This window comes from Lonchura striata, chromosome 5 (assembly GCF_046129695.1).
Source record: "Lonchura striata isolate bLonStr1 chromosome 5, bLonStr1.mat, whole genome shotgun sequence".
Classification (NCBI taxonomy): Eukaryota; Metazoa; Chordata; class Aves; order Passeriformes; family Estrildidae; genus Lonchura; species Lonchura striata.
This window is the reverse complement of record NC_134607.1, coordinates 1,686,348-1,827,677: the sequence shown is the minus strand read 5'-3', so window position 1 is coordinate 1,827,677 and position 141,330 is coordinate 1,686,348. Positions and strand designations below refer to the sequence as shown.

Below are 141,330 nucleotides of genomic sequence, written 5' to 3'. Positions count from 1 at the left end.
AGAAAAAAATAATTGATGCCCCAAAATAAGGTAGTTAGAGCTTTGAGCCTGCATTTCAGCACATCCACTGAAAGATAAATCTCTTGAAATAAAATGAGTTTTTCGTGGTTTTTTCCCCTCCAACAGGGCAGCACATCTACCTGTCTGCACGGATTGATGGAGCTCTGGTTGTCAGACCTTACACTCCAGTTTCCAGTGATGATGACAAGGGCTTTGTGGATCTTGTTGTCAAGGTGAGAATGAGTTGTCCCAGGCTGGGCAACTTCTGAGCCACCTTTACATTGCCTTTATGTGAAGTTTGGTGTGCTGGTTTCTCTTCAGGAATGTGCCATTACCTACAGTCCGCATGGCATTCTGCAGGCACTTCTTTCGTGAGGGTGTCTCATGAGATGCTGCATCATTTTCCACACTCTGTGTAGACCTGCAGATGCTCATATGCTTTTTAATCCTTCTGGAATAAGGAATTAACCTTTCCTGAATGGGCAGCTGCTTTTGAAGCTAATGGAATTTGGTCATTATGATCACTGAGCATGATGATCATTATCATTACTGATCCAGGCAGTGGAATGATTGATTTAGTTGGTAAGAATGTGATTTTAACTTTTGTGATAATGTATTTTCGTTTTGCTTCTTGAAGGCTGGACTACCTATCATTTAAAGCTGTTAGGAATTTAAAATAGTAATATCTGCACTGGATTTCCTCTTAGAATTTTGCTCTTTGGAATCACAGTTTTGGGTTTTTTCTTTATTTTCCTAGCCCTTTTTAAATTTGGATGCAAATTATGTTGATTATTATCAACATTTTCAGTGTTGCAGAACTACAGTGGAGAAATCACTGGTCTCTGTCCAAAAATTCGGGCAGGAGGGGCATTTTGATCTTTTGTCAGTCAGACATTGCATTTCTTTATGGAGTAATTGTTGTTCTTTGCATGAGGAGTATTTAAACCTAAAAATGTGAAGGGCAAATGTTCGTCTCTGAGCTGTGAGACTGAATTGCTTTGTTACTGTTTTTAACAGGTCTACTTCAGAGGTGTCCATCCCAAGTTTCCTGATGGAGGGAAAATGTCTCAATACTTGGACAGCCTGAAAATAGGGGACACCATTGACTTCAGAGGACCAAGTGGCCTCCTTGTGTACAAAGGAAAAGGCAAGGCTGGTTTGGAAGATAGAATTTATCCAGAGTAAACAGTACAGGAAAAATGTCTTAAAACTATGGAAGTGCTTTTTATTGATGCTGTTCTCAAGTAAGGGATGGGTTTTTTCCATGCTTATACGGGCACAGTTTATACACTGACAAAAACACTGGATATTTGCACTGTCCACTGCTTATTTCCCAAGTGAAAATGAACTTTGAGTAGGCATTGCTTTTGTGTCAATGTAAAATATCTCATGGTACTATAATGCAGCCACAAATGTGTCACAAAAGCCTTCTGGTAGTTTTGTGTGAAGCAGAACTCTGACACGTGGTTTTCCAGAGCTTTGTATGTAGCATTCATGTTATCCTGGATGAAGAGAGCTGTGAATACAGCTCAACACTTTGGGGAGTTTCATACTCTCTTGTGTTTGGCTGAAATGGGCAAATTGGCTCAAAAAGAGAAAAATAAAAAAAACATGCATGGTGGTTTTTTATTTTTTTCCTTAAAATAATCTGCTCAGGGGAGAGAAACTCTTTGAGCAGATCAATTCCTTAGTGTAGAACTGTTTCCAGAATCTGGGCTTGTGAATGTCACTGGGGGTATGGGATGTGAGCAAATTGAAATACAAGTGGTGTGTATGTAGGCTGTGGTCAGGGATAAGTTATGACCCATGTCAGTGTCTGATGTTCCCACCTCATGTCTTAACATCATCTTTCAGGATTGAAAGGCTCTACTTCAGGACTTGTTCACCTTTTCTGTTCTCTGGGAGGGAAGGGTGGCAGGGCTGAAATGAAGTCCATTTAGCAGGATGTGCTGGAAAGGGATAACAGGAGGTGTTTCCTGCTTGCTTCAGTGTTTTCCGTCTCTTTCTCTCTTCAGGCAAGTTTGATATTCGGCCAGAAAAGAAAGCTGAACCAGTTACCAAGACGGTGAAATACGTGGGGATGATTGCAGGGGGGACTGGTAGGTGTCTGTAAGGATTCAGCTGTGGTTTCTGACAGCTGGTAGATGCATTTGCTCACGTTTTCCCACTGGTCCTTTCTTTTATTTCCCATCCTCACATCTCTGACCTGCCTCTCTCCTCCAGGGATAACACCTATGCTGCAGATCATTCGAGCAATCATAAAGGACAAAGATGACCCCACCATTTGCCAGCTGCTGTTTGCTAATCAGGTAATTCTGTCCTTTTTTTCTGTTCATAGTGTTTTACGTACCTAGCAGGACTCCACTCAGCAAGGGAAATCACAGACATACACACCCTGAGGGGAGAAGTGAACTGAACTCCCATATAAAAGTACTGTGATAAATTGAGGGTTTAGCATTACTACAGAAAGATTTGCTAATATTTGCCTTCCTGTGACTCACTGCTCTGTTTCTAATCCCGTTAAAGCCCTGCATTCCTTTGTGAAAGTTGTTAATGTTTTGGGCAGGCTTTCAGAGCTGTCTTTCTTAGTGGAAACATGAAAGGGGTGGACTCCTTTGTCTCCTCCAGCAATTTCAACTCCCCAGCTTTGCAGCAATGTTTGTCTGTGGAATCTTTCTGCCTGAGGACATCTTGGGGGAGGCTAAAATTGTGGTCTCCAGCAGCTCCCTCAGTTACAGAGCTATGATTCCTCTTGGCTGTTTTTATTTCCAACCCTTCTATCAGTTTTTCACTGCTTCTCTTGCTCCATGAAGTGTGGTATCTTGCATGCTGGCCAGAGGGAAGCTCTCATCCATGGAATCCTTACAAGAGAGATTTCTTGGATAACCCAAATGATCGTGTGCTGCTGGGCAGTACCCCTTCTTGGCCTGATGTTCTTCTGCTGTAAATCTGCTTTTTAATTTCTCCCTCTAATGAATATTTGTGTCTGGATTATGAGTGATTATGATTATTTGTGGTGAGCTTCACTTCATGCTTGTGGTTTTTAGCTTCTTTAGGCTCTCCTCTATTTTTTTCTTGTCATATTCACTGTGTGCTCATTCATTTGTGCCATATCTACACCTACAAGAGAGATGGAAGAGAGACTCTTGACAAGGGCCTGGAATGACAGGACAAGGGGGAATGGCTTCACACTGACAGAGGAGGTTTAGAATGGATATGAGGAAGAAATTCTTCCCTGTGAGACCCTGGCACAGGTTGCTCAGAGAAGCTGTGGCTGCCCCTGGATCCCTGGCAGTGTCCAAGGCCAGGCTGGATTGGACTCTGGACAAGCTTGGAGGTGGAACTGGATGGGCCTCAAGGTCCCTTCTAACCCAGGCAGTTCTGTGATAGCTGAGTTATAACCTGAGGTTTTTCTGCCCAGGAACTATGATCCAAGTGCTGAGATTGGCATAAAGTGCAGTGGTATCAGGGCAGGAGGGCCAGGATTTGCTAAGAATGATTCAGAATGGCTAACACAGGGCTGGAGCTGCCTTAGTAGCATGGGAAGCCCACTGCAGCTGTGGGGGAGAGCCTGGAACAGTTCCCTGCCTGTTAGCAACAGCCTGTGGAAACATCAGTCCCTGGCTTTAAAGAGTCCTTGCACCCAGTAACTCCACAAATAGAAAGCAGTTTTTAAAAATATTTTAAACAGTTTAAAACAATATACATGGGCTCCTACTGTGCTTTTGGCTGGCACACTTTGAGCGGGCCAGAGCCAGTAAGTGCTTTTCTGGAGCACCCACAGCTGCAGATCCAGGAATAGCACCTTCTCTGGAATAGCTGCTGCACATTCCTCCTTATTCGCCGCAGTTGCAGACTTACTGGTGACCTCTGTGCCAATTACTATGGCTGCAGCACTTTCAGTCCCTGCCCTTTTCCTTCCTGCCCACACTGCAGCTGCTCCTAGGGAAATAAGGCTTTCCTTCAGCCTTCAGTGATGCTGTACCAGGGAGGAGCCAAACTTGATACCCTGAGTAGTGTTTATTGTTGCAACCAGAACTTGATACTCTTTTGGTTTTCATTCCACATGCTTTTTAAAAGCCAAGCAGTCTCCATATGGCAGTGCTGATGTTTGAATTGGCAAAGGTGAAAAAACTGGCATTTCCCTGTCTGGATGGCACAGTATCAAGGGGTAGGGAGAAATTTCTGTGCAGTCACGATTAGTTTTTTGATGTACTAGTGCTAAAACAGGCTTTATTCTTCTGATTCCCTGATTAAGTGATGGTTCTGCTTTATTTTATTTTTAGAGGGAAGGCATTGCATGGGCAGGATTTGGAAAAGTTATGAGCTTTCTATTAGCTCTGCCACAGGCTAGGTGTGGAAATAACTTGGGTTTGACCTCTTCAGCCTTTAAAATGGAGTGGAATCATCTCTTCCATCTCTCAGGGGTGTGCAGTAGCTGCTGCTCTGTGGCCATCTGTGGGCTGCACTGGGATGCAGGGTGTGATCACTGTTCTCCTTGTCCTGCAGACTGAGAAGGATATCCTGTTACGTTCTGAGCTCGATGAGATCCAGGCTCAGAATCCCGGCCGCTTCAAGTGTTGGTACACGGTGGACACAGCACCTGAAAGTAAGACCTGGAGTGCCACTTGATGTGAAACTCAGGAGTGTTAATGTGCTTTACAGGAGACATGCTGTGTCAGGGGTGTCTTTCTGGGCTTCATGGTTCACTTCTTGATTAGTGAATGTCTGAGTGGCATCATTCTCCACGCAGGGATGCACACAGGCTCCGGTGTAAGCAGAGAAGTGTTTCCAAAGCTCACCTCAGGCTGGTGGCAGTGCAGTGTTACTCCCATGGCTACACCTGCATATTGCATTGTCCCCTGTGGAGGGTGACCTTTTCTCCTTCTCCACAGACATAAATACAACTATCCTGTGCTATCCTGTGTTTGGAGCATGCCCCGAGGCAGCTGCAGTGCCAGAGGCACTTTGTAGTTCATGGGCACAGATATGTGCCTGAGCTTGCTGAACAAGCTTGAGGAAGAGAAGGCTAAACAGTGTCATTCCTTGTGGTTTTCCTTTCTTCCTATTCTTTGCATGTCCACCCATGTGAGGATAGATTCACACTCACATTCAGCGGGAGTTTGAGGCAGAGAAGGAAAAGCCATGTGCCTCCTCTTCCTTGTGGCCTAGAATACACCTCTGCTACATTGAGGGAAGGCTCTATTTCTGTTGTGTCATCCACTGCAATTAGTGTTCTCCTGGAATTTCTGATTGCCATTCCTTCTTTGGGGAAGTCATGAACTGATCTTAGCAGTTGGGATAGAAGTTGCTCCTTGGACCTCCTCAAGACTGTTCTGCAGGCTTTCACTGTCATATGTGAAAACTGACCAAAACTAGGATAAAATATGTCAGTCTTATGGTGCCCAGTAGTTTGGGTCAGCAGCAGCAGCACAAGTTTGTTCTGCATCCAGGGCTGGGGATGTGATGGTTAACCTGAATCCCAGTAAAACTGACTGTCACTGTAAGTGTTCCAACTGGGAACAACCTCATCAGCAGGATTTCTCCTTTCTAAAGTGACTTGTATCTCTCTTTTCCTCCTTTTTACCTCATTCCCCTTCTCCTATTTTAATTTTCTTTTAACAGATTGGGATTACAGCCAAGGATTTGTGAACCAAGAGATGATCAGAGACCACCTGCCCCCACCTCAGAGTGATGTTCTGATCCTCATGTGTGGACCTCCTCCAATGATCCAGTATGCTTGCATTCCCAACCTGGACAAACTGGGCTATGCCAAGGACATGAGGTTCTCCTTCTAAACATGAGTTATTCAGGGATCTTGTATAGAAGGGAAGAAAAAAAAAGTTACATGGGGAACAGGACAAAGTTACAGAGGTGGCTGATGCACAGTGCTGGGAAAATACATTTACATTAAAAATGCTTCATATTTTCAGACTCTCTAGCAAGTAAGACACATAACTGTGCTAAACCTGTGTGTGGAGAGGTGGTGATGCCTCGTGCTCTGTGTTTTGTGCTCCATGTCCAGGGAGGACAGTGCAGCTGCTCAGGGCAGCACACACTCACTTAAGCTTTTTCTTAGTGCTGTAATCAAGTGGCAGTAATATCTTACTTCCTAACACTGTGCATACCCAGGATTTTATTCAGTATGAACTATGAAAACGATGACAAGTGTTGGATTATTCACCTTTCTTCTGCCAAATTGTAATCCTTACAGAGCTCTGAGGGCCAGGAGTGTTTGCCTTGTATCCATAACCTTTGCAACATCAGTTTAAAGATGTTTGTTGAGTTGAAGGGTGCCAGTGAACCATTTATGGCTGAAGGTGTTGCAGCTGCCTAGTCAAAACAGAGAGGTAGGCAGTGATAAAAAATTGGTTTCCTTAGTATTTTGGAATAGCCTCTCTTAAGTGCAAACACTTTTACCTCTGTTCACAGTTCCCATCCCTGGGCAATGAAAGAAACTATAGAAGGTGACTTTGGGTACAGTTCCACAAGTACCTTGGATTTTTTGCTTGATAATGTGTGGAATACTGAAAAAAAAAAATCTTAATTTTATATTTACTCCTAAGCACTGGGCGATGGCATTGGAATACAAAAGCAATTATTCTGCATGCCCTGTGCAGTGAAAGAAAATGCTGGGTGAAAACTGGATGAGATTTTCTTGGTAACTGTTTCCCAGAGGTGGATTTGGGCTGAAGGAAGCCCAGGTTTCCTTGCCAGGGGGTTTTGGCAGGCAGCCCTGCATGGGTGCAGTAGCACCCGATCACCTCCGTGTCTTGATCAGGCAAAGCTCCCCAGGGTTTGCTTGGGAAGGATGCACAGGGACAGCCTTAAATCACCAAACTGACAGCAAGTTCAAGTGTCTCACTGAGTCTAAAACTGTTTCCTAGAAGCTGTTTACTACAGCTTCAATTCTTATTTTTTTAATATCCTTTTTTTACAGTAGCCTTTTACCTAATTTTTAGAACACTGCAGGCATCTTGTGTGCCCAACCTTCTGCCTCTGACCAGCAGGGATGCTGCTGAGGTTAGAGGTATCCTGCAGGGGTCTAGGAAACTAAAATCCTTGTTCTGGTGATGACATCAGAGTGAGTGGAAGGATATTTAGTCATGTATGAAGTACTGTGGGTGCTGAGGTAGCTACAGGTGTCAGTGTACAATAGCAATTTTTAAGGATTGGGTAGGGATTTGAGGTTATAGCTCACTGTGTTTCCTTTTGTGCCCTACAGCAGGTGGGTACTGTGTATTTAAAAGGTTCATTTTTCAGCAAGAATTAAAAAGCAAAGATACTAGATTTAATTTAAGGAACCTCAACTAGATAATACTGTTAATAATTTTATTAATTTGACATTTGCCTCAAGTCTTGAATTTTTGATGTGTGCTTTAATACTATGCTCCAAAGTTGAAATACTACTCAGTTTTTCAAGTTTTAGTCCCTTTCTCGGAAGGCAAAAAGCAGAAATATGAGAGAAGTGGTGTTGCTGCTGGTCTGTATCACTGTGGGATATGCATAGATTTTTTTTCTTTATTGTATTTGCCAAGGTCATTCTCATCCTTTTATATCCTGAATAAAGTTTTGAAAAGCTGAGTTTCATGAGAACTGGTTCATATTTTGATTATTCTTAACTTGGAGTTTCCCTTGGCACCAAAATCAGTTGGTAAATCTAACATGTCTTTGAAGGGCCATAAGATCCAAGATATCCAATCCCCAGTTCCCTCAGGATTGGTTAATTTAAAATGTTCAGGTTTAATTTACCAATTTTAAGGTTTGGCGTTTTCATGATCAAAACAACAAGAAATCTGTGAAACTTAACTAAAGCTGGCTAGAAGTGGTCCCTGCTGATGACTAATTGATACAACTCATTAAAAAGGAAGTAGGATAATAAAGTAATTCCTGGCTTTTCAACACTAAAAATGCAGTACCAGAGGGTTCTCTTATCCCAAGGGCTTGGGAGATATTTGGCAAAAAATTATGGTGGCCCAGGTTGGACTAAGCTTTTAACATTCCTTGGAGTCACAGAATTGGGCATTCCAGTGTGCACTGCACAGGTTTTTGCAGGGAACTCCCTTGATCCCAAATCCATGGGAACTCAAAGCAAAACCCCCTGGGAGTTGAAGGCAACAGGATGTTTCTTGGGCATTTTGAAGTATTTGATGTGTCCTAAATGTGAGGTTGGAATTAATGCAAATTTCCCAGGATTGTGTGTTTGGAGTTGCTGCTTTAGGGGTGGCAAAGTCTGGATTTGGATTTGTTGGCACTGAGTGCTCCTTGTGTCAGCTTTAGGTATGGATTGCTGGGAATTGCTGGAGGAAAGAGAAGGGAATTGAAATGCACAGATCCATTCCTGGAGAAACGATCAGGATGGGAGAAAAGAGGGTGTGGGACTGCTGGGAGCTCCTGGAGAGAGGGAAAGGACCCAAGGATTGGAAGCAAAAGCTGTGGAACAAAGCCTGAAAAGGGGCAGGGGAAAGAGAGAAAGAATTCTTGCTCCAGGAATCCAGCAGGGGCCAGGAGAGGATCATTTTCCACCCACCAGCTCTTGGTGAAATCCTAATAATGAAGGTCAGAGGAAATTACTTGTTTGCTGTTAGGTTTGGAATGAAAGGTGCTGTTTCAGAGGGGAATATTCGCCTGTTAAAATTCTGCTGGATAAAGGCAAACAGGGTGGAAGCAGCTGGGGAATGAACAGGTGGATTTTTGGATTCAGAGGAAGATGTGGCAAGGGGTTCTTAGGTAAAATATACCTCACAGCTACCACCAGGAAAAGCCCCAAATGCCCTTCTTTCCAAGCTGTGACATTCCAGAGGTGTAACCAGTGGTTATCACACCCATTTCTATAGTCTGTGGATGCCCAGTGCTTTGTTGGGAAGAGAAAATATTTGGAAATTAACAAATCCAAATCAAGGATGTAATTCCTGCTTAGTAAATCTCTGGAGGCCCAGGTTTTTATATTCTTCCAGCAACCAAACCCAACAGAGGGAATCCTGGAGGAGGTGGAAAACACTGTCACTCCGTTGGAGGAATTCCTGGGAAATGGAAAGCAGCAGAAGCAGGAAGAGCAAAGCTGGAACCAGACTCCAGCTGGGTAAGGCAGACACCAAATCCTTTGGAATTGGAACTGGGCACAGGTGAGAAGAATTAACTGCTACATTTGTACCCAATGGGCTACTCCATGAGATGGTCCATACTGGGGACTATTCCCAAATGGGAGCCTTGGAATTGTCTGAAGGGAAGAAAGAGGGATCCTTTCAGCACAAGGATCAGCTGTCAGACATGGAGATGTTGCCAGAAAATTACTCAGGAGTGTTTAGTTCCCAAGCCAGGTCAATCTCCTGCTTCACGAGGCTCGGAAATCTGCCTACTAAATCTGGCTAACACTGGTCCCTGCTGCTGACTAATTAAAACAACTGATTAAAAAGGAGGTAGGATTGATTGAATACTCCCAAACCCATCTTGCCAAGATCAGAGCTCTGTGCCCACCAAGGCAACCAGCAGGGACATTTCTCCCACTCTCCAGCAGAGACCTCCCTCCACATCCAGGGAGCTGCAGCCACTCAGGGAACACCAGGGAACTTTAGTCCTGGGCTGGGAACTAGAAAGGTAAAAAGAATATTTTTAAGTCATTCCAACCTCAGCAGTGTGCAGACCTGAGAGAAAGCACTTCCCACAGCACTCTTGGAATTTTCTTCCCTCTCCTTTCCAGCTTTGGAAGGTTTCTGTGGGAGCCTGACTTGTGCAGTTCAGAAACTGCACCATCCCTAAAGCATTCCCTTGGGAAAATGAAGCTTCCCTTGTGCACATCATTTCTTTATCCCAAATACTTTCCCTAATTATCCACAGTAAAAAGAAAATATTCCTCTACTTTTCCACCACTGATTCCCTCATTCATACTTCAAAGTATTTATGGAGCTTTTCTCAAGATTTACCCCCACAACTTTCCCTACATGACCACTACTCATCACCTCATCTTTCCCTGGGAATGTTCGTTCTCTATTTTTAGAGTCAGGTTTTGCCTCCAAATTTTTCCCTACCTGTCCACTACAGAGTTCCTCATTTTTCTCCCAAAATATTTGTTCTGTCCCCTACAGATACATGCACAGCTCCATTTTCCTGGGTCTTGTCTCTCGTTACCAGAGAGGAAAGATCAGTGTCTGCCCCCCCTCTTCCCTTGTGCTTTATATACATTTGATTTGCCAGGTCTTCAAGAATTTCAAGAATACTTTTTTTTTAATCTGCAAATGCAGTTCCAGTATCAGATGCTGTTTTCAGTGTCATTGAAGAGATGATAAACCCTTCATCAAACACAAAGCCAGGTGAGCTCAGTGTTGTTTCAGCAAGCTACAGTCAGCTTCTAAAGCTTTGCTGTGGACAGCTCTGGGCTGGCCACACTTCATTCTCCATGGAATTTGTGTTCCAGCCCCTCTGGTGGTCAGGATGCCCATTCTGCTGGGGGCAGCAGTGCACACAGGCTGACTCCTAGGAAAATTGTTGCAGGAAGAGCTGCTTCTCCTCTTTTGGGCTCCTGCTAGTTTCATTTGCAGATTTCTGTTTGATGTGTGGATTGCTGCTTGTGGAGCTGGAGGAGCCAGCAAAGCGTTGTTCTGTCTCTCTGTTACTCATGACCACTTAGGTCTTTGTGACAGTGCTCCTTTATGAACCCCCAGCTTTGGAACTTTTTAAATCACAGCAGTTTTCAGGGCTGCTTTGCTTGTGGTTTGTTTCAGTAATTTACTGCCTGCTCCTGGATTGTCTTTAAAAAGCCCAAAACAATTCCTTTAGTCTCCTGTGGTAATTTTTATATATTTTGTATCCAAGTTCTGTTGAAGTTTCCAATATAAATACACGTGTTGTGTATGTCAGAGATCAAAGGTCATTATTGCAGGATTCTTACAGTTGCTTTGGTAAATAGTCATGGGAAACACTCCCATGTTGTGGGAGCTTGCAGATAAACAGAAAGATTAAATAGAATGAAACTCGAGATCCAGCTGGAAGAAACATAAAGTTTTCACCAAAAAAAAAAAAAAAAAAATTGGGGGAGGGGGGTAGGTGACAGAATGTCAGGACAACTACTTATATAAATAATCTAAAATACAATTCTACCCCATGCTGCAAGCAAGATACTTGTATGAGTGTGTGGCATGCTGCTCCCTCAGCTCCTTTGGGATAAAGCAAAAGGGGATGGATTGTTTGCTCTTCTCTCTCCATCTTTGCTGCATTTAAACCAAGTATTTACTCATTCTGGTCAACTTTCTCATCATGGGCACCTTTCTGGTTTTCCAGATTTGGTGGTAAGGGTTGGTAACTTTTTAAACGGTGAAAAAAATCCTGACAGCAGCTGGAGGGAAAGATATTTCCAAGGGGATTATTTTCCCACTTAGTCTATTACACAAGTGCTGTGGCTGCCCCATCCCTGGCAGTGTCCAAGGCCAGGCTCGATGTGGCTCTGAGCAGCCTGGGATAGTGGGAGGTGTCCCTGCCCATGGCAGTGGGGTGGAACTGGATGGGCTTTAAGATCCTGTCCAACTCGAGCCATTCTGTGATTCTCATTGGAGTGTCTTTAAAAATTCAGAGTTCAGGCATTTCAGTCTCATGGCAGGATGCTTTTCATAGGACAGAACTCCTAACCTGTTCCAGTAGTCCTAAATCTGTCCATCAGATGTCTCTGTGGCACTTAATCACATGGTGGACTTGGCAGAGTTAGGTTTACAGTTTGACTGAACAATCTTGAAAGTCTTTTCTAACCTAAATGATTCTCTAAATCTAAGAATAGGTTACAGATATGGGTGTGGGATGGCCAGATTGTCTTTTTCCCCCAAGTGATCAGGCCTTCATAGGTAATTTCATTTGGTCACTGATTGACAAAGAATTTCGTGGCACTGTCATCTGTAATTCTCTGAAATGCCCAGTTTAATCTTGTGTACAGCAATGAATGATTGCACTTCCTTGTCATTAAAATACCTGGGAAATATCTCCCAACCCTTTAAATTCGAATGGAGGATGAGCTTTTGTTTCTTCTGAAAGCTGGGTTTCACTGAGAAAGCACACCAGAATTTACAAGATTTTTAGTATGTCCCAAGTGACTTTTCACAGTGTAATTGATTTATACTAACAAAAACTGAGTGCAAACTTGACCCCACTGCACTTGGAAAGTCTTTGCCTTCAGTGTGGCCAAGATCAATACTAAGAATAATTGGAAGGTAGCTGTTAAAACTGAAGTTCAAGGTAGAAAAACGGGATAGGTATAAATCCTCTCAGCAGACAAGCTGTATTTTTTCCCTTGTTCTTCCTCTGCAGTTATCATTGCACAGATTTGTGGGCATTTAGACATATAAATCAATATCTATTTATAATATATATTTAATTCACACAGGCTGCAGATGAGATCATTGTAACAGAACTTGCTTTGTCACTTGTAGGCACAATAATGCATCTCTTAATAATCTAAACTTTCTAAATGTTAAGCTTCTTAGGAACTGAGAGCTTAAAGTCACGTACAGCTTTTAATAAGGAAGGAACAAAAAAAACCACAGCAATGCTCATATGCTGCACTCAAAGTCAGTGCCACAGGTAATGGCTCAGAGAAAAATCAAATTCAAAGCCAGCATTTGGACAAGAAGTTTGTGTCAAAACAATGAAATTAGTTCACATTTCACATGGTTTATTTCATAGAGCTGGAAATGGTATAACCAATATATTTTATAAACAAGTGCTTAAAAATTACCTACTGTGAATGGAAGGATGTTTGTTTATTTTTTAAATGATGAAGCATTTTCTTGCAGAAAGATCCCTACTTTCCTGATGCCACTAATGATGTGATAATGCCATGCAGCACTGTCTTGAGAAAGGCCAGGGCTGGTTCAAAACAGGCTTTTTATGTCTGGCCCAGTACAGCACCATCAGCACACCAGTGAATCCCAGGAATAATCCAGTTACAGGAGCAAAGCCCACCAGACCAACATAACTGGCTTCTCTCCCACCACCTACCTCCAGATCCAGCTTGGGATTCTCCACACAGCACTCTCAGGATGGTGTCAACATTGCCTAGAAGCTTAATCTGGCAGGTATTTTAACGTAAGTAGCTTTTTTTCTGGACTGGTTCTGTTTAGAGTTATCCCTATGTTTAAATAGATATTTACACTTGGAGTGTACATGGTAAAATTAAACTTCACAATTAAATTGCTGCATTAGTTGGTGGTTAAGTGGAAACTCGTGGCAGGACAGTAATTCTGCACTGAAAGTAAGAAAAGAGACAAAGTAAGAAAAATAGGTGGAGCCACAGGCAAAAAAAAAAGATCACTTTTTAGCAAATGTTTACAGCATCTTAACTATATTGAGATATTTGTAAAATTATAGAAAACTTAAATATAAGTAATCTATTAAAATTTAAATAGAAGTCATCTGCACCTCAACTTCAAACCTACTTTGATTTTTAATGCAACAATTTTAGCTGAAATATTTCTCCAAGAAATAGACAGGATCGTTAACATTAGGAAAATATTAGTAACATTTCCTTAAGAATGTGTAAACACTAACGAATTGCTGAGTTCTTTCTGCATCATAGACAGCATTTGGGAGTTCAAGGGCCTTTTGCTGAAATTCCAGGACAAATATTAATGGTGAGCTGAGCAGAGCTTCTCCTATGGAAATAGGAAACTTGGCTGCAGAGCAAAGCCAGGATAAACATGTGGATTCAGCCATCATTTAGCTTAAGCAAAGTCACACAAAAATAGCTGCAAACTTTACTGGGCAGATGTGCCTCCCCTTCTGTCAACTTGGGATACTGCTTCCAGATTTTTAACTTTGCCTACTGGTTCTCATTGTTACAGCCATTCTTATTCTTGCTGGGCATTTTTAGTGATGAATTTACTTTCCCAAAGCCCACAGACCGAAACAAAAACGTCTTCTAGTCTTGCCTGTTGGAAGTGTCACCCTGTGGAGGAATAAGGGAAAGATTCCTGGGGCTAGAAGAGACTGAGGAAGGCAGCACACTCCTGGCATAAGAAGGAATGAGGCTCTCCACAGAATAGAAACTGATCACTGATATGGCTTTTTCCAAATTGGTGACATCTCTATGTACATGTGAATTGTGAGGAAAATTCAGATTAACAGTGGGTTGGGATTTGAGTTGCTGGGATTGCTCAAGCCTTTCTGTGGGAAAGGATTAGTACTCTCCCTTGGCTTGTGTTTTCAGTGTTTAATGGAGGGAGGTGCTGCCTCTGGCCACAATTCCATGAGAATTGAGGATCTGACCCTCTCACACTTGAGAAATGTGTCTCCAACCACTTGCACATACCTGTGTTATTCCATATGAAACAAGTCTTGGTGTAATGATGAGTCCAAAAGAAAACAGAGACAAACTCAACAAGAGTGACACTTTAGTGTCTGAGTGTTGTCCTGCTCCCAGCCTTCCTGAGTGGTGTAGCAGTGGTAACTCAGTGTCTCACCTCATCTGCCTTCTGAAATAAGGGTCCCAATGGGTTTCTACTTAGTCTTTATAATGGGAAACCTGGACTTAATCTGCAAAAATCTCATTATCTGGGGTGATTTGTCAGTGCTGGGGCAGAATGACATCACTTAAATGAGTGTAATGCTGAGAATAGGAATTAGGCCATCAAATCTGAAACTCTGCTAAGATAGCATGGATGTCACTGCTGTTTGGAGCTCACCAAATCCTGGTGATGTGGGGTTTGCCTAGAGTTTGAGGAAAGGAAGTCTTTACTTCTTAATCTGCTACTAATGCTGAAATAATATATTAAATAATAGATAATGTATTAAATATATATGTATTAATATATTATATATTAATATATAATATATTAAATAATAATAAGTAATAATGCTGGTTTGGATCCTCACTTACGTAGCAAGTTGGTAGTCAATGGGTGCTGTGCAGAGGAGTAATTTGTAATTTTTGGTTCTGAGACTCTCCAGGTAAAGGGTAATCCCTTCCACTGGTGCTTCTGAGAGCAGGCAGGAAGGAAAAATGCTGAGTTGAGACAAAACAAGGTAGTAAAACTCTTGGGACTGGGATTCCACAGATTTTTTGTTTGAAAACGAGGATCCTGGAGCTAATATCAAGAAACTATTTGCTATTTTCATTGGCATGATAAGGTTGAAGCCACCAACCATGCAAAGCTCTATTTCTCATAAAGTCCCATGATTTTGCGTATGGGGCATGAGTGAACTGTTCTGACTGCAGCAGCTTTGCTTCTTGGCAGGGGCTAGGGAGATGGATGAACTTCAGTGCTTTAACATCAGTGTCTACAACATCATTTGCCTCACCATGGTACTTGAGAGCTGTTCCTCAGCCTCACAAGGAGCTGGAGAAGGCTCCTTTGGCACACTTTGCATTATTATCATTATTATTATTCTTACATGGTTATCTGTGTTGGTGCAGATGCTGTTGTAAACCCATGAAAGGAAAGGAAAATAGGAGGGAGCTCTTTCCACTGCTATTTTTATTCTGCCTTACATCCCACATACAAGGATACTGAGTTCAGCCATTGTGCATTTTGAACAACGAGCCTGGTGTTGGGATCTCTGTGTTTAGTCCTTCAGCTTTGCATCCTGGGTGACCTTTGGACTTCATACATTGTCTCTGTTTCCCACCTGTGAAAACACAGTCTAAAGCACTCCACACTTCAAAGGCCTTTCCTTGAGAAAAATCAATTCACTGTTACAGTAAGAACAATCATAAAGTGCTCAAAGCTGAGGGAAGGCTTCTACCTGGGAAGGCTGCACAGATGGAGAGTTAATAATTGCCAGGTGTAATTACTGTCAAGCTGAGGTTTCCTTTCTGAGCAATGTACAGGGCAGACAGTTAATGCCATAAGGAAATCAGCATCACAGCTTGTGCTGTAGCTCAGGTATGGGATGGAAAGTTCTTGCCAATTTGTTAATGAATTGGTGTACATTAGGATAAAACAATAACGAGAAGTTTCGGAGAACAGTGGAGTGGCTGGACTTCAACGCATGGAGAAGTCACTTGTTTCCTGCTGCTGGCTCTCCTTGCCTTACAAGGAATGCTGCTGCAGCCTCACAGTGCTGATTTTGTTTGTAGCTCTTCCTGAAAAGCGAAATAAGCATGATGAACCAAACTTGAGTCTGAGAAGCTGAACTTGCAAGCAGCGACACCATTTTTCAGCTTGATTAATTAAAATTTAATCAATAGCCGGGACACAGCTGCTGACTAGAAAACCAGCATATGGAACTGATCTGTGATCATCTGAAGAAAATAAGAACTTCTGCACACATTGGCCCTGCACTGCTGTTACATCAATTGCTGTTTATATTTAAAACTCATCAGATTGACAGTGAGTCTAAGTCCTTACTGTAACTTGACTTTTGAAGGTTTTTGGAGAAAATGGCATGTGGAGATGAGCTCTGTGCTATCTATAGGATTTCCTGTCTCACAATAGCCCACCCAGCTGTCTCCTCTATAGCTGAATATTCATCCCCAAGTAATGATGCACAGAAGATGTAATTCTGCAATGCAGCAGAGTGCCAATGGCAGCTGTAGATTTGCTGTCCCCCCATGGTAGTATAGAACACAGAAGCTTCAGTGTCCCACTACAAAGAATTGTGTAGCCAAAGCACCCTTCTTGCAGGTGCACCTGGGTTGTTGCTGGGCTTGTCCTTGTAATTGTTCCCTCGAGTGATTTTAGCATGTTCCCTGTGGTGTGCAAAGTGTAAATTTATGTAACAATTCAAGCCCCTCTCAGGCTGAGAGAGGCTTGAAATCTCTTGCAGAAGGTTGTATATAGAAATACCTGATTCTGCACATTTCTCTCAGGGGGATGGAGCTAACTTCTGTTTTGCTCCTGGCCTTGATCACAGAACAGATGGAGCTGGAAGGGATTGCTGGAGATCACCCAGTCCAAGCCCCCTGCTCAAGCAGGTTCACTTGGAGCAGGTTGACAGGATCACATCCAGGTGAGTTTTGAATGTCTCTAGAGAAAGAGATTCCACACCCTCTCTGGGCAGCCTTTTCCAGTGCTCTGTCACCCGCACAGTAAAAAAATTTTCTTGTTCAAATGAACTTTCTGTGTTCCAATTTGTGCCTATTGCCTTTTGTCTTCTCACTGGGCACCATTGAAAAGAGCCTGTTCCCCTCTTCTTGACACACACCCTTAAAATATTTGGATGTATTAGTAATAGCCTGTCTCATTTGTCTCTTCTCCATTCTTCCTCATCAGCTATTACTGTCGAGACAGCTACTGTGAGGTGTATCTCAGACTAATGGATTCCTTTAAAAATTCCAGCTTTTATTAAAGGAGATTACTGAAGCCAGGACTTACAGTGTCCTGTTTACAGCCACTCACTGAGCTGAGCAGTGCTGCCCCTGAAGAGAGTCCTGCAGAACATTTCCACCAGGCAGAGCTCAGATTAGACCAGATGGTGGTCCTGATTACCAGAAAGTAAGTGGGAACAGAAGTTTCACCATGGTGTGTGTGACAGAAGCTGGGAATATGCAAGGAACCCAAATGTCTCAGAGGGAGATAGATCCTCCCTGGTGCTGCACCTGCTCCCCAGCTCGCAGAGCCAGAGAAACCACACAGTGGCATTGTCTTCCTCAGCATCTGGGCTGCTGTTGTCACCATGGGGAATCTCTGGTTGAACTGACAGGCAGAGATGGCCACAGAGACAGGTAAATCCCCAGCGAGGGCACCGTTGTACATGTAGGGAAATGTTATTCCAGAGTTTGTCCTAGCTCCAGGTCAGAAAGATCCCCTGCAGATCTGCCTGCTCTGCCGGGTAATGATTCTCTTTAAATATCATTCTGTGCTAGTTTGACATTTCCCCCTCCTGCCAGCTACAGAGCTGGTCTAGAAAGCTGGAGGGGCTTTTTTTTTGTGTGTAGTGGGAACATTCAAGCAGAGAGGCAGATCTACTGCAGGGTGCAGGGCATCAACAAATAAATCGTACCAGCCCTCGCCAAACAGAGTACAGATGGAAATTTCAGCTGGCACAGAGATGTTCTCACTCCTCCTGTACCAACACAGTATTTACCTCACCAAGACAGAGGCACTCTGCTGTCCTGTAGCTGTAGGTTCTTGCCTTCAGAAGCTACTTGTGTAGGTTTCAAAGATAAATACCTAGAACAGTTGCAACAAGGGATGGAGGGGAAAGACAAGTATAATATGACTGGAGGTTGCCATTTTGTCTCTTGGTATCTCCTCTTGCTGTGATTTGTTTATGGGTTTTATTCAAAGTTATATTATCCTTGTGTGCTCAATCCCCCTGCTTATCCTGCCCTGCTGGAGGAGCTGCTGACCCTGGCCCAGGCCTTGTGAGGGACATCAGGACATGTAAACCAACTTTTCCACAGTGCTGGAGTCCCTGGAAAGGGTGTGTGTCCATCTGAGGTGCACGTGAGCACAACCCCTCCCAGTCTGGAAGTGTGCTATGCTTGCCCCCCTGCTGGCTTCCTCCCAGGCTCCTTCCTCTCATTCTCATCCTTCCCCAGCAATAGCCTGTGGAGTTTCATTTAGCCATTTCACAATAACGCTGTATTGATGCTGGAAGTTCAGTTCATGATTTACAGAGATTACTTCCCCCTGTGACACTCCAAAAGCTGCTGGCAGGCCTGCATGGCACTTGTGCCAGTTGCCTTCCCAAGGAAAGCAAATTCCAGGTTCATCAGTCTTGAGAGCTGGGGCCGAGAAGGGGATGTGAGCTCTGAGCAGAGCAAGAGCTCACTTCTGACACCCCCTTCTTGGGAATGCCATGGCTGCCTTTGGGTTGGATGAGACAAATGTTTTGAAACTGCCTGAAATGTGCTGGTTGAAGTCACTTGGGGCCCATGTCAGTCTCCCAGCTCTTCTTTGATGTGTGTCTCCAGCTTGTTAATGCAGGAGCAATCAGCTGCATAATTTTCATGGGAAGCAGGAGGGCAGCTTGCCTTAATGTCTTCCTACATGCCAAATATGATGCATTGAATTTAAAGGTGCCCCCACACTCTTAATGCAGCTTTGGTAGCTCACCGTGGGGGCCCACACTGCTGCAGCCCATGGGGATTCTGTGGGCTGAGTGACAATGGAGGACAGGAAAGGCCTGTGATTTAAAAGTCCTTTTTCCATCATACTTTATCATAAGAAAAGCAAAATAGTTTGTCCCATGTTACTGGAACATTCCCATGATCTCCTGTGTTTGCAGGAGAGGAAGAGCTCAGTTTGTCCCCTGCAGGATCATGCCCATGTATCAATGTTTATTTATTAATTATATCTCACTAACCTGGCAGACCATTACAGGTGTGCTGTCCACAGAAGAACCCATGCAAAGCTCATCACCCTATATTTTTCATAAAATGGAGCTGATTTAGACAGAGAATTGACAGGTGGCAAATCAAAGTGCTTGCTGCTGGTCAGTATCTCTCAAAACGTAATCGTGAAGAGAGGTGCCACTTCCATTCCTTGCTTTTATTCACAGTTCAGCCAGGAACACAAGCTTTTGGTGGGTAATCCCCAATTAGTTTCTTAACTTTCAACTTACTACTATTTCTGTTTCAGATTATTCAGCTTGTTCAGCTCCAATATCCTTTCTGTACTTGTAGAAAAATCCCTTTTATCAAAAGCTGGTTCACTTCAGCCAATTCTTGTTCCAGATGTTCAGATGGTAATTCCATCAGCTAGGCTGATTTTATATTCTTTAAAACTTTAGTAGCAAATGTTCATGCTTTTCACCTTGAATTTTATCTAATTTTTAAAAATATATATTAAACTTATGTTATTAATAATCAGTGTAAGAATTTCACACTTTAAATAGGCTTATATCTTAAGTATGCTATAGAATTATTAATGAATCCAGCTTAAGTGTTTACTTCTGTATATATTATAGACACATACTTTAAAATAAGACAAGATTTTTAAAAATCATCCAGTCTAATGCCCTGATTCCCAAACACTAAGGGATACTTTTGTGTTTGAAAAACACTTGTGAGAAGATAATGATTACTTCTGACTTGTTTTATCTTAAATGGGAAAATATAATTCCTCAGATGCCTGAGATGGACTGAAACATCTTTTAATGTCCCCTGCAGGTGATTTGTTTATAAATTGAAGGCCTTATATCCTTATTCCCTGGGTTTTTTTTGTTTTGTTTTTTTTTTTTTTTTTAATTTTCAGGTGGTTTGTGTGCATATATAGCAGTGCTGTATGAAAGTACACAATAAGTAATCTGAGTAAGGGGCAGTGGAGAGACTAAATTATTTGGAAATGCTGAAATAGTTCTTTCCAGAACCCAGGATTAGAAAAAATACCCACTGGAATGACTTGGATCACTTACATTTGAAACTTCTTTAATGAACCTTTGTAAGAGAAAACGATTCTTTTAGGAACCAAGGCTGCTTTTCTAGAAGATGGACACAGCCTTTCCCTGAAATTGAAGCAGCCCTTCTGCTCTCGGAGGCCTTGGTGAAACCTGCTTGGTGCACTCTTACCACTGTCTCTTTTAAAGAAGTTCTCAGGAGCTTTTGGCAGGAAGACAAAACAGGACAGAACTGCTCATGCAGGATCCCTGTGCATGTGCATTAGCAAATTGGGCATTAATGAGCTGATAGGGTTTGTAAAGTTCATCAGGAGGCATTTAGCCAAGTGACTGCCACAGGTACTGCCATGAGAGCTCCCAGAGGAGGTGTGGCTCCCATCCTCAGCAAGGTCAGACTCATAAATCTCATTTGGATGCATGTGTGCTTATCTGCCCTTATGTTGTGCTCACCTGTTTTCTGTGCCTTCCTTTTTCTGCTGCGTGTGTTTAACCTTTTATCACTCACAACGTGTCTTGCATCCGGGCTGTTCTTCTTGTCCCTGTGCAGGAGCTTCAGTGGCAACAGGACACATTAAATGGATGCAGAAGGTACAGCTGAACAAGACAGAGGGACCCTGCAGCCTGGCAGAACTCCTGTGTCCTTTGTCCCAGTCTTCACCTCCTCACTTGGTCTGTACCACCTTTTCCAGGCTAATCCATGGATGAACACATGTACGTACGTTCCCATGAAATAGCTTGATGTTTACGTTGTGATTTTCATATTATTTTGCTTAGCTGCTGTTCTTGGAATATTTACTTTCATGAAAATCCTAAATATCCATCTCTTCATCCCAAATGCATTGCTCTGTTTCTCTCAAAATGTTAAAATCAACGCTTTGTTGGGTAGAAGTTAAAATGTTTGACCAGCTTTAAGAGGGGCATTGTTGAATAAGTGCAACCTGAAAAAGCAGAAGAAAATCTTCCCTGTGAGGGTGGTGAGGCCCTGGCACAGGTTGCCCGGAGAAGTTGTGGATGCTCCATCCCTGGGAATGTTCCAGGCCAGGTTGGATGTGGCTCTGAGCAGCCTGGGATAGGGGAAGGTGTCCCTGCCTATGGCAGGGGGATGGAACTGGATGGGCTTTAAGGTCCCTTCCAACACAAACCATCCAGATTTTCAATTGTGTAATAACTTCAGTGAGATATACATTTTTGCAATCGGAAGAGGCAACTATTTCTCCAATTCACAGGCAGACAACTGAAATTCAGTTCATCCTGCACACCTTCTGGCAGGAATGCTGAAGGGTGATTTTAGATTTTACCCCATTGTTTGTCTCATGGATGCTTCTCAAATCATTTGTTTTAGGTATAGACTTAGTGAAGTTCTAGTTATAAACTATTCCTATCAGTCATACTCACTCAGACATGACTTACTTCCCACTTAAACAAAATCCCTTTATTTCTTATTCTACTTATCCTTAACACAAAAAGACAGGGCTCACAACTGAAGTGGAGAATAAAGATCATTTTGACATCTTTTCTAACCTAAAAAATAAGTATCTTCCATGAATGAGAGCTTTATTCTCCACATCTGTGGAGAGGGGGGGAGAGAGATAGGGGGAGATCAAAACCAGTAGTACCTAAATTGATGATCACCATTTCTTTGTGCTCCTTTGGAGCTGTCTTTTCCATGTTAGTCTCTTCTTTCAGGACAAAATAATCCCTCTTTTCTGGCTGTCTGTCACTTTGCTTGGAGCATGGCAAACACTGTGCTGATTGATACAGTGAGACAGCTCAGTGACTACTCCACTCAGCCCCTAAGACTTTCCTTATCACTTTTGTCTCTCCAGAGGAGAAGATTCCAGTAATCTCAAGTGATTAACTTGCTTGGGTCCTGCCACCTGATTGACTCAGCCGGGGAGCCTGGTTTGGCTTCCCACCTCAGTGAGTCACCAGCAAAAGGCATTTCCAGAGAGGTCAGTCCAGGAACAAACGATGTGAATGCATCTTTTGGAGATGGGAAGCAAATGCAGTTCCTGCTCCCGTCTGGGCAGGATGCTGTCGCCTTCCTCCTCGGCCTCTCTGCCCGAATATGTCAGGAATGTCTGAAGCGAGTTGTTTTCCACTCCCCAAGGCCACTTAAAGCCTGAGACCAGGCCCGGCTGGCCGAGCCGGCTCTGACACTGCCTCTTGTTGTCGCAGCGTGCCAGGCAGCGCCATCACTGCTCAGCACAGCTGCTCCTGCAGGGAATGTTCAGGGCAACGAGCCCTTCGGCTGCTCTGCAGCATCACAGCCCTGCCGTGGTACCTACACTATTTGAGATTCTCCTCAGAAAGGAGCTTCATGGCTGTCCCAGTGCTGGAGGGATTTGGGAAGTGTCTGTCAGCCTGGTTCTGTCAGGACTGTGGGAAGACCGCCTTGAGCAGCACTTCAGGTGATTCTTCATTACCAGCTCGAAGTTGATGCCAAGAACAAACTAAGGGATGTGCTTGAGTATCTGGAAAACTTCAGGAAAATATTCACACAATTCCCCAGGCAATGGGGATTTGCAAAGATATTTTGAAAGGAATGAAAGCAATATGTGCTCTAAACTAGTGGGAACTGATATGTGAGAATTATCCTGGTGGCTGAAGAGCAAAGCTTAGATGTAGGATGTCATCAGCATCCAGGCATGGATGAAGGGTGGCAACGAGGTCAGCTGTGATTAACAGTGTGCGTTGTGCAAGGGATGAGTTTGGCTGTGGCTAGAAGAAGGTCTCCTCCAGATTAGGCAGATGCTACAAAGAGAGTTTCTGGAAGGGCTGTTATGTCCTGCTGCATCCAGCACGCCTGCTTTGCTCTGATAACACTTTGCTGTGCTTCACAGACTCGGGTATGTGCCTTGCTGTACCAGCCACGTGTATGCATTTCAGTGGAGAGGTGCTTATCTGGGACATTCCAGTGTGGGGGCTACTAGGAAAAGTTATTGCTGGCACCTCTATGCCAGTTCCTGACTCCTCTGCTGAACATTTTTTCCTGTGTTTGAAGTTAAATACTTTGAGTACTCAAAGGGCTTCTCTTCAGCTCCATCAAGTACTGAGTATACCAGAAATCCTCTCCTGAGTGTAAGCAACGATTATCTGCTGATACTGAAATTGAGAGAATGCTGTAACAAGTACATGTGAACCTCATGAGGATTTCAGCCCAGTTAAGGTGCACTTATACCTAAATTAGTGAGATTTCCAGGGAGAAGAAAAAAAATGTTTGGTAGGCCTGCAGAAATTTAAGAATGTAGAACTTTCTTGAAGTGTAACCTTTCCTGTCCTGCTTTTGATGACAGCAATGATTCACAGTAATGGGAGGACAATGGTCTGGAACACCCAATCTTTTCAAGCAGTTATGCTATTGCCATGGTATGCATTCCTCCAGCTGAGCCTGATGTGATTCGTGCTCATGTCAGGAGGTTTTCTCTTGCTTGCATTTTACATAACATATGCAGCATCTTCTGATTTGTAACACTGCTCTTTGTGATTTCCAGATCCACACTGACACATCTCTGAGGTTCATGCTGGAAAGGTTTCTGCAGCTAAATACAATCCTCACAGGTATGTGAAATTTTATGGAAAGCTTCCTTGTCCACTGGAAATGGAACTGGGTTTGCTTTTTCTTGATTTTCAGGGGATAATTAGGGATAATTACACAACATTCCAGATCAATACACAAGACTGATCACCTGAAACTGGGCACCTGAAATGCTCCCAAGCACTGGGGCGGGTTGGTCACTTCTTAACCGACCTTCTGCTTTTTGGGGGGTTGAAACCAGAAACTTCAGGACACAGAAACTTTAGACCAGAAACTTTGCAGCAGAGCCAAGACAGGGCAGGATCTCTTCCATCAGTTCAGCAGCAGGTTCAGTGTGCAGGGCTTTTCCTTGTGTTTTCAAACACTGTGGGAAGAGCCAGTAATGGGACAGCTGAGGTCAGAAGTTTGACTGTTTAGGGGGTACAGTTTGGGAGCATTTTGTACTTCAGGTGCCCTGGATTAGGAATCCTTTGGGCACTGAATCTCTCCTGTCCTTTTTAGGAAGGGATTGGAGGGGAATTGAAACATGAGGATTTGACAGCTAGAAGGTATGGATTTGACAGCTAGAAATTGTTTGTGCAGCGCTTTGTCCCAGGACTGAACATGGTGTCACACTAAAGTTCATGGCCAAAACAGTTTTGCTCTGTTGAGTATTTAACAATCAGGATACTTCAGGTGGCTGTCAAAGCTGTCTTGGCTTTCAGCTCAGCTACAATAGTTGGTCAGAAGAGCAAACATTTCCAAGGTAATGGCTTCTAACATTAAAACTCTGCTGCTGCTGCTGAGAGAGTGAATTTCAGCTTCCTCCTGTGAAAGAAGCTGCCAGGACAAAAGCACCATTTTCTCTGCTTATACCTCTATCTGCACAAGGTGCTTTTGCTGGCACAGTTCTGCCTTCAGAGGATCTTATCACAGCCCTGACTGACACAACTGTGCCAGGAGAGTCAGTGATGGAGCCCTGACCTAAAAACACCCTGGCTCAGCTGCAGGGTTAACACCCAGCTGGGAATAAAAAGAGTGACTCGCTGAGTCCACTTTCTCAGCTGTCCTGAAAGCCATGCACAGCCTGGGTGGGAAACCATTGTTCTTTGGGAAGGAGATCCCTCAGCTCTTTCAGCTGTTGTATTCTGGGGAATGAGTTTGGTCTAAAGGAAAACCTTTGGGGCCCAATGAAGTGCTGCATTTATTTACAAAAAAAAATTTGTTAAAAATTGGCTGTGATGGACATGGCTTGTTATTGTGCTTCAGTACCTTCCTCGTGAGCTAGCACTGATAGAATTATAGAATTATAGCATGAGTTAGGTTGGAAGGGACCTCAAGGATTATCCAGTTCCCAAACCCTGCCATGGGCAGGGACACCTTCCACTATCCCAGGTTGTTCCAAGCCCCATCCAGCCTGGTCTTGGATGCTTTCAGGGATGGGGCAGCCACAGCTGCTATGAGAAACCTGTGCCAGGGCCTCAGCACCCTGAATAGGGAAGATTTTTTTCTTAAAATCACCTGCTTTGTGACAGGGATCTTGGAGCTTGTGTGCTCACCCCAGTGACCCAGCTGAAAATTAACTACACTAGGACACTACTCCTGGCTGTACCATGCCGTGTGTGTGGGAGATGGGATGTACTGCCCAAAGAAAATCCTGTTAGAAAGTGCACACTGCTCCTTCAAAATGCCTCTGACAGCTCTTGAAATACTGGGCTTAATGCCATTTATTGATTTGTAACCACGGAGACGGTGATTGTTCTCAGTGCAAAGTGAGGGAAAAGCTCTTTTCCTTCACCTCCTCATGGAGTGAACAATGCTGGAAAATGCTCTTACTCCTTGTAACTTCCCTGAGCCTTCACAGGAGGGACCAACAACTTGTTCGCCTTCTTAGAGGCTCCTGCATTTCCACAAAGGTGAAGAAAAGCAACCAACCATTCCTTGCAAACCAGCCTGGAGCAAAAAGGGCTAAGTTACTTGGGGAGATGAGAGATCAGCACACCAGAAAGCCTTATCAGAGATTTGTCTTAACTTGCAAAGGTATTTTCTTGGACGAAAGAATCCAAACAGTTGTTCGAAATGTTCTGTCTGCTAAGATTTGTTTTCAGAGATCTCCCTCGTGCCATCCTGACAAATGAAGGTTTGCATTAGGTTTTTTAAAAGATCTTTACTTTCTTAATTGAAAATTCAAAAAACACAATCAACAGAATATTCAATTAAAAAAAAAAAAAACAAAAAACAAAGGCTGAAGAACAGTAGATCCATATTTGTTCTGAGTGCTTGTTATTGGGCAAGTCCAAGCCCAGCCATTTCAGGAAGGATGGAGTGCTGGAGTGGGATCCCTGTGATTCAGCCTGGTGTGACCTGGAGTGTGATCAGCACTCACCCATCAGCTGCCAGCAAACTGGTAACATTTGCTGGAGAACTGATAAAAATTTGAGGAAAATGAGCAAAAAGACCAACTGCAGAGCATCAGAACCATAGGTAGGCACCAAAGTTTTGAAACAGAGGTACTAGAAATAGAAGACACTAAAAAAACAGGTATTTTTAAATTGCCTTTCTTTTCTCATAGTCTAAAATTCAGTCCTGCTGTTTAACCTGAGACACACTGGAGCTTGTGTGGCCAAAAAAAAAGTGGTTTGGATTGACTTGTCCTTTGCAAACTGTGCTTAAAAAGCAAATTATACCTTCCCACTTTTGCTGGGAATTCAAAACGTTTGCTTTCAACACATCACCAAAACTTTTCCATTTTGACTGGAAACTTCCACATTTTTGCATGTTATGGTCAGGAACAGAACACAAGCAAATTGTCTTTTCCACGAACAAAACATGACAAGTTTTCTCTCACCCAGCGCTTAGAGAAGGGGTGGGAGGAAGAGCTTTGAGGCAACTCCAAACAAAACTGAGAGTTGGTTGGCTGAACCCCTGGGTCTGTTCTTTGTGTGGCTCCACTCCTGAGAGAGCAGCATCTCAGGCCTTTCTGCCATGGAGCCGGTAAAGCCAAGGCTGGTTTTCGGTGTGGCTGCGAGGCTGTTGATGCAGTGCACGGAGTCACTTGCACTGTATAAATGAGAGCAACGCTCCTGCGGAAGTAGCACGGATGGCTGCACTAAAACCCGCACCATGTTTATCCCCAGCCCTGCGGCCAAGCGCTGGCATGGCACTGCAGATTTGCCCGGGGTGTCACTCGGTGCCGCCTCCTTCCCCCGCCGAGGAGCGGCTCGGGGGAACTCGGGCAGCAGACCGCGGACATCGGTCGGGGTCCCGGGCAGAGCACCCGGAGGTGGCGGAGTCACAGGGGCGTTGTAAGCTTGGACGTGTCGCTCGGAACCGGGTGAGGTTCGCGCTGTGCTGCGCAGTCCCGGGCTGCGCTCGCTGCTCTCTGACGGCCCGTGAGGGGCACGGGGAGCGCGGCCGCTCGCACCGCCCCACGCCGGCTCCCTCATGGCCGGCCCGGGAGCGGCGGCGGGCGGCGCCTCGGCCGGGCGGGGCAGAGCGGCGGCTCGGGGCCGTCCCGGGGCGGAGCGGGGCGGGCACCGAGCGGAGCGGCGCGGGCGGGACGGCGGCGGGGGCTGCCCGGAGCCGGCGGAGGCGCGGCCGCCCCGGAGGCTCCGCGCGGTTCGGCCGCAGGTAAGGGAAGTTCGCGGGAGCCGCTCCGAGACCGCTCGGAGCCGGCTGCGGCACCTCGGTGTCCCGGCGGGATGAGCCCCGCCGTGCCCTGCCCCGGCGGCTCCTCCTCTGCCGCCGCCATGGCCCGGGGCCCCGGCAGCGGGGCCGGAGCCGGCCCGGGGACGGGAGCGCCGCGTGTGCCCGGAGCGGGGCAGCGGGGAGGCTGCGCCGCCACATCCCCCAGCCTCTGTCCCCTGCCTGTCCCTGTGCCCGCCACATCCCCCAGCCTCTGTCCCCTGCCTGTCCCTGTGCCCGTGCCCGCCACATCCCCCAGCCTCTGTCCCCTGCATGTCCCTGTGCCCGCCACATCCCCCAGCCTCTGTCCCCTGCATGTCCCTGTCCCTGTGCCCGCCACATCCCCCAGCCTCTGTCCCCTGCCTGTCCCTGTGCCCGTGCCACCTCCCGGCGCTTCCAGCACTCCCGACCTTCTGTGCCTTGTTTCTGTGCTGGACCTGATGTAACTTTTCGCGAAGTTTTGGGGAGAGGTTGACGTTCTCCTGTTTAATCTTTTCGGGCTCTGGTAGGAAGCTTCAGGCACTGGTGCTGTGAAACTGCAGTTATGAGTTTTATCTAGAGCTAACAAATGTGGTTTGATTTAAGGCCTGGGGTTCTTACATCCTGTCATTATTTTCCCGAGGTCTGTTTCTGTTGGAGCCGTGACTCCCAACAGCTGCAGTCGCTGTTCTTGCTCAGGCCGGGGCTGGGTGCAGCTGGAGCTGTGAAAAGGCGCTTTGCACCTCCGAGCTGTTTCTGGGGGAAGGGGCGCTTTGGTGTGCGAGGCTGGGCTGGGCTGTAACACGTGTGTGCTCCCTCGTGTGAGTGAGGAGCACCAGGAAGAGTTTCAGGCCGGGCTCGGCTGTGCCTGAGCCTTCAGAGGCTCTGCAGCTCTCCGCCTTCTGGCCCGGGCACAGCCGCTGCCCGCAGCCCGTGTGTAGCTCTGTGCGACTGCACTGGCAGCACATTGAGCAATGCAAGTGCCGCTGCATTCCAAAAGTAAACAGCAGAAACGGGGCACGGAGTGGGAATATTCTCCATGCTTACACCGTGGAGCTTTGGGGAGGAAGATGTCCCAGTGTCAGCTTGGGATTTATTGCCTCTATTAAAGGGAGCAGCTGTGTCTTGAGGATTTACTTTTGTGAAGGATGTAAGTAGAGGTTTCAGTAAAACTGGTGTCTCAGTGAGGCAGCATGGCAGGTTGGTTTGAGAAGCATTCTGGAAAGCAGAAATCTGCTTGAACTCTCAGTTCCAAGTGCAGCAAAGATTTTGGCCTCTTAATTTCTTCACATCACTAAGAAATGAGGAGCCAGAACACTCCCTTGAGCTTAGTACCCATCCCAGTGGAGTTTAGGATTTAGCACAGCTTCTTGAGAAGCTGTATCAGAGGTCAGCTGCTGGCAGTGACAATGACTGTCAGTGGAGTGCTGTGGTGCTCACACATGAGGATTGATGTTCCCATGCCAGGAGGGTGAAGTTGTTGGTGTTTCTCTCCTCCCTGAAGGGAGCTCCACCTGTTCACCTGGCTGTGAGGGGGGCTCTGAGGAGCAGGTTCCCTCTTTGGCAGCCCATCTCCTGCCTTGAGCCCTGGTGCATCTGGTGCAAGAGTTGTGCTGAGGTGCTGCATCTGGTGCAAGAGTTGTGCTGAGGAATGCTGAAGTTGGTTTGTCCTGTGCACTTTGCAGCAGGTCCAGGCTCTGCTTGCCCCTGACACACGGGGTGGAGCACCTTGAAACCAGGGCTGTCCCATGGGGCAGGGATCCGTGGTGAAAATCATCTTTTTCCTCTTAGCTGCGAGTCGCGTTTCCTTTCTGGGTTGTGCTGCCAGGGCAGTGTGACACACGCTGCAGGAAGGAGAGGGTGCCGCTGGAAATGGCAGTGGAGGTGCTTGGGGAGGCTTTGCCTGTGACCCCTGGCTGCAGGAGGTAATTGTTGGCATTCCTGGCATGACGGCCATTCCCTGGGCTGAGGCTCCCAGGTGGTGCTGCCGGCCTGGCTGGTCCCGTTGGTCCCTGGAGATGAGCAGGACAAAGTCTGGTCACTGCTCAGTGCCCAGCTCAGGGTGGCCTGAGGACAGGCAGAGCTGTGTGTGATGAGCTGCTCGGTGCAGAGTCCTTTAGGAGGTTTAGTCTCTTTAATCCACCCAGGTGGGGCTCCTGCGATGTTTCTTTCCCCACCTGGAGGAACACTTTCAGTTGAAGTAGAAATCCTTCCCCTGCAGAGCTTTGAAACCAGCGAAGGTTTAGTCACTTTCTTGTGCTGCGATTGCATCAAACCAGGCCTTTGGCTTGCTGAGCACAGGGGAGCTGTGTGAACTCCTTTGAGGAACTGACTGATTTTCTTTGTTGTGCATTGTGTGTGTTTTTCTGGGAAGGTGGAGGCAGCACAGAGAGGAGACCAGATCCCCAATCTGGGACAGATGTTCCAAAAACATATCCCTGACTCCCTAGGTGGTTCAAAAGGAGTGCAAAAACCCCAGAATGCCTCCTCTGACTGGGGAGTCTGCTGTTTTGCAGTAAAAAGGAGGAGCCAAATATTAGGCAGGATTTAGGTGGGTGATAAAGCATCCTGTGGTGTGAGGGGTGGTCAGTAAAGCTCCTGTCCCACTGCTGAATTTGCATGCCCTTCCTCAAGGAGGTGCTGGTAACTTTTGCCTCAGCTGGTAAATGGTGATGTGCAAGTGAGGTTGGTGTATCTGAGACAGCTTCTTCTCGTACTTACCCGGGTGACTGTCAGGGCTTCAAAGCAGAACTGAGGTTATGTGGCTGCTTTAAAGTGTGCAATTATGATCTGGCCCATTTCTGCCTGGCCAAACCACATCTCTAAATTTACAGAAGTAAGGAACAGGTTTATTGGAAGGCTCAGGCAAGTTTTGTTTTGTTTACTCCTCTTGAGTGGAATGTGTACATGCAGCTGTCCATTAAGGATACATAAAACCACTTAATACCTTCATAACTAAAACTGCTTAATATCTTCCTGTACTTAGGCTGCATAGTGAGCCCCTTCCCCCATTAGTAATTGTGAGATCCCATTAGTCATCCCATTAGTGACTTTGTTTTTGAATCCAGCCCAGGAGAGGCGAACTACCATTCCCTTGCCTCATACTGCTGGTGTTTATGCCCACATGTTTATTTAACATTTACTATAAATTCCTGCCCTGGCTGAGTGAAGACTGGGTGATCATTTAATGACAGCTTCCGAAATCACAGGTAGCTCTTTGGAGATGTCTGGCTTGCAAGCATTTGCATCACACAGAAAAGGCCCTGTGCTGTTCCACAGAGATTACATCTATTTCTCTGTATCAGCATCTAATCCAGAATGAAAACCTGGCCTTCATGGAGGTCAGTGTTTCTCTTGCCGTGGGTTTGTTTCCTGCACTTGTTGTGTGTTTCCATTTTGAAGTAACTTCAGAAGAGATCACGATAAGTCCTGACATCTCTCAGTGGGTCTCTCGTGGGACCTTTGCTTTGTATCTCTCTGTCCCTAGGGAGGGTGCTCAGCTGGGAACATACCTTGAGATGTAGGGAATGATGAATTTTTATATTCTCTCCTTTTTATTCCCCCTCCTCTCTCTCACAAATTGACCTCTGTATTGACTCAGCTCACACTGTAGACAGTGGCTGTTTGTTACTTCTCTAGTAGTGCTTGCTGCCAAAATAGTACTTTATTTGTGCTTAAAGAATGGAATTTTCAATTAATAATTCAGTTATCACACTGGATTCACAGTTGCTTGCTCAGGCAATGTATTACTCTTGCTATGGGCACATAAAATCTCCTGGTGTCCTTTAGCTTCCAGAGCAATTTATTCCTCTCTGACTCCTGCAGTACATGAGGAAAGTATGCTGGGTTAAAGCTTTCTCCTGTTTCCATTGGCTGTCCTTCTGTTTCTGTTAAAAGGCTAAGATAATCCAATTGTGCAAAAAGCCGATTTCTTTCCTCAGTGGAACTATATTTAGATACAAGTTTTGAAGTCCATTGTAGGCAAAGCCTTTCTGTTCCCTGCCCAGGTCATCTTCATCATTAATCACAGAATCACAGCATTTGTTAGGTTGGAAAAGACCTCCAAGGTCAATGAGCCCAACCTTTGACTGATCCCCACCTTGTCACCCAGCCCAGAATACTGAGTGCCACATCCAGTCCTTGTTTGGACACCTCCAGGGATGGGGACTCCAAATTTCCCTGGGCAGCCCCTTCCATGCCTGACCACCCTTTCCATGAAGAAATTCCTGCTGATGTCTAACCTGACCCTTCCTGGCACAGCTCAAGGCTGTCCCTCTTGTCCTGTCCCTTGTTCCCTGGGAGCAGAGTCTGACTTCCCCTGGCTGCCCCTCTTGTCAGGGAGTTGTGGAGAGCCAGAAGATCCCCCCCAAGCTTCCTTTTCCTCCAGGCTGAGCCCCTTTCCCAGCTCCCTTGGCTTCCCTTCTTCAGACTGGTGCTCCAGCCCCTTGCCCAGCTCCGTTCCCTCCTCTGGACACGCTCCAGCCCCTCCGTGTCCATCTTGCAGTGCCGGGCCCAGAACTGGACACGGCACTTGGGCTGAGGCCTCCCCAGTGCCCACGGCAGGGGACAGTCACTGCCCTGGTCCTGCTGACCACACCATTGCTGACCTGGCCAGCAGCCTTTGGCCTTCTCGCCCACCTGAGCAGGTGCTGGATCATGTTCAGCTGCTGTTGACCAGCACCTCCAGGTCCTTTTCTGCTGGGCACTTTGAAGCCACTCTGCCCCAGCCTTGAGGGAGGCAGGTGGAGAACTTGGGAAATGTTTGGCTGTGTAGTCCAGCCTTGCCAAACCAATGTATCTGCTGGCTGTGAGTCCTGTGAGCTCTTGCCATGGAGTGCTTGGTCACTTTGTGCTGAGAGAGCTGATACTTCTGAAGAGGGCTCCTCACCAGAGCTGCTGGCTGGGGGGAATTGTTTGTGGTGAGGTGAGGATGCTCCTATTCCCTTCTCTGCCTCATTAAGCAGTGCAAGTTGTGTCAAGGAGCAGCACCAGAGGCCACTTCAGTAGTCTCTGGCTTGTGGTGTTTGAGGGGAGATAAAAATAACAAACCCAGTGACTTTAAGCAGTACTTTGCTTATATTTTGATGGTAATCCCTGTTCCAGCAGGCACAGAGTTGTAACTCTTGCATGAGTAAAATCTCCTTGCCACATGGTACCTGTGCACAAAAGGCTCTGAGGTCAGGTGTGCTGATGCAAAAGTTAGTTTGCACTTGCATCTCTCTTTATAGGCTTTTCCCCTAAATATTAGTGGAGAACTGAAGGCTGAGACTGGAGCTGGCTGCTGCAGCATCTGAACTCCAAAGTGGAGGACTCTGTGCTGCCAGCCAGCTGTCAAATTGTGTCACAGATGGGAAAAATCTGATAACCACTAGTGTGAATCAGCATCTTTGAAATCCGGCAGTTCTCATGGCTCCAAGTGCGATGGATGTGGAAGAACAACTTTGCTTTCTTGCTTTGTTTCAGACACATCAAAACAAGGGGAAGGTATTATGGTCTGGTCTTCCCTGCCTCATCTCAGACTGATCAGGACTGAAGCAAAAGCATAGGGAAAAACAGGGTATGTTTTATATGTCAGTGTAGAATTAACCCCAGATAGTTCATGGGTGCTGCAGTGGTGGTGAAGGGAGACACAACAGACACAATTTATAACAATTGGTAACAGAAAAATAACTGTAAAAATAACTGTAAAATAACTGTAAAAGTATACAAACTGCCAAACAACCAAACCTTCAACCTCCTCATTCTCAAATCTTTGTATTGTTGTGCTCTGTTATGGAGGACAGAAAGAAGAACACACATACATGTACCCAGTCAGCACCAGAATCTGTTTTGGGGGATGAGGGAGGGCAGTTCCTTTCCTTGGTGCTGTGGTAACTGTGCACACAGCTGTACATCTGCTCTGTCAGCAGGTGTGACCATGGGAGAATGGTTCTCTCCCAGCTTTGTGGTTTGTGGGCTGAGTCTGTCCAAAGAGGCCACAGTAATCCAGAAAGGCTGTTTTGCTCAATCTTGACTTTTCTCTCTAGAGTGTGTGTACTCACTAGGTACAGCCAGGTAAGAAGTTTTGACAGGAATACAGCCTTTGTGAAACATGGGAAAGGTGTGAGCACTGTTGAAGGAAATTAGCTATTTAGACTAGACTAGGTCATGCAGAGTGTAAAGGATGGGGAGAAGAACCTGCATCCTGTTTGGAGGCTGGTCTCCATATTTTTGAGTGTCATGAGTTGGCATGTGAAGATGTCTGTAAGATCAAATTGAGGTTCTGCAGAGTGCAGTGCCGCTAATTAATGTCTGCCTTGAAGAGCAGGTGAGAAGAATATTTTTTTGTTAAAACACCTTGAGCTGTTGGTGTGTTTCCAAAAGTAGTTATGATCTCACGTGGTTGTAGCCCTTGTGATCTTGGGTTCTGTACAGCTTTGCCATGTCCTTACACAGCTGCTGTGGGTTGATAAAAATCCCTCTGGCCATGTGGAGACTGTCAGAGTCTGTTCTCTGTTAGGCTTGGATCAGGTGGGATGCTCCTGTGGAAGAAGTGCTGTAGAGACAAGGAAAGGGAGCAAATGCCTTGGGATTTTCTCAGTGTGGGGGTGAGCAGGTACTCACAGGTGTCAGTTGTGTGGTTGTGTTTTGCGTGATTTTGGAACATTTTCTTGTGTCTTTGAAGCGTCCATCTCCTCTGTTTTCCTGGTTTAGGTTTTAGACCTGTGCTAAAAGTAGGATGGATTAATCTTTGTCCACACCCAGCCTCGGGGGGAGTGTGCTGTGTTTGAGAGCTGCTGTGTGCAGGATGCTGGAGCAGGCAAGGGCTGGGGTGTGGGTGAGGCTGTGGCTGTGTGGGAACAGGGAACACTCCTGGTGCTGGAACATGCATTCCAAGCTGGAGAACACGTGGGAGGTGGTGATTTGATGGCCTTGATACTCAACCTTTTTGCTCTCCCTCATGCGCTGGAAGCATCTCTGGTAGGCTTTTATTCAATGGTGGGGGAGGGATGGTACACAGAGTTTCCTTTGGAAAAACCAGACAGAAACTCTATCCTCCCTAGGAAAAGCAAGGTGCTCCATCCCACAGGTGACAAATCCTTTGTGTGATCTATACCCTGGGGACCTCTGTGCTGCGAGGGGGAACCTCCACATTGCAGCTGGAGGCTGAAGTAGCTGTCCTTAGTGGCTTCCCTCAAGATCCAAGTTCAAATATCTGTTCTCCTGGACCTGGATGTGCATCATAGGCAGTGTCAGAGCATTAGTGGCCTACAGAGAGGGAGGAAAAGGGGTGTTGGAGCATCAAGGGCACACTGAGTGTTCCCTATTGATGCCCACAGCTGTTGGCACAGTGTAGAAAGGGTCTTGCTGAAGAAGAGGTGGGGGTGTTGAGCAGCTGATCTCCAGGAAAGGCTTGTGGCAGCTGGGTGGCTCCTGGTGGGTTCAGGTGCTGGCTTTGTTGTAGTATCCTCTGTCCTGCTTCCAAACCAGGATTAAGCCAAGGAAAATTCTTCTTTACTCTTCATTTAAATTCCTCCAAAGTTGGTTTTGCATCAGAGCAGACTTGAAAAGGCTCGTCAGATGGATCTTAGAGCTATCAGCATTTTTTCCCCCTCCACTTATCCAAAGCTTGTTTAATTTATGACACTTTCAATTTGTTATGTTTGTAAAGGAAGCATCAGAGGGGAAAGTTCAGAAATGTGTATTTATATTTCTTGCCTGAGCTTAAATTGACTCTTAAGAATTTGGTTTTTGTATTTTTATAAAGAAAGGCTGGATTTTTTTCTATATTGCAAAAATTTTGTTTTCTTCTCCAGAAGGAGCATATAGTGGCTTACCTTAGTGTCCACCTTCTCTTGGATGTGAAACGTAACTAAGAGGTCATAACCAAAAGCCATCTTCTCAGAGGTTTCCACACTCATGGTGGAGATGGTGTTGGACCTCCTGTGCTGGGCAGGGCCACTGCAATCTCTGATGGCACTGGTCAGAACTGTATTTCCTGGAATATCTTTAGGATGTGCAGCAGGAATTTGGATGCTGTGGGGGAGTTGCACCACTCCCTGCCCCCTCCTTGGGAGGACTGGAGCCTGTGTTGCAGCCTAGGGAGGTGTGTGCCCTGCTCTGGGTGAGTGGGAGGACTGAGGCTGGGTTTGGGGTGCAGATGTGACCCCCTCCCTCCCCAGTACCCTGGGGGGGGCATGCAGCATCCAGCAGCAGTGGTTGAGGCTGGGACTGTGACTCATGGCATGGGGACACTGCAATCTCATGGCTTGCTGATGGGTGGTGTGACCAGATCTGTGGTACTGATATAGTGCTGGGATGCTGCTGGCAGTGTTAGGGTGATGGAAACATCTGGGAGCAGCTGGCTGTGATTTGGGGTGAGTCCTGAGGCTTCCCCGTGGCACTGCCTGCCTTCAGTCAGCTTCTTGAAGAGCTTAGAGGATGATTAATTCTTCCCCCCTTTCAAGCCTTCACAAGAGTTAAAAAAGCAGCATTGAAGATGTGGCTGCATTTCTGGATGGGCATTAGGTGGACAGAGACTCATGGGTTTGTTCTGCAGTGCCAGCATCTTGCTCTCTTTCCATGTGCAGTAGAGCTTGAGTGTCCTTTTGGTGAGCAGTCATGAGGCCCTAAACACAGCATGGAGATGCAAAGATTCAGATTTGTTTGTAGGGTGGTGCTGGTAAACTTCCTGCAGCTTGTGGTAGAGATAATTCTACAGGTTCTAGATCCATTGTTATGGTTAGGTCTAAGGTGAATTTAAGAAAAATGTTTTGGTTGAACAGGCTTTCCTTTCTGTTTTATCCAAAGGGAAGTATCTGTTCAGAGCTTGATCTGTTGTTCTCATTACTGAGGGAGTTTCTGAACGAGACCTAAATCCATGATTATTTGCACGTCCTTAACTGTGTGACACAGGGTTTTCCAGGTTGGTATCTCATGTTTCAGACTTGTCTATGTCTCCTCTTGTCATGGTGTATGGTCTTAAATCTGCATATGCAGGAATGATTTATCTTAAAGGGTCAATAAGGCGAAAGGCATTTCTCTTGGCATCCTTTTGGGCAGAGTCAGCTGCTGAGGACCAGCAGTGCTGAGCTCACAGCAAGCTCTTGGGCTGTTGTTGGAAGGAGAGTGAAATGCAGAACTGTCCATCCTGTTTGTCACAAAGCTGTAATGTCTGCTGGGGATGGAGAGGAGGCACTGATTACCTGCAAGGCATGTCAGGGATGAGACTTCCATGTAACCTCCTCAGAGGGAGAGGGAAATATCTTCTAGCCCAGCATGACTGTGAGGATGGGGGCCCACCATGCCTCCAGAGAGATTTGTGTTGGAGCAAAACCACAGCCTGGCCTTGAGAGGGTCTCCTTCCGTGCAGGGTGATGGCAGTGGTAGCTGGAAATGTTTTTCCTTTTGGAGCTTGTTGGAAGACAGTCCCTGTTAGATATGAGTATGTTTACTTCCTTTATTGCAGAAGTACCAAAGCAGAACCAGGTTTAAGGCTATCTTTTGCAGGGGGTGTCTGTGCTGATGTCCCTATCTGAAATCTGTTCCCATTTTCTTCAGCTTGTTGCTCTCAGACCTCATGGTGCTTGAAACTCCCCCTCCCTTCCCCACTCTTCAAGGAATTTTGCAAAGAAATCAATAGCTGTCTAGTTATGACAGCAAAATGAAAAAGGCTGTAATGTCTCCATAGCTACCTAAAAAGTACTTGTAAAATGCTGGTGGAAGAGAATGCCCTGGAATTATCCCATGCATTCCTTGCACACAGACTGAAAATTGTTTGCATTAGTTAAGTAATCGCTGCACGCCTGTCCGGTGAGCAGTGTTTGGTTGCTGCAATAAATGTTTGTTCCTTAAACCCTGTTAAGCTGAAAAAATGAATTTGTTTTACATAGAAAACAAACTGACCTGAACTTTCTGTAGATGAACTGATTGTAAATGGACCAGCTTAATCCAGCTTGGTTTTATCCTCGTGTTTCATGTAGCATCTGAAAAGAGACAGCTTGTGGCAAATTAGCCAGGGTGAGGCTACAAAAAGATTGAATTATTCCTGTTTGAACAGCTCCCAGCATGCAAGCACTTGCTGCTTGGCTTCATCATCTGGCTTGCCAGGGCTGCTGTGATTGAGGTGAAAGTAAATAACCTCCAACTGGAAATTTTGCTTTTGCTGTAAATGATGATTTATTCATCCACCAGTGAAAATACCACAGAGATATGATGAACAAAAACTGCAGTTGCTGTGTGTTTGGCTTTCGTGCAACAGATGTCTCTCCCTGTTGTGTTTCTATGCAAAAAGGCTGTTTGACACGGTCCTGTGCTGCCCTAGGAAGTCATTTTGCTCCTGGTGGGACCTGGCACTGGTGTGGAAATGCAATTGTCAGAACAGAGGTGTTGTGCTTGGCGTGTGTGTGCCTCACTCAGGCGGCAGAGTTGGACCTGCCCTGTTCAGGCAGGGCTGAGCTGACTGTGGAGCACCTGGACATGCAGAAGGAGTTGGAACAAGGGGATGTTTCTGTAGGAGCTTGCCTTGATAGGCTGGTGTATCTCCATGCCTCTTGCAGAGGGGAAGGACTCTGCAGTTTTGAGAGCCACAATATAAGAAGGATGTGAAGCTCTCAGAGAATGTCCAAAGGAGGGACATGGAGATGCTGAAGGGCCTGGAGGTGAAGCCACATGAGGAGCAGCTGAGGGCACTTGGTGTGTTCAGCTGGAGGAGAGCAGACTGAGGTCAGAGCTCACAGCAGTTCTGCAGCTTCCTCACGAGGGGAAGAGGAGGGGCAGCTCTGATCTGAGACCAGGAACAGGACCCAGGGCATGGCTGGAGCTGTGTCAGGACAGGGTTAGGGTGGGTATCAGGAAAAGGTTCTTCCCCCAGAGGGTGCTCAGGCACTGAACAGGCTCCCCAGGGAATGGTCACAGCCCCAAGGCTGCCAGAGCTCCAGGAGCATTTGGACAACAACCTCAGGTGCAGGAGGGCATTCTTGGGGCTGTCCTGTGCAGGCCAGGAATTGGATTTTTAAGATTCTTGTGGGTCCCTCCCTACTCAGTTCATTCTGTAACTAAAAAGGGTAGGGAAGCTACAGTACGTGTGGTAGTTTGGGATCAGCTACTGAGTTGTTTAGGACAGTGTATCCAGCTGGACTGCTGATGCTAAATTGGAATTTGGCTGTGATACTGCAGTTAATTTATCTAAAAATGTTCTATATAATTTTCCTGTGGCTGTGGTAATTAGGACTGGCTTTGCTGTTGCACGTGATGAGGAACAACATTTCCGTTCCTCAGATCCAACTGTGTTCATGTAGCTCCTGCAGAGTTTCCATTTAGGAGCAAAATGGGGGTCTGTCTCTGTTTGTCTGTGTTAAAAGGAAGGAATGGGGTCCTACCACCTTTCCTCTGAGCCTTACTTTGTGGTCTCTTTGCCCTAGGATGTGGAGCCATTTGTGGATGAGGTGTTACTCGCTGTAAGCAGAATGAGAAATAGGAGTGTTTTCCATTAAAAACCTCCTAGAGTCAATGAAAGTACCACTTCTGCTCTTAGTCAGAGTTCCACTTTGCATTGTTTGACTTGCCATGTGTTTTTGGAAGAGAGAGGTGGGTGGGGATGGAGACCCAGTGATGATCTAAATGGAGATGCCTTTGCTGGTGTCCTTTTTGTCTGGGCAAGCTGTTAGGGGGTATGGCTGGGGAAGGGAGGAGGACACCCTGGTACTGAAGGGATGGTGGGGTTTCTACTGCTGAAATCCTTGGGCATGGAAGTGAGGAGCAAGGAAACAGGGCTCCCAGGGCATGGACTGGGCTTTTTGGGTGGCGAGAGCCCCACCTGAGCTGCTGCAGAGCAGGGGACCCTGCTGGCTTTTGGAGTTGACCTCTGCCATAGGGTCCATCTCTCAGTGCATGTCCCTGCCCTCCCACAGGCACACAGGGAAATACAGAGTGCTGTAATTTGTGCTGTCCTTCAGTCCTTTCTGTCTTGCCTGTGCTGCAAAGTTTTGAGGCAGATGTTTTCCTCTCATTTCAAGTCCTCATGCCTGGATTTTGTTGGTGTTTATACAGAAGCATGAGGGCAGCCAGAGGTTCTGCCGGATCTGATAGAAGCCATACATGAAATTAATCCAAATTAAACTGTTAGTCATTCCCTGATAAACAGGAGGTTACAGCACAGATTCAACATGTGGCATAGCTTTGAGACTATGAAAAATGAAGTGTGAATCCTCTTCTAAAAGTTGGCCGTCCCTGTTTGAGGCCTGATGAGATTTTGAGACAAGCCAGTACGCCAAGCTCGCTGTGTAGGCGTTTGTGGGAAATGAGGCAGATTTCTGGGAGGGGACTGTGGGTATAGGGAGGCAGAGGAATGCTGGAGATGAACTAAAGAAACTAAAAATCTATGGGACTGCTCGAGATGAATCTGTGGACCTGCAAATTCCTCCATGGAGCATGTGGCAGGGATGTGGAAGGCAGGGGAGAAGAGTCTGGTCGGGACAGCTTTCCAGTCAGTGGGTGACAGCCTTATTCTTGTTGCAGAGCCTCTGGTGGGGCTCAGGAAATGCTGGAGGTCAATTAATGGCCAGACTCTCAGTGGGAAGCTTGGCATTCCCAGGACAGTGGGAAAATCATGTTCCTGGGACTGGGTCTGGCCCTAGCCCCCTTTTCCAAGCACTGGGGTGAGGGTGTTTTGGTCATTCCAGCAGTAGTGGCATTAAGGAGCTGTGGTAGGCTGGAATGACTTTCCCTGGATGGAGTCAGAGACAGCTCCTAGAGGCTCTGCTGGCTTGTGTCTTTGGAGTGGACAGATTTCTCCCAGTGAAGTTTTTACGCCTTTCAAAGAACAAAAAGTGTCCAAAGATGTGCCTGCTCAGGAAGGTGTGCTGAGAGCAGTGGAGGCAAGAGGTGGACCAGTGTAATTTTGCAGATGAGTTTGTTCTGGCCTTGAACTCTGCTCCTCTGGAGGAGTAAAGGATCAGGGAAATACTGCTGGTGGCAAGGAAGGAACTTTCTAACTCTGTGCTTGTGGGTCCTTCCTTCCCGTTGGCTGTATGCTTGGTACTTGGACCATATTAACTACTTGTGTCTGCAATTCCGAAGGAGAGGCTTCCCCTTTGGACTTCCTCTTGCAGTTCACATCTGTGAAGCTGAATGCAGATGCTGCCAGCCAGGCTGTGGGGATTCATGTCCAGCTGTGTATGTACAGAGGGGGAGAGATGTTATTTTGGCATCTGCAAAGGCAGCTTACTAAAAATAGGCTAAAGCCATGAACCCAGGAGTGAAAGTAGTTGTCCCGTAAGTCTCACTTGATGCATCTTTTTTTTTTTCTGCCCTGAGGGATATTTGTTTGGAGTATGTTCCCTGTCTCAGCATTTGCAGAAGAGGCAGTTGTGCTCATGTTGGAGTGGCTGCTGTGTGGATGGGGCCAGGCTGAGCTCTGAACTCCACCACTCCTTGCTTTTGAGGCTGAGATAAGTTGCCTTCGTTGTTTTTGCTGCTTTCCAGCTATCAGGGCTTTTGTCTGGCTTCTTGGAGCCTTTGTGCTGTATGAGGGCAGACAGAAGTCCTGTCCAAGCAGAAGCAACACTTCTGGGGGGGCTGGCAGTCAAATGGCATGTGAAGAGGTCAGACCTTTCCTGTGCTTTGGGCTACTGGACCTGGCCATGTTTTATGGGTTTGGTAGGGACATTTCCTCACACAAAAGTAGCAGCCTTTGTCCCTGAGCTACTCTGTGGGTTTGAGTCCTCTCCATACATTGATGCTGTCTTTCCCTGCATCTTTTCATCTTGTGTGTGCATTCTGTGAGCTGACCTGTGCTGAGGAGTCCCTGCCAAGACCTCGTGCAGGTTTTGGGAGTGGAACTGCCAGGCTCCCTCCTACACAAGGCTGGGGCCTCCAGCAGTGCAGAGCTGGCTTGGTTTTCAGGAAAACAGAATAAAGCAGGTTGGTATTAACTTGTCTTCACAGAGCTGATCCTGGCTGCCTCTTAGCTGGGTCATAGCTGGTAGAGAGAGAGAGAGAGAGACTTCCAGATTTTAATGTTGTGAAGAGAGAGCCTGTGCTTGGTTGTGTCTTCATAACTGTTTTCTGTCACTGAGTGCACGCCTGGAATAGTAGAAGGTAGTGTTACATTTCTGGACAAGGCTTTGAACAAGATCTGCTGTCAAAACAGCTTGATAAACTGCTTACTGTGATGCAGAATGCTGGTCTGTCGTTTTGCAGATTGAATTGCTGGAAAGCTCTCATGATTATTAAAAGATACTTTGTGTTAATTTAATTTCCTGTAAAAGACACAAGCTGGGTGATTTAAAGAAACAAAGCAAATGCTTAAGATAAAAGCGAAATCTTCATCTCTGTGCATATGCAATGCTTAAATATTGTATACTTCTAATGACATCCTGTGCAGGGACAATGTAAAAAAATAGACATAAAATCCCTGTACTTTAAAATTTGTCAGTTTTGAAGAAAGCTGGAAAATGAGTAATGAAGCCCAGGCAAAGTGGGAATGAAGAAAGCATTGGTTTAATATCTTCTCTGAGTGCTGAAAAGCAGGAAATTTTCCCCTTATTGTATTTTAAACGAGTTTAAAACTCTGTTCCAGACAGCTTGTGAGCAATCAAAATTCAGAGGTGGTTTTGTGAGCAGAAGGGCTATTATTTGGGCTTTCTGGCTGGGTTCCAGCTCAAGGGATCTCAGCTGGGGTGAAATGCCTCCTTTCCATAGGCAAGCATAACTGTTGCCTCCCCCTCCTGTTCCTCAGGGACCGGCAGCATCTCCTCCCATTTTTTTTCCTGCTGATATCCTTCAGAACTGAGTTAAGCTTGAGTCATCTCACCCATATATATTGAAATGGACTCCTGCTGGCAGTGAAGGGCTTGTATGCCCAAGATACTGAATGATTGTCTGGCCACTCTTCCCTTGGTGAGCAGCTGAGGAGAGGTGTCCTCAGCTGTGTGTCCCAGTGGAGCTGGCCCCTCTCAAATGAGTCAAACATGAGCAATCTTGGGCACTCTTAGAAGGAAGAGTGCTGCCCTGGATAGCAGTAGCTGTGCTTTTAAGGATGCCAAAGGGTCTGAAAGCTCTGCTGTAATTATATACAGCACTGAACTTTAAAAACAGGTATATAAAAGTATGTATACAAATGTTGTGTTGCTTTCTGAGTTTGTCCACAGGGTATGACAGAGGTGTGTTGAAAGTAGTGGGGAATACTTGGAGAGCTTTGGGGTCCCTGAATGTTGGTTGCCTGCAGTGGTGCTTAGGCACTGTTTAAATGTGCTTAATTAAACATTTGCCTGTGTCTCCTGCCAATTGAAGTGCTCAAATTCAATATGTAGATGGGAGGGCAAGTTGGGGACAGTGCTGGAGTTAGTTCTTCAATGTAGACAAACTCTCTGGTAATCAGTCTGTTTATCTAAGTGCTGCAGCAGTTCAGCATTCCTGTTCTGTCAGTTCCTTTTGCCTGTACTCTCCCCTCCTGCTGCACTGCTGCTCAAAGTCCATCTCGCCTCAGAAGCGCCTCTGCCTATCAATAATACATCAATTGATGTTCCTCGGGCTGTGTGTGCTTCATAAAGTGTATTGTGTGGATAGCTGCTTGTATCATTTCCAAAGGCTTTTCCTTGCAAGAAGCCTGCTAATGCAGCATGGTTCATCATTAATTGAACTTATCACGTTGTGATATTTCTCTTACAAATACCTGACCCTGGAGTGTGTATCCAGGTGGTGTTTTATTTACTGTGTCTTGTTAAAGAGCTTTGCTGTCTCCTGTTGCTGCCTACTCTGAAGGAGTCATAGAATGGCCTAGGTTAGAAGGGATCTTAAACAACACCCAGCTCCAACCCTCCTGCCAAGAAGAAACCTGCCACTATCCCAGGTTGCTCCAAGAACTGTCCAGCCTGGCCTTGTACACTTCCAGGGATGGGGCAGCCATAGCTTCCATAGGCAGCCCTGTGCTAGGGCCTCAGCACCCTCCCAGGGAAGGATTTCTTCCTAATTTCTAATGTAACCCCATACTCTTTAAGTTTAAAGCCATTCCCTCTTACCCTGGCAGTACATTTCCTTGTCAAAAGTCCTTCTCCTGCAGCCCCAGAAAGTGCTTTAAGGTCTCCCTGGAGCCACCTTTTCTAAGGGCTGAGTAACCCCAGCTCTGAGAATCCAGCTACCATGTGTGACTTGAGCAGGTCCCCTTTGCAGGACAGCTCTGAAGCTGCGTGGTTCCCTGTCCCTGCAGCCCAGGATGTCCCAGCTGGTGTGGGGGGTTGCTGTGCTGAGCTCTCTGTGTGTGCAGCGTGGCTGCACTGAGCTGTCCCCAGGCTGGGACCCTCCCGGTGTTCCCAGACTGAGCGCTGCAGGTCACAGGAAGTACAGCTGTGTCACTTGGAGTCTCCTCAGTTCTCTAAAAGGATTTCCTGGGAACAAAGGCTCTTATTGCTCTTGTTCTTAAATTTGTTCTTTTTTTTTTTCTTCTTCTTCTGCCTGCTAATAATCTTGGCTTCTTGTTCACCGTTCTCTCCCTTTTTAAGGAGGCTGGGGAAATAATGGTTTCCTTGTTTTTTTTTAATTCTGAACTAAGTTTGCTCTGTATCTCTAAGGCAAACAAATCTCCCTTTTACTTCTTCTTTGCTTAAGAATACCTTTAATTTAAGAGAAACTATAAATCTGAAATAACAGAAATTACAGCTTGACCTTTATTAATTAGGAAAACAGTGGTGTAATGAAAAGGCTACTGAGAAAGATCAGTGCAACAGTCACATGGCCCTTGTAGTTTTTTTGGCTCCGCTTTTCAGAAAGCCCCATGATTTGCCAAAATTGGTTCTTAGCCAGTACAACTGAAGTGCCACGTGGGGCTTTAAGTTTGTTTTGATATCTGCCCTCACCCAAATGATCAGTTCCATCAATTTTAGATTGAGCGAAAGCAGAGGGGACAACTGGTGAGGGGTTGTAGCAGAGTTCCCTGCTGCCTCATCTGTCCCAGAGCAGTCTCACCCCACTAGAGCTGCCTGCCAAATGTGCTTGTCTGCAGTGCAGCCCTTCTTCCCCTGGCCAGGCAGTCTGGAGCAAGAGGACAGTGGGCCATGGGGATAACCTCTCCTTGCAGTCCAGGTGAAGGGCAGCATCTGGGGAGGGCTCTCAGGTGGCCATACTGCCACCTTCCTTCCTTTTCCCACCCCAGCCTGCCCCTTCACATCATCTTGGGGATAACTGGGGGAGCAGAGAGCTCCAGCTGCTGAGTCAGTGGGCACATGCATGTCTGTATCATTCTCCCTCAGGGTTTGGGACTAGACTGCATCTCCACAACACTGACTATAAAGGATCTGTGACTGACATGAAAGGACTTGGAAAACATTAAACATTGGTTTAGCCCTGCCCTGGCACCTTCTCCTTCTGCTTTCATGACATGCAAGTGTGATCATCAGAACTTGGCTTTCTGGGACTAATCCAGCTGGCTCAAGGAGATGGGTATTTAGGTGGTGCTCCATGAAGTCAGTGCTGTGACTTTGTAAAAAGTGCCCTTTGAATCAAACCTGGTTCTTTTATGCTGGGACAGAGAGAATGGTCAGTGCTGGCCTGGGTTAGCAGACTCCACTGCTTATCTATGTTCAATGCTCTTTTCCCTCCTTGACTTTTCAGTGCTGTCAGGTCATACCTCATGTGGGTCCTGTGGTTTGCATGGCTGCCATGTGGGAAATCAGCTGCAATCCTCAATCTGCTGCAAATCTGGTGGAAAACTTTGTTGTTCAGCTTGAACAAGGAGTTGAGGAGACTTGTAGTGGCTCATTGACCCTTTGAAAACACTGTGGATGGATTGTGCAAAGTTCAGTCTTCAAAACCATATCCCGTGCTCTGGTGCATTTGTTTGGTTTTATCAAAGCTTATTTTGAATTCTGTATCAGTATCCTTGTATGGAGGTTCCAGTATTGCCTCTGGATTTATTACAGTCAACTTCACAGTGTTGGATTGGCATAAGCTTAACAAGTTTAAAAGGTACAAGCTTAATTAAAAGTAGTAGAGTGTTTGGATAGGAAGTCAAAACCTCTGTTGTTAATACAGTACAATTAAGTTTCTCTGCACCTAGCCAGTAATTATACAAAATTCATTGCAGTATGGAAAGACTGTTTGGAAACAGAAGCATAGAGAGATGTAGAAGGAGGCTTTTTACAAATACTAACTGCCTGAATTGTTCTACTCTTAAAAATAATTTTCTCCCTTTTGTCTGAAATAGTACTATTTTTGCTGTTTGGAGTTCGTAACTGCAGCCTATTCCTTTGCTTGGTGTGGGTGGTTTTAAACAGCTAAAGCTTTGAGGTTTGTGTGTCATGAGGTACTGCAATCCAGTCATTCATTTTCTCTTCCTTGGTGAGTGTTTACGGAAATTTTGAGGGCTCAGTGAGGACTTGGACTCATCCAGAAGCAAAATCATCTGTCGTGAACACTCTTGGATTACAGGGAAGGCTGGATACAAATCTGTATTCCCAGTTTTCAACTAACTTGTAGGGAGTGGTAGTCAGTGCAAGACAATGATTATTAAAGCAGTGACCTCTTCAGCATCCAGCATATTTATGGTCCAAGAACTGTTGGAAAAGCTATAGTGAGATGCGTCTTCAAAGTCTGGGTTGCATGCACAGGACTGGAGTCCACCAGTTTATGCTGTGTTTTGTTGCTTTCCCTGAGGGACGCCTGGAACAGTGAGATGAAGGGATGTGCTGGAGCCCCTGAATGGGTTGGCAGCAGAGCCCTGAACCCGAAGCCAGAAACCAGAGCATGTTGTAGTGTGATCACCAGGCAGCAATTCTGGAGCCACAGCTCTGGACAGACACACAAGTGCATCGCTTCTCCTGCTGCGTGTGGTGCCAGTGTCTGTGCTGCTCTCCTGTCCTGAGCATTATAGGTAAACTCCATTTACCCTGCTCTGCCTGGAGAGTTGAATTCTTCAGTGCTGCAGTGGTGTTTTGGTTTGTGTTTTTTTTTTAAAGAAGAAAGTTCATGGATTTCTTTTGGCAAGCAACTCGAAGTAAACTCAGAGATGTAAAGCTTCCTAAATTACTCATCTTTTCCACACAAAACTGGGTAAAATGTAGGGCTTGTCTCAGACATTTTCTAATGATCAAAAGTATCTGGCTTCAGACTGAACATCTGAAAGAAACTTCTGGGAAGGAGAGCCTTGGAATAAACAGCAAATGAAATCACTTTACAGCCCTCTTTTGTATTACCAGAGGAGGAGGAGAGTGATTACTTCTTAGCAAATTAGGCTACATAAAAGAACTCCATATAAAGATTATAAGTGCCCTAATGAGTAATAATCAGTGATGAAAGCAGAAAGGGGAAATGCGTTATCACCAGCTGCATTGCTGCCATGTCTCTGGGGATTACTGGGGTTTAATGAGGACCTGCGGGAAGCTCTTTCAGTAATTCCATCTTGCAGGAGGTGATCTCAGCCTACAGGACTTCAGCTTGCATGAAGAGTGGGGGAAAATCCTGAATTAAAAAACAATGTGGTGTTGCATGTTGGGAGCCCTGTGCTTGAGACACCTTCTCTGTAGACGGGAGGTAGCAGGCATCTTCATGTGGCAAGTTGTGCAGTGCTGCACACACAGCTCATACAGATCTTCCCAGTTTGTCCTTCTCTTCTCTGCACTTAATTTCTTGTGTTCTGTGGTTCATCTAGACCACCCTCTGCAGAGCACTGTGTTGATGTAGTTCTCTCTTATGCTCCTCTTGATCTGCAGAACCCCACATTTAGAAGAGGGTGCCAGTTGAGTGTCTCCTAGACCTTGTCTTTGCTGGGTTAGAGAGATGCTAGGTACCTAAGGATAGTAAACAAGGAATGTGTAGGAGGTGAAGGTTGTGTTGCAGCTCAGCAGCTAAGGGGTTTCATAGAAATCCAAGTTTTTCCAGTGTTTTGCAAGTGATGACTTGCCCTGTAGATAAAGCAGGAGCTGTGTTTTACTATTTAGGCAGATATGGAAGGCTGTTTTCTCCCCTCATAGGTTTATAGGATTCTTAGAGGAAGTTTCAGGATCAATGGAACTGAGACAGAAGTCCATCATTGAATCAGTCTCTCATGTTGTGTGTTGAGGGGTCTGTAATGAGACTGAATGACAGTGTACAGTAATGAGGGTGGGTTTGGATTGCAGGAGGTGAGAGATATGGTGGTGACTTGCCCTGAAAAGACCTTTTGGAAAGACCTTCTCCCATCTCCATTGCTTCCACCATCCCCTCCATGGGGCAGCAGCACGTACTCCTGGGTATGGCTCAAAGGGACAGACCCTGCAGCCTTCCACTGAGAGGCTTAGGTTTCACCCAGCCCTTTTGCAGAGGGGATGGATCTCTCCATGCCCCACTACCTCTCCTGAAGATGATCCCTTCCCCGGTTTCCATGGTGGGAAATAATCAGTTTAAGTGATACTGAAGTCCTTTTTGCTGTCTCCCAAATTTTACGCAGTTAAAAATCTGTTTGGCTGAATTGTTGGATTCTAGGAACATCTGTTTTTAGGATGTTTAATAGAAGCATCTTTGTGTAGGATGTATCCTGCTTCTATTATTAGTTCTTCCCTGTGGGAATGATGGTTATTAGGTGATTTCTAAATGAAGATATAACACAACAAATACTCATTGTTGTGCTTGTTTACCCTCAGAATCTTCTAAGCAGTTCTTTAACATCTGACCTTTCATTTTGGAGTCTAAGCAAAGCTCACCTCTTTCCTTAAAAAAAACAAACAACTGCTGTTCCACAAAACAAACCAACCAATTAAATATGAAATATTTATTTATCCACATTTCATGTGAAATACGAAAGTGGCTCTCACTGAGCTGGTTTCTGCTTGGCTGCTATGGTGGCTAGGGCTTGTTCTTCCATGAGAGTGAAAACTGGGTGGATGAAGTAGAAGAGTTTATTGGACTAAGCCGAGTGGAAAGCTCATAGGTGAAGATGCTGTTTTCTGGGGTCAGATGTACAATCATAGACTGGTTTGGGTTTGAAGAGGCCTCAAAGATCATTCAGTTCCAGCCCTCTGCTGTGGGCAGGGACACCTTTCACTATCCCAGGTTGCTCAGAGCCCCATCCAGCCTGGTTTTGATATCCCATCTAACTCTGTTTCAGGATGTGGCACAATGAATTTTGTTGGCTGAAATTCATTGTGATTTAAGGCTTATTGTTTTTGTGGGGTAACTTTACTTTTATGCCCAGGCTCTGTCTTGTTCCCAGGCCCAGTGTTTGGAAGCTCTTTTCCATAAACCTCCTTGATCCTGACACACTGCAGTGCTTGGCTCAGAGCCCTGGGCTGTGGATGCCAGCACCTGCTATTAATAAATGGAGCCAGACTATCCCAACTGGAGAGAGATCCTCTCATCACAGGACACATATGTGCTCCTGGCAGGACCAGCATTTTCTCCATGCTGCGATCAGGACACATGTTGCTCTTGACCTGGGGTGTTTGCAGGAGCAGTGGAGCTGTTGTGGCTGTCTTCCTGTCTGGAGGCTGGCTAAAGTGCCTTCTGACAAGTGGTGGATGTGGTTTTGCATATTATGATCCTGGAGAGCTTGGGGGGAAGCTGCTGGTGGTGGCTTTTTAACTTGCTGTGTAATTGGTATGCCCTTGGAGTGATGGTCTAGAAGTGGAAAGTGATTTTGCATCTTGTTTAGCCCCTGAGCCTTGTACTCTGCCTGCAAATTTTCAGTCTCATAAACTGCCTCCTTGCAGTCTGAGCGAAAAGCTGCTTTTTCTGTTGTTGCAAGACACTGACCTCTTTAAAAAAGGGCAGACTGAAAGCTAATGAAGTTTTTCCTCTGAAAATAAGGCTCTCTAATTGTTAGTGAAACAGTTTTTAATATTGGTGGCAACATCCTTGTTTGTTCCTTAACTAAAGTGCTGTAATAGGTTAGTTATAAAGCAAATTCCTGAATAAAATTAGTAAGTGGGACTAACTATATTAACCACTGATGGCTGTGGGGCTTGCCCTGAGGTTGCTGATGGAGCAGCTGCTGGGCCAGACAAAGGAGGGAATTGCCGAGTTCCTGCAGCAGCATCTGCTCCTGTGAGAGGCTGATTTGGATGTGTCTTCTCTACTTGCATAATAATTTCCCCCAAAGGTGTAGGAATGTGACACCTGTTTGGATCTCTTCACCTTCTGCCAAATGTGGTCAAAACTGACAAGCAAGTTGAAAATTTAATAGGGTGAGGACTGACAAACAACACTACCACATAAGCTTAATTTCCTTAAGAATCAGGCCAGAAATATGTGCTGAGGTTTTATTCTGCAATCATGTGCTTTAAAATTTTGTGGAACAATGTGATTAGTAGAAATGGTACTTTCAGGATCATTTGCAGCACATATGAAAGCAGGACAGCTGAATCCTGGTGTGTGCATGTGTATTAGCGTGTAATCAACTTGAAAGGGCTGAAACAACCCAAGTGTCTGCGCAAAATACAGGTATAAAACTTACTTATGAAGCTGGCAAAACATCTAGTTAAGTGCAGTTTTCAACTCCAATCTTTTGACTGCCTCCTCTTGACAGCAGCAAAATGATGTTATTTTGTTCTTTTTCTTGGTAAGTGCATTTGTGTTTTGCTTCTTGCAATGCTTCATCCTCACTTCCCAGCTCTGGAAACACAGAGTTGGGCTGTGTGTGCTTCAATAACAGGATTCTGTAAGCTTGTGGTGATTGGAGCTGTTTTTTGAGGAATGTCAAAGTATTGTTGTGAATGTGAAGGATGCCCAGAACGATTAAGGGTAATTGAAGGGCAGGCATGTTCCTGGAAAGTGTTATGGGGAAGCTTATGTGAGAGCCTGATGCCTTTTTGTCAAGGAATATCTTGTGCTAATTTTGAGCAGAGCTGGGAAGGAAGACAGAAAGCACAGTGTGGCAGCACCAGTGAGGTTTAGGAGATGAGCACCACTGATAGGGCAGTGCCCTTTGCATTTGATGGAGTGTGCCAGGGTTGAAGGGATCAGGGACATGGAGACTTTTCCATGGCTCTTTTGCATATGTTGTAGAATAAAACCAAACTGGTGCCTGAGAGAGAAAACACTTTGATAATCTTTCTGTGTTCATGTAGTGATAGCAGTGCTTCACTGTGATATCTTGCCCTAAAGAAAAAGCAGTGTCCTCTAACAGAGCTCTCACAGCCTCTGTGTGCTTTGGGTTGCTGTCTGATTAACAGGATCCATGGCTTTAGTCACCTCAGTGCCAACAAATGTGGCACAACTGTGAGGGGAGAGCACTGACAGCACCAGCACCAGCTCTCAGATCTGTCATTCTCTCATATCTGATTCCACAGACTTACCATCACCCTGCTTCAATATCATGGGTTTTGGGGATGAGATCTTCAGTTAAGTGAATGAAGTGGTCTTCATGTTTCTCAGACAGTTCTGCATCTTCCATCAGCTGACATCTGCATTTTCACAGATGAACTGCATAACCTGTTGCTTTGTCTTTAGCTTGTAGAATTAAAACAAAGCACTAGCTGACAGAAACTGCACGCAGTGGCACTCCAATTCAGAGATGGACACAGTGATTAATATAAAATTAGTCATAGATTAGTCATATTTTTTCTTTGTGTACGTCATGTCTAGTTTCACTTAATATCTGATAAGTTAGTGATTTGAAAGCTTTTATTTAAACCTTCTGCAGTTTGTTCTTGCTGCTGGTCTTACAAGGACTTCATTGAATAGTCTATCTTGTGTTATTAATCTCTGACCCATGAAATTATTCAGAATATTTTATTATGCTTCCAGAAAGTGTTTCTTTGCTGTGGTGATTGGCTATGTTGTCTGTATCCTCCAGTGCTGCTGTGTTGATTTGGTGACTTTTGTGCATGTACATTGTTCAAGTGTGCTATTTTGTGGTAGGAAATGTGTGAGCTATCAGCTGGTTGGGTCACTGGAGTTAATGATGTGGTTAGTTTTGTTCAGTTGTGCCAGACCCCCTGGGTTTGGATCGAAACTTGTTTTTTAAGCTCAAGGCTGGCACTTGTAAATGCACAAGTTTTGAGTTTCAGCTGAGGGGGCAGTAAGACCCAAAACCAGACTGCCTTGTTACCGTGGATGCTGTGTGATTTTTTTCTGTGTCAAAATGTCTGCGGCCTTCCAGAATCCAAAAATAAAGATAAGGTCTCAAGCATCTGTGTTTTCTGTTCTTGTCTAATTTGTCTGAGTGCAGCTAACCTGTCCCAGCATAAATAAGAGATCTGCTACATGGTGTGCAGGGACTGAAAAATGCATCCTGGGACAGGGTGATTTAAAGGTGAAAGAGGCTGTGTTGGTGGGTGATACTTGGTGTGGATGGATGGTGTATACTGATGTGAGGAAACCATTCAAGCTGCAGTTCTGATTGCTTCCATTCAGACTCAAACCAGCCTTTGCCCAAAGGCCTTTCACAAAAAATAGTGTAAGACACGCATCAATGACTTTTTCCATGAAAAACCATTAGCTCTCCAGAGCATTCAAATTGTTAGTGTTTCTTCCTTGCTTTGCTTCTTGGCTTTAAATCCTCCTCCCACCTTTCCAAGGCAAGATAGTTGGACACAAATCAGCTTGCATCAGTGACTTCCTTGGAATTGTGTACGTTAATAATTTTTCCTTAGTAGTTTTGAATCCTGTTGCCTGTGGAAATTTCTTTTTAAAATGTAGGAAGAATGTCATAGTAGCTTTTTAATTGAAATACAAACAGACAGACATGAGGCAAGTGTGTGGGAAGGAGCAGTAATTTGAATTGTGCTGTGCCTACCCAAATCCCATGTTAGAGAGTAATTTTTTAATAGACAGGAGGGGCTCTTTCATATATTGCATCTCAAAGCCCTGCTTTTCTTGGTCAGAAATGATTAGGCAAAACAGATCTTTATTTTTATCTTGTAAAGAACACATATGAATCAGACTATTTGCCTACAGTGTTCTTGCGTTCTTCTGGAAATACTCCTGAAACAAAGCTCCTGGGAGTCTCAAAGCTAAGAAATAGTGCTGCACCTTTCTTGTTAAGCTGTGCCGCTAAACACAGTGCAACATGTGATTTTTTTCAGGTCTTTGAGCACAGGGCTGTGTCCTGTTTAAATTCACACAGCATGTAATTAATTGCATGCAGTTGTGCATCTTTGATTTGGAAAATCAATAGTTGGCTATTACAGAAAACATCTGATTGGCAAGGTAAAATATTACTGCTAAACATATAAGATTGTGGGATTAGGATTTGCATTTTCTTCCTGGTTCAGAGATTAGAGTCTGGAAAAGAAGAAGAAAACCATATCATGCTCCTTTCTTTCCTGGAGATAGTGCTTATACTTTGTGATGTTCTCTCTGTGAAAACAAAAACCCAATTAACTCTCACCTGATTTGCCTAGTCCTGCTCTTCTTTAATGATTGTTCCTAATGACTGGCTCTTGGTTATGAGTGTGATTTTCTGGAGGTTGTTTTCTTCATACTGAAGGTGAACTTGGATTGAACTTGGTGGAGGGCTTTGCTCTTGCTGTCCAGGTTGGAGATGCTCCAGCCACCAGCATGCCTTCAGGTCAGGGCTGTGTGTGACATGGGAGCAGCTCTTCCCTCAGCTCCTCTTCTTGGATGATAATTAACCCTTCCAGTTAAACCAGAAAAACCCCACCCTTTTCCAGAAGTCCCAACAAGTCCCAGTTTTCACTCGTCGTCCTGAGCTCCAGACTTTCCCTGGGAGCTGTCAGCCTTCCTGGCATCCTAATGCAGGGCACAGGGTGAAGCTCCCTGGATCTCTGTGTCCTATGCAATGTTCAGGCTGGAGAAATGCAGGATGAACATCACAGGTAGTACTATGGGAAATACTTTTGTAAACAGTCTTCAGAGGTGAGGGTGTTGCAAGAGGGGTTTCTTTAGCTTAGGGTTAGAGGGTGTCTGCTAGGGGTAGTGTTAGGGTTTAACCCCAACCAGCAACTAAACCCCACTTATTCACTCCTTTCCTGGTGGGATCAGGGGGAGAATTGGAAGGGTAGAAGTGACAAAGCTTATGGGTTGGGATAAAGATGGTGTAATAGGGAGAGCAAAAGCTATGCACACAAGCAAAGCAAGGAATTCATTCTCCACTTTCTATAAGCAGGCAGGTGTTCAGCCAATCCCCAGGAGACCAGGGCCCCATCACAGGTAGAAGTGACTTGAAAGGACAAACACCAGCACTCTGAACATCCTCCCTGAGCTTTATATATTGAGCATGATGCCGTAAGGTCTGGAGTGTCCCTTTGGTCACCTGGGGTCAGCAGTCTCAGCTGTGTCCCCTCCCAACTCCCTGTGCACGCCCAGCCCCTCACTGGGGTGGGATGAGAGGCAGAAAAAGCCTTGGGTCTGTGCAAGCCCTGCTCAGCAAGAGCTAAACCATCCCTGTGTTATCCCCGCTGTTTGCAGCACAAGTCCAAAATTCAGCCCATGCTACCCGCTGTGAAGAAAATTAACTCTATCACAGCCAAAACCATCACCAGAAGTTCATTAGTCAAAATCAAATTGAGTTTGAGGAAGGAAGGATGTGGGGGAATGGGAAATGAAGCCCACTTCCCTAGCAGCCTGGGGAGCAAACTGAATCCTTGTGTTGCCAGGGTCTGAGGCAGTTTGTTCCCTTTTGAGGAATGCAGGGACACGTTCCCTCCTCATCAGCCAGCCCTGGCCGTACAGCTTGCCCGAGGTGTGGGCTGAGTGTGTAACTCTGACTGTGTCGAGAAGGAAATGACTAAACTTGCTGTCAAACCACCATAACAAAGAACATCTTTGATTTACCGAAACAGTGGTGGTGGAGAGGCTTGGGAATAGCTGTGGTGCTGGGAGTGGCAAGTCAGTCTGGAGGATGCCCTTGTGGGGAGTGTGAGTCTCCTGCAGTGATGGAGGGAGACGGACCTGGCAGGGAGCTTGGGGGCTGGGGCTACCCTGTGCTGCAGAGGACTCTGAGGGATTGGGGCAGCACCGTGGCTGCAGCAGGAGGGCCAGGCCAGCTGTGACGGGCAGAGGTGGCCAGTCCCACCTGCTGCAGAATCCCACACCACTGGATGTGGTGCTCTCTACATCTCCTTCCCCCTGCGTGTCCTGGCAGCCAGGGCAACAGCAATCCCAAAGGTCCCGTCAATCTGGGAGCCTCAGCTCCAGTCAGATACGTGTAATGAAGGGGAGAAGCTCTGTCTAATTATAGGTTTTCCATTTCGGCCCTTCATATTACTTTAGGCAGGCTTAAAATAACACCATTAACTAACTTCTTTTCCCTGGCTTTGCAGTTTCATACATGACATTCTGCAGTGCCCTTTATAGAAACCTCAAATATTTTTTTTTCCCCGCCTACCACATTTTGTGTCTTTTTCCATCTGGCAGATGTTTTTCCCCTGTGTTGCGCAGGGCTCAGTACATAATTATTCTGTTGCAATAGCCTGGAGCCCCAGTCCTGTGACAGAGTCTGCTTGCACAGGCTCCTATGTCCTGCTCAGTTCTGTGTCATTTTTTTTCCCCTGGTGATTTTGTTCAATCTACTCTAAAAAACTGTTCTGAGAAGTAAGGAGCACCCAATCATTTGTGTGCCTTGAGATCATCTATTACAGCTTTTTACTGTATAGCCCTGAAAATGTTTGGGGATTTTTCCCCTCCCAGTCATACAAGGGCTGAATTCTCTCTCTTACAGTTTACAACCTCTGGATATTTGCAGTTTGTTGCCACAAGTCAACAACTAGTTAGTGTGCCTTTACTTTATTCCTTTATTTTTGAGCTGATTCTTTGCTTTCTGATCATGTTACTTGATTGTCTTAAACTCCTGCTCTTGCTCTTGTAATGATTTTTGTTTGGAGAGCAGTGTCTCAGTGTGCCAGTGAAGTGTCGCAGGTGGGGGTACACTGGGGTGTTCCTGGTTGTTTCCATCCTTCTACCAACAATATTTCACTGAGCATTTTTATTTGAATCACTTATTCTTAAGCTTCCTCTGATGGGAGCTCATGTAACTGCATAGGTTTGGAAGTTTTTAGTTATTAGCCTGAAGTTTTATTCCCCAAACTTTCCTTTTGCATTTCAGATTCAAAGCCTACGCAGTACTTTCTCCTGTAGCAGTTTTGTCAGATTTCCCATACCAAATAGCTCCTCTTTTGTCCACAGTCTGTAGATGGGAGTATCCAAGACTAAAACTTCCTGTCAAACCACAGGAACAGAGAACATCTTTGATTTACCAAAATAGTTACAGTAAAGAGACTCAGGAATAGTTGTTGGGAGTGAGTTGTGAGGTTGGTTCAGTGCTATGGGCTGCTCTGACTTCCACTGGCTTTACTTCACACCCTGATTTAAAAATGTTCAGCAGCACTGGGTGCTTTTTTGGGGTTTGTTTCGGTTGCAGTAGTGAGAAGGAAGCCTTGCCAGGCATTACTTACCTTTGTTTTGTGCTATAAGTGTGTGATCAGCTGGGAAGGTCAAAGGCAGGCATAAGCCAACTGTGTAATGTAGAGATACTGAGAAATAATGTTGCTGGGAATTATTTGGAATTAACAAGCTCATTTCCTTTTTGTACATCAGTTGTCATCCGTTAATCTCTTGGTATTAGCTTTTTTAAAATGCTGTTATGTGCTTCATCCACAGTGCTTCCTGTATCCTGTATCACTTGATAATCAACTTTTACAAGATATCACTGTTAAGTCATCTCAGGCTTTGAGTGATTAATCAAAATCTCTATTTCTCTTTTTCTCAGTGTTGGATCTTTATATGGATCAGTGGTACTTGCTCAAGAGTGACAGTGGAGATCAACACTAAGTCTGTTCCTGTGAGTGAGTAATCTACCCTACTGCATTTCTGATGTCTATTATCTACTATCTGCTGCTTTTTTTTGTTTGCTTTTTGATATCTTACACAACAGCTCATTTGGGCTTTCATTTCAAGTGTCATTAAAATGATGCTGTATATGACTTCCAGTAAGAGTTGTAGAAGAATGTCAGTCTGCTTCTGCAGATATCCATTGGTTTTGCATATTTTAAAGGATGCTCCTTACTTGACACAGTCTAAGCTGTTGTTTATAGTCAAAGAAATGTGGAAAGTGTGTTTCCACATGTTAAGTGTTTTGCCACAGTGGATTTAGGGTTAGGGTGTGGACTGTGGCAGAGTAATGAAGTATATTTGGATTATCCAAGAAGCAAAACTAAAATGAGCTGTTCTGTGGCCTGTGAAGGGTTCAGGCCAGTGCCAGTGCACTGAAGTTTGGAGGGTTCAGCTTCAGCACAAGATCCACCTGGACATGCTGGGACTGAGTGATGTTGCTGTGCATGTGCAGTGAATCTGACTCAGCAGGTCTGTGACAATGTGCAGAGAAACTGCCAAGAGCTTTCAGATAACTAGAGCAAGTTCATGAGAAAATGCATTCAGTAAAACAGAGTATGTGTTGTGAGATCCTTTGGAAATGTCCCAGTTCTGTTGGCTTCAAGGAGCAGCATTTTGCATTTGGTCTGGACTGATTTGATCCAAGTAGCCTTGTGCATGTCAGAGCTGGCAGTCTTGTTTTGGGAATGGTTTGCCCTCATCTACTTTGGTTTGGATTTTATGGTATGATTTAGCTTCCTAAATTCCAGCTGGAGAGCTGGGTCAGATTGCTGAGCCTGCACTTGATCCGTGCACCCTGTGGATGTGCTCACACCATAACTCCACAGCTGGACTCCCAGTCCCACAGGATGTGAGGACTGGTGTCTCATTTAAAACCCTATTTCCCTTATTTTACTCCCTTACCCTCTCCATAGCCCTTGGAGTGCTTCTTTGTGTCTCTCAAACCCTTCCCACACTAAATCACTGTGCATGAGCTCACTCTGGATTCACAGCTGCCCAAAGTCTTGCACCAGATCTGGAAAGAAGTAGGTGTTGTTGCTCCTTGTTTGTCAGAAGCCCTAAAACTCCACTTTTATTCCCTGGGTTTTCAATGAGATCTGCTGGCTCCGGGAGTGGTTGTCACCTGTTGTCTCCCGTACTGGTCACATTTTGTTCATTTTTATCACTGCTTATGAGGCTTGGTGGGATTACACTCCAGCTGGATTTTCATCCACCATAGCTCTAAAAACATGGTTAAAAGTCTGATGCTGGCTAGCAGCCATGTTCTGCAGGATGTGTGTTCGGAGACTTTCAATCTGCTGGCATCACTGTGCAAATGCCTTGCCTTTGCTGGATGTCTCTCTCTCTTTGCTCCTCAGATGCTGTGCTGATTCCCCCTGCCCAGGAGCAGCAGAAGGCCTGGGACATTAATCTGCCTGGTTTTCCCTGTCACTGGTGCTGCTGCTCCCTGGGAAGGGGGTGTGTGTGTCCATGTCCATCCAGGGCTGTCGTGGCAGGTGCTCAGTCTTCCCTTCTCTGTTCCTGTGGCTCCAGGGCTGGCAGGTTTCTGGCATTTGGAGGAGTCACACCTGTTGCCCTCAGCAACCAGTCTGAAAAGCCTATTTCTCCAGCTGCTGCTTGCTTTCCCCATTAAACAGATAAATAAGAGCCTTTCCTAAGGTGGCAGGAAATTCTGATGCCTGACTGGGCACTGACAGGGGCAGGGGACTGTGTTTGGGGCTGCTGGCTGCTTCTCCCACATGGAGAAGAACATGGGCTTTTTTGCTGGGTTACCTACCACAAGCCCAGCACAGATGTCTGACCTCCCATCTCACCACACAGAATACACCAAAGTATTCAGAGTAGACTTTCAGTGCCTCTGCCCACAGTCTCTGTTTATTCATAAAAGCATAGATTTCCATCCCACTGTTCCCTCCTTGGCTAGCTCCATGTTAAACATGCTGCTGCCAGTTCAGCCGTGCCCCGCAGTAAGGCCACATATATAAATAATCCAGAAAAGCTAAATAAGGCTTTTAAAATAAGCCTTAGCAGAGACAGCTGCTTCAGCATGGTGCCGTGAAGACACAGAAACCTGGCTAAGTCTATGTAGCCAGAGTCAGGTGTAGTCCCTGCAGCTCCTGCTCTTTCCTAGCAAAACCCTGCAGGTTTGCAGGTGTGTCTTCACCCTCCTCCACCAGCTCTGTGTTAGGTCTGTGCTCAGTGGCAGCAGATTTTTGGTGTGTCTAAAGCTGAGACAGAGCATCACATGTAGCACTGAACTAGTGTCCAGTCTACACACAGTTACGTATGTGCCTGTGTGCAAGAGGCAAAAATCAGTATTTGTGGGGTTTTCCCCCATCAATGTCACATGGAATACAGGAGGGAAAGAAGCACAAGGCTACTTCTGTGTGTTCCATTTATTGGTACTTGATGGCTTGTCCTGCTGGGCCCAGCCCACACACAGCTTTTCTTGGGCTTTTAATAGTTGTGCTAAACTAAATTGTGCTCAGAATAGTAGTAATTTCAGGCATTTCCCCAGAGCCTGTGGCTGCTCTGCATGTTTATAGGAGGTGCAGCACTGCCTGTGGTTGGGGCACGGGAGGATCCCCAGGCAGGCTGTGATGGGATTTTTCTGGTTGTCTTTTCCCTCCCTTTCTTTTGAGAGGAAATACTGCTGCTTGCAGAAAAGAAGTATTTTATTGTGCTTTTGCTCCTCACACTTTGTGATGTGGTTTGGGTAACCCTAATGTAACTTAAAAGTTCTGCTCACCCATAATTCTGATGGTGGCTCTGTAATACACATAAATCTCTGTGGAGAGGAGGGGTGGATGTATTTATCTCTAAACACTGAGCAGCCTGCCCTGTTTGTCCAGCATGTGACCCCTCTGTTGCACACAGCCTTTTCCTGCCTCCCTCCCATCCGGTTCTTCTTATTTTATTGACTTTCCCAGTCCTGGAAATTGCTTTATATTCAGAAAACATAAATTCATCCCTCACAAAGCTTGCAAACCTGATTTCAGTTCTTCCCTTATTCTTTGAAAAACTCTTTTTGCTCTCTTTAGGACCAAAAATGTATGATTTCCCTGTTTATTTAGGCAGGCTTATTTTGCCTGCAGAAATCTTGTCTAAAGCTAAGTTTCTTTGCTTGCATTTATAATCCTCTGAGGTTTATGTATTGGGAATAATCTTTGTGAGCTGGAAAAAGATTGTCCAATCTGTTTTAAGATGCCCCACTTTTTGAGTATTGCATCTCATTAGGAATACAGTTGGCTGTTTGCATGGCTTTTTTCTTCCTCTGTATAGCTTGGGGGAGAAAATATATAATTTCTTCACCTAGCAATAATGCTTGGCACTTTGCATCTTCAAAGAACTCTGTGGTTGTGGATTGAATAATTCCTATAACATTGTGTAGTAGCTTCTCGTTACCATTTCCTGTGTTCTACAGATGGGCAAAGTGAACAATAAGTCAAGTGAGCTTAGGCCATGGAAAGAGAAACAAGGTCAGTTTGAGTTCCCACCTTCCTGACTTCTACTAGAGCAAAAGAAAGTTTGATTCAGTTTGGCACAAAGGGAAATATAACCATCTTTGCTATCCTTCTTCACTACTTATTTAAGTGCATTTGCTGGTGGTGTTTTTTGGTGTTTTTTTCCCCCTAAATAAGTTTTCTCACTGACTGATGTGGCTGTCTGCTTCTCAGTGAGTGGTTGGAAGTGTGTAAGGAATTGTCCAATGTTTTATAAAGGTAAAGCAGCATGTTAATGGGGTTAGGTCTGTGGGGTGTCACTGCTGTCTAGGTGATCACTTTGCTCCTTCCCTTCTCTTTCTTCTCAAACCAGAGGCAGGGGAAACCTTTTCTGTATTATTTGGGAATATTTTTCCCCCGTTTTGTTTTCCATCTCAGACTAAGATGGGAAAAGTGAGCCTCAAAATGGGAACTGTGTCAATACATAGAAGCTGATCTTTCTTGTTTCATATACCACATGCCATGCTAAGATTTTTTTTCCCCTCCCATGGACTGTAGTGGAAATTGTTGGCTCAGAGTGGTGTCTGGAATAATGTCATTTGCAGAAATAATTTCATACAATTGCACTGGGCTATAAGCCTCGATTTACAGCTGCTTAATGAACTGACGAGACCCCCAAAGGTGTTGCATGGCATATAGGAAAGGTGAGTGCTGTAGGCAGTGAACTGTGGAATTAGTTACAGGAGAAGTCATGTTATCAGTTTTGTTGCCTGCTTGCAAGAAGTTAGTTAAAACTTCTTTTTCAGGAATTCTGGACAAAGTTGCTTCGGAGCACTGATGAGTGTTAGGACAGTTTAGTCCTCTTGGGGAGAACAGATAATGTGTTATGTGTGGAGGAGCAGGGAAATCACATGAAGAATTCTTTCATCTTCCTTAGGAAAATCTCGTGGCTGCTTCCCTGCAGGCTCTCAGAGGTTCCCTGGCCACCTTCTGACTGGCTTCAGATGCCTGTTTGATAAACTTTCAGGCAAAAAGCCTTACTTGGCTTATCACAGCTTTATTCGGGGTATGCCATGCTAGTGAAGGCGGTGGAGAAAGCAGCTGTCTCCAGCCTTGTGCTTTTTTTGGGGATGCAAAACTTTGCAGAGACTTTTTTAGGGTCTCAAGATTTAGTTCCAAGATTATATTTAGTTTTCTGTTTCTGATGGGTGGGACAATATTCTGATGCCTTAGATGAGACCTTCAGCAATGGACTGCAGCACCAAGGTATCATAGCTAGTGTTTTTATTTTAATTTTTCTTTGACTTCCTTATATAGCTGATACTTCATTTGTGCATACTCCTTCCCAGTGCTGGGCAGAACTGTCCTGAGCCACTCTATGCTCCCAGGGCTCTAGTTTCATCCTTTGCTTCTCATTGCACCCATATTGCTGATTACTTATTGCTGATTTTTTAAGGAACTGAATGTGGCTTTTCATGAATCTGGATGTTTTTCCCTCCCTGGGCTTGGGAAGCCCTCAGGGCTGAGTTGGGACCTGGACTTTGCAGCAGTGAGTGCAGAGCAGCTGGTGAAGGCTTTCATGCCTTGCTAGCAGGGTGTGAGTACTTGTGGTGGGGTCTTGGTGTCTCTCCTTTGTCATCTGACAGCTTCTCTCACTAGATTTTGATTTCATCTGCTTAAGAAAAATGTCAGCAGCTCAGCATGTGGAGAGCTGCATGTGCATCTGGTGTTGTTCTGTTGTGTTTGTTTTAATTTTGTGTTCTGTAATGTTTTTTTGAGGTATTGCAGCCAAAAGTGGTGAGTGCCTCCAAGAATGTGCCCAGGGCAAATTGCTTGGGTCATGCTGACACCCAAGAAATTTTGTTGAGATCTTTTAGGATTTCTGGGAGCTCCTTATGTATTTAAAATTAATAGGAAGGGACCAACAGGCTGGAAGGGCTGGAGGGTGATTGCCCAGGGTGAGTTAGATGGGGCTTTTTTTCCCCTGGGGCATCAAACCACTGTCAGAAAGCACTGAGGTCTTCAGTGGAAAACCAATTGTTGTCATTTTTTCAGCTCTCCTCCTTACTGCAAATTGGCAAGCTCCCCATTTCTCCTGTGTTTGAAAGGCCGAGGTGACGCGGTCCAAGTCTGACAAGTGATAACTGGGGAGCCTGGCTGTGTTCTCTGGGGGGATTCCAGCTGTAAGCTGGCTCTCTTCTCAAGGAGGTGGCTTCCAGGCTGAGGTATCTGGAAAATATCAAGGGGTAGGTGACAAGGTGTGAAAGGCAAGGGCCACTCTGAGCAGGAGAGCGCTACAGAAATCTGGCAGTGACAGCAGTGGGAGAGGTACTGGATGCAGCTGGAGATAGGCTGGAGCAGGAACTCTGTGTCCAGTCTTTCTCCTCTTTCTAAGGGAGGCTCAGACCACTCTGCATTAAATTGGTGTTTGTCTTAGCCTGCTTATCTCTTGGTCAGCCCACACACTCGCTCCAGATGTTTTCTTATCTCAAAACTGGAGATGCACCTGAAATTGTCCTTCCAGGATTTGGAAGCTTTTTTGTTAAAGCTGTCTGTCTGCCAGTGTTTCCAAGGACACGTCACACTTAAAAATCATGGTATTAAAATAATTGCTTTTGAAAGAAAGGGAGGGTCATGTGCCCTACATCAGAAATTCCTCTTAGTGCTTATTAATCCGTTATATAAATGTCATGGCTTACATCCACAGGGTGTTTATATTGAATTTTTAGCTGCATCAGTATCTCTTGCTCCTCAGAATAAATGCCATATAATCTGGTAATGAGCAATATTCTTAATTTAGAAACCAAAAATAGGACATAGACAGACCTGGAGTTACTGGAAAAAAGTAGGAAATAGCCTTACTCCATGAGGGGAGAGTAAATTCAGTTGAATCATCTAGTGTTTAGTGTAATGGTAAGGCTAGAGAATTCTATCTGTTTCCCTGGGATGGCACAACAATTCCCATATTCCAAAGGCTTGATCGCCACCTCTTCTGAGGTGTGTAATGGGGTAGTTGGGAATCACCCTTCTTTCCACACCCTGAAGAGGTCAATGCCCACCAATTGGAGGTACTTTAAGCAGTAGGAATTTAGGCTGATGCCCTGTTTGAGGGAGATGAATTTGTTCTGAGACCTACATTGAGCAACACTGGCTGGGACGAGATGAGAATCTGGGAGTGGAATAATCCTTGCTGTGGCCGGTGGGCATCATCCAAGATGTCTAATGTCTGGAGCATCTTCCAAGCTGACCCCTGAAGGAGGTGCTTTTTCTTATGCCCTTAGCAACTGTTCTTAAGTTACAGCAGTGGAACCAATAGTCATATAAGCATCAGTGGCTAATAAAAGTCATATAAGTATCAGTGGCTAATAAAGTCAGTTCCTGATATACTAAGGGTGGTGGTAATACTGCAGGATGTCCCTACGGGGTGATGACTCAGTGGCCAGTGCTTGTTTTCTCCACACCTGAGGGGCACAGGCTGTTAACTTTTAGCTCAAGTGCTGTCTGAGTGCTGGGCAGATGAGTGAAGTTTTGTTCAGTGGCTTTCTGTGACTATTGCCTTTCCCAGACACAGCCTGCTCTCCCACCCTATGAACTCCCTCAGTGCAACAGAGCAGCACTTGTTTGCCCTGATTCACTAAGTGATTTTCAATTTGTGTTCTGTATGCGTTCTGTCTTGTGTTCTCTGTGTAACCCCTAAGTAAATTTTGCCTTGAAATATCTTGGTAAAGAAGTTACCTTTCTATGTGATGGTGGTGTCACACTGAACCAGAATGAAGTGGAGCAAGATCCATATTGGAAGTGAATATGTATTTGTTGCAGACTTGGTGTGAGTTTTGGAACTTCAGTGTTTTCTGTGGTTCCAAACACACACACACACACACACACACACACAGACCTGTGCTCTGGTGGTGCCTCTGAGTGGAGAAGGAAGGCAGATTGTCAGCATAATGTTCAGGATGTTGGTGGAGATTTGCTCACGTTGTGTTTGTGGCAGAGGCCATGTCTGGCAGATGCTCTGAAGTCCATCAAGGTGAGGAGAGGGCTGCTGTTTATTACTGATAGCACCCACAGGTTGCACAAAGCTGCCAGGATCTGTATTTTGAGGTCCTGTTTTGGTCACTTGGTCAAACAGGAAACCAGTGTTAAACATGTTCTCAGCAGCATTGACTTCAGTGGCATTAGAAACATGCTTAACATCAAATGTGGGCTAGTGCAACTTGCTGATCTCAGGCTGGGTGGGTCTTGCTGAAAAGCTCCTGTGCCGACACAGAGACTGTCGCTATTTCAGGCTGTGGCTCTGCTCGGCTGTCAATCCAATTTAAGGGGACCAGATTATAAACACTGTGAAATGCTGAGCTGGTGCAAAGCTGCTTTGCTGATAAGGAGCCGTTCAAAATATTTGGAAAGTTCAGCTCTGCTGCAGGACTGGGCAACCATTCCTGGCTCCACTCCCGGGGCTCAGTGCCAGGGGTGTTTTGGCTCGTTTGCCTGCTTGGCTGGATGCCGAGTGGCCGAGGCTTGACGTGCCCTCGGTGTCACTGTGCCTGAGGGACACTGGGGGATGGCGGTAGTAAAGCAGCCATGCTGGTTCTGCCATCTGGGCAGTGAACAGCTGTTGGTTCCTGTGAGGACAGAAAATAGTGTGGTGCATCCCATCGGGTGCTGCAGCGTTGCCAGGAATACCAAAACTAAGCTTATGGCAGCTCAGTCTCCTTGTATCTGCTGGGAAGCTGGGAAGCTCTGATAGGTGGGAATGCTGCATCCCTGTCTGAGGAAGAGCTTTGTTGACTGTCAGTGTTTCAGCCCCAGAATAGTCTGGCAACAGAATAATTTGGCAGCTTGCAAGTGCTTGCAGGAGCCTCTTTGTGGATTTGGTTGCATTTTGCTCCAAGACCTCAGTAGAGATTTCCACGCTTCCTTCCTTGCCCTTGTCCTGGCTGTTGCCCTTTCCCAGCCTGTCCTTCACAGCGCAACAATGTGCTAGTGTTTTATTGCTTCCCTCTAAGATTTTGGGCACTAATGGAAGTTAGAGAATCATAGAATGGTTTGGGTTCAAAAGGACATCAAACCCCATCCAGTTCCAACTCCTTGCCATGGGCAGGGACACCTTCCACTATCCCAGGTTGCTCAGAGCCCCATCCAGCCTGGTCGTGGGCACTTGCAGGTATCCAGGGACAGCCACAGTTTCTCTGGGCAACAACCTGTGCCAGGGCCTCACCACCCTCACAGGGAAGATTTTTTTCTTAATATCTAATCTAAATGTCCTCTCTCAGTGTGAAGCCATTCCCCCTTATTTGTCTCTCCAGTTCCTAATGAAGACTCCCTCTCCGGCTTCCTTGTAGACCCCCATCAGCTACTGGAAGGCTGCTATGAGATCTATGTGAAACCTTCTCTTCTCCTATTTTTTTTTTTTATCAAATTTTTTATTTATCAAAATTTTTTGGTTTTTTTTTTTTTGTCATGTATAAACTTAACACCTTTGCATCCTGTGAGTATCCAGAGTAGCTACTCTTGCATATTTCCACTCTGCTATAGCCTCATAATTTCCCTTTGGGACCTTCTTTGCTGCTGTGCTGCCATTGACAGAATCTCTGCCAGCTGTGCTGCAGTGCTGTGGGCAGGATTTGGGAGGAGTGATGTGCACAGTCCAACACAAATGTGGTATTGTGTCTTCTGGATAGTTCCTGCAAGCGCTCACCTGGATCAGATGCCTGATGCCAAGGGGTTTCCTGGTGCCTGGGAGCGATGTTAAGGTGTGTTTTCCTGTTAGCAGGATATTGTCAGCCAGTGATTATCCCCCTGTCACTATAGGTAGGGGCAGCACTGCTTTGAGGAGCTGAAATAGCTGCCTGTTGGGAGGATGGGAAAGGGAAGCCCAACAATACTGCTACATCAGGAGAAACTGTGCGTGCAGTCAGTTCTGACAGCAGAAACCGTGTAGGTACACAACAAACAGCAGTAATGGGCTGCGTCTGTCTCCTCTAATGCTTTCCCTATCTGATCTGTTGTCAACACGTGTTAATCTCTGCTGCCACAGAACATGGGGACAGCTCTGAGGTTTGTCCTGTTAAGGGTGTGTGCTGTGTATAATTCACAGAGTGTTGTGACAGCCATAGCGAATGCCATGATCCATGCCAGGGAGCACTGGGATACGGCTGCGTTATCTCCTGTGTTATCCAGGAGGAGTTTGGAGCCTTGCTGGTGTTACAGGAGGAGAGGGAACGTGTGTGGTCATGTTACCCTCAGTAGGCATTTGCATGTGGCTCTTTGGAGCACCAGCTTGCTGGCCCGCAGCCACACCAGCATCTCGGGATCTTGTCAGATCTTGCAAGCAAAGGAGCACCAGGCTGGGTCACGGTTCTTGGACAAGAAGCTTCCAGAGAGCAAGCTGCTGATGCAGAGATACCACAGACGTCCTTGTGGTGCCCTGTGCATTCTGACATGCATGCTGGGTGTGTTTCTCTTTTTGTATTGTTACTTGCTATTTTCTGACTTCAAAAGAACACTACTACAATTCTAGTGTCAGTGAGAAATAAGGTGACTCTTCTCTCCCTCGTACCATGGCCAGTTGTAAAGGATTTTAAATTAGTGGTTTGAAGTCTACAGAGTGGTATAGCGTTGATTGTTTGTGAGATAAAAATTGCTCAGGCACAAGTTGAATATCCACTTGCACTGAGCTTTAGCAGCAGTGTGGAGGCATGCTTCATATGCCTGGGTGCTATTGCCACATGCAGTGCTGTCTTTTTTCCTCACTGGTGCAATGTTCCCACAAATGAAAAGTTCCCACTGGTGAGAATTTTGCACTAAGTTGAATGTGTGCTCTACTTGGGTAGGTTCACCCCTTAAAATAGCCAGGAAGACCAGAGTAACAGGAGCCCCAACTCTGGTGAGCAACTTTTAACCTAAGCCCTTCAGGGTGACTGGTTTAGCTAAGCTGTTTCTTTTGATTTAATGCCCAGTTTACATCACCTTCATGTCTGTCTTCAGTCAGGTTAGCTCTCTTGAGCTTGGCAGCTGGAATTAGAAAATAATGGCTGTTTTATTGGCACACTGCTGTGTACAAGTTAAAAATTGTTGACTAAGATGGAAGTTTCCTACCTTGGCCCACATTGCTGCAGTACCAGGAGAGCTTCTTGGGCAGGGTTACCACACTTTGAGGTGTTGTGTGAGTACAGAGCAGGTGGTCTCAGCTGCCAGAACCACTGCTGAGTACAGCCTGAGGAGTGCCTGGGGCATGGGAACTCGCCAGCAACCATGTGGAATTATTTCCTCTGGCTGGAAGGAGGATTGCAGCTGTCTCGCCATGGTCTGGCTTCTCAGTGTTGGTTTCAGGCCTGAAGAAGTCCTCTGTCCCATGATTTGTTTGCTTTCCTCCTTCCCCCTGCAGGCTCCCTGGGCAGCCCAGGTAGCCGAAGCGCTGCCCTTTGGGCACAAGTCACTGGTCACTCACTGTAGGGCCAGTGGTAAATGTCTCCTTCTCAGGTGCATGGTCAGATCAGGCTGGCTTCCTTACCTGTGTACTCAAGCAGGCTGCCTTTGGAGACATCCCAGGTACCTTACGCCTCTTCCTTCCCTGCCAAGTGCACACTTGTGCTAAATCACTTCCACTCCTCATCAATGGTTACAAGTGTGATTGGACACCAGCTCTTGTTTCATTGACACTGAGACTTAGTTTAGAAAAACAGGCTGCCACGGAAATACTTGTCTCGTTCATATTACTTTCCTAAATCTTGATTTTTTAAACACAATAATGCAATAGGGAATGAAACCCCTACTTTTTTGAAGGTTTTTAATTAGCTGAAAATATGGATTAAGATCTCACAATCTGTAAAATATGCACATCATGCTACTACATCCTGGGCAACACTCCATTTTCTTTTTAAAGACAGTTTAAATAGAATATTAGGGGAGAGGGGAAAAAAAAAATCTACCCCAAACCAGAGCATAGAAATGGCAATTTAGAATTCTTGGTATTTTTCAGAAAGCTGCTTAAGATTATCTCCTCAAAATGTCAGATTTCGCCTGCAAGTCAAGTAGAGGAGCAGGAACTGATATTTCATTAAAATACTAGGAGAGGCCTAAATGCATTTATGATCATTGAGACTTTAGCAGGAAACAGAAACTTAGGCTTGCCAAAGGTTTTAATAAAGGGCAAAAAACAAATCCCAAAATCCAACCGCATGACTTAGATACTTTCTCTGCCAGAGATCTCTGCTTGTTACCACGCAGAGATACATGTTCTGACATTTTTTCCCCTTCTTTTTCTGTGTGTGCTTGTAAAAGCCTCAGCTTAAACTTCCTGGCACGGGTCTGTACTGCTCCCTCAGGTCCTGTCCCTGGTCACCAGAGAGAAGAGATCATTGTGTGAAACACACTAAATAACATTTCAGTTCTTCCAAAGCTGTAGTGCCAGGAGGGAGCACAGTTGTGTTAAGGGATGCATCCTGGACTGCACCCAGAGCCCCAGGGCAGCAGGGCAGGGGGGGTTCTGCTGAGACCCCCCTGCAGGGCTGCGTCCAGCCCTGGGATCCCAGCACAGCAAGGACAGGGAGCTGCTGGAGACAGGCCAGAGCAGGGACAACAAGGGGAGCAGAGGGATGGAGCAGCTCTGCTGGGAGGAAAGGCTGAGGGAACTGGGATTGCTCAGCCTGGAGAGGAGAAGGCTTTGGGGTGACCTCACTGTGGCCTTGCAGTGCCTGAAGGGAGCCCACAGGGAAGATGGAGAGAGACTCTTGACAGGGGCCTGGAGTAACAGGACAAGGGAGAATGATTTCACATTGACAGAGAGAAGGTTTAGATTGGATATTGGGAAAAGAATCTTCCCTGTGAGGGTAGGGGAAGCTTTGGCACAGGGTGCCCAGAGCAGCTGTGGCTGCCCCATCCATAACAGTGTCCAAGACCAGTTTGGATGAGGATCTGAGCAACTTGGGATAGTGGAAGGTGTCCCTGCCCATGGTAGGGGGATGGAACAGGCTGATCTTTAATGTGCCTTCCAACCCGAACCATTCTCTAATTCTATGATAACAATTAATTTGCAAAAATAACAGGGTTTTCAACAAGACCTGCCCCTCTCTGAGGTAAGCCACTGTGGTAGCTGTGTCTTACCAGCAGAATCTTGAATTGGATGAATCCATGTAGGTAGGTGGCAGTTTGGTGCTGTAAGGAGCGTGGTGGCTGAAGGGGTTTTGTAGCACTGCTGGAGGGGTGGGTGCAGCAATAGATTCTTCTGTGAGCACTTCAGTGTGCTTGTGATGTAGAGCTGTCCCCATTTCTGTCCAGTGACTGAAGTGGCACCCAAAATGCCCCTGCTGCAGCCTGTTTCCATGGAGTGGTAAATAAACGCTGAGCTGTCCCTGAGAGGAGCTGTACTGACACGAGCCCTGTGTGAAGATGTCTGACAATTCCACCCTGAAATAAGTGATGTTTCTTTTCCTAAACAGAGATGAAACTGTAGTTCTGTTGTATGTGTAAAGCAAACATTCGTGCCAGTTTTGGTTTTCCTTTTCCCATTTTAAGCAGCAGGATCATCATGGCTGAGGCCTTGGCATCACCAGTGTCTTCTGCAAGCCCAAACTAGACTTGTCTCAGTGCTTTTTGAGTTCAGCACAGTGAGTGTAAGATCCTCCTCTAAAGGAGGATCCCTTCCTAACTTTAGCCAGGGAAAAAAGCATCTTTAGTCCTTCAGAGCTAAATATAACCTCCCTGAAACCATCCCTCCAGTGATGGCTCAGTAAACACATGGAAAAACACTCAGCCCCAAAATGGGAAGCACAGGAGGCAATAGTTTTAAATAGTTATAGTCTGTTATATATGAAGCAAGAAAGAACATTTTAAAACACATTTAATGTTTGAGAACATGCAAGATTATCTCCAGGTAATTCCAGTGTCTCCTTGTATACAACAAAGGATTTGGCCCCAGATGTTCATGTGGTTGCTGAGGAAGCTCATGATGAGAAAATGCAATGATTTGTGTACTTCTGTTCTTTAGGGTGGGGTTTTTGCATTCTTCTGGTTGCTTTGTTTCCTGTGGGTTTTTTGGCATGGTAGTACAGGACAGTTCTAGGCTCATTCTTTTATTTCAGTGGTTCCAAAAAGGTCTTCAGTTGAAGCACAAAACCTGGTGCATTTTGCCAGCTACCTCCTATCCGTTTCCATGGCAACTTTCACAGTGTTTGGAAGTCGGGTTGAGTTTTTCCCTTTGCCTCTTAAGAAAACCATTGAAGATGATCAGCTCACCCCAGTTAAACCACATAAGGGCTTTGCCAGTGCTGGTGTACCTTGGTTTTGTCCCAGCCTCCTTCCTCCTGTTGCCTTCATGCACTGGGCACTTCTATTAATCACAAATTCCCACTTGCTGTCAGCGAGTCAGTCTACATCCTGCAGGTTAAACTTGTGTTGTTCTTTGGGACCAGGATCTTCAGCCACGGGTGAGGGCTGGAGGTGTACCCTGGTTCTGCTAGACCTTTGATACATGAAGAACTCCTCCTTGGCCAGCTGGTATAGTGAAAATCAGCCTGTGGTTAATATACACCTTTCTTTCTATGAGACTGAGTCTTGCCCCACCACCCCCAAAGGTTGGGAAAGTGTGAAACACTTTCAATGTCTGCTTCTTTTAGAATCAGATGTCTAATTTGATTTGTATGTAAGTAGGAAAACTTTGAAGTGTGGTCGAAATACAAAGGGAAAAGTACTTCAAAGAAGTGTAACGTTATAAGTGTATCTGATCCCTCAAGGTTTTTGAAGCTTTATCTTGAGATTATGTATTCAGGGAAAGATTTGTATGGAAATACAGAGGGTCATTAATGCATCCAAGCCTTTATGAATGCTGGCATTGAACTATTCTGTGCTAATTTTGTTTTCACATGGCGAGTTGTCCTTTACCCATGTGTCTGCACTGCCAGTGTCCCTGCCACAACAAAAGTTAACATGGCCTCTGAGGAGGAAACCAAATCAATAGCTGTTACTGAGTGAAACTTGTTCAGTGCTGTTATCCCATGATGAGCAGAGATCTCTGGTATGGCTGAACAAAAGCTCCCCAAACTTCTGATTTGCATTGGTCACTCTACTGGAGTCCAAGGTGGTCTGTGGCGCTGGATTACAGGTTTCTAATAAATACCTTGAACTTTGGGAGAGTTCACATCTTTGAACTGAGCTTTGTTTTAGGGTTGGGCATCCACTCCTGTACAAACGTGCCCAGCTGTGCTGGAGGAGATTGGTTGTTATTTTTTTCTTTTGGCAGACAAGGATTCTGGCATTGAAGTTCATAATTGCAGGAATTATATTAGCAGTTCCCAGCTCAGGGGGTGTGTGTGTGTGTGTGTATTGTGTGCAGGAGGAGCTAATTAGATGTGTATAAATAATGGGCTTGGGAGCTTTTAATCCTAGATGTATTGTTCCATCCTTTCTATAATTTCTTACAGTGGAACTGTTGAAAGTTAGAAAAGTATGAAGTTACACAAGAGCCACTTCCTCCCAATACAACTTTGAAACAACAGTGAGGTTGCTTTTGGTCTTTCTATGTCATAAAAGCATATTAGAATTTATTCAGTGTTTTACTAAAAACATCTTAAAATATTATTAATTTTTTAATATCTTTGAAGGTTTATTTTAATTAGATCTGTAGGTCAAGGGAACGGAAACAGTTAAACAGGATTTTTTTCTCTCTATTACAGACTTTAAAAAAGTCAGGTGATCTTGCTTCCCCATGCCTTCCTTCCCTTCTATGCCTTACAATATTTCATGTCAAATAAGGGCCTTTCTGTGTTCAAACTTTCTGAATATTCATAGATCACAAAATTTCCTTCAGCATCCATGTGCCTCAATAATGCTGTTCTTTCCTAATAAAAGCTAATGTCCTGGTGGAATGACTCCTCTGGAAGACCTTGAGTTTTGAGAGAGTTTGAGGGGTAAAACTGGCTTTCCAGAAGAGTCTTTCCAGAGTAAATCTGACTAGCTTAAACATGGGGCAGATATTTAATAATGGAGAGGGGCAGTTCAGCTTTTGCATGTATGGTATTTCTACATTATTGTTGTTGTCATGGGATTTAGCCACACCTAAGTTTGCTTCAGACTTGTTGACTTGGATTGTGGCCCCACTTGTGCTGTGTGCTAACCCATCCACTGCTGATCCTGTGCCTACAAAGGAAATTTTGTAGCCCCTTGCTTCAATTAGACTGCTCTGGATACCCAAAACAGGTGATTTATAGGTGTATTCACACCAAACTGCTGCAATTGGTCTGTAAACTTTCTTGTAAACTGCTCTTAAAAGTTATCTTCTTCTCCATTTTAATGTGTTACAGCCCTGTCTGCTAAAGGCAGCCCACTATTGGTAAGGTCAGTAATAAACCACAGTTTATTGCTGTATCTAAAGAAACAGACATTTTTCATTGTTTTATATAATAAAAAAAAATTTTCATGCTTAGAATACCTGTAGTAAATAACTCCAGTCTCAGTGCCTTGTTATCCCAGAGAAATCCATGTGGGTTTGCAGCAGCTGCAGGTCTTCCCCAGCTGGGTATCAGACATCTCTTGATGCAAGAATGTCTTTATTTTCTGAGTGCTAGGATTTGTCTTCATCCCATGGGCTGCATCTTCCTCAGTTGCAAAGCCAGCACTTTCTGCTCATCTTGCTGATGGGGTGAGGGATGGGATAGTCCTCCCCCTACATATGCCCAGAGGCTTGGCCATGGGATGGAGAGTGGCTGCTCCCTTCCATCCCTAGAGCTTTCTCTCTTACAGGGGAAGCAGCAGAAAGAAGACACTTTCTTCTCTTCCAACCTTTTTCCCCCCTAAGTTTCTCTCCTCTTCCTGCTGTGGGAGAAAGAGGAGAGTGTAGGGCTGGGCCCAGTTGTGTTTAAAGCTCTGTTCCTGCAGAGGCCACAGCTCTGGCTTGCTGCTGATCTCCTGCCTCCCTCTGCCTTGCTGGTGAAGCCCTCCTACCCTTCAGTATCAACCATGGACATATTATCCTTACCCATGCAGCCCTCCAGCCCCCCCCAGCATTGTTTCTGTTCCCCTGTGTCATGGTTTGACACTGGAACAATGCCAATGCCCCCATGAAAATGTAACCTATCCATTGAATGCTGTGAAATGCGATCGAGAACAGAGCAAAGCAGGCCAAACTTAATAACAAGGGGAAAACTTTATTACACTACTACTACTACTACTACTATAAAGGGAAAAAAAAAAAAAAACAAACAAAAAACCCCACAAAATTAGAAATGAAAACCTTTCAAAGTATTCCTCCTCCCCCCACCCAACTCCAGTAAATCACAGTGAAACACATTTGGACCCTTAATCCAGTCTTCACCCTTCCACATAATCAATACTGAGTCCATCAGGGGAGAGAGGAGTCTCCCTTTCACCAGAGACGCCAATGGAAACACAGCTGCCACCTCTTGTGTTTCCATGTCACACGTGGCACTGCCTGGAGAGAATCTGCCAGTGTGACACTCTCCTCTCCATGTCACAGTGCTCTCACCACCGTGCATGGACAGAGACTGCTCATAGGGCCTCTTTAAGGATGCTTTGCCAAGGACCAATAGGAAGAACAGTCCAGTATCTCATTTTGGGACTACAGTCCCCCCATTTCCCTGGGGCTGGGAGTAAAAGAACAGAGATCGCCTTCTCTTCTTCTCTGAAGACAGAGGGCATCCTCACACCCTCCTCCGCTGACCTTCCTGAACTGGTAGTTGCTGGAGGAGTCTCTTGGCTCACCATTGCATCCCCCTAAAATGCAGTCTCTCTTGGAGGAGAAGTTGGTTCAGTCTATGGTTAACAAGAAGAGTCCAGCCAACAGCCACTCGATCATCTGCCCCCAACCTTCTTTCCGTAACAGCTAAGGTCCCCGGCTGTCTCTCTTTCCTTCAAATTGAGGAGGAGCAATATTTCACGAAGCCTTCATTTCCCAGGAAAGGGTTAAAATTCCCGGACTCCCCGGACGGCTGAAATCTCGGCCCAGGAGGCTGTGCTGTGGCATCTTCCCCCACCTCCTCCTTCTCTGCCAGCAAACTCCTGGGTGTCTGCAGTGTCTGCAGGCTCTCTATCTCTTTTCCCTCTAGGTTGTGGGGGGAAGCAAAGACATCTCAGACATTCTCCACCCTTCCATCCGCAGGAACTGGCCCAGCTCGGCTCCAGACCCTTCATCCCCTGGCCTACCTCTCTGCAGGCCACTTGGCTTCCCCTTCCCCACCCAGCTCATGGCTGGGCAGGAGAGGTCTGTACTCTCCAATGACCAGAACCAAAGAGAGCGAGTTCTCCTGGGAATTCTGCTTTTAACCCCTCTGTGTTCTCAGAGGCATGTCCACCTTCAATTGGTCACCCCAAGTGTCAGTATCCAAACCTGACCCCTGACTGGACTGACTTCTTCGTTCCAAGAAAATTCTTTTCCCGTGTCAAGCCACGACACCCTACCACTGATATATTTGTCTTGTGAACTCTGAACCTCAAGCACAGCTCAGCCCCTGCTTCACCGAGTTATTTAGGCTTGGGTGTTGCTAGAAGCTGCAGGGCACCAAGACTGAAACTATCTTTCTGCAAGGGATGGTGAGGAAGTGTCACTTGTGCAAGAGGAGGATGGAAAAGACAACATCTCTACCCCTAAGAGCCATCTGTAGGCTTTCAGGAGAAAGGAATGAGCAGCAGAAGAGCTGATTCCTGTGTCCTGGCTGCTAAATTGCTTCTGTGCTGAGGAGCAAAGCTGGCACAAGGGTAGGCAGGACACAACTCCCCAGGCAAGCAGTGGTTGGGCAGCATATAGTTCCTTAAAGCTGCTGTAGTAGTAGTAGAGGGGGTTTGGGATTTGTTTTCTTGCTACTCACCAGTGCAGCATTCAGAACAGAAAGGCCCTCTCTTGGAGCTGAGAGCACACAGCTTTTATCCTTCATCTCTTGGCATTGGGACTTTGGTGTTGAAAAGGCAAGACAAAATCAACAGCACTCTGCTCCTGGCTGAAAATAAAAAAGAATAGAAAACTTTGCTTACTCCAGCATTACTGAAATCCCTGGAGCTGTGCTTTCCCTAGGGATTGGAGAAGAGATGTGGGGAGGAGAAGTGGCTGAGATAAAGTGTGGGAAGGGCAGCACTGGGAAAATTCCCTGTCTGTGTTTGCCTCTTCTTCACCCCAACATCAGTGAGTGGCTCTGGAGCTGGGCAGTCAGCACAGGCTGTGTCCCAGAGCAAGCAGAGGATGGTCCTGAGGGGATGAGGGAGAGCATCCCCACAGGGCCATGCTGCCTGGGCAAGAGGTATCCCATTGTTGTGCAGCCTTGCTCTGCAGCGTCTGTGGCAGCTCTGGCTGGCTGTGGGATAGCACACTCCACAGCTATCAAACGTCAGAGGTCACTGTTGGAGGAGAACAAACACACTTTTCAGAGTGTTTTGCCCATGAACCACTTGTTCCTTTCCGAAGCTGAGAATTAATGCAAAATTTGAAGTCTGTGTTTTGAACCTACTTTCAGTATTTCAGGAATGTCAAAAGTAGAATGTCCATTTTTAATAGTGACTGAAGTCCATGGCTGCCTAAAGCAGCTTGTCTTGATGTGGACTCTCTCAGACTCTCAATTGTGCTACCTAAACAAAGGCTGTTGGCAAAGCTCCAGTGTGAGTTACTGGCAAAGGGCTTCAGTTTAGAAGAAGATGAAGTTGTCCACAAGTTTTTGAGGAGAAAAAAATCAGAGGGAAAGGTAGCTTACAATTTATTTGTTTTCACATTCCTCCTATTTTTTACTCACTAAAATTCAATCCCATTCTATTACATGGCAAAAAAAAAGATTCCTTAACCAAGTTGAATTTTACCCTGCTTCATTCTTAAAATGCCAGGAGAGTTGAGATGGTAAATCATGTGGCAGTGGTGCAATGGTGGTATTGGCAGCTTCAAGTTCTCAGAGATCAGGAGTCTTTGAAAAACAAAAGTATCCTCATACACAAACGTGTGCTTCAGATGTCACATTCTTGTTTTAGATATCACTCCTGAAAGGTAAATCTTAACACAGCAAAATCAGAGGCAGATAGAAGGGGAAAGATGCAATATATACACAGATTTTCCATTTGTAACAGCTGATGCTGCAAAATTACAAGGCATTGGATTTCTTGTTGTTTTCTGCAGGCACTTATTAAAACACTGCTCAGGCTAAATGTATTTTATTTATATATGGACTTTTTATGGGTGGTACCCTCTACCTCAGCTTTGTGGGATGTCAACTCTGGAAGTGTGCATCTGGAAACCATTAGACATGAAGGTCCAATATCTAGAGCCAAATCCTTTCAAATCTGGAGGCTCATGAATTTGATCTTTGGATGCAGCTCATTGAAAGAAAGTGGCAGAAGCAATGAAAAGGGACCTAAATGTAGGTCAGTGCTCAGGACTAGGTGGGTTTTAAGGTGTTTTTAAGAACTACCTTTTGGCCTGTCACCCAACAGTGCCCCTTTTGTTTAGTAGCCGGTGTGGCCACAGTAACATGTTGCTGGGGAATGTGAGGCATTTCCTTGCTTGAATTAGCAGTCTTGGAGTCAGGGATGAATATCTCATTTGTTTTTCTAATCAGTGGACCCAAGCAAAACAAGAAAATAATGTACTGGTTCTCAGGCTCTCTGAGGTGAGGAGTTGAAGACTATTAAACAGTTAACCAGTAAAACAGGAACAGCCTGAAGTGGTCTGTGGGGGATGTGTTTTGTTTTGTTTTGTGTTGTTTTTACAAGGCTTCATTTGACCTTGGATTGCTTGTGTGAAAAGAGTGAAAGTGAGCCTGGAGAGGATGTGCAGACAGGTATCAGCATCACACAGCTGCTGTGCAGGTAAGGAGCTGCCTCCCTGTCGCAGCACTCAGAGCCCACAAAACAACATCACCTGCCAGTATAAAACCCGGGTTTCTAAACTTCCTTTCAATTGCAACAACAACAACAGAAGAGCTGCTGTAAAGGGGTAGCAGAGATAAGCAACGGAGTGATTTCAGTGCTAGAGACCCAAACAAAGGGTTTGTTTTGTAAGTGGATATGAATCTAAGCCTTAAACCTTGATTCAGAGACTTTGGCTCTTTGGATGTTTACATAAGCTGTCTGCTGTGTATGCATCTCTGTCAAAGGATCTCAAGGATGCTTATCTTGTGAGGCTGAGCTTTTGATTTACAACCAGAGTGTTTAACAAATGTTAAGGCAAACTTCGGAATGCGACTCAGCTGGTTTGTAGTAAAAGTTGTGTGATTTGAGGTAAGTTTCTCCCAGGTATAAACATTTATATTTTGGAAGGACTTCTGTCTTTTGTGCTCATAAAGTACTTTAAAGTAATTTCTACAGCTTGAAACCTTTTATCTCGACACGTTTCTTACGTACTTATGGGATGGGCTTTTATCCTCAGTGTGTTTCCATTAATTTTTATCAGTTAAAGGAAATAAATAACATTTGTTGTATAATAAAGAAATAATGAAATTCGGGGAACAAAGAAAGGATCTAGGCTTAGGGAACAAAGGGACATTTGTTGCTTTGTTTGTAGTCCTGTGTAATAGGAGAGCAGTATTGCTTTGATGTCATTGACTACAGCTTAGCAAATTCAGAAATAATTTTAGTTATAAAAATAAATAGACATTATCAGTTTAAAGTAAGCCTTTGCCAACATTTGGGTGGGTTTTATCCATAATAATGTTATGGATACACCTGGCTCCACATGATGACCTTGGATAAGGGGGACAGTGTCTGAATTACTTGGCCAAAAGCATATCTGGGACCTTACTGGATTCCCATCCCTGCCTCAAACTAAGATGTTTTTCTGTATTACTCCCATTAAGGTATTTCTAGCATTTCCTAACTTTACTTTTTAAATTTAATTTGTTCTTTTCTTTCAAAACACCAGAGCAATGTATTTAACTAGCATCCATTTTCTTTTTTAGTTTCTTCTTCCAGGCCTGGAAGGATTGAAATGGAGTCGTCATTTACATTAAAAGACATGTTAATGACTCCAAGTGTAAATTACCCGAATATATTCATTAGTAAGTGTTAAACTGCTACTGACTGGTGGCACTGTAGTTGAGCATCTTCAAAACATCCCATGAGAAGCAGTGCCAAGGATTTGGACTGAATTAATTTGAAACTGTTTGCAATTGTGATTGAAATGTATTTTGTAAATAAGTCTCAGTGTGTTTGTGTTTCTCTTCCGGCCTGCCAGAAAAAGCAGAAATAGATGTGTCTGAAATGGCATTTGTCTTCATGAAATAGAGCTTTATTTAGTAAAAGTTAATTGCTAAGGATGTTTGTTTTAGTGCAGTGAGGCAAGAGAGATTAATTCAGAAGTTGCTCTAGACCTCACGTGCAGTCATCTGGTATATGTAGGACTGAGAATGCAGGACATGGATTTTGATAGGGTCTTGCTTTTGCTGTGGAACAGGTCCTTTCTCTCCCCAGAAAGGATGACTGCAACTTCTTAGCTTTTTTATTTTACTTTTGTGGTAGGCTGCTCTGGGGTGACAGCCAGCTCTTGGGGGTCCTCTTTTACTCTCAACAGCCCTCAGAAACAAGCCCTAATCAAGGTTTTTAATTTCAGTGTATCAACATTTCCTGGCTTAAGGAGTGTTATGTGTGAATGGGAGAGCTGGGAAACTTAAGTCATCCATCTTACTGCATCATGTCATAAAAATAATCTGTGTCTGATGCTTTATTTCCCAACGCTGAGCATTCGCAGCCCACGTGCACAAAGAGGAAGGCGAGTGGGACAAAAGGCCAGCCCTCCCTTCCTCAGAACGGTGACATCCAGGGCACAGTGTGTCCTCTGGGCCTTCAGACCTGCCAGCAGGCAGCTGATTCCCTTTTAACTCTGCCAACATCTCAGCTTTAAAGCGTGGTGTGTTTTGCAGGTGGAGATGGAGAATGAGACCACCTCCAAAATAACAAAATAATGGGCTCAAAGATGTTGGCCCTCGATTCCTCTGTGTGTGCTGTTTGATCTAGGAAAGAGGCAGCCTCTGGGTGGGAAAACTACCATTTCCTACACATGTAAAATGCTTAAGCACTTTTTTTCCCTTCTTTTTGAAGTCTGCCATCTTAATTAAAGATCAGATTTTGAAATCCATATCTAGGCAGCTTTCCTGTTTGCATCCAACAGACAGCAGTTCCATTCACAGAGCCCCTCGTTGGGTTGCTTTTTTTTTTCCAGCTTTCCTTGTGTTTATTTGCAGGGCAGCATTTTGTTTTCTCTGTAAGCCGTTTGGAATACGTCTTCACCAGCACTGTAGCCAGAGGGTTTGTATGTCATTCAAAAATAAAAATAAAAAAATCTCCACCTACTGAAAAGTGAACAGCACAGCCCTAGCAACCGGCTGGTGCGTTTGAACCAGAGGAAAGGACATGAAACAAGTAAGACCACATTATGTCTTCTCTGTTACAGCCAGGGATGGGGTAGAAATGCCAGCTAGTGATAAGATTAATCATAAATGATAGTGGAGAGAGCTGCATTTGTATTTTATTTTTGGGTTTTTTATGGTGGGTTGTAAATACAGGCTTGATGAAGCGATGCTTGTTCTTGTCGGCATGAGCAGGGTATTCAGCTGGGAGCTCTAAAGGGGGGATCTGCCTCTGTACAAACAGCCCCCCACACCCCACCTGGCACTGGTTGTGCACACAGGAAGGTAAGTGTTGTCATTTTCTTGGAAAGCAAGAGAAAACTTATTTTAAATTGTCTGTCAGGCAAGGCACTGTCAGTACTTTCCTCTCAGGTGTGTTGTCAGTGACATTATATCGGTGTGGATTTCATGCATTTGCCTCTCTGTCTCCTGTGTGCACCTTGATATCTCATTTATGTGCCATGCCATAGATCAATCTGTGTTAAAATTATGCTTTTCCCCCTTCCTGCTTTTGTGGATGAAGGGAATTTAAACTGCTTGTCATCGTTACTATGCATTATTTTCCTAAGGAGCTCCATCACACTCCTCCAGGATGGATTTTTGTTCATGTTACCTGTGTGGTTTTCCTTAATCACTGCCAAGAAAACAACCCCAAAGCCTTGAGTTTTCTCTTAGGTTTTATTTGTATTAGACCAAAGTCATAAAGAGGAAAGAGTGGAACATGCATATTGGAAAAGCTCTGCTGCGTCAGTGGCCAGCTGAGGCTTCTCTTAAAGTTTGTGAAGTCAGAGGGTGCCCTTCAGCAGGCACAGGGATTAATCTGCTGGTGTTTTATTTCTGTCCCCTTTCCTGTAGCCCACAGAGGGCTGTTGATTGCTGATTTGTGTCTTTAGCTCCCTCTGTACCTCCCCTTTCCACCCCTTCTTCCTGGGGTTTGTTGTCTTTTCTGGTTCCATGCAGTTTGGTCCTTTGCTCCCCTGGTGTTTGAGGTCCTCTTTGCCCTCTGCCCACCCCCTCCCAGCATGCTGGTGATAGTTGTGCAAAGACCAAAAATTATTCTACGCTTTTGCTAGGGAAGGATACTTCCAGTATTATTTTTCTATCACAGCAATTTTACTTCCTGACTGCTGGATGTGCTGCACTGTGCTGGGAAGGTGGCCAGAGCAGGATGTGCTGTTCCAGGCTAGTTTTCAATGGCCACTTTTAGGACCAAATAACCAGGGAAATGGGATTTTATTGCATCATCCCCAGCTGTTCAGCTTGGGGGCTTTTTGTTCTTTTTTATTTCACCTCTCCAAGTTTTTCAGCTGTGGGCTTGGTCAGGCTGCCAACAGATGATCTGTGAATGGTGGAAGAGTTTTTGGAGGTCTGTGTGTTCGCAGGGTCTTGCTTCTCTAAGTTTTATCTTAAAATTTCTCCCTGCTGCTCTCAGCAGTGCAGCTCCTTAGGGAGCAGCAGTGGAGGAAGCTCTGTACAAACCAACGTGTCTTTCCTTGGAGGCAGAGGCAGGTAACCTGGAAGTCTCTTGGATGCTGTTGGTATCACTGTCTGCTCCCATCAGTAGGGCTGCCTTAGGGATTTCTGACAGCCATGGACAAACTCCCTGTTTAGGAAAGCAAGGAGTGCTTTTGGCAAGCATCAGGGGTGGTTGTACCTGGATGAAGTGCAAGGGTAGTGATTTTTCTGTGCCTACAAGCCATGGCTATATTGTGCAAGTACAAATTAGCAGTTCCTTGTCCCCAGGATATGCATTTCCTAGCCACAAGGTGGGAATCAAGGGGTGTGCTGTGAACACATAAGGTTAGGGAGCACTCTGTTCCTTTGTGTGTTTTTAGCCTCCAGGACTGTGTTTAATGCTTGATCGTGAGCTGCACTGAGCTCGCTGATGCTGAGGTGGGAAGACAGCACTGGAGATCTCCAGCCCAGCCCCTGCCCAGAGCAGGGATGCCCAGGACAGGCTGTACCGTGTAGGGTCCCATTGAGAGTAGCTCCAAGAGAGAGAGACCCCAAGAGGGCAACCCTTTCTATTACTTACCACACTCATACTAAAAAAGCTTTTCAAAATGGTTTCTTTTTGTTTATGCCTTTTTTTTTTTCCACTCCCCTTTTTAATTCTAAGGTAAACTTCCCTGTGTTTTCACATGTGCCCATTGTTTCTTGCCATACCACTGGGCACCTCTGAGAAGAGCCAGGCTCTGTATTCTTCCCTCGCCCCATGAGGTGTGTGTGTACTTTGAAAAGCTCATGTGCACTTCTGATTGCCAAACTTTGATTGGCTTCTGTGGGTTTGTGGGTGCTTTGTGCTGTTGGTCTTTTCCCACTTAGAGCTGTGAGGAATCAGTGTTTTGCCTGGGGCTGTAGAAGCCCCGGGCTTTCTCCTGTGTTCTTTGCCCTTGGAGGGAAATCCACAGCAGATTGTTCACACTCTGCCTTCACAGACACCCATATTTGAGCAAGACTTGGTATCAGAGCCAGGAAATCCTAAGCAGATAAAAAAAGAGACTATCTTCAGTGTTGTCCAAGTGAATGTGTGTGCAAAAGCTACATTTTCTGCTCATTTTTATCAGATATGGAGGCACCGAACCAGTTGTCTTGTAGGATCTGCATATTCTGGCAGGTCTTATACTGATTGAAGCTGAATGTTTACATTGTGCTTAAAACTGGGAGCTTCCTCCTTGAAGGCTGAAAGTCTTCAGTTATGATGCTACTGCATTTTTTAAGATTTGCAGCATCTTCACTTACAGGTATTTTGACTGTTTAAAGTTCTCTTGGTTTTTCTGACTCTGACAACCACATAATAAAACCAGGCATTTGCCAAAAGCACAGCAGTCTTTGTGCTGTCGTTCAAAGGTTACCTTAGGGTTTGGGCCTACTCCATGTAATAAAAATGTTGTTGTGGAAGATGAAATGTTTGTTGGCATTTTATGGATAACATTTCAGCAAAGCTGGCTGGCAGCCTCCAATAAGAGCCACTTCCCATCTGGGTCAGACCAATAAGGTGACTTGTAGGAGGGAAAAATCAGTTTATAATGGGGATGTTTCGTTAGATTTGTTTTTTAGTAGACTCTTTTCCAGGACTTATGCCAGAGATAACGTGAACGACTTTCTTAATTGCTCATGTTGGGGCAAATGTCAGAAGTGGTGTGGCCTAATACAAAAACCAAATGGCAGGGCATGCAAAGGTTAAAGCGAGTTTTCCTTCCTGGTGTTTGTTTAGCTTTGTTCCCTAGCTGTATTTATAGCAGAAGCAGTCTCATGTGTATCAGATGAAAGCCAAGGCAATCTGGGCCATGTTGGTGGTTTGTGTGTCTGCTGTGGTGGGCTGGAGGGACTGGGAATGCCTCTGACCCCTGCAGCTCCACTTCAGCCAAGTTCCTAAGCACCTGCTTAAATTAACTTGCAGCCCATCAGGACTTCTGGTTTACTAGCTCACCTACAGGCAGCATGTTGGGCAGGCTTGCTTCTCCAGCCTGCTGGAAATACTCCTTTGGGGACCACTTCTGGCTTGTAGAAGTTTGAGAGTGAGCTCAGTTTGCATTGTTACGATGCAAATCAGCTAAACTCAGAGCAGGGATAGTCTGTGCACGCACGCTACATCCAGTGAGCCATGGGCATCTGAGAGATCCTGCTGTGGCAAACAGTTCCATGCCAGGAACTTCTAGATTGTCAGACATCCAAAAATCTTAGACAAGTGGTCATACTTCTCTTTTTATATTTCTTGGGGAGAAAATTACAGCAGACACAGATATGATTTGTTGCTGAGTTGCAGCTCCCTTTTAGTGATAGAAGGCCTGTGTTCTCTCTGTGAGCTTCCTGGAAGTGCCCTGAGGGATTTCTGAGATGTTCTGTGGGACGCCCTGCCAGTGGCATGGACCTGTGGGCAGGGAAGGCCATGGGCCACTAGAAACTGGGTCATCAGGTTGGTGCTTTGATTCCTCAATCTCAGTCCATGCCTCGTGGTGAATACCTCTGGGTTTTATTCTGGCCAGCAAATGGCCCCAATCTTCTTTCTGATCTAACAGCAGTGATGCCTGAATTCAGAGAACATGCAGTGAAATTAAATTCTCTTTTGCAGATTAAATTGCAGACTTGAGGCTCTGGACCAACTCACACCATTCACGTTTTACTGTTCCTTATGGTGTAGCTGGTGATTGTTCCTGAGAAGAGAGAAGATGATGAGTGATGCAAGTGACATGCTTGCTGCAGCCCTGGAGCAGATGGATGGCATTATAGCAGGTAAACATCTGGGACAAGTGGGGTTTTTTTTGCTTTTTTGGGTCCTCCTTTCTCTCACCCAGAGGACACAGTTCCAGACAGAGAAGGGAATAAGCTGGGAATTGTTTTTGGTGCCTTCCATTCTAGCTTGGAGTTAACAGATAACCAGAGTGGAGGGGTTGCACAGACTCCATGGATTGAGTTTTCTCCTACCCTCTCTCAAAGGGCTGCTAGAAGTGGCTGAGTGATGCAGTTCAGCTCCTGCGTGGAGCACCAGGAGAATCAAGGATCAATAGTGGCTACTCTGAACTTCCCTCAACTCAGAAGAGTTAAAACGTTAATTGAATTTTCTTTTTCTTTTTTTTCTTCTTTTCAAAATTGGAATGCTTTGGGTCCAAACTTTGGAACTGCCTTGAACATTTGGATTTTTTATAAGTACCTGTAAATTGTAAGCTGCCCAGGGAGAGGCATTACAAAGAATACAACCTCTGCTTTTAAGCTGAGTCTAGTGAGTTAGAAAATAGTATAAATACCCAACACATAGGAGGGAAAGATCAATAAGTCAACAGTCAAAAATGCCCTTGCAAGTATAGCAACACAGTTATAAAATTTTTAGTAGTTCCACTTAAGCAATTTTCCTTAGGGAAAAAATAGTCATACAGTGTGTGCTTTGTTTGAACAATAACTCTTCTCTGCCTAAAGATATTAAGGACTCATAGCAGGATCAAATGCAAAGGAGATTCAGTTTGATCATGATGATCTCTAAAAATTCATGTAAGCTGTGACTTCAGTAGTTTCCATAAGTAGACACTGGTATTTGGATCAGCTCATGTATTTGTGTTTCCAAGTGCCCAAGTTGGTTTTGGCAGAATGAGGTTTAATATAAAAACAAAATGTGATGTTGGAAGATTTAAGTCACCACAGACTTCATTTACCCGTGTCTGTGAATAGATCTATAAAGGAATATTATAACAAAGGGATATCAATATGCTCATGTGCTGGGGAGGTTATTTTTCTCTTTATTGTTTTCAGTGGGAATTTAGCAGAATACTTGGATTTTTATGGCTTGCCAGATGGGGTGAATGAAAGTTCATGGAAGTGCATATATGGCATATCCTTATAGTTTCTAGAAGTTGACAGCATAAATGAAGGTCTGTCATGAACACATCTCATTGTGCCAAGGTATTACAGAATTAAGGTCACAAATCAGTGTACTGGAATTACAGTTGGAATTAGCTAGGTTGACTTCCATCAACCTTAATCCTAAAATGACAGTTTCCTTTCTAACTTAATATATAGCAACTTCTAATGTAGGTCAAATATGCATCCTGTGAGTTTATGCAAATGAGAGATTTTTCTCTTTATTAACATGCAAATGTCAGTGCTACTGTGTCAAATTGCTGGGCTTAAAATTTATTCCCATGCAGAAGTGATTTGGTCTTTTAATTTATCTTCATCTTTTTTATGATTTCAAAAAATTTCCAGTGCCTTGGAGCAGCATAACATATTCCTGCATGGAAAATGCAGGGCATGGTTTCCTCTGGACACCATCACTGGAATGTGACTTGGATCATTCAGTGCCTGCAGGGTGACTCAGGGCAGTGGCAGAGGATGCTCCATCCCTGGCAGCACCTTTTGCCTTGGGAATTCATCCTGGGGAGCAGGAGCCCAGCCTATACCTCAACCCCACGGGTGTTTTGTGGCATTCCCATTCCCTGAGGACCAGCCTACCTTGTTCCTGCTGGAGCTTCCCTCCCCAAGCACCAGTGCTGAGTTTGGTTGGGATAAACCCTGCTGGGAGCAACCCCCACCCCCTCCCAGCCTCGGGGTGCACCCAACCCTCGTCCCGTGCCTGACCCCGTGTGATTTTGCTCCCTGCAGGTTCCAAGGCTCTGGAATACTCCAATGGCATCTTTGACTGCCAGTCCCCCACCTCCCCATTCATGGGGAGCCTGCGGGCGCTGCACCTCGTGGAGGACCTGCGGGACTTGCTGGAGATGATGGAAGCGGACGAGAGGGAGGGGCTGCGCTGCCAGGTCCCGGACTCCACGGCAGAGGCTCTCATCGAATGGCTCCAAAGTCAAATGGTACAGTCTCACCTTATTTCACCTCTCCCAGGCTCATTTTGGGTGTTGGGTAGACTGGCTCTGTTTCAGACACCTATTTATAAAGCTTGGAGTGGGTATCAGGGAAGAGGTTTTGTTTTGGAGATACTGCTCTGGAGTCTGGAAAAGCTTCTGCTCAAATGCCTCGTGCAGTGGGTCGGCCTTTGCTGTGTTTGATGTACCACTGCGCCTCAATCTAGGGAGGAAACAGTACTTGCTAACTGCAGTTTATCTCAGAGGGATGGGGAAAGACTTTTTTTAAGAATCAGATGTTTAGGTGGGGGAAAAGAAGTTGTTTTGAATTTTTTTCAGTAAAAAGCATTTTTGGCAGTGTTTTTTTTTCTATGGGGATTAGTGTTATTACTGAGATTCCTCACTTGATTATAAGGGAGTGGTGTAAGTTCTGCATCCCTTCAATCTGGATACCAAACCAAACTTCTGTGTTTGTGAATTGGGCAGTTTTTGTCATCTTACTTTAAAAATACACAGAAATATAACTGAAAAGGAAGTTCTTTCCCCAAGACTTGGTTTTCCCAAAAAATCAACTATCGTTCTAGTGTAGGTTACCCAAAGACTACCCTGGGAAATAAAATGTTGTACTTACCATAAGGTGAGTTAAAACAGCATCATTTTTGAAGAAGCTGCTGGGTTTGCCTCCACATGCCCTGTGACTGGTGACTTCCAAGCAGGGCCAAAGAAGAGTCCTTGTGCTCGTGGTGTGTGGCAGAGTTTGTGTTGTGGAGGTCCAGGTGTGTGCAGGTTTTGGGGAAGCTCCAGCACTGGAAGTCAGGAATGGCTCCCAGAGGCCGCACTTTGGTTTTTAAGCCAGCCTCACTGCAGCTGTCACAGTGACAGCAGTGAGTGGGCACTTCCACATATTCTGTCAAATCCATCCTGCAGCTGTGGCCAGGTCCTGCTTTGTCACACACTGGGTGTTGGCCAAGGTGACACCGTGCTGCTGAAATTGGGGTGCCAGCCCTGGTGAAGGCTGGGGCTGCTGCAGGACTGTGGTGGCTCTGTGTTCCTTGTGCCCCGTGTGCCACTGCTGTGGGGACAGATGGCCACCATCACCTGCTCCCCCTGGGAAGGACTCAATCTCCCTGGAATCATGGCTGATCTTGCAGAAAGCACTTTTATCTCAAAAATGGGTTGATCTCAGCGCTCAGTCACAGACCAGAGGATTGCTGGGTGCAGGGCTGTGTTTGCTGCAGCTGGCACTGGGCAGCCCTTTGTGCCATCTGCTGTCACGGGGACTGAGCACAGCAATGCAGGGACAGATGGGCACCTTGGACTTGCTTCTGTAGCCCTTGCAGAAAGATCCGAAGGAAGAGCCTTCTTTTTCCTTTTTGTAAATCCTTGCTTTGAACTACTCATTTGGAAATGCTTGAAACTTAATGAAGCATGTGGGAGCTCTCCCACTGCCTCCAGTGGGATTTGGATCTCGCCCCCACTGTCAAAGTGTGGCAGCCAATGCTGAGATCAGGAGGAGGAGACAGGAGTGACATTGAAGTTGTATCTTTAAAACATCAGAGTTCCTGCTAACATCAGCATTCCCTGCCTGTGTAACATACAGCCATGAACATCGCTGTAACTACTCGCTGCTGTGGACATAACAGGTTTCATACAACTATGGCCTTGATAAAGAAAAAATATGCCAGATAGACAGTCCTGGAAACTGCACTCTGCCATGATGTTCACAGTCATCTGTAGGCCATGTTTAGTGGTGCTGATGCCCTGCAGGTTATTCTGGAGAAAGGGGCCCAGCAACATGGCTGAGGCTGCAGTAATCCCAGCATGGCTGAGATGAATGAGGTGGAGACCAGTCATTGCCCCTTGTGATGGCAGATGTGTGATTCAGGGGTGCCTGGCTGGTGGGGTCTGGAATGGGGTCCTTCAGACCCACGGGATGTGGATCACCTAATGGCAGTGAGACGGCAATGGGTTTTTACTGCACCCATGGGCTCTGAGAGAGGAAGGGCTCTGTTGTACCATTCAGTTTAGTGCCTCCCAACCACTGGAAAAGATGTGCAGGGGTTGTGGGTACCAAAGATTGCAGAAAATTGCTATTCCACCTATGCTTCAATTACTCCTTATTCTGCCTCAAATTATTACCTTGTATTCTCTGTCATCCTTAAAGCCCCTTGTAGGAAAAACTTAACGTTCCACTTACAGTGTGCTACAGCCACAGGATTAGCAGGTGTCACCAGTCCCTGTCTGAGCAAGGAGGTGTCACATGAAGTGCCTGGATAATTTGCAGGAAGGTTTTCTGCACCTATGCCCCTCCTTACAGAGGAAGGACAGACACCTTCTTTGTTTGAAATTAGTTTAATCCTCCGTGCATGAAGTTCCATCCCCTAGAATGCTGGAACTGGTGTGTGACATCCCTTGTGGGGCTGTAAGCAAGCCTTTTGTGTCTCAGAGGAAAACAAAAATAGTGTTTGCTGCTGCCAGACAGTGTGTCACAGGAGAAAAATCTTCCCCTGTCTCCTGCAGCCAAACCACTGGTGCCCACATTGGGAAAAGGGGATGACAGCAGTCACCCAAAGTTTCTCAGCATTCAGTCCTGCCATGCCAGAATGGGCTGCCATGTGTCCTTGATCCTCTTCCCTTCTGCTCCTCTCAGTGTGTGTGTGTGTGCAAGCACTCAAAAAGGACCAGTGGGTTAAAACACTTCGTGCTGCTTTTTGTTTTTTAATGGGTGGGTGCCAGATGGCCACGTGACACCAGAGCACACATACAGTGCCTGGACATCTGGCACAGCTCTTCCAACAGAATCCATCATGTGGTCCCCAAGGGGAGCTGGGAAAAGTTGTACATGCAGCTCTCCGCTGCAGAAAGAAGTAATTTTCACTGTAGCATGTCACTGCAGCTCAAACTGCTCTGTGCTGCTGAAACCCTGCTCACGTCTCCATGTGCAAATGCTGAATGTTGTGGGTGAAACTACAAACGAGGCCATTTGTTCCCAGTCTAGAAAGGACTGACATCTTTCTGAGCTCAGACACGTTTGGACTCCATACTTTCAACAGGAACCAGGCGTGAAATTCATAGCCAGGTCATAGCTGTTCCAAAATTTTGGAGTTTTTTCAGAATACTCTTGGTCAGCAGAAATGTTTGGTGTATTTCAGTGTGTGCCTTAATGAGGCGTGTGCTGTACTCTGTGAAAATGGAGCTTCTGGCTTCAGTACAGGCAGTGTGTGAGTAATCTCTAACATCAGCACCAGTAGCAAAACCATTTTAAACAAAACTCTGCATTTTACAAGATGTAAAACTTCTTGTGTCCAGCTGGAAACTGATAGATCCATCTCTTGAAGAGTAATTCTCACAAATCTTATTCCCAGTCATGAGCATTGCTCCAGTTTTTCATCAGTTGAAGCAAACAAGTGACAATTTTCCTTCTGGTTATTACTTTTCTTGAAAGTGGTTGGGGGATTTTTTTGCATTTTTTTTAAAAATACATCTTATGCAACTACTTAACCACAAAGAGGAAACCAACTGTGTCTTGTTAAAAAGAAGAGTGAAGGGTAGGAGTGGGTGGACAGTGCCTTCCCACACCTCAGAGCCATTTTCCCCATGCTTCTGATCTGAACTTGTCTATGTGTGTGTCTTCCTGGTGTGTGCCTTCTCCTCTTTAAAGGATGTGCCCCTGAAGTGAAAGAGCCAGGATAACATGATATTTTTCCTTTAAAACCCACAGCAAGTGCAGCTTTGGAAGTGACTTTCATAATTCAAATAAATATATTATAAGACATATTTTAATAATTATTTTCACTCCATAAGTGAATTTCTGTAATTAGTTTTAGGGTCCAGAAAAACTTCATGGCCTCCAAAGGTTTCTTGAATCATATAAAATCGTAGAATCATTAAGGTTGGAAAAGACCTTTAAGATCATCATCAAGTCCAGCCACACAACATTTTCACCTCATCTCAGGATGGTGGTTGAGGTGAGGTATCCATCATGGCTCATGCAATCCAACGTGTTGCTGCTGCCTCACAAACCAGCTTCAGATTTTGACATTTTTCCTTTAAGTTGGTTCTTCCAGACAGTAGCTGGCAGTAATGAGAGTTAATATGAGGGGCTATTAGCTTTCAGAGAGGAATTTTCCTTGCTGTGTAGACATAGCTTTATAATCTTACAGAGATATGCTGACCTATTTGGACAAGAAGATAATTCCCAAGTGGAGGAAGCAGTTTGGTTAGCCAGAAATTATCTCTTATTCATGGGGGGAAGAAAAATCTTGTCTTCAAACCCAAGTTTGTTGTTTGATTATCCTGGTGTGGGTGTGCAGTGCAGTCATTTGATTCAGCTTCTGCTTATGTTGAGTTTGTGTATCAAAAGGTCCTATGCTAATGTGTGGCACCAGGGTGTTACCACCAAACAGTTTGAGATCTCTCCTCTCTTTGCAATATGAAAGGAGTCTTGTGATACCGTGTCAGCCTGTCATTATCCACTCCCTGCTGGCAATGCGTTCTGTCCCTGAGAGATCCACTTCCCAAGGTTCTGGAAACACAGGACCCTGCTTCTTGCTAAAGGTAATCATCCAGATTGGTGTGGTTTTAACGCTGGAAGATAATGTGGGCTCATTTTTGGTATTCCTTGCTGTCACACCTTCATGCATTGGGGATGAGTTCTTTGGCATCAAAAGCCACCATTCCCAATCCAAAATGAATCAGTTTGGCTCAAAAAGCACAGCTTCTGCTTGTCCTTTTCTCTCCTGATACGTCTGAAGTTATTCAGCATTCATGGGTTTGAGATTTTTCTCTATCAATGATAGTTGTAGACATTTTCTTATAATAATAAAACTGGGCTTTGAGATAATCACAGACTCAGAGTTGGGCTCTGTGGTCAAAAATACTAAGAATTTGTCATGCTGCTGCTGGTAGTGGGTCAGTTGAAACCTGAGCCCGAGGACAGAGGTTGGTTGTTATTGTTGCTTCTCACATCACTCTGAAGTGTGACATAAACTTGGGACAAGGCACTTGTGAGACCTGAGACAGCTGAGTCAACTTCTTCCGGTTTTTTTTTACATGTGAATTAATTGCATGTGCTCCTGCAGCTTCTACAATTCCTAGGAAAGCCCCTCCTGTTTACTTTGTGCTCAGGTGAAGGGGTGGGAATTGCTCTTTTCTCCTGCGCTGGTGGGTCGGATGCTTTCTGGGAGGGTCCGGAGCAGGGTGGAGGTGGCCGGTGCCACCTGCGTGGGGCTGTCCTTGCTCCGGTCAGGTTTTGGCTGCTCTGCATCCCTCTGCTGTGTGTGCCGGGTTGGAGGAGTTTCGTGCCGGGCTTTGATGTGTTAATTCCCCAGAGCTGCTTGCTCCGCCTGAGGAGCGCTGCTGCTGCTTCCCACGTCTCCCACTCCGCTCGCCTCCATCCCCGGCTGGGCAAGGGAACCTGCTGTCGCTTAACCTCGGCTCCCGGGAGCCCGGAGCGCTCAGCCTCGGCTTCTGCTGGCCGTGAATGCATGGAACAGGCATGACCAGCATGGAGTATAGCTGGGACATTCACGGGCACTGCGTCTGGCTAAATAAGGTAAGGAGATCTCTGCCTGTGCTGCCTCCTGCATTTCTCCCAGTGACAAGCCATAGCTGGGCAGCGCTGGGAATGAGCCTCTCATCCTTCTCCTGCGCCAGGCACCAGCTGAGCTGCTGTTGAGGAAACAGGATTTTGGGGAAAGGTTGTATCTTCCCTCTTCAGCAGCGTGTTGTTTATGCTTACCAAATGTTTCAGGTAAATGCCTCAGAGTGAAGGGCTGTGTTCAGCTGCTTTTCTTTCAGAATTCACTTTTATTTTTTAAAATATCATCTGGGGGACTTTGAGTGGGTGTGTGTTGTTTTTATTTTTCCCTTCTTATTCTCTGGGGAGGAAGTAACCTGCAAACTTTAGGAAAAGCTTAGCAGCAGGTCTGCTGCTGGAGTATATGGGACGGGCTGCAAATATTCCAAGCAGGGAAGTGGGAAATGCAGGAGAGGCTGATTTGGGAGGGCAGAGGTGGGCTCCCACATAAACTGGTTACACACCAGCTCAGACAGTATGACCAGTATGAATTTGGGATGGGATTGATGCTGACAGAGAGTAAAGCTGTCACGGGTCTGTATCACAGGTAGTGGGTACTTGGCTTGGGAAACCTGGAGGCTCTGCCCAAGGCACGCCAGTTGATGCTGAGGTAGCCGAGGCTGGAGGAACCCTCTTGCAAGGGACTCTAAAGCTGAGGGAACAAGCAGATCAGCAGCAGCTTTGTTTAACTGAGCATAGGTAATGTGTATTGTAATGATCTGAACCACGTAAGCATGTTGATGAGCTCTAATTTAACTCCAGATGGTCAGGAGAGAGGTGTTGGGAAAGGCTCACTTGCCCAACTGTTGACTTGACTGTGGTGGTCAAAACACTGAGTGCAATCTGCTGTACAGGGAAATAATGCTGTGGAGTGGCAGCTCCTTCTATACAAACCAAACTGCACATACAGCAAGAGCAGTGTGATTTCTGCTGCTTTTTTCATCTCCAAAGCAGAAGAGAAAATGAAGGAAAATGAGAGTATCAGCTGTGGTGTAAGCTAAAAATCAGGTTTATTTTTGAAAGGAGAATTCAGCAACTGAGAGGAAACGGATTTTTAAAATTATTTTTTTATTATTAGGTTTAAGCTAGCAGCCACTAGAAATGTTCCTGTGGTTTGCAATTCTAACTCACTTCCAGGGAAAAGGGATTAAAGACTGAAGGCAGGCAAGCTGTGAAAGTTTGGTGATGCTTCTACTTGCTACAGGAATAATTCCCTCCAGAGCAGCGTGGATTTTTACACTTAGATGATTACACACAAAGCTTTACACACATGTTAAACAGATTAGCTGTGGATTGATCTTACAGAGTTTATAAGTGCACTGGGTCTGATCTTACAAGGCATTTTAAGTAAATGCTTGACCTCAAACTTCTGTGAAGCCTCTGTGGCATTGTGACAACTGTTCTTTTGTTTTTAGGATTAAAATCAGTACTGGTAAATCTGCATTCTCTTCTCATATAGTGTTTTGCAATTAATCACTAACATTTGAAAACACAAGCAAAATCTAGCTGCTTAACTGAAGATCGATTTTAAGTCACTGATGAAAAAACCCTTCTTTGCCTAATGGAAAGCCTTTCTTAACACAGCTAGTAAAGTATGCTAATCCTTTATAGACTTAAATGATACAAATTTGATCCAGAACCACCAAGTGCCCTAGATATGCTTGCAGTTGCTATTCAATCAAATATTTGCTTTTCTTTTTTGCTTCTCTTACTGTTTTATTCTTTCCTTCCCCCTCCTGAAAGAGGAGCTGTTGCTCTGCAGGGTGAGTAGTTGCCAGGCTCAGTCCCAGGGAAGGATGCAGATTCCCTGGTGGAGAGATGCTCCTGAGGGACACACTGAGTGTTGCTCACCCAGGTTTTGCACACACAAGGTATCCTGGCATTTTTCACACCTCCCTGCAGCCCATTCCTTCCCACTGGGACTCTCTCCACCCCATTTCCTGATGCACTACTTCCCTAAATCCAGTGCTTGAGCATATTCCTGCAACATTTCTCTTCAGTCCTGCTCACTACCATTATTGCTCTGTTCTTCTCATATGTTTCATCTCCCCTCTTCCTTCCTCATCTCTCTGGGAAGAGTATCATGCCAGGAATCAACTGTTTATCTTTGAAGACAGTCCAGAGCAAAGATCTGACAAGGTGGTGTGTGTCCAGTGCCTGCAGGTCCTGGGTCTGTGCCCCTCTGTAAGCAGTGCTTAGGCTGCTGCTCTTGGAAATAGCTGCCATGGTCTTTCTCTATCATCCATTCTCCAACTGTCATAATTTTCTCCACTGAAACTAGTCAAGGGCTTTCTTGCCTTTTCATACCTCAAATTAAGAGTCAGTCACAGGTATTATACAGAAGTTGCAATACTTCAGACAAAAAGCAAACAATGCTTGTGTTTTACACAGAATTTTATGGGTTTGGCGTGCTACGGGAGGTCTGGTTTTATGCAGATTTTACAAAATATTTCTGGCAATACCCAGAAAAGAGATCTTTGCACCCGGTAGGTACAGCTTGCAAAACCAAGACATCTATGCAAAGTTTCTCCCAAAGAATAGATGAGCTGCACTAAGTATTTGACAGGATAAGATGAAATGGCCTCAAGTTGTGCCTGGGGTAGGATTAGGTCAAATATTATGAAAAATTTCTTTCCTGAAGGAGTTATTAAACATTGGAACAGGCTGTCTGGGGATGTGGTTGAGTCACCCTCCCTGGAGGGATTTAAAAAATGTGTGGATATGGCTTTTGAGAACATGGTTTAGTGGTGAACACGGTGGTGGTGCTGGGTTGATGGTTGGCTTGATGATTTTAGAGGTATTTTCCAGCCTTAACGAGCCTGTGATTCTATGAGCACTAATTTTTGTATTGTGGGAGAACAGCCTTTTGGGGGAACCTGTTTGGGGTTCCCATCACCTCTTTCTAATGGCAGGATGCAGCTGCAACCTGAACTCTCCCTCTCCCAACACTCCTACTTGGAAGCCAAGGCTGATGTGCTGAGCCAAGCCAATTTTTCCTTCGAAATGTGAGCGGAGTTTAACAACAAAGGTGTCTTGGCAAGATGCTGTGCACAATGACTAACGTTCACACCTCGTTGGTTTTCACAGGCATTTTAATCGTGCCGTGAAACCAAGACTTCCCTCCTCACATTTTCTTCCTGCAGTCTTTGGTTTTAGTTAATTTGTGTCTGGTTTCTGGTTTCGCTGACTGGAGCTATCAGGAGGGTCAGTGGTTCAGGTGTTGATGTGGTGGTTGGGAGGCAGGGAGTCAAGTCTGTGCTTTAGCAGGGAATTCCATGTTAGCCCCAGCAGCATGGAGAGGTGTCTGCAGCTCTGCTGCCTGTAGTGAGGGTTGGGTACCACTTTCCCACATCAGACACATGCACCAGACTGACAAATGTGTTGTGTATTACAAAATACAGATGCTGTTCTTATGCAGGCTGAGTAAGTGCTTGAGGTGTACTGGAGCTCTTACAGGACAAGGGAGCTGCAGAGCAGCCAAAGTAGACAAAACCCTCAGTTCTGTTTTCAGAAACCACTCAGGTAACAAAATCTCAAGCATAATCTACTGGTTGAACAGCTAAAAGGTTTATTTAATTTTGAATTCTTTCACCTAAACTGAAGTGTTACAAACTGGAAGATCTCACTGATCTTGAATAGCATGAGCTAAATTCTGGTAGAGGTTGGGGGGAAGATATGGCAAACTCAGAAGTTTAGAGGAATTTTGGCCTGGGGTTTAGTGTCTGGGTGGTCAGGTGTCTTAGTATTGTGCTGCTAAATAATTCAGATACAGGGTCATAATTCAGATAATTGTGATGAGGTACTGGTACGAATTACTAGAGATCATCCTTTCTTAGTCTGCTGGAGCAAATTTTGGGGGAGATATTATGGTCACCAAGTGAAATTTCATGCTTGGGAGACATTTGGTACTGCTCAGTGATTTAAGGCTTGCTAGGATGCAGTTTGATTTCCTGAGAGCACTGAGGTGAAGTTGAACACTTTCACCTTCTCCTGTTTGCTTTATGTCAAATCTTTAAGTGATGCTGCAAGGAGTTTTATTGTTTCAGGCTTAAACAAGGAAGTTTCTCCCACCACCCAAAGTTAGACGTGTAACTTAGAACAGGAGTTTCAGCCAGCAGGTTTCCTGAGGTATCCTCTGTAATCAGGAGAGATTCCAAGCAGGAGCTGGAGGCTTGGAGCTCCTGAGTGGTAGTGGCTCTCAAGGCAGGGTATACTGCAGGCTCACAGGAGCACAAGGATCAGTCACACAATTTCTTTTCATCACATACTCAGGAAGAAATCAGGGCCCCTCAACCTTGTTGTGTGTCTGTGCTGAGTGTCTTGGATTTCAGAGCAGCTTCTCAGACTCCTCTAAGCAATTTATGCCATGATGGAATCAAGACTTCTTTTTCTGAGCCAAGATCTGATTGTGGCCTGATCATGAAGTGCTTTGAGACAGCTTTGAATATGGATAGAACCACATCCTTCCCACTGCTCAAGAGCATTGAAGTTATTATGAAGAAAGTTGCTGATTCCTCTGAACTCTCTGATAGCATTAATATGTATTCTTGTTTCTCTCTAGCCTCAGGCAGCTTTACAGAGAGATGTGTTTAGAGTGCAGACTTTCACCCATACCCAGTAGAATGTGCCTGATGTAAAAGGATGTCTCTGTGTGTATGACTTGCAAGAAGCATAATACACATTTTGTAGATTATATGTTTGGCTTTTTTCACTTGCTGAATGTCTCAGGGTATTTGTCTATTTGCAAGTATGGCTTAGCATTGTGTAGCAACGAGTCCAAGTTTTGTTAGTAAAATGCTGAATGCACAGTAAGTGAATTTTGCAGAACTGGGTCACCAGAAGGTTCTTCCTTTCTCATATTTAAGCTCCTGAAGAATTTTCTCCTGAATGGTGATCATTTGTCCATTGTTGACAGTTTATTTGATTTGTAACTCTTAGAGGGCTGGAGAATATTTCAAACATGTTCTTAAACTGTGCAGACTAAAAATGCTCTCATTAAGTGTTTTGATAGCTTTGGATGATACTGTGGTACAATAGCTGACTATACAATATTTGTTGTCTTTTCCAGACTAATGGACACATATCTGGGAATGGAGATGTTTATCAAGAAAGGCTAGCTCGTCTGGAAAATGATAAGGAATCTCTTGTTCTGCAAGTGAGTTATCACCCAAATTATTTTTTTCTGCTCTTGCATTCACGAGACTGTCTGAAAGTATGTGATAAAACCTCTGAGAATTTATTTGGAGTTGTGATGTCTTGGACAGTATTCAGAAGACTTGATATGTGAGAATTAACCCAGATTAGAGAAAGGTGTGAATGTAGATTGCAGGAAAAACCTAAAGGTCTTTCTGTCTGTGTATCTGTTCTCTTTGAATTTGGTTAGCAGAGCAGGTCTGCAGAGCAGCCACCTACTTACATCCATGTGTATCCTTCAGATCACCATTTCCCAGGGCCATTCACATGATGTCTGCATCAGGACACAGTTGTCCTGTCCTTAGGAAAGGTGACAAAAACTGCAGGACTGGCCAACCAGCAGGAAACAAGCAGCTCCTTGGTGGTCCTGCTCATGTGCTGCTGGGCTGGATGGGGTCAGCTCTGGCTGTTCTGACTGCTGGCTTCCTCTTGCTGTTGGAGACAGGAATACCTGGCACCCCTTGGTCTGCACAGGTGGCATCCCCTGATGTGGACCCAGCCATGGGGCTGTAACAACCCTGAGCTCACCCTCCTTCCCAGCAGTACTGCAGGAAGAGCCTGTTAAAAATGAAAAAAATTCATTCAGAAAAGGCAAAATGGGAATCTGTCTGCAGTCTTAAAAATGTTGTCTTGGTCTTACCCAGCCTCTGGCTGTGTGTTTTAACCTTCTTTGTTTTCATTGTTCTGAAAAGGGGAAAGTGCTTGTTATGATACACTGTGTGGAATCGCTTGGGAAGGAGAATAAATTATAAGCAAAGAGGTTTATGTGGTGGTTAAGGTAGGAGCTAATGGGTTGAGTTCATGTATTGCCACAGCAAAGGCATAATTATTGGTAGTAAAATGCAGCAGCCACCCTTTGTGAAAACCTCCAGTGAGGAGAGGAGTTGCAGAATTGCAATGTATCTTCCAGAACTTTGGCTGAAATTCTAGTAAGTGTGGGGGGAGAGCCTTCTCTCCTGTTTCCTTTGCCAAGTGGTGTGTCCACTGCAGATCTCTGCTCCTCCTCCTCCTCCTCTTCCACCCTGCATGGTCCCAGTTAATCTTTGGCCCAGCCAGCACTGTTGCTCACCTGCAGTTCTGCAGCTGACACATATGGCACAGGTGCAAGGTGTTAAACATGCATCCCTTTTTTCCTGCTGTCCAGGTAAGTGTGCTTACAGACCAGGTGGAGGCCCAAGGAGAAAAGATCCGGGATCTGGAGTTCTGCCTGGAGGAGCACAGGGAGAAGCTGAATGCCACGGAGGAGATGCTGCAGCAGGTATTCCACAGCTCCACGTCTGTCTTGCTGCCTTGTCTTCCTTCTCTCTTAACAAACTTTGGTGAGAGCAGTGTCCTCCAAGGTGTTGCAGCCCTTGATGTCTCTTAACTAAGGGATCATTTTCTACCATATTGGCTTTAAAATCTCTGTACTTAGTAATGTCAGTGCTGCTTTATGCTGCAGGAATCCAGTTCTGCCCTCCTGTGAGTCCTTCCCCACTGAACTTCCAAGAGCCGTAGATTAAAACCTCTGGCAGGATGGGTGGATTCCCCTCACAGCTCCCTGCTGCCCAAAGCCACTGTGATGACAGACAGGCTTTTTTCTTGTCCTGGCAGCCAGCCCGTGCTAGTGCCCCTGTGATCCCAGATGTATCCTAGGTGCCTGGAATCTGTCAGATGGATAATAGCTGTGTCTCAGGGCTTCACATAGTGCAGAGATGAGGGTGATGCTATTCCCCATGATGGAGACTTTTAGCTGTCAAAATAAATTACTGGTTTCTTCCCCTTGGGTAAAAATTCCATTCTTTTTGTCTTTTCCTTGAATCAGGAGCTCTTAAGCAGAACAACCCTTGAAACTCAAAAGCTGGATCTTATGGCAGAGATTTCCACTCTGAAATTAAAGCTTACATCTGTAGAGAAGGATAGATTGGACTATGAGGACAGATTCAGAGACACAGAGGTGAGTAAACCCCAGCAAGATAAATTGTGAAAGCTGTGTGTCTTCACATTACCTGAACATCTTCTGGGACTTATTTTCTTTTATGTCAGGCAAGAAAGGGGACTCATCTTTAAAGTTAGAACTTGTTCCTTTTAAAGTAAAAAGTGTCCTCTTTGTTAAATTCTGGTTTTACAAGGGAAGATTTCCAAAGACAGTTTTTGATTCTGACTATCAGGCCTCAGGAGGGATGGATTTAGGTTGGATTTAATTAAAATCATGAACATACTGCACTCTCCTGACCCCTCATAAAACTGTCACCTTCTGAGTAAGGCATGTCTGAGGCAAGTACAAAAAGCAGCCACGTGCAGAGACACTGCACAGTAACAGAACTTTTGGGGTTGCTCACAGAGAGTGAGCTGACTCTCTGTGGGACTCTTGGGAAGCCTGACTTCAGACCCCAGCCTTATGGGAGCCCAGAACCAGAGGCTGGGGGGAACAGAGCCAGGTGGAGCTGCCATCCCTGGCAGTGCTCTCCTGAGGCATTTCCCTGTGTTCTGCAGGTCTTTGTAGCTGAACCTCGCTCATGGAAACCAGAAAAACTCAAAGCAGTTGGGCAAACCCAGGAAACCCCAAGTGTCAGCTAAGCTGTGCTGACAGGATGATAGAGCCTGTATCAGAAATACCTCAGAGTCTGCCTATGCAGCAGAACAAAATTTCCAGTTCTGGATTCATAAATGAGATGGTTGTGGATGATCCAGCTGTCAATCGTTTCCAGAAGGAAAGAAGCTGTATTGCCATGACAGGACACAAAATTGCCTTTTCCACTTTTGCCAGTGGTTTCCCAACTGCTCAGCTTCCAGTAAAGCACCATTCCTCACTTGTATTGCAAGCACAAAAACAAAAGTCAGTCTTGCTTTTGGATTGCTCTTTGGGCCTGTCTGGAGTAATCTGCACACCCAAAAAAATCCACAGGTTGAAAACTAATGACTTGTATCACTTCCAGGTTTGGAAGTGATTCTTTAGGTAGTGATAGCAGTGTTCATTCCTGCACTGCAGCACCTTACCTTGGGCACTGCCAAGCTCTGGGATGGATTCCTGTTGCCTCCTGTTACCTTTCCCTCTAGCTGGTAACAGGTGTTATGTGACAGGAGCACAGCACTGCCTTCAAAGCCGCAGATTTTGCAGTGCAGACGAGCTCTGTGCCTGGCATTGCTGGAGAAATTGGCAGGGGAAGGGTGGAGGGAATCACTGAAGGTCTCCTGCACCCGTGGGAGGTGTGTGTGAGAGCTGGCTGCTCTCACAGCTCTCCTGGGACCCTGCCCACGCAGAGCTCGGCTTGTTCATGAATTACAGCACACAGCAAACACTCTCTGTGGGCTGACACTTACTCTGAGCAGCCCAAATGAGGGACAAACGAGCTGGCAGCGGCACTGCCTGGCTGTGGGGAGGCAAGGCTTGCTCCAGATGACCACAGGGAGCAGGTGCTTTCCTACCTGGGTTCTGTGTATTTTCATTTGCAAACACCCTGTGGTTTCTTCTGCTTTCCAGAACTGCTAACAAACATGACTGGGCTTTGAGTGATTTGCTTCCTCTATTTCTATGCTTATTTTTACTGAATATTGTAGAGTTCTCCTGGATTCCCCCTTTCTTTGTTTCCCCCCCTGAACTGCAGTCTCTCCATAACTTCATAGCACAGCTCGTGGAGCTACAGGTTCCCAGAAAAATGGTTCCAATGTGGGGAGTACACCACAAACTGCAAATCTGTAATCTCTGTGCAAGAGGCTTACCTTCTATGATGACCTTCTTCTTTGAAATACTTTTAAATACACTAAATGCCTTTGATAAAAATAACCTAAATTTTATTTAAGGAGTAGTTACTGTAATTAGAGACTATATGGATTTATATCAAGGATATTTATGCCAGAACTAATGAACTATTACTAAAATGTTTCTCCCTCCATTTAAAATCCAGAACAATGCAGTTTAGTGTGATATATATTATTATATTGTTTCTTCTTTATTTCAACACTTTATAGCTGTAAAAACGCTTAGGCTTAAATGCTTAAATTAATCTTAATTTCCATTGGGTTCAGTGAAGATATGAATATCTAATTAGTTGGAGGGTCTCAGCCCTTACAAAATCTCTAAGAGATATTTTGGAAGCAGTACTTATTCAGAAGTATGCAGTATTTTATTCAGTGTTGGTCTAATTATATTTCTGTTTATAAATTATATTAGAAGAGCTGAGTATTTAAATTATTATTTAAAATATTTGACCCTAAAACACATTATGGCATTTATGTGGAGTGATTAAAATTGAAAAAGATTCATACCCAGACTAGGAAAGCAAAACTATGAATATTGCTTCTGGTTTTATTTAGGGAAAAGAAAAAATTTGATGTCTGACAACTTGTGCAGCTACTGTCTCCTACAGAATTACCATTCTGATTAAATCCTTCATATTATCCATTTGTTACTTATGTCTGTCATTGCAACTTCCCATTCCAGCTTGGTTGGTTACTCATATTCCCTGTTCTTTGTCTAAACAGATGCCTCACTAGATCTTTGTGCTCTAGGATTTGCTGTCTAGATGTTCACAAACACCCAGCTTTTTCAAAGCTAATTGTGTACTTTTAATAGAGATTCATAATTGTTCAGTTCTTTGAATTATTCCAGTATTTCCACTTTCTCAGCAGACACCAGCATTATTTTCCTTGAGGAACACGGGTGGTCTGAGTTGGGCTGAGTTTATGTAAGAAAATACCCTATGAGGGAGTTTATTTGGGAAGGATTCCATAGCCAGACTGGGCCTTTGAAGCAGCAGCCAGAGGGTAAAACTGACTCACTCACAGGGAATTCTTTGTGATTTATCCACCATCACCTCCAATCTGGTTGCAAGATTGTGCTGTTTTCTGTGTCACACTGAGTATTTTAAAAGTCACATAGTTCAAGTGACAAATATGCGAAGAACAGCCTCAGCAGTGAGTTCCACACAGCATATTTTGACATTGGATCATGCTGCTGGAGAGAAAAGCTCCAAACAAATCAATTGTTGAGGAATTTCAGGTGTACCTGAATTAGAAAGTCATAGATTAGAAGCAGTAATTACTAAAAGCATTAAAATGTTCTGGATTTTGACTTTCCTCATAGTTCTGAGAACTGAGCTTGGATCTTTCTGAAGAAATACAGATGCTGCTCTCTTAGCATCACGTTCATTAAGCACAGAATAACAACCAGAGGCTTGTAAGCTTAGGAAGTGTGGTGTGGGGCTGGAAGGCAGGTGTTATCAGGGACTCATGAATACCCTCTAAATGTCAGCTGCTGGCTTGTTAATTTATAACTATAAATGTCTATTAATTATACTATTAGCTCTGAGAAGTTGTGCTTACACCCGTTAGCTCAATGTACAGCATTGCTTGACATTCATAGGGTTTGCCTCAGATATAGGAAAGAAAGCAAACATAAGGATCATAAAAAGTCCTTATTTGAGGGTACTGAAGTCCTGGCACAGGTTTTTCAGAGAAGCTGTGGCTGCCCCATCCCTGACAATGTCCAAGGCCAGGCTGGATGTGGCTCAGAGCAACCTGGGGTAGTGGAAGGTGTCCCTGCCCATGGCAGGGGGTGGAACTGGATGGGCTTTAAGGCCCCTCCCAGCCCAAACCATTCTCTGACCTAGAGGATGAGGAGGCTTGATGGAGCAGTCAGACCAAGGGTTTGTTTAACCAAGGGGGCTGGGGGCATTCAGGTGTGACCCCCAAATCTGGCAGGATCCATCAGGATGCTCAAAAGGTCAAGCTGGTCTCCTAAAGAGCTCAGGTGTGAGTTTGTGCTGGCTCCGAGTTTCTTCCAAGCCAAGCTGAATTTGGAAAGCCCAGATGTATGGTGCCATTGATGCTTAAACACAGGTGCCTTTGCTTGTAGAAACCTGGATGGCTCCTCTCTTCAGCCCGTGGTGAGAGGGCTGTTTTAAGTGGTGGAAACACAGGTTTTACAGTGTAATCTTTTGAAAAAGCAGGTGATGGCTGGTGAACCTGGGGCAGGAAGAACAGCAGATTGGAGGATGTGGCTTCTAGGTGTTGAAGGATGTCTGCCACTGTTTTCCATTGCCCATCCTTAATATTTGGCTCCAGACAGCTGAACAGAGAAGCAGGAGGCCTTTCCTGACCCTCAGCACAGGGAACATAACTTTAATTTATGTCCTCCTTCGTCCCCTGCCCTCTTAGATTCGGTGCAGTAACACAGAAACGGAGAAACTCAGTCCCTGGATATTTTGGAAGCTCTGAGTTGCTTGACTTCATGATGGGTTTGGGTGGTGTGGCTTTGTGTACTGAGTTCCTTTTATGCCTGCTTTTCTTGTTGTTACAGTCACAGCTATTCTTCTGTTTTGTTTACTGAAGTTCTTTGTTGTTTCTGGTTGTCTTTTTCCCTCCACTCAGGATTTGATCCAGGAAATAAACGAATTGCGGTTGAGGGTGGGAGAAATGGACAATGAAAGACTCCAGTATGAGAAAAAACTGAAAACAACCAAAGTAAGTGAGGCTGAGGGGAAGAGGCAGAGATAAGTGTAAATCAGGCTTTAGGAATTCACTCTTTTCCCTAATCCTTGCCTGCACCCTGCAAAATCCTGAGCACTCTCAGGTCCTGGGCTTCCGTGGTTCTCACTTAGCAGCAGGGGCTATTCCCAAATTTCATGCTGTGGTTTTCAGTTTGAGCATTGTTTTTAATGAAGGGTAACATGTGATGCTGTTAACAATAAATTTATTACCTGTTTAGACCTTTGTTTCACATGTGTGTCAAGAAATACCAGTTGTAAGGTGTATGCCACAGGTTAAAAACAGCATTTATTTTCTCCTAAATGAGCTAAAAATAAACCACTTCTGAAGCAAAAACATTCATCTAAGTACTTCTAGCAGCCTATTTCTCTAAGTGTCTAACTTCTCTTTGCCATTTAGCCTTGTCTCTTTTCTACCTTTAGTTTCCTCTCACTCCTCTGTCTCTGTTACCAGTCTTTAATGGCCAAACTTTCTAGCATGAAAATCAAAGTGGGTCAGATGCAGTATGAAAAGCAGCGGATGGAGCAAAAAAGCCAGATGCTAAAGGTGTGGTAGTTTCTGGGTAATGCTGGGCTGTTTTGAATCCTTCATGTTCCACCCTTTACTGGTCTGTCCTGCATTGTGCTGTCATACTCTGTTCTTCATTAATTGCTGTGTGTCCATATGCAGTGTGCCTTTCCTCCTTAGATATGGAAAGCTCTTCATGTAGATATTCCTTGTAAACAGCTTTTATATTGCAGGAGAGAGGATTTTCCTGCTCTGAACCTTGCATAGGTTACACATAATGGCATTAGACTTGGGTTAAAATCACTCCCCCTTCCAAGGGAAGATTGCCTCGTCTGTAGCTTACATCCATTATTCAAACAGAACTTTTTATCACCCTTTTATAGAAAATGTATTCATGAAACTATCTGGGAAATAGTGATTCTTTTATACTGTCCCCTCTCCCACATGTAAATTTGCATATCATACTTCTAATTCAGGGAAAGAAATGCACATTGACAGCCACATGCAGCTCTAGTTGCCTGTGGATATAACAACAGCTTCTCAAGTGACCAAGAAATCATCTTGTTTTGGAGTAACATGGATCCTACACTGGCAAAAATCCCATCCTAATCAGTGCCAGCTTGGAGCACTGGAGAAGTCGTTATTCCCCAGCCACTCTTTTGGAAAACGCTTTGATTTCTTGACAATTTTAAGATTGATCTATTTTTTTTTTTTTTTAATGATGCTTTAGAGCAAACAGGAACCAATTTCAGGAGATTCCATAGCGGGGCCATAGTTTGGGTTGCAAACATCACTATGTATTTGCAACAGATTGTCTGATGATAGCTCAGGAAAATACCTAAGCCACAGTATTGTAGTCTGGTTTGTTCCATTAAGGATTTGAAACATCATTTAGAAGCTGTAGGTGCCAAAATGATGAGCCTTGCCTTGTTTTACTTTGTTTACAAACTGAACAAATTAAATTTTCAGTGTTGGGTACAATTGCAGTGAGTGTCCTGTCTTGATGATGCTGTTGCACAAGATATCCTCGGACATCAAAGAAACATGTTACTAAACTGGGTAGGATTTGACTCAAATTTTAAAAAGTTAAATGCATGGATCTGTGCCAGTCACTTGCTAGTGCAGATGGTTAGATCTAAGTTAAAACTTGACAGCATTTTTCTAATACACCCCAACTCCCCCAAACACCATCTGTCTTATTTTCCCAAGAATCTCAGCTCCAAGCTTTCCTTCCTGATGCTTGATCAGCAAACCCAAACTCTGGCAGAGGTACCACGTTTTTGTCTGAACTGCTTTCCAGTATGTGTCCATGTGCTTGCTGGTGTTGTGATAGATTTTTTCTTCCATAGAGGCAGTGGTTATTTCTAAAACTCCTCAATCTGGTATAAGCAGAGTTTCAGAATTGTTCAGCTTTGAACACACAAAATGCCTTATAAATGGCAAAACAATGTATGGAAATGTTAGAATTCAGCCTTTTCACCTGCATTTTTTTTCTATCTCTGCAAGGTTAGGCAAATAAGAAAACTGTCTGGGTTTTTTTCCCCCCTTTTGTTCTTTCATCTTTATATTTTGATGTGAAGTTTCTTTTCAATTATACACGAGACCAACAATTTCAAACCACAGACCCCCTGATTTTGCTCTGTTATGGGCTCAGGAGTGTGTTGGGGTATTCAGTCACTGGTGGATGCACCCTCAGGCAGTGTTAAATGTCAGGGGCCCTCAGTCACTTCCACCAGCTGAGGACCTGTCCACTGTGCTTCCTAGGAGGGAATTGTGGAAACATCTCAGCTGCCTGTGGAAGCTGTCACTGAGTGGCTCTGTGTCTTTACAGGATGAGCTGTCAGCTCTAAAAGACAAACTAGAGCAGAAGGAAGCCGAGGTGAAAAGGTTGCATGAGAAATTGGTTTCCAAGCTGAAAGGAGAAGGGATTGAAATACTGGACAGAGGTAAGAAAGAGGGAGGCTCTGTCACTGTGTCCTCCTCAGTCACTTCATCTGAGGTCATGTTTCCTTGTACAGGAAATAAGTGATAAAAACCTGAATTTTCCTGAACTTTGTTTTGATGTTTACCTCTTGAAACATTTTTAGAGGCTGTTGATGATGCAAGTGCTAAACTTTCTGTCACAGCAAGGTCTTGGTCAAATTTAAACAAGACCAAAAAAATCCCTAATTAGTTCCTTACATGGCTTGCATGGGGCCTCAAAATATACAGTTTATATTGGCTGAAAAATTTTTAAACTACTTTCTACAAATGCTCCAAAAAACATTGTGTTGAAGAGGAAACTTCCTGGTAAGGAAGGGGAAAAGCCATACTGCTGACCAAAGTATGATGTGGACCTAGCTGTGACTAGCTGAAATCAAGGATTGATTCTGGATTTGTGTGCTCATTAAGTCTAAATCTTAATTAGGCTTGAATAAGCACAGAAATTTTATATGCTGGGCAATTCTTTTATTGGTTTGTAAAGAAGAAACTATTAGTATTTATTTGAGGGAATCTGAGATTGAGGATTTATCTTATTTAAAACCAGAATTATTTTGTTAAAACATCACAGACTTTTTTGACCTGATGCAATTTCAATTCTAAATATATCTTACTGATAGTTGTTGCTGATTTTAAGATTGTGCTTTTAAGGTATGTTTTTTAGAAAAAGAGATGCACAAGAGATTAGTCTCCTCCCCTGACCTAAGGAGGAATATGCTGCGTGTAGATTGTCACATTTTATATTGTGAAATGGTGTTTTCAAAACTACTGCCTACGATCACTAAAAATTATCACAATGAGCCGTGATTCCTTTTTTTTTTTTTTTAATAACTTTTAAATGTGAACAGGGTCTGACTTCATTGCATTCATGACTACTTATATAGGGCTTTTTTCCCTGGGGAACTACTTGAACTTTTATTACCCTTTGGTCCTCAGCTTTATAGTTTTCAGTGCAGCTCAGCAGAAGCTCTTTTGCTGTGGTGAAACATGTTTTATCTGCCTTGGACTGATACTAAAAAATGCTGTTCCCAGATAACAAATTATCTGCCTCATTAGCTGAATGAAGTGAGGAAGAGTTGACTCATAAAGCATCAATAATGTCTTAAAAATTATTTCATGTCATAACCTTCATGCTAATTTCCAATCCAATGGGTTTTCCCCACACAGATGAAAATTGTAAAAAGAAGCTCAAAGATAAAAGTAAGCTTCCTGGTGTCTTTCCATGATCATTTGCATTCCAGAAGTGCTTTCCAGAATAGCTTTCTGCATGTGTTTGCAAAACTGCTTTAACAAACATTGTTAGGTTGCATCATCTATAACCCTTAGTTACACTTAGAGTAAAACTGGACAGCAAGGGTGAGTACATCACACTTGAAACACGAAGTTTTCTGATGAAAATCTGATAGATAAAGGAAGATTTGGTCTCAGGAAGGCTCACAAAGCAATTGCCTCTCAGTGAAATGCAGTTGCAATCCAGCAAACCAGATTCTCAGCCAGCATAACTGAGGGAAAATCACTACAGCGGTGTGTCCAAATGTGTTTCATCTAGAAAGCCAGCGAGGCAGCTTCTTTTCTTCTTGTGTTTCATTAAGGAGGAGAATGTTCTTCCATCTCTGTTTGCTTTCCGTGAATTTTTAGGAAGTTGAAACAGGCCTTTTCTGCCTGTGAGTTTTGCCACCTGCCTACATTTGTAGTGAAATTTGACTTTTACCTCATTCATGCAAGGTAGATCTTTAGGAAAAAATTGAGATTATTTCCATTATTCTTGAATTCCTAGCCCAGAACACCTCCAGAGCATACACGTTCCCATGCCTTTATACTTCTTGGTAAATAAGGATTATAGATGAAGCACTGTTGTCTGTTAGGAGCCTTTCCCAGGCTTGAACTGCCATGTAATATTCCAGCATGACTGCTCATCACAGCAAACCCCCGTGTCATCCCACTGTGCCCTCCTCATTGCTCCATCCATGCTGGATTAGGGCTGAGCATCACTGCATGGTGCTTCCTTCATCACATCCATTAATCCCCCAGCTTTCTTGAGTGGGTTTTGGGGTGGTTGTTGACTGTTGTGCTGAGGATATGTTTTATTGCATTCCAAATGTAGTATATTGCTTATTTTGAACTTCTTGTTTTGCAAGTATTTGGTTATTTTGAAGTTGGATATAGTGAAAGTCAAGCAGTAGTTTTACCATTGAGTTTTCCATTTTTGTAGGACTTGGAGAGCAGTGGGGGGGAGGAAGGAAATTTCCTAGATTTCATTATTTCCTTGATTAAAATGTCAGAGAAGAGGTTTTGAAGAAAAATAGCTTTGTTCTTTGTGTTTGCATCTAAAAAAGAATTTAAGTGGCTTATTTTTTGTAACTGTGTGAATCTACTTTCAGATATTCCTGAGTTGCTTCTTGATTTTTTGTTTTTCTTACTTCCTTACACTGTCTTACTTAAATTGACTTGGAGAACTGTATTGTGTTTTTAGATATAGAGGTACAGAAAATGAAGAAGGCGGTAGAATCTCTAATGGCAGCAAATGAAGAGAAGGTAGCAAAGTCATTATTTTTTCAGTAATCATTCATCAGATTGACTTAAATCTCTAAGAAAACCTTTGCATGTGAGCTTTTCACAATTCACCTAAAAACCAGATTTGTAAGCATCAATGATTTTCTGCAGTCAGAAAAATCAGATTTGTACAAATTGATGATTTTCTGCAGTTAGAAGCACTGCAGTGCCTTTCAGGGGCTATGAGCATTTATGAGCTCTCTGCATGTGCACAGGATCTGTTCAGAGTCCTTACACTGTTGTTTTGTTGAGTTCAGTGTGGTTAATTTGCACTGTGTTCTGCAAATGTAAAGATCTCCCTACAAGTGCAAGATCACAGGCTGTGTTTCCAAAAGGGCTTTTCTGTGAAGTATGAATTATTTTCATACATGGTTTTACGCTTTCATATACATGTGCATTTTGTAGGATGTTTTCTTTTGATCACCAAAGCCCTAAATCCTTTGTACATGGCAAATTTATTATGCTCTACCTTTGACTTAATAAGGGTGCTGAAATCCACTTTCAAGGCTGGGACAGTTCTGGTGATTAACCAGATGATAGCTGTTGCTTAATACAACTTCTGATATTTCAAAACCTCTCAGCATTCTGAGTCCTGTCCCATCCACACTTCCCATTTTTAGTCTCACAGCCAGTTAAACTAAAGGATCTAGTCTTTGTACTTCTTATTCCTGGGGAAGGAAGCACAGTCACAACTTCCTTTCATTTTAGGATCGGAAGATAGAAGAGCTTCGGCAATCTCTGAATAGGTACAAGAAAGTCCAAGACATGGTGATACTGGCTCAAGGTAAAAAAGGTATTGTACAACCAAAAAACAAAACAAAACAAAAAAAAATGCAAATCTGCTGTCATTTAAAGTCCAGGTGTGTTGTGGTGGTGAGCTTAACCGTGTGTCTGAAGCAGAAGCTGTATCTATATCACAACATGTAATGGCCCATTCCATATATTCTAAGACTGGTGGAGGTTTCCAGACCCCTTCAGAGGGTGAAGATTGTCAACAACCCAACAAGAGTGAAGAAGCAAAATATGCATTTTTTGTTGTGTTGTTTTCACACCATGCTGAGTGTTGGAGGGGGAGCAATTTTTAAATAAGTATTGCCCTTTCTTGCAGTGCTGTACCTTCAGGCACAGGAGAGTGTTAGAACAGACCTTGATTCTCTGGGAACTCTGCTCCATGGTCACTTCATGGAGCATGAACAGAGATTTCAGGCAGTGACAAATGGGCAAGAGAGGTTTTTGCTGTGAACAGATTTTGGTTTGTGTTTGCTTTTGGTTTGCGTTTGCGTATTTTGGCATCGAGCACTGGATTTCTGCTCACCTTTTAGAAAGTATTGGTTATCTTTCACAACCAGTCCAAGCCTTTTGGTAGCACTGAGCTCAGGAGCATCCAGGGTGGGAAGAGCAGAGGATGCAGACACCAGTGTGGGCTTCAGCACTGCTTAAATGAGACACATTCAGTTTGTGGCAAGCTGCAGACCTGATGTGGTCATTTCCAGGCTGATGATAGACTCTGAGCAGTGGGCTGCATTTTTCCTCAGGGTACCTTGAAGATACCACAGAGACATCTTAAGTTTCAGTGAGACTGGACCTTCTTACTTTTCCTTAGTAAATAATAGAAACAAAGTATTTAGAACAAAATTCCAGAACAGACTGGAATGAAGTACTCCAGTTTATTCAGCTTGTTGAAACTGATGCCACTAAATGCCCTGAGGGTGTTTGCTGGGCTTTTTGACCTCCCTCTGTTCCAACCCTGCTGTGTTGTGATGGTTGAATTGGGAAGTGACACTTGGCATGACTCCCTTTCTCCTATTGTAGTCTGTCCTAAAAAACCCCAGCAGTCAAATCCTTCCAGTTTTGGCCCATAACTGAGCACGCCGGCTGCAGCTTGTGTGGGAACAAGGGTCGTAAAACCAACAAATTTCCATGTTCTCTCCCTTCAGGCAAGGAAAGTGAAAGTGAAGACTTGAATTCAGGGTCTGTTTCCACGGGTTTGTTGGACACACCAAGTCTGACTGACCCAGAGAAGAGCCCATCCCCAACCCCAGTAACTGCATCCCCAATCCATGATGAATTCAACATGAATATTCAGGAAGAGGTAGGTTGTTGGGTTTTTTTGGGTTTCTTTTTGCTTTATTTAATACCATTATTCCTTGAAAACACCAGCTTATGCTGGATTCATATTGCAGATGACAAAACTCAAGTTTCTGAAAAGACTTTTTTCCGTGTTTCACAGTTTTTTGTAATGTCTCATATCCTTTTGGGGAAAGTGGTTTTCTTGTGAAAGCTGCCGAGGAATTTCAATTAAACTTATTTTTCTTCATCCTCAAATGGGATCAGGAGACAGAAATAGCTGTATTTATCATGACATCAGATCTAAATGACTTATTCTATTAGTCATAAGAATTATTTTTCTTATCAAACATTGCTGTTTTAGGAGCTACATTTCCTTTGGCACGAACCTGAAGTAAATATGTTGGGGCTTACTAAATATATCTTGTCGTATTTAAGAGGATGCAATCATAATTGCATCCATTCAGTTAAATGTTCTGTAGGCTGTGGTTCAATCTCCAATTTTTACAATCAGACTTTCCAGTACAAAAACTATAAGTGTCTTCTCTAAGCTCTGAGTCAGAGCAGAGACTTGACTTAGCTAAACAGCACGAACACAATATGAAGAAAATGGAATTAAATTAAATGTTTAGCAGCTTTTTTGTATTTTCTAAGTATCTGAGGACAGGATTAAAGCTGAAAAATGGACTACCATTCATGGTGTCTGTGTTAGAGACACATTTAGCAGGCAGTCTTGTGAGACTTCTGAGATTTTTGTCTATGCTGTAGCTTAGCTATGCAATGATTCATGTTTTATCTGCAGTGCCATCTTTCAAGGAGCAAATAATTCTGTTAGAATATGGAAAAAAATCACTTTTGAAACCTTATTTCAGATCCTTTTCTTCATGGTTTATCTGTTACTCTTTTTTCATTTATGATTGCTTAATTTCAGCTCAGGAGATTGTAACACATATTCTTCCTTCTTTTCAGAATTCCTTACAGATCCACACCAGCATTTTACAGATCTCAATCCCTTCCTTTTCATCAGCATCCAAGAGCTCAGAAACTGTTGCAGAGAGACTGAAAACACACCCTAGGCCAGATCCTGCAAGTGAAATGAGGTATTGTGGTTTCCGTGTATTTTTCATTTGTAAATCCAATATTCTGTGACATTTAAGGAGAGCAATAATCTGTCAGTCACTGAATTATCAATTCATTAGCCAGGTAAACAAGGCTAAGAGTCCCTTGGGTAGCTGCAGCAAACCAAGCTAATGTTCTTGAAGTGCATTCATTAAATCCTGAGTAAGCAAGGGCTGGTTTGGTTGATGTTGTAGCAGCACTCATGGTCTGTACCAGCTGCTTCAGAAGGAATGAACAGAAGGAGAGGGAAGCTGATCTAATATAGGAAGGCCACAGAATCATTATTTTTGTCTAGGTTTGCATCATGTAAGTCTGTCTGGCTCTGCCAGCCCCAGTGATTTGTGCTCAGACATTTTGCACAGCTGCTAAATTTGGTTGTAAGGCACTGCCAGGACAAAAGGATTTCCAGCTCTAACCTGAGGAGGGGAGGAAACCCAAGGGATGTGTGGCTGCAGTCTGGGGCTGTGGCTGGGCTGTGGCACTCAGGAACCAGAGACAGCTGCTGGGTGAGGAGTGGCTGTCACCTTTCACCAGAATTTCTAATCCTGCACCCTCCTTGTCCTGGGAGGAATGCCAATCCCTGCAGACCTGCACTGGCCCTGCAGGGAGTACAGAAAAGCACCCCGGACTCACAGCTCAACAAAGACTGTGCTTGAGATTTTTCTTCTGGATCCAAATCCCCAGCTTTATCTTAAGTATCAAACACTAAGAAGCCAGAGACAGGGAAATGCTGTTGATTTGAAACAATCATCAGTCTCAATGTGAAGCATCAGTGCAAGCTCAATTTGATGTGTGATTTTTCCAGTTCCAGAAAGGATCCTGTCCAGAAGCCCAGCTCTGCTCAGTTTGTGCTGTGCATGTTCCTCATGCAGCTCAAGCTGTCAGCAGCAGGGATTTCACCTGTGTCTCTTCATGGAAAAATCCAAAGCAAGAACTACACTGCAGCAAAGTGCCCTGTGCTGTGGGTGGTGACCAGGTGACCTCCACTCCTTGTGCTGCTGCAGACCCTGCTGGAACCTCTGCATTTATTGAAGTTAAATAGTTCAGTACTGTCATCATTTTACAGTGAGAGTTGTCTTTCCTGGGGCTCCTGAGCTCACCTTTGTGGAAAATTTGCCATGTGTTAGTACCATAAGAGCTGAAGTGAAAACAGAATTAAAGCAGGCTGAGATCGTAGGATTTCTGTTTCAGCCTTTATTCATATCTTTTTTTGCTTTTGCAGTGAAGGAAGATCAACAGGCTCCTCCCCTGAAACTCATCTGTGTGACAGTCCAGTGTAAGTGCCATCAAATCTGTTCAGGGGACATAGTTAAATGTGATGGCCACGTTGAACCCCCACTAAGCACCCCTTTTATTTTACATACCTGTATAAATAGGTCAGTTAATTCCAGCCAAAATGATATTTGGTGATGGTAGGTGTCTGGTCATGCCCCATGCTTTCATGATCATTATTTTCCAGTGCTTTATCTGGGCACATGGTACCTCCTGTTACATTGTGAAGCATCTCTAATTTGGTGGTAGACCGTCAATATTCTTTGAAATTTATAGTTTTCCACAGTGCATGCACGCATGGTTTGCTTTTTTCTTTTGACAGGGAGGGGAAGGTGATCAGCTGACTACAATGAGAAAATAATTTTCATTTCTGCCACATATCCATATTCCCTAAAGCAGCAATTATTCCGGTGTGGAAAGTCTTACAGTATCTCATTAAATTGCATGGGTTCTGATTACTGCATTTACTGCACTGATTACTGCATCTTAATTCAAAATATCATTGGGTTTAGTATATCTCATCATGTATTATAATGCTGTCTTTAAAGCTGATTCCTTTGAGTGTCTTTAACTTAGCGAGCTCAAACCAAGTTTGAGCTTTGTTTTTTTGTTACTGTTTCAGAATTTCCACATTGCAGAAGTCCAGCAGTCTGAGCAGTTTGAGGAAAGAGGCATCTGAAGTGGTAGGTTTGGTCTCTTACTTCCTCCCATCTCCTTGCACATAGGTGTGACAGCTCTGCTGTGACCCTTGTGAGGGTTGTGCTGCCTTCTGAGAAATTCTGAGTCAGAGCAGGGCTCCTTGTGGCATGTATTGACAGTGGTCACACACATTCCAGTAAAGAAGAAAATCTGTCCTTGAAAACACAGGTGCTTTTTTTTTCCTCTTTGTATGAGGCTTTTACATGAGACTCTCTTCTTGTGTTTTTGCTCAGATAATGAGGTGAGATTTTTTTTACTGGATATGCTTTTCTGATTTAAGACAAGAAAAAATAACTCCCACCACCACTTCTTACTTGTGTTTAAGGTGAATAATTTTGGGAGGCCATGTAATTAATGCACTGTAAAATAAATCTGGGCTGAGTATGTTTTAGGTAGTCAGAAACAAAATACTGAGATGGTGGATGTCTGGGGATAGCTTCTGTTTAGGTTTCTGTGGAAGTGACCAAAAAGCAGCTAATCTCTAGCAATACCATCAAATCAGTGCAATTCAGGTGCTCTTTTGTGGCAGCCTGAACTCCAGGAAGCTCCTGAATTCCCTGATATCTCCTGTGCCTTGCAGTGTAGAGGAGAGGCTGACAGCACTGAAAACGTCACCAGAATCTGATAAGGGCTGAAGTTCATGGGCTGGGGATCTTTGATTTTTTCTTTGTTTGGACAGACAGAAGTAAAGGCTGTGGATGTTTTATCTACTTGGCTTCTACCCTGTCTGGTTCCTGCTCTGGGTGCCCTCAGGCAGCTCTGCCCATGAGTGCCTTAATATTCTGTGTGTCACTAATCATGCACAGCTAATCCTTCACAAAGTGAACCAAAGGAACTCTATTTCCATGTCAGCTCACTGACCTCAAAGCAAGCAAGGTTTAATCTGTGTGAAATACAGGCTCTGAAGACATTTATTTTGGGGAAAAGAATGCTCAGGGAGGGATATTTCTGTCAGAACTTAACTGGGGGTAATCCTAATGAACTGTATACTGGCTATAAACCATTACTTTTTCAATGTCTTAATCTTTCCCAAACAGGACAGAGATTGTGCACAGAAGCCAGCAGAGGTAATGTGTGTGTGTGTGTGTGTGTGTGTGTGGTGATGTCCTCGGAGAAACATGGGCAGTGAGGAGGTGTTGGCAGGCTGGGAGGTGTGGGATTGCCACACACAATTCCAGAGGGGGAATGAAGTCCTGCAGACAGGACAGGGAGGAGTCTCTGGTGGCTGTCACCATCAGTGGCACTGCTCAGTGCTCAGCACCTCCTTGCTTCCTCACACATGGAGTGTCTTCCAGTCTGATTGAGCATAAGCTAATGTTTTTCTTCCACTAGATAATTAGCAAAGATAACCATTAAGCATTTTACTGACTCTGTAATTATCTTTGATTAGTGTCCCTTTGGGTTTTTCAGTTGTTTTCTGTGAGCAGCAAGTGTGTTTCTGAAAAGCCTGTCATTGCAGAGCAATCACCCTGTGGTGCCTTAAGGCCACATCCTGCAGTTCTTACCTCTAGGAATACCTGAGCAGAGGTGACAGACTTCAGATACCACTTATAGGATGAATGCTGTATTATTCAGCAAAAGCCAAAGGATTGTATTTGGGCTGTGAAAGGTTTTGCTTCCTTCTTTCAAAGAGACAGTGAAACAGCTGGCAAGGCTAAAGTACTGCTTTAAATTGGCTAACTGGAGTGTCTGATATCTCTCTTGGCATTTATACTCCTTGCTTGATCTGTAATTTCCTCTTTGCTTTGGCAGTGGACACAGTCAATTAATCCATTAATTAAGAAATTGCAGAGCAGTGACAGACAGAAAGAGCTCTCTGACACTTGGCAGAAAACCAGTGTACTGTGGGGGGTTGTCTCTCTTCTTCCCACTGACTGCCCCTACAGCTGCCAGTGGGGGAGACAGAGACCCTGGAAAGCTGGAGAAGTTCAAAGCCTTGCAGGATTCTGTTTTTGCCTTTTCCATACTTTTAAGTCAGCCTTACAGAACTTGAGGAACATCTTAAAGAACACAATTTACTCTTAGCAGGTAGAGTGATAGTAATCCTGGATCCTGAACATATGTCAGGGTTTAATCCCAGCTGACAGCAAAGGATCCCACAGCTGGTACCCCGCAGGATCAACCAACAAAAATATAGAACTTGGGGGTTGAGATACAAACAGTTTAATAATTGAAACAAAATAAAATAAGAATAAGAATAATAAAACATCTAATAAGAAAAGGGAGAAGAGAGAAGGAAAACCCAAAAAGGACAAGTGATACACCACAGTACTATTGTTCATCCCCCACTGACCAGTGTCCAGCCCATCTCCAAAATAGGATTGGCTCCCCTTCCCAGTAACCCCCCCAGTTTATATACTGGGCATGGAATTCCATGATGTGGAATATTCCTTTGGTAGCTCAGGTCAGCTGTCCTGGACATGCTGCATCCCAGCTTCTTGTGCACTTTCTTGCTGGCAGAGCATGGGAAAATGGAAAGTCCTTGACTCAGGGCAAACACTGCTCAGCAAAAACCCAAACATCCCAGTGTTATCCACATTATTCCCCACTAAATTGAAAACACAGCACGGAACCCATACACAGCCTTGAACTAAGAAAAAGTTAACTCCATCCCAACCCAAACCAGGACAACATATTCAAATGAAGATCTTGTTTATATTTTTCATTATGGTTTTTAAATTCTGTATTCTTGTCGCGACCAAGGAGAAAGACTTCCCAGATGATCTGCCAGCAGTCACTTTGCAGGCTCTCAAAAGGCCTTCTGCAATTCCCTTATATTGACTCTTTATTTCCCTAATTCAAGCAGGTTAAACCTCCTGTGGAAGGCAACAGTTTTGCAACCCTCCCTCCCAAGTCTCCTTCTCATGGTGGCACAGGTGACGAGGACAGTTTTGGCACCCGCAAAGCCAGATCTTCCTTTGGCCGAGGCTTTTTCAAGATAAAAAATAACAAGAGGACTGCAAGTGCCCCCAATCTGGGTAGGTACCATGCCTCTGCATTCAGATTCTGTGCATTTTGAAGCATCTTAACAACAGCTGTAACTGCCTTTAGAAGCAGGAAAGCCAGCCTTAGTCTCACTGTGACTTGGTGGCACTTCAGACAGTAGAATGTTTGGAAAATACCAAACAGCAAGAAAAGAAAATCATTGATGTAAGGAAATATTTGATGTGATTCAGACTCTGCTGTGGTATCTCCCCTGGGACCTTGTAGGGTCTTGCTGCTGTATGAAATGCTGTCTGGCAGTAGTTCACACATGGCATTTGTGGGCTGTTCTTCCCCTCGGTCATCCTTGGTTTATCTTTCATAAGATTTTCAGATATACAGAAATAGGACAGCAGCACTTAGTCTTTCTCTTTTTTTTGTACTTAAGCAACCTTGCAAAAGAACAGGAACGGGATTGGCAAGTCATCCAAGCTCGTGCTGATTTTTTACCTGTAGTGTTGTGGGGGGGGGTTATTTTTGGTATTGTCATTTGGTGACATTTGCATATGATGAAGAAATAAGCAAAATGTTCTGCTTAATGCAGAAGTCGCTGTTGTCGTTAACTGGAATTTTACTTACATTTACTGCTCATCTCTGGCAGTCTTTCCACTGATCCAGTTCAAGCATCCAGTGAATCTCTGCATCAGATCTACTGCCAGACATCTGAGGTTTTTGTTTCTCTCTTGCACGAGATTCAGGAATTTAGCTCTCTATTTCAGAAGCCTGAAGAGGAATAGCTTCTGCTTTGTTACTTACTCCAAGAGAATGTTAGATTTTTGTTCAAAACATGTAGCATAGCTACACATTGATGATATGCTGCCCATTTTTGCCTGTGACATACAGCCTGGGAAGTTGCTAGCTTACTCGGAATAGATGTACAGTCTATTCTGAGGGTTAGACTCTTCACTTCGGTTTATTTTATCTTTGCTTTTGTGTTATCCCCTGTGTTGTCCTGAAATTGATTTGTCTAACAAAACGCAATACTTGTGTCTGTCCTAAAGGAGTGGAAGATGGGCCATCTAAATCAGGGTGCTGTGACTTTGAGTAAATTATTTATGTTATCCAGATTTCAGTGCTTCCATCCGTAAAGCTGCTGTCCAGGTATTTGCCACTTCACAGGAGCAGTGGGTCCTGGAGCAGGTGACTCCTTCCACTGAAGTGACTGCAGTGCTGTTTTTCCCTCCCCACCACAGAGCTCTGCCCCACTCTTTTGTTGTGCAAGGGAGTTTCCCAGTGCCTTGGTGCTCCTAATCCCTTGTGAATTCAGCATTCGTGTGGCGCTTGTGTCTCCCGTCCCTCCCTCCTTTTGTCCCGTACTGTGTCACCGTGAGTTTTGAATTGTGTTTGACCTTGTGCCTCTGCGTGTTCTCTCCCGTTGTGCTGCGTGTGGGTTTGTGCCTTGTGTGGATATCTGAAGATCGCAGTCGAAGTGCCAGTGCACCTACTTTAGGTACAGTAATCCTGCATGTCTGCCCGTGCCAGCCCTGTGCCCTGACTGCTGCTAACAGCTGCCTGTGGCCACACTCTTCCCAAAGCACAGCCAGGCCCCAGAGCTCTGCATCGGAGCTTCTGCCCATTGCCAAAAGGAGTTTTCATGTAACATCTGCCCTCTGCTAAAAGTCAGCTGTGCTGTTACTGAGTAGCTGCTACTAATGAGAGATTGCGGGTCAATTTGCAGAGGCTTTTGCTGTAACTTTGAGCACAAAGTTACCAGGTGAGAACTGGTGATGCTTGGTAGCTACCTTTGTGCTGCCACCTGTCCTGGATCCACTGAAAGAGTTTGAAGGGTGGTGAAGTAGGGAATGAGCTGTATTTCCCAGACATTCATTTAAGGGAGTTCTGAGGGAAAGCATGTGTAATTCCTCTTCTAGCTGTAGTTGTATTTATGACACAATAAAACAAATGAAAAATAATTGGGGCAGATGGGGAAGGAGCTATTCACACAGTAAATAAAAGCCAGTCTTGTGATGTGAGCATTCCCTGGGTGGTTCTGCCAAGGGCAGGTGAGACCTGCCTTAGGAAGCAGAGCTGTGTCAGTGGGGTGCTGGTACAGCCACACAGGGTGGCAAAGAGACCAAGTGCTCTGGACCCTCTCTTGTTCTTGCATGGCCCCCTAAATGTTATCTGTTCTACAGGGTTGTGTCAGTGCATGAAAAGGAGTCAGGTATGAGGAGCAAATGGCGCAATTCCCGCAAATCTCTGCTACTAATGCACCCAGCCTTGTCCTGGTGTTCTCTCTCTAGAATGCCATTTCCGTGTTTTTGGTTTTTTTCACTTTACCTTCTACAAATAAAGCAATTCCCACGAATGCCACAGCCTGGTTCGATGTTAGTGCTGTCTCTGTCACTGGCAGGATCCCAGTGTTTGATGGTGGACAAACCAAAGTGCCTGGAAATGATCTTTTGTGGGACCTTGTTGCTTCACTGCAAGGTTTGACAAGGTGGAAAATGGGACACATTCATGGCTGTTCTGGCTGAACCATCCAAGTTTTCCCAGCAGAAGGTTACACTGACAAAACGTAGAGTTTGTTGCTGGTCGTGGCACTTTTGTGACCATCTCGGCATTAACTCTGTGGCTTGAGACTACGTGTCCCAGCAATATAAGCTCTGCCTTGATGCATTGTTTACTTTTCTCCTGGGAGTCTGAAAGTCCATTTCAAACACAAGTGATGGTCATGTAATTACAGAGCTGTATTAAAAGCTGCTGCAAGTCATTCCAGGCCTGACTGCCTTGCCACAGCTGCTTCAGCTGAACAAGCTCATGCTCTCACTCTTCCCCAGCAAGCAACTGACACAAACTCCATGTGGTAGTCTTATTCAGCTATCTGGCACTTGCTGGCACATCTCTGCTTATGTAGTCTAGTAGATACTGCAATTCTACTAGTTTTCTTTTTAAATGATCTTTAAATTGTTTTTTCCTTTTATAGTTTAGCTTTTGTGGCAACTTCCCCTTTGGGGACAAGAGCTCTCAGGTTTGTTGTTATGGAAATCAGCTACAGATCAAGGATTTAATGCTTTTAGAGTGGGTGGTAATGTTGAGGGTCTCTCATCAGAGATGTTTGTTCACTCAGAAAATATGGTTCAAACAGAGCCTAAACTCCATGGTGTTCCTCTGAAGAGGAACAAAATACTCCACAGTTTGAAGAAGTGAGGGGAAGAGGGCCCTCCTTCTGGGGCAGGAGTTTTGTTGCTGGAATTTCCTGGCCAGGGAATGGAATACTACAGGTTATTGGGAAGGATATCTGCAGGGAGGTTACTTGATTTTCTGTGCTTTGGGGACTCCTAGTTTAGTTCCCTGCCACTGCACTGAATTGTTTCTGGGCACCCACATGCCTTGGCTCTGTCTGTGAAAGCACTGTAGGAGCATGTCCTGAGGAAGAGTAAATTTGGGGTTTAATTCACTGCTTGATTCATGGGGTGGATTTTCCCACCTTGGGTGCAAGGCACTTAACTGAAGCAGAGCATTCCTAATGCCTTGGAGCATTTCCAGCCAGGCCCATGAAGGAGGAACATGTGGAACATTTCCCATCCCTCTTTGCCCCAGTTTCTTGACATGGTGGCTGTCAGTAATTTAGCAGGAGTCATTCCCAAGGTCAGGAGCACATCTGTACAGTCCTGCACAAGAGGGTCTTGACAAAACTTCTGTTTCCTAACAGCTGAAACGGAGAAGGGATCTGCAGACCACTTGGATCTGGCTGGCTTGCCCCCTCGCCCAAAAGAAGCAGATAGTCTGCAGATGACACCACCTTCTCCAGATTCCAGGAAAAAGGCCAGGGGCATCAAGAAGCTGTTTGGAAGGTAAGTAAAAGATGAGAGATGACCATTCTCCAGAGCTGGGGCTTGGGCAGGGCTTTGCTGGGGACACAGCTTCCTTTCTCCCCTGCCAGCCTGTGGCTCTGTGGTTTAACATCCTGGGAGCAGGAGCCCATGTGTTTGTCTGTTCCCAGGTATTTGGGAGAGATAACAGTGGGCTGGGGGCAGGTAGAAGAGGGGCTACCAGCCCTGGGGGAGATCTTGCCTGTGTTCATTGCAGTGGCAGCAACATGCCTTTTCCTTAGCCAAATGTGAATGTGCTTGCTTTCTTTAGGCTGAAAAGAAGTCAGTCCACCACCTTCAACCCAGATGACATGTCTGAGACAGAGTTCAAAAGGGGAGGGACGAGAGCCACTGCAGGGCCCCGGCTGGGCTGGTCTCGGGACCTGGGGCAGTCCCACAGGTAAGACACCAGTGGGGCCAATGTGTCCCTGCTTGGATCCCAGCGGCTCCGGCTGAGTGTGGGGCCCAAAGGAGGAGGGCAGTGCCAAAATGAAACATCCTCTCTCCTGTCTGGGCAAAACCAGGCAGATCCAGGCCAATTCCTTCTCTGAGAGAGGGTCCCTGCAGGGTTGAGGTGGGCTGGGTGGTGGGGTCCTGCTGCTGAGCTGTCACCTTCTCAGGATGGAGCCCTGAGGTAGCGCGTGAAGCTTCATGTGGCAGTGACAGATACTCCTCATCTGCCTTTCCTGCTGTGTTGGAATCTGTGGTATTGATGATTCCAAGTTTGTAGAAAGTCTCTGTCTTTCAGCCCCTCTGCCAAAGAAGAAGTCATCATTCTTCTGTGCTGGTTTTCAAGGTTGTTTATTCTGTTTATCTCTAACATGTTCTGCTGCCCTGCCCAGCTCTGTCCTGCAGGGCAGCGTGTGGGGCTCTGCCCTCAGTGGGATGTTACAAACATTAAATACCAGAAACTCCCTGGGCTGGATTTACAATAACGTGCCAATATCTGTCACCTACGTTGGACAGTGTGTCCCCAACCTAAACCAATAGAAAAATGCCAACACCACAGTGAAACGTGGAGGGCATGAAGAAGGAGAAAAAGGACAAAACACATCCAATTTTCTCCATCTTGTCCCCTTTGAACCCCTAATCTAGAAACCTAAAATTTTACTTTTGCACCCCTGCCACACTTAAATTATTACTCATATGAAACACTCAGAACTTGTAATTCATCCTGTAAGATTGAAAACTCTTTTGCATGGCCAGAAATCACAGACAGTGTCTCTGGGGGCTCTGCACAGGGGGGTTCCTGACCCCTGCCAGGGTCCCAGGCCTTCCAGCGCTGTCAGAGGGAAGCCCTGGATTCCCACACTGCTGCACTTCCAGGTATTAAAGGAGAAAGTGAAACATTCCAGTCTCACTCCAGAGCTGTAGCCATGCCAGGCAGCAGGGGTGGCTCTTATCAGTAGGATTATAGGAAGCTGTGTTTATTGTGGCAGTGGCAACAGATCAGCAGTGCCCAGCACTTCATCATGATGATGGTTCCCCCTCAGATTGTCCCAGCTCCCACAAGATGTAAGCTAGGCTTAGCTTTTGGCTTTCTCATTATTTGTGAGAACAGGAGATTGGAAGCTCAGGATTTATCAGTCTTTTTGGGTAACATCTCCCGCAGTGAGCTGGACATGCCATTCGCAAAGTGGACCAAGGAGCAGGTTTGCAACTGGCTCCAGGACCAAGGGCTTGGCTCTTACATCAATAATGGCAGGCACTGGATATTGTCTGGGCAAACACTTCTGCAGGCTTCTCAGCAGGATCTGGAAAAGGTGAGGAATTTCAGAAATTCTCCTTTCAAATAAAGGTACCAAAAAAAAAATATCACGATTTCTTTGCATGTAAATCAGGTCTGTAAAGCGCACCTGGTAAAACATGTAAACTAGATGAGTTTTCAAAATACTGTCACTTGCAGTGATGCCAAATCCATTTCTTTTTAGCTGAAGTTTTGTAGAAATTTAATGCTCTGTAATGAAGCTAATAATTACAAATATGTGATTTAACCTCATTAAGCATGGACACATCAATTGACTGTAGCACCCTCTAAAAATATGCATGTGTGACTGCCTCATTATCATATGGGTTTATAGCCCTGCTTTATTAGCTCTCATATGTGCTACAGTTATTTTATGCCTATGTGAGAAGGGTGTAAAAGGTGCTGTTTTATTTTGATTTTATTTTTTGTCCTTTTTATACAGAGGAATTATTGTCTCTGCCTTTAATTATTGCAGAATCGCTTGTCTATTTTTAAAAATGAGAAACACAGAAGAAATGGATTCAATTTACACTTTTAGTCCATAGTATTTGCTTAAGTTGGAATTTTCAGCTTTTAAAAAATGACTCTCCTCACCAAATACTAAGCCTGTTTTCTCAATTGGGTAGTTACACTACAGCTGGAATAGGAGGAGTGTATTATGAACATAATGGCTCCTAATAGTGTTATCAGAGGTAATATTAACCAGCAGGCATTCCTGGAAGTGAAAATGGGATTAAAAGATCCTGGAATGGCTGCACTTGAAACTAAACTGGGGAATAATGTTACACATTTGGAAGCATTAATGAATTTCAGTAATTCCTGGGACATTCCTGTGCTCTTAACTAAACAATTATTTAAACTTTACCTGCCTAAGTGGGAGAGGATGAATTCATCCCAGCAAGTATTTTTTTGAATGCTAACATTTTTATTATATTGTGTGACTTTTTAACCTGGTATGAGAATATTGTGGCCAACATCTTAATGCAATTTGGAATCTATCACTCCTTGAAATGAATCTGCTACACTGTATAACTAACCCCCCCCCCCCCCCCCCCAGTAAGTGCGCCTTTCCCTAGTGCTGAACGTGTACTAAAATGATACTGAAATTCAGCAAAAACAAAATGCACCTGCCAGGTCACCAGCAATGCTGTGAAAGTGTGACTCTCAGCAGAGGGAAGAATAAAATAGTATTGCTTGTAGATTTACTGCTTTTCTTCCTTTCACAGGAGCTTGGGATAAAGCACCCTTTGCATCGGAAGAAGCTCCAGCTTGCTCTGCAGGCACTGGGATCTGAAGAGGAGAACAACCATGGAAAACTGGATTACCACTGGGTTACCAGTAAGATTTTACTGCATGCTGAAGCAGTGGCTGTGCAAAGGGGTCCCTAACCGTGGCTAATTTGGGGTGGTGAGGATGGGAACAGTCAGTGGTGCTGGGTAATGTGGCTGCCACTCTAACAGGAATGTCTGTCCTGCCCTAGGGTGGCTGGATGACATTGGTCTGCCCCAGTATAAGACCCAGTTTGATGAGGGGAAGGTGGATGGCCGCATGCTTCATTACATGACTGTGGTGAGTAAATGGTTTCTCCCTTTCCTGACATCCTTTCCATGTTCTTGGCTTCTCAGTGTTCAAAGGACCCCTTTAAACTCCAGTGAGTGTCTTGTGTTCATGCCAATAGCTGTTGCCTATAGAAATCAGGTACTATTGCTCACCTGCAAGCATTTCCTAAGTTTTTTTCTATCTCTAGAGCTACTAGATGCAGGTGGAAGAGCAAACACAGTAAGCAAGAATTTGGACTCATGCATGAGAAATGGGCAATCCTGAGCTTAACAGTTGTGTGTGAAACCAGTGTGCTGAGGCAGGGCTTTTGTACACAAAAGTGTGCAAATGCTGTGGTTGCCATTCATGCTTTTGCTGTTCATGTTGTTATTAATTAATGGAAGCAGGTGGAATCTTTTTCTTCAGTGAGCAAGTTATTCTATCAGCTTGCTTACTTACAATGGATGCTTAGGTGAAGAAAACCCAAGCAATTTCCTTTGAAGAAAATTGCAGTTCTGAGAGCCAGCTTGTTTGAAAGCAGGCTACACTTAATAGCTTTTGCATTTCAAAGTGCTTAGAACAGGCATCACTTCCCCACTCCCCACTTCACTGCCAGTCAGGTTTCCTATGTGCAAGGGCTCAGGTAGTATGAGATAAGACCTTCCTTCTCTGGGGACACAAGTGCAAATTGAACATGGCTAATATTAATTCTTTCTGTACAACAAAGAAGAAATCAATCACAGCCCTGCTCTCTCATGAACCATGAGTTACCTTTTCATGCCACAGTTGCATGTGTTTTGCATTGGTTTTATGCCATGGTTTGCAATTTTATTTATTATAAGATTGTTTCTTCTTCTTAACCCTGGGAGGTGTGATGCCAGCAGCCTCCATTAAGTTTGATGTTGTGTTGGGAGACTTTACTATCATTGTCACTGCCCTTTAACTGTAGTTCACTGGGGATATTTTTAGAGCAAGTTTAACCAACAAATTATGACAACAGATTGAATAACATCAAATTATGACAACAGATGGACAACAAAATATGCAAAGTATTACACTAATATTTGTTATGATCTTTTGAAGTTACTCTGATTCAAAATAAATAATAAGGAACATTTATTATTTTATAATAAATGAAATAGCAAGCCATGACATAGTAACCTACTCTCAGATTCATCACAAATACAGTGAGGTGTTTGGGTAAGCAAAGAATCTTGTCTTAAATATCTGACAAAATAGATTCCAGTTCTCCTAACATATAAGTAAAGCTGAAAGATTAAGCCAGGCTAACCCTGGAACAAGGGTGCATAAATTTATTTACGTTAGCCAAATTGCACTTGGACTTTGAGACACTTTTCTTGCTCCACTTCTTTTTTAATTCTAATCATAGAGAATGTCCCAGTTTTCAGGGTAATTTATTTTTTCAGTTAAACTTCTAGCTGGACATTTGAGGTAACTTCTGTCAGGATTAAATGCCAGGTAAGTCTAGTGTAGTGTGTTAGTGCTGCCCTGGCTCTTATCCCGTCGCTGAGGATGTCATCTCACCCTTTTTCCCTCCTTGTTACCTCATGTTTCTTGTACTAAGCTCTGAACCCTGTGTGAAAAACATTCCCCAAGAGCTAGTACAGTGCATCACAGGAAGTTTTTATTTTGGGACAGATGGTTTGATATGAATTGCCTGTCTGACATATTGAAATCTTCCCCCAGATGTGTCAGATGTGCGATTTTAAGCCAGGGGCCAAAACAGTCCCCTCCCAGAGGATGCTGCTCCCATGAATGAGCATGTCTGTGTTTATCAACTCCCTCTTGCTCTTTGACAGGATGACCTGCTATCCTTGAAGGTCATCAGTGTCCTTCACCACCTCAGCATCAAAAGAGCCATTCAGGTTTTGAGAATAAACAACTTTGAGCCCAACTGCCTGCGCAGGAGGCCGTCTGATGAGGTACTGCTTTACCAGGAAGCTGTGAAGAGGAATCCTCTAGGGTTTTATCCCTGGTGGTTGATTATTCCTGCTCTGCCCTCTCCTCCTGTCTCCTCATTCTGCTTCATTTTTAGTTTCCTGTTTCTCATGTTCTTTTAACCTCAAGCTCTGACATCACGTACTTTTCTCTACCTGCCATGACCCCAAACTCATGCTCCCCTTTCCAAGTCTTCTGCTTCTCCTCCAAGCCAACAGCTGGCTGTTCTGGCCCAGTCTCTGATGTGCTGTCTGGAAAGCAAATCATCTTGAACTCAGTGCACTGTTGCCATAAGTCTTGTGCAACTCTCTGGAAAATTGATGGCTGTGTCAAAATTTTCTGTGTAAAAGGAGCTTGGCCCCATAACCAGGCAGGAGACTCCATCATTGTGTTTTGGAAGCAGCAAATGCTGGATAGGGTAATGGGTGACAGAACAACCCAGACTTTTGGCTTTATATCCAGAATGTGTATCTGCAAGAACAGCACAGCATCTCATGGAACAAGCTGAATTTTCAGCTCTGCTGGTAGAAATGGCAAATAACCCTACTGCTCAGCACAAGAACCAAATGACCTGACAAACCCCTGCCTTCTGCCCAGACCCATCCCCACACTGCTCTTGCTGCAAGGTAGCAGTCCAGAAAGAGAGTCTTTTCTCAAGTCCTTAAGGGCAGGAGAAGTATGTTTCAGTAAAGATTGGGGCTGGGATGCAGCCGATCTGAGACATCTCCTTACCTGCCTGTCCCTCCTGTTTGCAGAACAACGTGACACCTTCTGAGGTCACCCAGTGGACCAACCACCGTGTGATGGAGTGGCTGCGCTCCGTGGATCTGGCGGAGTACGCGCCCAACCTGCGGGGCAGCGGCGTGCACGGGGGGCTGATGGTGAGCTTTTGGGGTGGCTTCTTCCATTTCAGGAAAAAAAAATATGCCTGGGAATCACTAGGTCAATGTTCTGACATTTTCTTTGCTGCACACGCCTTTTCTGCTTATTCTGCTCAATAAGAAGTTCCTTATCTTGTGGTTTAAAGGATCTGAATGTGTCGAGGGGTAGTAGTGTGGTTTAATACTCTGTATTCCCCTCACAATTCTATTTTGGTACAGCATTCTCCACCTCCTGTCCTGCAGTGCTGCCATGCTGTTGAACAGCCATTTTCTGCCTTCCTAACCTGGATATGGTTTTCTTTTATGAGGGAAGCTTGTTACTTTTATAAAATTTGGGATTACACTGCCAAATCGGGATTGTTTTTAATTGCTCTAGCATCACGTACTCCAGACAAGAGACTTACATCTGCAGAGTTTTGTTTCTGGTGATTAGGAGTAATATCCCTTCTCCAGACATTTTGTGTCTGTTTATTTTCCATGATTCCTCTGGCTACCTTTTCCAGAATTGGAAGATGATACTGGATAAACATTTGTGGCAGCTTCACACAGTACTTCAGTTAAGGGTGGATTTATCTGTTCATTTCTTCTTACCTGCTGATTTGTTCCCATTTATAACTCCAGAAGGAAAGCGTGGAGGTAGTATTTTAGGAATCCTTTAATTAGCTAACTCTCTTTCCTCCTTCTTTGTTGCATATTTCCTCTAAAATACAAACAAAAATCCCAAAGCAGTCTTAGGCAGTGACCAAGATAGGCCTGGATGTACTTGAGATCTCACCAGACAGTACTGGCTTCAGCTGGATTCTCTGTGATTGGATTCCCAGGTTTTGGAGCCCCGTTTCAATGTAGAAACCATGGCCCAGCTGCTGAATATCCCACCGAACAAGACGCTGCTGCGGCGGCACTTGGCCACTCATTTCAACCTGCTGGTGGGGCAGGAGGCCCAGCAGCAGAAACGTGAAGCCATGGAGTCCCCAGACTACGTCCTCCTGACAGCAACTGCCAAAGTCAAGGTAGGCCACTTGTTCTGGGAGGGGTGGGAGGTTCCAGGGAAGCGTTTGGATCTCTGGTTTTACCCGTGCTGGGAGGGCGCAGCAGTAAGGTGTGAGAAAAGGGGTTGGTTCCTAAGCAGGACCTGGCACGTCTGGGGTTGACACTTGTGTCTGCCGTGAACAGGCCACTTTTCAGCCTCCCTGACATGCACAGACAAGAGGTAACACTCATGTTGTCCTTCTGTCTGTACTGAGAGATGTTTGGGAGGGAGACTGTCCCTTACTGTTTACAGACTCATGGTTTAATATAGAATTTTCCCTTCATTTGGGATCTGTTAATAGAATGAGGGGACACGTTGTCCTTCCAGATACCACTGTCATGAAATTCAGAAGATCTGTGTAGGAGAGCACTGGGGTTTTGACCCTTCGTCATGGAAACACAAGAGGGCACAAGTAAGCCTGTTTATTCTTTTCTGACTCTCTAACTCCCTGGCAAATTTCTCTTCCCTTTTAAGCCAAAGAAACTTACCTTCAGCAATTTTGGGAACCTGAGAAAGAAAAAGCAGGATGATGTGGAGGAGTACGTGTGTCCTATGGAGCTGGGCCGGGCATCTGGGAGTGGATCAAAGAAGGGCTTTAAGCCAGGCCTGGATATCCGAGTATATGATGATGATGACTTGGACAGGCTGGAGCAGGTAAGCCAGTTCTGACAATTCTGAGTCTTTGAGCTGCCAGGTTTGGTGGGAAAACCTTCCATTTCCCAGGGAAGTCTTCCTTTTGCTTTGGCCCTTGAAGGCCCTGACTTCTTGCTGTCACACAGCATTAGTGACGAAAGGGTCTGCTTCCAAGGAGGTTGGAGCTGTGAGTGCACTTGAGGGCCTGCTCTGGGGTAAATCTGCTCTCCTGACAGGCCATGCTTCTCCCTGGCTCTGAACATCTCAGGTGTAATCAGTAAAATGTGTGCTGCACTTAATTGTCGCTCTGTCACAGCAGGACAAGGGGGAACGGCTTCACACTTCAAATCTGGATCCCAGAAATAACTAATAAGTCTTGATAAGTTGATTTCTTAGCTGTTAGTTGAGCCCTGCTGCAGGCACTACTGACAAACGAATTAATGAGTCAACAAAAAAACGTGTGATTTTTCCCCTTTTCCCTTCTCTGCTTTTTGAATAGAACAGAACAAGCTTCCTTGGAAAAGTAAAAGGAAAAATAAAAAAGAGGACATGAAGAAGGGAACCGACAGAGAGTGGGTTTAGATGTTAGGAGGTTGAGGATATTAGAAAAATGTTCTTCCCTGTAAGGGTGCTGAGGCCCTGGCACAGGTTGCCCAGAGAAGCTGTGGCTGCCCCATCCCTGGAAGTTTCCAAGGCCAAGTTGGACAGAGCTTGGAGCAACCTGGGATAGTGGAAGCTGTCTCTGCCATTGGCAGGGGATTGGACCGAGATGATTTTTAAGGTCTTTTCCAATGCAAAGCATTTTATGATTCCACTCAACGATACAAATAAGTTGTTATTAATTCATTATTCATTCTGGCTTTTATAGATGGAAGATTCAGAAGGGACGGTGAGGCAAATAGGAGCATTTTCTGAAGGCATCAACAACCTGACAGTAAGTGTGTGAATGGGGTCTGAGCAGTAAGGTCTCTGTTCCTGTGGGATGCTGTGAGCCCCTTGGCAGTCTCTGGTGTTAAACAGTGTCAGTGAGGTCCTTTGGGTCTCCTGCAGGGACAGAGGGCACAAGAAAACCAAGTGGTTCAGGAAGGTACCTGCCCATCCTGATGGGGAGGTTTGTGGCTGTGCTGTCTCCCCACACACAGGGAGGGCAGGGACACAGCCCCCATTGCCCATGGTCACTGGGTTTCCAGCTGGGAGTCAGGCTGCATTGTCTGGGTGCAAGCCCCAAGGCAGTGGGGCCAGCAGACAGCAGTGAGCTGGTTTTGCAGCAGAGTGGGTGAAAACCTCCCTCAGCAGAAGAAAGCAGTGGCTGGCAGGCAGTGTTTGCTGCCCAGCACAAGATAGGTGACTGACTCCAGATGTGAGAAACCTTGACTCTTCCCTCCTTTCTTTTCCAGCACATGCTGAAGGAAGATGAAATGTTCAAAGACTTTGCCACTCGCTCTCCTAGCACCAGTATAACAGATGAGGACTCCAACGTGTGACAGTCACCACCAGGCACTGACAAAGGCTCGTTCTCCTGCGTGCAAGGACATCCCTGTTCCATGTGGCAGGCAGCAGATCATGTACTTTACATTGCTCTTGCTTCTGTTTGTTAGAAGTAACACTGAGGGGTGGAGAATTTTAAAGAAAAATTGAGAAAAAACAAGGTGCCTACTTAAGTTGCCGTAAAAACCACCCAGACACTGGTGAATGGTAATGGTTTTAACTCTATTTAATGTACAAATTGGTGATATGTTTCAGAGTGTTGCATTGAAATTGATGTGGTATGCTAGTGCTCCTTTTGCTTATCCCTGGCTTCAGATAATCCTTTATAGTGTTTGAAAAGTACAGAAGGTGTTAGGTGAAAGTGTAGATAGCGTGCATCAGCTCCCTCTGCGCTCCCAGCTGAAAAACAGAACTTACTGCTTTTTTCTAAGTGCTTTTCTTTGGCACGAACACCAGTTCAGCCCTATCCAACGTAGGATTGTAGTCATCCGTGCCCTGTGTAAGCTCCCCGGTAGCTCTTGACTGTTGCTCCTATTTTTATACTGTTTTATATTAAAAAAAAAAAAGAAAAAGAAAAAGAAAAAAGAAGTATATGAAATACATATAAAAGCAAAAATTTAAATTTTGTGAGATAGAGTGATGGAAGGTTGAAGGTGTGTGAGGGAAGGGGGGAGAAGGTTGTAAAAAAATTATGCCAGTTTGCAGACCAGCTGGTTACTGGGAAAGGCAGGCTGACCTTTGGAACTGTTTGCTTTCGTTGCTTTTTACTGAGTGCACAGTTTAATGATCTTCCATTTGAGATAAAACTATTCTAAAGCATGTTTCTTCTAGCAGTGACTCATCCAGAAACTGCACATTTTAAAATGTCTTCTTTTTTGTCCCCAGCAGCAGTAGTTAGTGCATTCAACAAGGTTATTAACACTTCCATGACTTAAAAAAATTTTCTTAAAAGTTGAGAGTACTCCCTGCATATGGAAGGGATATTTCTGTGCTGTGATTAACGTGAAGATAGTGTAGTTGCAAAAAAAAAAAAATTATATAGAGAAATCTATAGGAAATATATTATTTCATATTATTAAGCTTAAGGTGGGACTTTTCCTCCAAAATTCAGTTATCAAATGTGTTGCTCATCATTTTACCTTTTTAAAGCACAGATCCTCTGCTCTTGAGGATCATCAGGTTTTAAAATTCCTAACTAGCCAGTGGGTATTTTTTGTCAGACTTCCAGTATTGCAAAGTGTCCTAGCCAAAAGCAAACAAACAAACAAAAGTAACTTTTTATTCCAGTGGTCATTTGTATGGTGTTGAACGTTGCATGTATTTTAGCACAATAGCATGAAGCTGCTTTGCTGTGTAAAAGGCAAACAAAAGCCCAGCTGGAATAGTTCCTTGCAGTGGTGTTGCTTTGCCAAGCATTTGTCACTCATTTTGTTGCTCTCCTTGCTGGAAGTGAGATCATTCCTGGTGTTGTTCAGGGGATTTGGGGTTTGTGCTGAATTTGGGGGTGTTTCTAAAACACTGTTACAAAAGCTAGGAAAGGAAGTAAGGTTCTTCCCAGGATTTTCAGGGAACTCCCCTCAGATCAGAGGCATATGCCAGCATTGGAATGATGTAAGCTGATAACCTGGACCTTTGAAGGATGTGCAGTGTAGGTGATTGATGTACCAAGATACAAAATTCAGTGTAGGCAGGTTTAGGGTGCAGACGCTTGGGATGTGGATTCAGGCCTCCCTTTCTGTGAATACTCTGCAATATTGTTATTATTTACATGGAAGTTGAACATCAAACCCTGTGGAAACATTGGGAAATGTGGTGCAGGCTTCCAAACAAAAGTGTTCCTCTGGATGGCTCTCGCTAGTCACTGGCTATTGGACAGGACTGGGTATTCACAGGGGAAAAAAGGGAGCTAGTGACACAATAGTGTGTGCTGAAACAACCACACTCTCCAGTTCCTCTGGAGTGTTATCAGTGAGGGCAGTGATTGCTTATTGAAGTGCAGTGTAAGCAGCATTCTGCTCCAAACAACCCTTTCCTGGCAGCCAGGTCATCCCCTTGGAGCTGCCCCTGAGCCCTGCTTCTCTTACAGGGCAGAGATACAAGAGGGGTGATGAAGTCAGGAGGTTTTTTTGTGTGTGTGTGTGCACACTGTCGGGGTGTTCTGTGGGTTCCTCTTTGGAGAGGGCAACGTAACTGCTGTGTATCGCCATGTGAAATCCAATAAAGTCTGTGGAAAATGCCAAGTGTTTCTGGAAGCCAGTTCTCTTTTTTGATGTCCTCTTTTTTTGGTTTTGGTTTTTGTTTTTTTTTTTTTTTTCCTTTTACTTTTCCAAGGAAGATTGTTCTGTTCTATTCAAAAAAACAAAGGCGGGAAAAGGGGCAAAATTATACTTTTTTTTTTGTAGACTCATTAATTAATTTGTCAGTAGTGCCTGCAGCAGGGCTCAACTAACAGCTAAGATATCAACTCTGTCAAGACTTTTTTGTTATTTTTGGGATCTAGATTTGACCCATCTTGGGTTGTTTGGTGTGGTGAGAAGTGGCATCTTCATTACTCCCAGGGTGCTCTGTCCCTTCCCGCTGTGAAAGAGCCTCTGGTCCCAAGTGTGAATCTCCCTTCTCTGGGAGATTAAAAGAAAAAGGTGGTTTCATCTCCAGGCAACACCCTATGCTAAAAAAAAATGGTTTCTGTGCAATAGCCCTAGAAAGGAGATCCAAGGAGATAAGATCAGACTGGAATGAGATAACATCAGCCAAAGAAATGGTGCCGGAATCAACAATAAGGAAAACAAGCACAGATGAATTCAGTAAGTGTGAAAGCTACAGGGCCTGTTGGGCTGGTCCCTGCTCAGTCACCTGTGGAGAAACACACCCAGGAGGAACCCGGCTGCCCCGCGGGCACACAGAGCTCGGCTCTGCCATCACCTTCACCAGGAGGGCTGCAGGTATCCTTGTGCAGCTCAATGGGTCTGGCTGAGCCCAGCACCTGCAGAGCCTTTGCTGGAAAATAAAGGTTTGTCCCTGAGGCAATCTGCATGTGGAAACTACCTCCTCCGGCAGAGAAAATGGGCCAGAAGGTCTCCCAGGAGGACAACCAGGAGAACAAGGCTGAAACTTTGGTCATCTGTGAAGTCTTCAGCCAGGGTGTGCTCCATGCGTCTCAAAGGCTGAAGGATTATCTGGGTTTTGTGGATCCTCAAAGCAAATTCCGGCCGGCCACGAACACGCTGAGCGAGATCTTCCTGGTCAACTTTATCGACTTCTGCGTGGGAAAGGGCGTGGAGGAGCGGATTGTGACCAGCAGAATGACCAAGCAGCAGTCCTCGCTGTTCGGCGTGGACTGGATCTGGACCCTGTGTGGGTCTGACAAGCAGATCAAGCTGCAGATGGCCGTGCAGGCTCTGCAGCCGGCCGAGCTCTTCCACGGCGAGGGCCCTGCCGAGGATTGCTGCCGGGAGGCTGCGCTGGCCGACGAGTGCTTCCAGAACATGAGCAGGTTTGAGAAGCTGGCCGAGTTCTGCCGCCTGGTGGGACAGGACTGCCTGGGCTTGTTCGTCATGTTCGGCGTGCCAGGGAAGCCCAAGGACATCCGAGGAGTCCTGCTGGACAGCGTTGCCAAGGAGGAGCAAAAATGCCGCCTGTCGGGCAGGAACGCGCTGCGGCAATTTGTCACCAGCACTGACAGCTCCCTGCCCACAAAAGACATGCTGGAAAATTGCCTGGGCACCAAAAACAGGCTGAAGGACGTGGGCAATGTGTACATAAACTTTGTGTGAGCAGCTGGGCAGGAGCAGTGGCTCCGTGCAGCACCGGGGGCCACGCGGGGCTCAGCTCTGCCCCTCTCTCTCCTCCCCACACTCCATTCCCTCCACATTCCCCTCAACCCATCGTGTTCCCTTAGCTCCTGCAGAAGCCAGGCTGAGTCAGCCTCTCCAGGTTTTAAAACAACGGGACAGACCTGCCAGAGAAATGTGTTTATAGAAGGCACGACGTTTTTCCAGAACATTTTGTTCGCCAGACATTAAGTCTTGGCTGGAGCAGCTGAAAGCTTTGTCAGCCAGAGCTCTGGGGAGGTCCTGGTGGGTTTGACTCAGAGCCTTTGTTTGCAGTGTGGCAGAGTTTTTTTCTGTCCTAGGAGGGTGAGTCTTTAATAATGGAAATGTGCTGGTCAGAAGAGTTGCAATGAGTGTAAAGGACAATACCAGGCCTTAAAATGACTGATTTGAAGAAGTGAGCTGGTTTCAATTAAGGGGAAAAGCCCTTCCCCAGTGCCAGAAATGGGCTCTGAGAGAGACTTTTTAACTACCTGCTCCCTAATTGGTGCCAGGCTCTACAGGGCCTTGGAGCTGTGAATTAAAGGCAGGGCTGGAGCCAACTTCAAAGCTTTTCTCACTGAGTGGCTGTGTCAGGGCAAGGTGTGGCAAAAGCTACAGGTGTTCAAGAACACTTGGGAAAAATCGAGCAGTGGGGACAAAAACCAGGCCTGATGTGGGTTGGACCTTTTCACAGCAACAGAGGCAGCCCCTGACCATTCACACAACAGAGAGCAAATCTGGAGGAGGCAAGATTATGTCACTTGGAATTTCTTTTCAGTAGCTTAGCAGCTGATGGCATTTATGTGCTTGATCTTTTCTATTTCCCTCTGCTTTTTCTGGACTAAGTCAGGCTTTTGGGTTATGCAGCTATAAGTATTTGCTGTACTGTTAACCAGTGAAGGAGGACCTGATCCATATTCCAGCTGGTAAACACACTTTGGTTATAGCTGTTTGAATAGTGTCAGTGTAAAATTCATCTGCCTCTAATTTTTATATAAATTCAGTCATTTAACAATAAAAATAATTTTGAAAACACATTGATCTTTCACTATGTACCATTGTAAGACGGGGGCAGCTGTGAGAGCTGAGAATCAGAGGCTGTTACTTAGCCATTAAAAAAGAGCCTAAAGAGGCTGAGGCATCAGTGCCACGAGTGTTTGCAGCATTCCATGGCAGAGGAAGGAAAAGGGGAACTGAAATAAAAACAAACACAGGGAACTGACAAATGTTTGCTGAGTCACAAACATAACTGGGTTTGGAGGAGGGTGGCCTTTCAGTCCTGAAACAGTTCATTAAGACAGAATAGTTTTAAAAGAGCTGCTGTCACTGTATTCTGTGTGTGTGGCTGGGTTTGGTGGGACAGAAGAGACAGTCCTGGTGTGTTGCAGGGACCCTGCATAGCTGAGGGAGATTGGGGTGTTTTTGATTAAGAAAAATCAACAGTGCAGCAGGATTGACACTGGTTTATAAAAGACCTGCTGAAAGCTTTAATTTTGCATTAAATTGGTATATTATAACTATATTATATATATATAGGTATATATATTGGTATAATATATATATAAATTGGTATATTATAACTTCAACTATCCGGTTCTTTAGAAAATCTGGCACACTTGAAAACTGCTTTTTTTTTTTTTTTTCCTTTGCACGCTTTTTCAATAATAGAAGGGGAAGGGGAAAATCAAAATGTCTTGATTGTATAGAGTTTGAACTGTGAGAGTTACACACTGGGGCAGTTGTTGATTTGATTTGTGCCTCTCAGAGATGTCACACAGCCTTGGTACGTTATTTTGGGAGCTGGGTTCTGTTGCCCAGGCTGCACCACACTCTGGCCCTTTCCCTTGTGAGCTTTACAGGCCCCTGGGCCTTCAGCCATGGTGGGAATGTGGGAATTGGCCAAGGCTCTGGATTCTGGCTAGCAGCAGTGAAAAGTGTGAGCATCTGACTGTGTTCATCCACTCAGCCCAGCTGGAGCCTCAGCTCAGCACAGCCATCCCCAGGCTTCTGTGCCTGCACCTGCTGATGGACCAGGTAAGGTGCAGCCCCCAGCCCATGAAATCCCAGGCAGTTTGTGTAGTAACATGGCACAGCATTTGTCCTGGTTTCTGAAGAACCTGGAATTCACACCTTTGTCCCTTGGCAGTGTTTTCTGCTCTCATTTCCCTCTGAGCACTCGCTGCTGGGATACCCTGGGACAAGCCCAGTGTATGGGATGGAAACTGCTCCGTGTCTCACCAGGAGGTTCAAAGCCCGTTTGGGTTCCTGGGAGCAGTCAATGAGCTCGGGGTCCTGCTGGGAGGGTCAGCATTCCCTGTGCCAGGAGGGGCAGAGCAGGACACGTGAGAGCATGCTGTATTTATGGATACTTTATTCCCTGTTCAATCCTTTTCTTCCCCTTTGGCTCTCCATAGACCACAGGGGCAGTGAGTGAAAAGCCACATCCATGGACACAAAGGGGACCTTCCATCCAGAGCAGCTCCTGGCCATGGCTGAAAGTTCAGTGAGTGGAAGACAGGAGTAGATGGACTCACAGCTCAGCTGGAAATGTTTTCCACAGGTCCTGGAGGTTGATCAGGCAGGTGCTCCCTTTGGAAAGCTCTGGTGTTGTTCCTCTCCCGTCTCTGCCGCTCTCTCCCCACAGCTCTCGTGTCACTGTCCCTCGGCACGAGGTGATTTCCCTCTCTTGCTGCTGGAAGGGGCTGGGAGCTTCCCAAGCAGCTGGGACAGGACTGGCTGGATCCTGTCAGCTCTTTCTGAAGGGAATTGATCTAATCCTGCTGGCCTCTCCCACAGCAAGGACTGTTCCTGTGTTCCCTGTAACCAGGGAATATTTGGCAGCCAAGCGAAGGAGAGGAAGGGAAATGATGCTTGCAGCAAGCACAGGTGTGTCTGTGCTGGTTCAGGGTGTCCTTGGAATCATGGAATCCTTCAGGTTGGAGGAGCCCTGTGAGATCTCGGTGCCCAACCGTTCCCCAGTGCTGCAGGGTTTTAGTGGAAAAACTATGAATATACATTTTATTTTGATATCATTCTAAATATGGAAATATATATTCAATGTATACAGGTGTATATATAAAAATATAAAATAGAAATAAAAATAAGTATTAGGAAGAGATAGACTACAAATAACACCATACATCAATCTACATTTTAAATATAAATTTGAATATAAATGCAAAAAATAGAGATAAATTTAAACAGAGTTTAAATAAAGGGCCTTTAAAAAAGAGTTTTACTTGGATAGAGGCAGGGGTTTATTTTAAGCAATATAAAACTTTTAGAAATAAAAATCTAACTATAGAAATATGTAAGCAATGTATAAAAATATAAAATGTAATAAAATAGAACAGGAATAAATGTAAGAAATAATAAAAATACAATTATACATCAATATCCATTACAAATCCGAATGTGAATATAAATATGAAAAATACAAAAATTAAGCCTATTGAAATGCAGTTTAAGAGGAAAGCTTTTTTCTTTCGGTTCCTGTGGGGTCAGAGGCAGGTTTTTGTTCCGTTCTTTCCCGCGCGGATGCTTTGGGGCATTCGCTGCTGACGGCGCAGTGCTGCCGCCTTGTGGACACAGGGCGGTACTGCAGCCCCGCCGCCCGCGGCCGCCCTCTTGGGAATAGCGAGGCGCGGACTCGCTTGACCTTCTCGAGAGAGCGCAAAAAAAAGGACGCGAACATCCAGGAGCCGTGTCTGTCGGCTGCTCTGCTTGACCACCACCCTGACGCCGGCGTGGCCCGGCGGGATTTTCGGCGGCGGTTCCAGTGCCGTGCACACGGGCTGTGCGCTCAGTGGCTCCGCGGGCGGTCGGATTTCGAGCAGGCGCCGACAGGCATCGGCCGATTCGCCTCTTTCTGCCCGGCTCCTGCAGCGGCCGCCATCCTGGGCGCGGCCCCTGCCTCAGCGCCCGTCCCGTCCCCTCCCGTGCTGTCCCACCGCCTCCCTGCCGTACAGCTAGAAATAAACGAAACCAACGTAGAAATATATATAGGTTAAAAAGAAAGGGCTTTTGGGGCGGGGAGGGCGTTATTTGGTTCGAGGCAGGGTCTTTTAGTTTCTGTGCGGGGTTTTTTGGGCCATTTATTTCTAAGGATTTTTTTCCAAGGAGCTCCATCGCCGCCGCTCTTTTCCGCCCGCCTCCCCTCCGGGCGAGCGGCGCCCCCGGCGGTGGCGGGCGGCAGTGCTGCCGCCTTGTGGACACAGGGCGGTACTGCAGCCCCCAGCCAGCGCCCCGCCCCTCGCCGCTGGGTGCCGGGGCGGGCGGGCGAGGGGCGGGAGCGAGCGGCGGGCGGGGCGGGGTCGGTGAGTGCGGGGCGGGAGCGAGCGGCGGGCGGGGCGGGGTCGGTGAGTGCGGGGCGGGAGCGAGCGGCGGGCGGGGCGGGGTCGGTGAGTGCGGGGCGGGCTGAGGCGGCTCCGCGGCGGCGCCGGACGAGGATGGCGGCGGCGAGCGCGGGCGGGGCCGGTGCCGGCGGGCGGCGGAGGCGCGGTCGCAGCGCTCCCGGGCCGGGGCCGGGCGGTGTCGGGGCAGGGCTGCGCCCCTTTCCCGGCCCCGCGCCCCTCTCCGGACGCCGGGAGCGGCCGCGGGCCGGAAAATGCCGCCGGGGCGGCGGAGCGGGGCCCTGGCTCTGCCCGCCCCTCCTGCCGCCCTCCTTGGAATGGTCTGGGGCACGATGGGGTTACGGAGGTAGGAGTCATTATTTTGTTGTTGTTGATCTAAGCCGGAGCCGCGCCGGTGCGAGCCGTGCGGAGCCGAGCGGAGCTTTGGCCGGGCCGGCGGGCGGGGGAGGCGGCGCGGGCGGGGCCGGTGCCGGCCGGTGCCGCCGCTCCGTCCGCTCCGGGCGCGGGGCTCGGGCGCCGCCGGGGCCCCCCGGGCCCGGTGCCGGCCCCGCCGGGCCGGGGGCAGCGGGCGGGGGTCTGCCGGCGCGGCGCCGCCTCTGCCTGCCGGAGGAGCCGCTTTCCTGCCGGAGCCGGGAGCGCCCGGGGCCGGGAGCGCGGCTCCGCATCTTCCAGCCTCCCTCGCTGCGCTGCTTTTGAGGCGCTCCTGGGGAATTCATTGGGTCCTTTTCTCTTGTTCGGAGTCGGTGTGTGAGAAGGGTCACGGTGTGCTTGTTGGTTGTTACGGTTCTTGGTTCAGGTGCTGTGACAAGGGTTTTCTTGGATTGAGTTTGGTGTTGGGTTTTTTTTTTGTGTGTGTGCAATATGTTGGATTTTTTGTTTTGATTGATTTGATAGGTGCATTCTATATATATCCAAATAAGGGGCTCTGCCTTCCTGCTTTTCCTGTAGTTCTCCTTCCTGGTTTCACCTGGCCTGGAAGGATGGGCATGGCCTGTATTTATCATATGAAAGTGGTGTTACTAAGTCTGTCCTGAAGTTCTGATTACAGACACTCATTTTCTGCCAGAAAACATTTTCTTTTCGTTCTTTTCACCCAGGATGGCTCTTTGTGGTCTCAGACAGTGCTCCCTGGGAGGAAGGGCAGCCTTTGCCTCGCCTGCGCAGCTCAGGTGGATGTGACAGAACTGGTGTGGCCTGACAAGGTATGAGCAGCTGTCTGTGCACTGGAGCGCCTTGAAACCTTTCTCTGTGAGGTTTTGGACACGTTTCTCTTTGGGATTTCTTGTGACACGGCACCCAGGTATCCCTTCCTTTGTATAAAGTCCAGTGGTAAAGAATTGAATGACTGACAGTGGGGCCTGGGATAAAAATGGTTCTGTTAAAATTAGGCTAAGAATTAGGCAATAAAAAAAATGAGCTTCCTTTTAATGTCTGAAATAGTTAGGAATAAAAATGCTGGAAAAGGGCATTTTTATATTTGAATTGGTGTCCCCTCTCATGGATAAAACCCCATAGTGAGCTATCACAGCGGAAGTGTGAAAGCTGGGATCGTTTGACTTCCACAGTGGACTTATGCTCTTTTCCTCCTCTCTTTCAGGACAGGAAAAATCATTAAGCTCCTCCCGTCTTTGCCAGAAGCTTCAGTGTTTAAGCAGCCAAAGCCAAGAGGCTTCAGCACCAGGGGTGTGCACTGGAGGGCTCCTGGTCCTGCCCACGCCGTGGGGTAAGTCAGAGGGACGCAGGGTTCCCCTTTTCCTCTCTGCTGGGATTAACTGCCTCGGGAATGCCATTTCTGACAGCCTGGCCCTACCCCTGTGTGCTGGGAAAGGGCAGCAGGGAAGGGGCAAATGCCAGAGTTCCCTGGGGATGCTGGAGGTGTGGTGTTTGGCTGTGCCCAGGGGGGCAGGCTGGGCATTGTTGTGCACCCAAGGACTGGTCTGGGGCTCGGAGCCCGGGGAGCCGAGCTCTCGGTGCATTCCCAGCTCTGCCAGCTGCTGCAGGGCTGGGTGGCAGCCTCTGCTGGGGCTGGGGCAGGAGCTGCAGGGGAGGGCTGGCAGGATTTGGGAGCAGAGGGAGGAAAATGAGGAACGGTGCTGGCAGTGCCCAGCCTGTGCTGGGGTCAGCGCAGCCGTGCAGGGCGCCGGGATCTGGGTTCAGCTCCAGCTCTCCTGGGGTTCAGGGTGCAGGGGCAGAGGGACTGGGTTTATCTGTGGCTTTCCAGGCCAGCAGGAACAAGGGGAATGTGGGGCCAGAGCTGTGTCCCATCGGGCTGCGCTTCCCTCTGAGCACAGAGTCTGGGCTGAGGTGAGATTGCTGCGAGTGCCCCGTGAGCAATGCAGGGAACTCGGAATTGCATCCGCTGCTGGGAACGCTGCCTGAGCTCTGCTCAGGCTGTGTCTGTGAGGAGTGGGATTTGGGCTGCAGAGCTGCTGCTGGGCACAAAAAAGGGAGTAAATCCTCTCCAGGGATGTACAGTGAAGGACAGTGCTGCAGGGAAGGGGAGTCTTTACAAACTCTATCAGTATTTCTCCCAAAACTGGGAGAAATGGGGTGGAGCAGAGATGGGGCGGTTTGGTTTTGTCTGGGCCGGTTATTCCTTGTGCAATGTTTTAAATCTGTTGTAGGATTTACTCTCCAGTATCTTTCTAACAAAAGCTGACAGAAATTTAGGTTCAGGGTTAGAAGTTGTGTCCATTCCCTGCAAAACCTTTCCCAGGCTGGAGGACTGGGGTGATGGCTGCTCTCCAAAGGTTACCTATGGATGCTGTGTCAGATTTCCCTCAGTGCTGGGCGGGACAGGTGAGGTTTGGATCAGGAATTCTGCAAACAAGGCCTGTGTGATGTTGGTTTCTTGTGTTTTTAAGGGAGCCAGGGCTGGCACAAGGACTCGTGCAGGTGCTGCTCTGGCACTGGAGCTGTTGCCCTGTGGAGCCATTTTAAAGGTGTGATTATGGAACATTTTGGAGGCTGTTTCTGGAATTCCATTTGTAGCTGGATCTTGCTCCGAGTGCAGCAGTCCAGGTGAGGGTTCTGACCTCTCCAGACTTGTGCTCACCTTGGTACAGCCTGGGGCTGGAGCAGTTTTCCAGGGAAGTGGAGATGGCTGAGGACTGGTGCTCTGGGAAGCAGGGACCTGCTGGGATTTGCGTTTGCAAAGCTGACATAAAGTTTGTAAAAGCAGCCCGAAATTCTAATTCCTGCGGTTTCTGGGGAGGAGGTGCAGGTCACCCCGAGAGCGAGATCAGAACTCGTTTGTGGCGAGGAGTCCGAGGTCTGTAGGTGCCACACCTGGAGGAGCTGTGTGCTCAAGGCAGTCCCAGCCCCGGAGGGAGGCTGACGGGCTCTGCTCACGGCTGTCCCCAGCTGTCCCCAGCCCGCTGCTCAGCCCTGGAGCTGCTCTGGATCCGGGCTGTCCGTGCTGGAGCGCCCTGCTCCCCGCAGGGCCCTGCCCTGACCCACGCAGAGAGAGCCCTGCCGGCCAGAGTTTCCTTTTTTCATGTTTTATCACTGTGCAGTTTGCAGGGAAGGGCCGGGGCTGCTCTTGGGCCGGGGGCACTCGGGGCTCAGGCAAACCCAGCCCCGGCGCGTGGGGGTTCACAGAGCGAGCAGCTGCCGGGGCTCAGGAGCGCTCACGGCTCTTTGTTCCGAGGCAGCCGGAATTTCTGACCCCGGCCTTTATTTGGCTTTTCCAGCCCAGCGCCTTCGCTCGGCTCCGCTGCACCGAGGGGACTTTTGCTCAGCGCCTCCTGTCAGAAGGTGCAAACTCTCCGTTCAGCCCACACAGCCCCAGCCCTGCCCTGCCAGCCCTTCCCCATCGTGCCCACGCGGTTTCTCTCTCGCTCAGCCGGGGCAGGCTCTCACTGACAGCCACAGAAACAGAAGGGATTGCCTTTTATTTCATTCTTTTCCTGCTTAATGCCCGCGTCTTGTACTTGCACATCAATCCCAGCTTCTCCCGAGGCTGCAGATCAAATCTTTCAGTGTCTGTGGGAGTTTCTGGTTTTCCCATCCCCACGTCTCCCCTCTCTCTCTGTATTAAAAATAAAAATTATTAATGGATTTGTTAAGCATTTGTCGCATATATTAACATAAAGAAGGTGTCATTATTATTATTATTATTATTATATAATTTAAATGTATAATTTTATTATAAGATTTTAAAATTATTGTGTTAAATTTTATTTATTGTTATATTACTTATTCTTATTTTTGATATTTCTTAAAGTTGTACACTTTTATAAGTAGATTTTGTGTGATTAGATAAATTTATACAATTTATTAAATTTTTATATTTATGTTTGTGTGTTAATAAAAGAAAATTTATTGCTGGTTTTTTGTAAAACTGCGTATTTAATATTTTTATATTTGTTAAAAAGTTATTTAGTGTAAGGGATGTAGAATTAGATTGTT

General features: G+C 45.2%; 3 protein-coding genes and 1 long non-coding RNA gene across 20 annotated transcripts in view; all 4 read left to right on the top strand.

The window, feature by feature from the left end:
- Positions 1 to 6,379, top strand: part of CYB5R3 (cytochrome b5 reductase 3) — a 14,973-nt gene extending 8,594 nt beyond the window's left edge. The window contains exons 4-9 of the mRNA XM_077783186.1: positions 127 to 233; positions 1,018 to 1,152; positions 2,021 to 2,099; positions 2,224 to 2,309; positions 4,510 to 4,609; positions 5,626 to 6,379. Of these exons, the coding sequence (XP_077639312.1) occupies positions 127 to 233; positions 1,018 to 1,152; positions 2,021 to 2,099; positions 2,224 to 2,309; positions 4,510 to 4,609; positions 5,626 to 5,798 (680 nt within the window). The 3' untranslated portion in view covers positions 5,799 to 6,379. The remainder of the gene's footprint in view (positions 1 to 126; positions 234 to 1,017; positions 1,153 to 2,020; positions 2,100 to 2,223; positions 2,310 to 4,509; positions 4,610 to 5,625) is intronic.
- A 20,944-nt stretch (positions 6,380 to 27,323) lies between these two features.
- On the top strand, positions 27,324 to 130,996 carry PPFIBP1 (PPFIB scaffold protein 1). 16 transcript variants are annotated; one of them, XM_077783185.1, is made up of 31 exons: positions 27,324 to 27,409; positions 56,061 to 56,132; positions 83,098 to 83,189; positions 85,050 to 85,255; positions 95,893 to 95,979; positions 97,162 to 97,275; positions 97,822 to 97,953; positions 102,369 to 102,461; positions 102,939 to 103,031; positions 104,824 to 104,938; positions 106,140 to 106,172; positions 107,446 to 107,507; positions 108,234 to 108,318; positions 109,463 to 109,617; positions 110,562 to 110,692; positions 111,934 to 111,987; positions 112,606 to 112,666; positions 113,720 to 113,749; positions 115,486 to 115,660; positions 117,082 to 117,114; positions 119,320 to 119,461; positions 119,751 to 119,879; positions 121,092 to 121,242; positions 122,453 to 122,564; positions 122,707 to 122,795; positions 124,586 to 124,708; positions 125,480 to 125,605; positions 126,427 to 126,615; positions 127,110 to 127,289; positions 128,137 to 128,202; positions 128,666 to 130,996. In XM_077783185.1, the coding sequence occupies exons 3-31, from the start codon at positions 83,126 to 83,128 to the stop codon at positions 128,750 to 128,752; spliced, it is 3,117 nt and encodes a 1,038-aa protein (XP_077639311.1). In that variant the 5' UTR covers positions 27,324 to 27,409; positions 56,061 to 56,132; positions 83,098 to 83,125; the 3' UTR covers positions 128,753 to 130,996. The 16 variants fall into 16 exon arrangements, with proteins under 16 accessions (XP_077639311.1, XP_021394832.2, XP_021394841.2 ...); XM_021539157.2 differs by having other exon boundaries at positions 83,029 to 83,189; XM_021539161.3 differs by lacking the exons at positions 27,324 to 27,409; positions 56,061 to 56,132 and adding an exon at positions 78,834 to 78,966 and having other exon boundaries at positions 83,029 to 83,189; positions 115,489 to 115,660.
- Positions 130,997 to 131,717: 721 nt separating this feature from the next.
- REP15 (RAB15 effector protein) lies at positions 131,718 to 133,291 on the top strand. The gene has a single exon (XM_021539152.2). The coding sequence runs from the start codon at positions 131,789 to 131,791 to the stop codon at positions 132,527 to 132,529; it is 741 nt and encodes a 246-aa protein (XP_021394827.1). The 5' UTR covers positions 131,718 to 131,788; the 3' UTR covers positions 132,530 to 133,291.
- A 3,822-nt stretch (positions 133,292 to 137,113) lies between these two features.
- LOC144246297 (uncharacterized) overlaps positions 137,114 to 141,330 on the top strand; it is a 7,498-nt gene continuing 3,281 nt past the window's right edge. The window contains exons 1-5 of one of the 2 annotated variants that reach the window (XR_013339967.1): positions 137,114 to 137,266; positions 138,018 to 138,122; positions 138,518 to 138,643; positions 139,785 to 139,941; positions 140,613 to 141,249. This is a non-coding gene — a long non-coding RNA (uncharacterized LOC144246297). Of the gene's footprint in view, positions 137,267 to 138,017; positions 138,123 to 138,517; positions 138,644 to 139,784; positions 139,942 to 140,612; positions 141,250 to 141,330 lie in introns of those variants that run through there. The other variant, XR_013339966.1, reaches the window with a different exon arrangement.

Excerpts from the sequence above, each read along its gene's own strand:
- PPFIBP1 (XM_077783185.1), top strand. The coding sequence starts at position 83,126 with ATGATGAGTGATGCAAGTGACATGCTTGCTGCAGCCCTGGAGCAGATG. Across the intron at positions 95,980-97,161 it reads AGGAATCTCTTGTTCTGCAA|GTAAGTGTGCTTACAGACCA; the intron begins GTGAGTTATCAC and ends CCTGCTGTCCAG. Across the intron at positions 124,709-125,479 it reads GCAGGAGGCCGTCTGATGAG|AACAACGTGACACCTTCTGA; the intron begins GTACTGCTTTAC and ends TCCTGTTTGCAG.
- REP15 (XM_021539152.2), top strand. The coding sequence starts at position 131,789 with ATGTGGAAACTACCTCCTCCGGCAGAGAAAATGGGCCAGAAGGTCTCC.